General features: G+C 40.2%; 4 protein-coding genes and 3 long non-coding RNA genes across 10 annotated transcripts; 2 read left to right on the forward strand and 5 right to left on the reverse strand.

Moving 5' to 3' along the window:
- Positions 1-15461: 15461 nt before the first annotated feature.
- LOC118285496 lies at positions 15462-20654 on the reverse strand. 2 transcript variants are annotated; one of them, XR_004785113.2, is made up of 4 exons: positions 20541-20654; positions 19592-19869; positions 17323-17401; positions 15462-15961 (listed from the first exon to the last, which is right to left on the reverse strand). It is a non-coding gene; the product is annotated as an uncharacterized LOC118285496 (long non-coding RNA). The 2 variants fall into 2 exon arrangements; XR_004785112.2 differs by lacking the exon at positions 15462-15961 and having other exon boundaries at positions 16645-17401.
- Positions 20655-24582: 3928 nt separating this feature from the next.
- Positions 24583-86389, reverse strand: crppa (CDP-L-ribitol pyrophosphorylase A). Of its 3 annotated transcripts, XM_035608210.2 has the most exons (11): positions 85968-86387; positions 83561-83849; positions 81330-81479; positions 76672-76776; positions 75557-75602; positions 72835-72888; positions 72145-72242; positions 65694-65771; positions 65450-65542; positions 59517-59648; positions 24583-25252 (listed from the first exon to the last, which is right to left on the reverse strand). In XM_035608210.2, exons 1-11 carry the CDS (start codon positions 86201-86203, stop codon positions 25148-25150), a joined length of 1386 nt encoding a protein of 461 aa, XP_035464103.2. In that variant the 5' UTR covers positions 86204-86387; the 3' UTR covers positions 24583-25147. The 3 variants fall into 3 exon arrangements, with proteins under 3 accessions (XP_035464103.2, XP_035464105.1, XP_035464106.1); XM_035608212.2 differs by lacking the exons at positions 24583-25252; positions 59517-59648; positions 65450-65542; positions 65694-65771 and adding an exon at positions 70314-71996 and having other exon boundaries at positions 85968-86389; XM_035608213.2 differs by lacking the exons at positions 24583-25252; positions 59517-59648; positions 65450-65542; positions 65694-65771; positions 72835-72888 and adding an exon at positions 70325-71996 and having other exon boundaries at positions 85968-86388.
- An 833-nt stretch (positions 86390-87222) lies between these two features.
- Positions 87223-91184, reverse strand: sostdc1a (sclerostin domain containing 1a). Its single transcript, XM_035608214.2, has 3 exons — positions 91125-91184; positions 89457-90882; positions 87223-88256 (listed from the first exon to the last, which is right to left on the reverse strand). The coding sequence occupies exons 2-3, from the start codon at positions 89659-89661 to the stop codon at positions 87811-87813; spliced, it is 651 nt and encodes a 216-aa protein (XP_035464107.1). The 5' UTR covers positions 89662-90882; positions 91125-91184; the 3' UTR covers positions 87223-87810.
- Positions 91185-93016: 1832 nt separating this feature from the next.
- Positions 93017-102780, reverse strand: ankmy2a (ankyrin repeat and MYND domain containing 2a). Its single transcript, XM_035608740.2, has 10 exons — positions 102583-102780; positions 102124-102188; positions 99116-99254; positions 98896-98994; positions 97389-97549; positions 96535-96749; positions 95989-96124; positions 95643-95771; positions 95225-95354; positions 93017-93993 (listed from the first exon to the last, which is right to left on the reverse strand). Exons 1-10 carry the CDS (start codon positions 102647-102649, stop codon positions 93860-93862), a joined length of 1275 nt encoding a protein of 424 aa, XP_035464633.1. The 5' UTR covers positions 102650-102780; the 3' UTR covers positions 93017-93859.
- A 5565-nt stretch (positions 102781-108345) lies between these two features.
- pkdc (protein kinase-like domain containing) lies at positions 108346-111680 on the forward strand. Its single transcript, XM_035609096.2, has 3 exons — positions 108346-108431; positions 108648-109032; positions 109953-111680. The coding sequence occupies exons 2-3, from the start codon at positions 108662-108664 to the stop codon at positions 110542-110544; spliced, it is 963 nt and encodes a 320-aa protein (XP_035464989.1). The 5' UTR covers positions 108346-108431; positions 108648-108661; the 3' UTR covers positions 110545-111680.
- Positions 111681-111828: 148 nt separating this feature from the next.
- Positions 111829-114170, reverse strand: LOC118285428. Its single transcript, XR_004785098.2, has 3 exons — positions 114071-114170; positions 113935-113985; positions 111829-113722 (listed from the first exon to the last, which is right to left on the reverse strand). It is a non-coding gene; the product is annotated as an uncharacterized LOC118285428 (long non-coding RNA).
- Positions 114171-115941: 1771 nt separating this feature from the next.
- Positions 115942-116891, forward strand: LOC118285429. The gene is made up of 2 exons (XR_004785099.2): positions 115942-116192; positions 116513-116891. It is a non-coding gene; the product is annotated as an uncharacterized LOC118285429 (long non-coding RNA).
- The last annotated feature ends 2806 nt before the right edge of the window (positions 116892-119697 follow it).

The raw sequence follows: 119697 nt of genomic DNA on the forward strand, positions 1-119697 counted from the left end.
AGCTCCTCCTCATCCAAAGCCCCACTGGTCTTTTTTTTTTGCTCATTTGTTTTTACTCGTTTCATTTCTTTTCCCTGCTCTGACGTTTACATCTCGGACGGTTCTCCGTTTGAATTCGCTGACTGCTTGACAATTTTTCTGCCTGCAAATAAACATCACGCCTCCGCTGCAGCTCTGGAGTCAAGCGTTATTGCCGCTCGATGTCAGTCAGATTTAGCTCTTGCTCAATAGAAACCCAGCGACCTCTGCATATTTTGCACTCAGTGGGGTCACTGGCTTTGCCTCCGGGGAGTCGTTCTGCTCTGCGTCTACTCTCACGCTGGGAAGTGGAGCTCCTAAGCATTTCCCTCGACTGTGATCCACAACAATCCCCACGTCGTCGCCCAGTAAGGGGGCCTCAGTGACTGGATTCGGTTGTGAAGACATGACGCACGGCCAGGACAATGGGAGGATGCAGAGGCGAGCTGTATGGATGAAATACCCTCCTTTGTCACAACGACAAGGTGAGATGGGTTGTTATATGGTACACTGTCGATTTCCTGAATTTTATTCTTTGACACCTTAAGCCAGATGAGGGCCCCCTCCATGTTTTGCCTTGTTAAAATTGATGGGAGGCTGCATAAAAGAAACCCAAATATGGAGCTGTAACCCCGATAATATATTAAATGTGTTGCCTGTGGAGCAGATCCACAGAGAGTCACGCTATAAACTGCCCAGAGCTGAGCAGTTCTGTTGCCTTCGTGCCGTGACATCTGTTCAAATCATAGACCCGTTTTCAGTGGGACCCTGTCCTGTCCTGTTTGCAGTTGCCATGGCAACGAGGGCAGTTGTGCAGGAGGCAGAGCAGGGTTTGGTCCAAGCACGCTGGGACTTAAGAGGAGGCGGTTTTTGGACGGGATGGACTGCATTCAGTTCCAGGGCTTTCCAGAACCTCCCAGGGGCTCCATTAAAACAAAAGGAGGAGGAAGAGGAGGAGGTGGGACTTCCTGTTGGAATGTAACAGACCAACCTTGACCCAACATGGGTCTGCAACGTTTAATGTGGACAGAAGGTCCACAGCCACAACACAGTAATATCATGTGGATCCATCATGCAGCTTGTGTTTTTTTGCAACATGCACCTGCTGTCAGGTTGTCAGATCATCTTCAATCATCAATGACCTCTGCTGATGACCGGAGGAACATCAGTCAAGCTTCACTTTAGCATTAAAGGTATAAAAGTATCATCACATTTCTGTGTCTATTGAGGCCTGCAAAAGAAGGAGAGAATAGAACCCGTCTTTCCTGTTTCGATGCGAACTCCAGCTGCTCAGTTGGACTCGCAGGACAGAGGTCAGATTCGAATCATAAAGTCAAGCTAACAGAAAACACTGATGCACTGCGTTTAAGATTCAAGGAGTTAATATTCTGGTGTGTTTCATCAACATATGTTGTACATTATCAAACTACTGGACATCAAATATCAGTCACCGTTTACAGTCAGTAATTGCTATGATCAATATTAATTCAATAACCCTGGCATCACAACCTTTATTCAAGCAATTGAATGCAATGCAATGATTTACTGTAATTATATTTTGATAACAGGAAAGTAATGCTGGAATCAACTGGAATTATGTGTCTCTGAGCTGCACATAGTTGGACTCTGATGTGTTCATGTGACTGTTGAATTAATTGTTTTCTCTGCTTCAAACCAAAGACATTATATGAAAATGGACAGTCACTGGGTCCAGAAAATGACACCAATGCGGAAGTGCCTGAAGCCTGTATTCTCTGGATTCACCAGTAGAGGGCGACTCAACTGGTTGTAAAAACTGGTAAGTTTCTGTTGAAGTCTATGAGGATATCTGTTTGTCATCTGATTTATAACATCAGTAAACATTTTGCTGAGGAGTTAATGATTTAATCTATAGTTTCTAGTCCTCTTCAATACGCACGTTGATCATTTTTGTAAATTATGGTCCATTTATAGTTGTATAGACCCGTATCCATTGGGGCATGGATACAGCGTAATTGACAGCTTGCTCGTCCAATCGTTGCATGGTTGCAGGTGTAGTTGGTCTCGCAGTTGATGAGCTCTCAGTCAGAACCCACCCCCAATTCTATGTCTGGTTCCCAAAAAAACAAGATGGCGCTGGTCAACATGGCTTCAAAACAAGCAGTTCACAAACCAACGGTTGACGTCACAGTGGGTTGCCACTTGCTTCAAACCCGACAGGAGTTTTGTCAATCAATCAACTTGCTTGATGTGTAGGTCTGCACAACAGACCTTTGAGATTTGCTAGCCTTTGCAATCTGTTACCCATAACACTTTTCTCTCCATAGGTTCGGAAAAGCATATAACTCTACAGTGATTTCCCCCAGCTTCAATTTATCCTTCAGCTGCGTTCACAACACACACATTTTAGTAAATGCAGCATTGTGCACTGACAGGAGCAGATTTGACAATAAGCAATTCATTAATAATTATCACAGACAATTATTAATATTAGCCAAATTAGCCAAACCTGTGTAATCAGTCTCAAAGAGGTGTTCACTTAAAATATCAATATTTATGATAATATTTATCGCTAACTAGGCTTTCGGCATGAACCTGGTTCCACACATATCATAAACTGTGCAGCGTTTTGGTGTCTTGTGAGTTTTCAAACTGCATCATCATGCTGAGTTTTGCATGTGGTTAGGTTTTAGGCATCGAAAGCACTTTGGTTGAGATTAAGGAAAGATCATTGTTTTGGTTTAATGTTAAACACAGTAACTCAGCTTTTTCGCCCAAGATCGTGATGTTTCCTCAACTTTTACCAACTGCTGCCAATGATCAGGCTTTAGTTGCTGCAAGCAGATATTCTATGAGAAAACATATAAAATGTTTAGTATCAACATTTCAAAACATGCCAGATCTCGATATGCCAGATCTCGATATGTGATCAAAAAAACATAATTCAGACATTAAAAGCAACATTACATAACTTTTACTGAGCAACAGCGCCCTCTGCAGCCACATGGTGTGATTCAATCTGTTGATCTCCGTGTCCAATAAAGTGGTTTTAATGTAGAGAAACATAAAAGTCCATCATGAACTTGCTGGGTCTGATTCTGGCAATTCAAACAGCAACTATCCGTAATTACACACTTTTCGCAGGAAATCGTACCCACTCGCCAAAGCTACATTGAGCAAGACCAGGTATTTGGTGCAAGAAGTGGAAATGAAATCTGCACCATTCTCCATATTCCAAGTCAATATAGCATCAAAATGAATTATAAGGTGCTATTTTGAGGTAAACAATATTCCATAATGTTGCTTTAAAGTTTCCTTCATTTGCTGTTTTAAAATAGCAGAATGTAAATGGAATTTGTAGAAGACTGAGTTGGTGACATAAGCCCTTGGTCTGTATCTAAAGATGGATGGCATGACGATGTGTTACCAAATCATATTGATCGTCCCCTTGTGGCTGGCTGCAGTATAGGTCGTAAACCACGAAAACCAGATGGGACATCGACAAAACTTAAAAAAATGTTTTTGATTTCCTTTACTATTAGGCTCGATAACTTGACAATGGGATACTTGAAGCAGGATTGGAAAGTATATCGATCACATATATTTTTTTTAAATGCTGCACCACAGATGGAGTGAAATTTGATCAACATAAAATGATGCAACGGTTGAAAATAGGAGAAGAGACAGTGAGAGGGGGAAGAAGAAGAGAGCGGCACCTGGACTCTGATAGCCGACATCACAGTAGCTCATCCAAAAGGAAACAATGGGGATGTTTGTTCATCTGTAGCAACAGGAACCAGTGTGGGATGACTACCACTTGGATCAGGGATTTGTTTTCATAAGTCTGATTTACAGTCAAATCGTTTTAGGTTTTGGGAGGGGAAAAAAATACTTTTTTCTTTTTTTAAAGGTCAAAGGTCGCTAAAATAAAAGTGTCAGTTTTCTCCCCGTGACTTGATAATGTTCCTGTGACCAAATAATATTAATGAAGAAATGACAGGAAAATAAATCAAACAAGATTCGAAGAAAGAGATAGATGGGAGAGAATGTTTTCACTCACATACAGGGGTCATGATACTATCAGATCATGGAGTTACTCATAAATTAATTTCATGAATTTCCCAATTAGATCCCATTTACATGACATAGCTTAACTGTTCATACGATTTACTCGACAATTACAAGTGAATTATTTAAGAAATCTGCTGTAAAATCATAATTGAAAAAAAATTCAATTTAAAAAAAACTAATAATTTTTTTTTAATGTAAGAAAATGAATGAAAAAGAGTTGAATCAATACTTGTGTTATTGTGATATTGGCTTGACAACCAATATTCTGCGAGCTGAATAAATAAGCTGTCAGGAATACATTTAATTTTTCTGATTTTGACACACTTCACAACCATTCAAAACTCCACTACACTGTATCGTAAATGAAACATATCTGAGATTAGGTATTGTGCCCACCTTCATTTAAAACTACTGCAGAGGAAAGAAGCACAAATGTTTCAGATGATGATTGTTGTGCATGCTATATACCATAATCCTTTTAGTTTTTTGTTACTGTTGAACATTAATTTGTTTTCCTTACAAGTGTCCTTCATTACTCTGCACATGCTCAGTTAGATTTGTCTTCTTGGTTATAAAACAAAACAAAACAAAACAGGAGCCATATGTGAAATTCTCACAAAACCACTTATTAGCAAACATGTTTTTGTTTATTTTTGGTAGAAATGTAACTATTCAATGAAATGTATTTCTGGAGTCTGTCCTGAGATCAAATGTCTAAGAATCCAAACAGGTAATCTTAGAATCAATGTTTAGTGAGCTACAAATAGAAAAGGGTATCTTGTGTCAATCTATCAGTGAGACTGGTTCACATGAGGTGAAAACATGGCTTGAACCAAGAACATTTCAGTTTAGTTTAATTCATATTTTAAAAACATAAAGGCTGGGACTTTTAAGTCAAAATAATGTGTTATTTTAAAAAATGTTAGTATTTGGTTGATTAATGACTTTTATTAACCTAGAATAACATGTACTGAAAAAAATCTAACTTAAATTGGTATCACACAAATGAATTAAGTTTGTCCAAATTCAAGTTAACATAATTGACAACTTTAATTGAAAAAAATAAAATAATTTGTGTGTTGCCAGGTAAATAATTAAGTTGAAAAACTATTTTCATTTTTTCAGTGTACAGTTTACCACACTTTTATCCTAAGATAATTTAAGTCTTAAATGTAATTATATTTCACTTCATCTGCATTTAGCTGATGCATTTACATTTTACACTGTATTTTAACTGTATTTAAATTTTTATATTATTTTTAATGAGGTCTGTAAAGCTGATGTATTTCCAAGTTAAAATAATACACATCTTGTACCCAAACATCTTTGTACTGTACAGGCAACTTTTTTATATATTAAAATGGATTCAGCTGACTGTCCTCAGCTACATTGGTGAAGTGTTACTAATAATATCAATCAATCAAGTTTCCCAGTGAACTTGTATGACCAACAAGAATTCAAACATCATTAACTTAATTATTGTTCATTAATTTGAACTGTCAGATATTTAGAATTTTTGTTGATTCTATAACCCTATGCAAAAAAATCGCAGCATCTTGGACTTATCACACACTGTTATGTCCCACATAATGATTTTTTTCTTTTTTTCCTGCGCTTTAAAGCTCCAGAAAAGCTATTAAGTAAATTAGAACATGAGTTGAGATAATTTTCTCACTTATTTTAATTTCCTTGTAATTCAATACTGGCCAATAATTTATATCTTAAAAAATTATGTTTTAATTGAGGAGAAAGCACACATTTTGTAATTATTTTTGAATTACTGATTTATTTGTGATAATTAAGGATTGTCCTTGTTTATTAAGTTGTGATTCCTATTATTATTTGTAACAATAATAACAGATTAACATAGTGACATCACAAAGAGGAAGGCAGTTGAGATAGGAAACATATTTACCAGCCAAACTGATTCATAGTACTTATTTGTCACTTTTTCTGCTTCTGCTGAAAAATGAAACTGTGAAAATAAGCCTCAACTTGGAAAAAAAGATATTAATTACAACACTACAGTGGAAAATAACTTCACCTCATTAAACCAGAAAGTAAAAGTAGAATTATTCTTAATTGCTAAATGGACGTCATCAGAAGTATTGAATAAATTGCAGCAGTTGGTGTAAATACTGTAACGACGTCCATTCCCCTTCCTAATGAAGTGTGTTACACAACCAGGCCGTGTTTATCTTCCACCTGATTAATCCTTTACAACTTGATTACAACTGACTAATGCTGAAGGCAAGGCAGAACACACACACACACACACACACATGCAGGAACCCACACAAAGTTAAAAGACATACAATTACACAAAACAAGAGGATACACAATGACACATGCATGCACAAACACAAAAAGTATCTACACCCATGCACAGATACACACTAACACACCCAGGCGTGGGTATAAATACACAAATTTCCTTGCCTCGTTCTCACACCCACACAAACACTAACACACATTCCTTGATTCCTCACGTCGGGTTTGTTTACACGCCGCCATCACTTCGTGGTCTGGCGTGAGGCATCGAAAGTGATCAGAAATGGGACCAAGAGGAGGCCGGGCCAGGCCAGAGAGTAAATAAGTAATAAATCTATCCCACATCAGCGGAACGTTTCACTGTAAACACGCTCTTAAAATCCCAGCATGTTGTGGCGTCCCGTGCTGATGGGAAGATGGCTGACATTCCTGCTGCTCTCCACAAGAAAGAGCTGCGATAGAAAAAGAGGGGCAAGTTTTCAAGGGGGTTTTGGCCGGTTTCACCAGAGCATCTGGTGGCTTTAATCACAACAAAGCCCAATTAGTCAACGTCAGAGAGATGAAGAGGAGAGGAGATGAAGGGTTTTGGTCCAGGATGTGCAATGTGTGAGAAATACTAAGGGCAGGAAAAAAATGTGTTTCCCCTGGGCCTCGTGCAATGATTTCAAAATTAGCTCTGTAAATGCTTGTATTAAACCCCAGCACACTGTAGACTGACAACTCACTTACAGAATCTCACCAGCTCTAAAGTATGGGTTCTTTCACACCTGCCTTGTTGGTCCGGACCTTTGGACTTTTCTGTCTGGTACGAACCAAAATTGCAGGTGTGAAAGGTGCACTGGATCACGGTCCGGAAAAATGGACGGAAATTTGGTCCGACCAAAAGAGGTGGTCTCGGTCCAGAAACACACTGAACCATGGTTCATTTCATCAGCAGTGTGAAAATATCTAAATTGGTACTTTCGGACCAATTACAGGAAGTTGAGGCAGCTAGCAATCATAGAAGAAAAAGATCCGGAAAATGAATTGTTGCAATGAGCCATTGTAGCTCCTGGGGAGAGGAGGAGACAAAATATTTAATTGCAAGTTGGTCCGACGAAACAAAAAAAGGCAACTTGAAAAAACACATCAAAATGCCGAAACGTATAACTTTTCTGAGCGGATGAGAGAGAGAGGACATGAAAGGACAAAATGAAATGTGACACCAAAACTAACCAGATCAAATGTATATGATGTAACAAAAACACAAGCTTTGGCTAAGACCTTGGTCCAGACTTGACTTCCAAATCTCCCACTTGTTAACATTGTCTGCTACAGTATTTGGTTATTCTTCTTCTTTTTCCTGTTATTGATAATATGCTATCACATTACACCATGCCCAGCCTGGACAAAATACTTCAAATCTAGCTTTCAAACAAAAGCAGCATTTACAGTGGTTTTGTAGTGAGTGACGACTCTCAATGTACTTATCTTGATTTCAAACTCACTATGTCATTTTTATAGTCACATTGTTTCGACGTTATAACGTTATGATGCTGTCTAGATGTGATGTACTATTTTGCAAGGGCAGTATGAAAGGTTTTGCATAAAAATGGTTTTACTGGCTCAATTGCAAATATACTCAAACAGCCTCTCGTAAAAAATTTAATGAAAACAAATTCATTCAGGAATGAATTACAAGATCGTTGAAACAAAAATACTGACAGTATTTTCCAAAATGTCCCATTATTGTTTTGTATTGTCTTTAATGATCTGAACCAGAGATGTTTTTCTCTGTGAAGTGATATGATGAAAGTCATGTTGCGAAAAGCAAATGTTTGCAGGCCAGAGGAGCAAAGCAATGAGCTAAAAGAGGCTGAAAACGTCTAAAAGCCCTGTTAAGCTGAGGGAAACGATCGCCGCACACAGGAAACTAGCCTCACTGTGGCTCGGCGCTGGTCTTGAGTAGACAACTAGGGCTGTCTACCATGGACAAAATGACACGCGATTAAAAAGGATTAGCGTGATATGTTCTAACTTTAATCAAATCGCGATTTATGCGATAGCGCTGACAGCCCTAGTTTATATGTTTGAGTGTTTTTGATGTTATTTTTCTTTAACTTTAGAACAACATCTTCAAAAAGTCCCAGAAGCAAAATCGGACCATGATTACAAAAGCATCTTAAAATTGACTCAGAGAGTCTTTAGTCCTGTCTGTTAGTAGGAATGTGGATGATACCGTGGGTGCATTTTGCCTGTGTTGTGCCCCCAAGGCAGATTCAAGAGGTCGCACATAAGCATAGTGATCATTTTACTGGTCAACAACGGGTCCGTTTAATAGAGATGTAAAGAAGTTGGGATTTCTGGGGGAGTCTGAAACTGATCGGCCTCTCACTTGTAAAAGTTGCACACTTAACTGGTCACATGCAAGGAGGTGAAATCGATCGTAGTAGAGTGGGTGTGAAGTATATGCAAAGCTCTCGGCCACCTGGAGGACCGTGTGTGTGTGTGTGTGTGTGTGTGTGTGTGTGTGACATCTAAGAGACCATGCAGGTCCGACACACCACTGAAAGCTGAAGGTAAAGCGAGGAGCAATAACCCCAATAACTTCTATGGTCCAAATTAGTGGTGCTTTTTTAAAAGAGGCCTCCCACACAGCTATCACCACTCTTACCGCTGAAGACCCTAATTATCAGCTCCAAGAGTGCCGAGTTCACTCCAAACACTGAACCTCATATGTCATCCACGGACACATAGCCACGCCTTCCTCTTAAGAATGGGAACGCTATCATAAATCGCTTTGACGACATAAAACAAAGAGATTGGTTTTGACATGGGAGGAGATTTTAGCTCATTTGGGGTTTTTCCCCCCAAAAAAGGGGAAACAGTTCTGAATTGATCCTGTGCTTTATGGCCTGCTTCCCCATCTGTGCTAGGTTGCTGGATTTATTTCTGCGTCTGCACAGCAGGACATAAATCATCCTTGAACTGTCTTGTGCTCCCTCTTTCTTCTCCTCCCTCTCTCCCCCTCTCTCTCTCTGAAGGGAGGGATATGGCTGTCTGCAGCACAGAGTCCAACTCCCTCCCCTCCGGAAGAATTAGGCCCGCAGACATTACCACATTGTATTTTGCGGTGCATAGTTTTTAAAAAGGGGGAACCAGTCCTGGCTCCACCACAGTCCCAGTCCTGCGGACCCCTAGGGCCTCTTTCCCCACTCTTTAATTAGATTAGCCCGGTCCCCAATCTGGTAAAACAGGGCTCCAATCTGGCAATCCGGCTACCTTTGCAGTGGCACAATATCTGGTCTTCAGAGGAGGAAATTACCTAAATGTTGGTCAGCATGGTATTCTGTTACACCCAATGGTGTACTGACAAAACGACTTGGGTAATGAAGACATTATAGGCGAAGGGTGGAGAAAAAGAGGATTTACAGCCATGCTCCATGTAAAGTGCAGGGCCAACCGAAGGCTTGTGGTCAGGTCAGCCATTTTGGGAGGGAAGCTGGCAGCTGACGGAGCCATCGCAGGTCGGATCAGTTCCAAAACAGCCAATTAGGCTCTCAGGGGCTGTTGGATATCAATAAATAGCACCCGAGCATGTCGCTACTTGGAGGCGTGCAGTTCGTGTGCAATGAAAATCAAGTGTGGATATTTCAGTCAGGCCATATGCTGGAGGCACAGAAATATTACCGACCACTTTCTGTCTCTCTCCTTTCTACTAAAATAAAATATGACAGCGGCATCGGAGAGGGATTCGTCCGATGAAGTCAAAGTCAAGGGTTTGAACAATTTAGGAGCCTGATAATCTTCCGTCAGTGTGGATGTTCGAGCCACTGTAACAGAGAAGATTTAAAAATGTAAGGAAACACAAAGTGAGTGTGTGCAAAAACTGAGGACGGTCAAACGGTGCAGAGCCTCCTGCAGCGAAACACATGTGCAGACAAGACTAATCCAGCCATGCACTAAATTCCACAGTCGGCCATGTAGATGGGACATGACAGAATAAAACAGCCATGCACTAAATTCCACAGTCGGCCATGTAGATGGGACATGACAGAATAAAACAGAGCAGGACGTCTGGAGATTTCACCGACAGGAAGTGAGTGCTGCGAGCGATTTGGCCTCGTAAATCATTTTTCAGTAGGAGATGCAATAAGACTCCAAAACCCTGAGTTTTGTTTAATACACATGATGAGATGATCCCTAAAAGGCTACTGCTGTGTGTGTGTGTGTGTGTGTGTGTGTGTGTGTGTGTGTGTTTGTTTGTGTGTGTGTGTGTGTGTGCGTGCATCACAACTCTCACGCTATAACACAAATCAAGATGTTATGGAAAGTCGCGATGACTAACTTGCTGTTGCTGTGTTTGAAGTTTGTGTTGTAGAGAAAATAGTTGCAGTCCTTCACCATGGCCCAGAGAGAGCCGAGGCTCGGGGCTCGGGCCTGTTGAGCTGGGGAAGTGTCCTGAGTCAGGGGGAGACATTTTCATGGGAAAGATCAACTGGGAATTTGTTTCGACGGTGAAGTTAGTCTTGAACGTGTGTGTGTGTGTGTTTGTGTGAAACAGAGTGGGAGAAGTGAGCAGCTGACTTTTAGACTATGTTCACAGTGATTCGGACAGGTTTGAAAACAAATCACTTTTTCTCTGAGCTTCCGTTTTCCATTTGTGGAAATTGCAAAATTCTCTCTCAAAAAAGGTTGGTCTCATTTTGTTCTGGAGTGGACAGGAGAATGGATTAAAGCATTTATTAAAACCTTAACTACCAAGTTTTTCAATCCAGCAGAAGAAAGTTATGAAATGTTACTTTTGGGTTACTTCAAAATCAAACATTGAAAATAATGCACCTTGTACAAAAAATGTTTAAACATCAGAAACATTTTCAACGCAGATAAAATGCATTTAGCATATGCAGCATTTACAAAAGAAACAAATAAGCATTATCTTTAAATCATAGAAAAATGAAATAAAGCATTAACAAACCTGGCAGCCTGAGAGGAGTAATGTACACAGTAATACAGATGAGTAATGTATATAATAATATTTGTTGTTATACTAACAGTAGAACATTCAACATTTAGAAATCAAATTACAAACAGATGCTGGTATTAACTACACAATTTTTTTGGTTTAAACTTAATCAAGGGTCACCAGCATAAGTTTGCCATTGTAGCGCAAAAGGAGCACTTGTTCAAAATGTTCATATACCAAGCCGTTCCTCTGGTGGGGAAAAGATATAGCCACCATAGCTGAAGAGCAGTTTGAAAGGTGCATTAGAGAGCAACATGTTGTATTTAACGAAGAGCCACTTCCCCTTTGGAATGTCATTAAGACAGTCTTATTTGTCCCCTCTAGATACTTCTAGAATTCATAAGCAACACCATATTTTAAAGACAACTTTAAAATTGAATTAAGTAATCCTTGAGACCTTGACAATGTAACTGTAATCTAATTTCACATTTTTCAAATGTAATCTGATCTGATTATAGTTACTTACTTTTTGTTATCTGATTACGTTATCCAGATTACGTTTAATCTGTTACTAACCAAACCTGCACATAAACTAACACACACACACACATCTGAGAGGGATATCGACCTTTTGTCTGTTTGTTTTTTTAGACTATCCTCCCTCCCAACATGTCGTACAAAACAACATGTAAAGCAACATTATGTAGCAGATTGAACTCACCTGTTCAGACTGCACCTTACTCCCTGAATTTATTATATTAAACACACACACAAAAAAATGTATATAAAAATATACTGTACTTAATTACAAGCACTTGAAGCGGTTTTGGCCTATTTGATGAATGTTTATGTACTTATTAATTCTTGCACTTTTGAGTAATATCTTGAATGCACTTATTGTAAGTCGCTTTGGACAAAAGCGTCTGATAAATGAATGTAATGTAATATATGTTTACGTTGAAGTGACAAGGCCCTCTAGTGGCTCCAGTAGTTTTTACAGAAGCAAAGGCAAAGTCAGGGGACGTTATGGTGATATACGAGACTTGTGTCCTGAATTTAAATGACAGCTGACGTTATTTTGTTCATGCATAATCCCATATCAGTCAGGTTTTATTTGAAAGCATTGCACTGAACTAACAAATTTGACAATTACTTCTGTGTATATAAATGTATATATATACATGTATATATATTCATGTATGTACTACAAATACATAGCAGTAATCTACTGTGCTACACAGCATAGTAGATTATCATAATTAGGGTTATAAATGCTGTCTAACATAACTATTGACCACTTACAGAGAATAAGTAATAGAAATGTTGTGGATCATTACTTTACAGAATAGTCTGGAAGTCAGGCTAGTCAGAAGATTGTGTGCTCACACGTGCGTGTCAGTGATGAAGCCCATCAGAGTTCGTGTGGGTGTGATCAGTAATGGATGGACGTCCTGTCTCGCCCGCTGGAGGTGGGCTTGATTGAACGGTGCCGGAGGAGCTGAGGAGCAGAGAAAGCTCAGCCATGACCGGACGGCTGCCGAGAGAAGAGACGCTGCGCTGAGCTCCTCTGACATTTCATCGTCTGAATCACGAACGGGGCTGCAACATGGCTGTCGGTGTGATGAAGAGCCCATCGAGGGGGTGGAGGGGGCTAGCTCGCAGGACCAACGGCCAAATCCACAGCTGCTTCCAACTAACTCTCACCTTCAGCTCAAGTCAAAGTAAAAAGTAGAAGCAAAACAGAAACATTTCCCATTCTACTCTTCTATCAGCTTTTAACAGTTTTGTATTAGTTTCTATCAGCTTCTAATAGTTTCTCAGTTGCTATCAGTTTCTATTAGTTTCTAAGCTTCTATCAGTTTCTATTCGTTTTTATCAGTTTATGCCGGCTTCTATTCGTTTATATTATTTTCCATCAGCTTTTATCGGCTTATATCAGTTTTTATTAGCTTCTATCAGCTTCTATGAGTTTCTATCAGTGGTTCAAAAGCCGAATAATGCATGGTATGTTCTTCTATTTACTTCCTTCATTGCTTCTCTCACCTTCTTTTTCTCAATTTTCTTACTTTCATTCCTTTCTTCTTTCCATTGTTTGCTTTCTTCAATCTTATTTGGTGAGCCTCACACTTTTTTCTTATTGATTTACCTTTCTCCTTTCTTTCTTTCTGTTCTCATGATCCCTTTCCCACCTTCTTTCCTTCCTTCATTCCATTTTTGCCATCTTCTTACCGTCCTTCTTCATTTCTCTCCATTCTGTTTCCTTCATTACTTCCCTCTTCGTTCTGTCCATCCTTCAATTCTCTTTTTATTCCCCTCTTTACTTTTCTCATGTCTCCCATCTTTTGTAGCCAAAGTTTCTTTTCAAATAGTATAAATTTTAAGAAGTTTTTCACACAACACTTAAACGCCTGCCCTCTTCATGAACAAAGAACGTTAACAGCAAAAAAAACACAAGAAAAACACACACTCACACACACGCACAGAGTATGAGTCATCCCTCCTCCTCTCAACCTATTGAGTACACATTAACCCACAGCGTCAGGCCGCCTCCAAACACAAATAAGCAGAGCTGATGTGCGATCTCGTCCTCCCACTGCCATAATTGCAGATAATTGTTGGACCTAATTTGGACCAATTCCCTCTATTAGTAAAACTTTGTGTTACATCTAAAACTCCTCTTTGGTAATGTAGACAAGATTTGGATCTCAGGATCACGACCAGAAAACTTATCATCTTAATGTATAATGAGGATGAGTACAATCCTGTCACAGCTCCACCTTGGCTTCCTTTTTGTTCTGTTAGTTCTGTCCACTCCTTGTCAGGTTATTTTGAACCTCTAGTGTGGTAAAACTCTCGGCCAGTTGTTTTCCATTGGCCTTGCTATGATCGTACTCTTTGATCTTTACCTGGGACTTATTTTTTGCCTCCTCTTATTCCTTTGCCTCAGAAACTCTACCAGCCTGCTTATGCCAAAAACTCAGCCCGGGCCTGGGACCCAGTTAAGAAGCCACCGCCGAACACTCACTGCTTTGCACAGCCACCCACAGTCCTAATCCCCTCACCCTTTAAAGAACATCAAAGCTCTCCAAATTCTTATTGAGTCTGTTCGTCTGATTTCTGGGTCCAAAGCTTATTATCTCACTTAACAGATCCTTGAGGACCTGTACTTAGTTTTATATCAATATGACTGTCTAAAATGAAATGAGTTATAAGTTGTGACAAACCTACAGATTGAATTCTCAGCAGCTCGATGGAGCATTTTAGCCTCTTTAAGCTCATTGTTTTGGTTTCATTGTTCATTCACTGTTTTGATTTTTGGTTTTGCTTCACCGGCTTCATCTCCAGCAGCAGCTGACTATTGTGGTTTCCAGGAGAAACGTCCTCAAGTAAGAGAGAAAACGCACGAGGCAGCTTATTATGACGCATAGTTAAGTTTTACTGGCTGCAGTGACCATGACGGGGGTAAATAAGGTAAAAAACTGATGTTACGTAACAGCACAGTGCACAGTGGGAGGTCAGGTGGAAAAGACATTGGACAACACAAAATACTATTGTTCGTTTACCATTTCAAACTGACAACCACAGACAAGATGGACGGCATGACAGCTCCCAAAAGTTAGGCCAAGATGAGACAAAGACCAAACTAAAAAAATATGTAAGAAATTCCAACGATGGCTTTGGCATTTTAGGAAGATCTTATCACACTGATGTATGATCAAGTGTTCATGTTTTGGTTTTAACTAGTTATTTGATGCTATAAAAACAGGCTGCGATGTCATGATTGGTTGCACGTGAAGAAAAAAAAATAATGAATCCGAATGCATCAGGTGCATCCATATTAACATATTATCAAATAATGTAATCTTTAACAGTGCAGTATGAGTCTGTGGGGGCATTTATAATGAGTACTTTACTTTTACTTATGATATTTGACAAGAATTTTGCCCTTCGACTATTGTTGGATTACGTATTAAAGCTTTAACTCTTAATTTAGTATTTTTACATTGTTTTTGTATTATACTGTTCTGTTTCGTCCATTTCCACCATTTCATGTCCTTATAATTTACTTTTCATGTTTCTGCCTTTCTTCTTCTATCTTCACCTGATCTGGAAGAATTAAAGTTCCCCTGTCTGGACATAAGCTGTTCATCCTATTACTAAAAGAAACTCTCCTTCAACATGAACACTTTTATTTTTGTTGTTGAATGAAAGCAAGACTTGTATTTTTGTTATTCCAGCGCTCACTAAAATGTTACAAGGGTTTTAGTGCTACCTCCTCACTGATAGCAGGACATTATATATTATGCTAAGACCTCCAACTTATGTGTTATTGATTACTTTGCATCTGTATTCATAAAAGCATTCATCCTCAGCAAGCTGTGGCAGATCCTCACAACATTGCCACTCAACACCAGGTCGCCCGCCGCATGGTTGTGGTTCATCACGGCACCAACGTGGGCCCCAGGGCCTGTCCACATTTACACACCATGGGATGTCAGATGAAGCTTCACACTGACTGACTCGCCATTTGCAGCAGGTTGTTTCAGACGTAGCTGTCATGAGAGAAGCCGCGTCCTGCTGAGTCTCATTTATAAGGCGAGCCTCAGCTGTGTGTGGACCAGTGACAGCTCAGAGGGGGAGAAATGTGGAATTCATTTGGCCCTCAGGAGCGGTCAGCTTTTGGGGACAGAGGAAATATGTAGGAGTGGATGCGGGGGAGAAGACAGCTCAATAAAAGAAAAAAATACAATAGAGTGAAATCTGCCAGTTTTATGGTAATTTAACACCAACACGCAAGAGTGAATGAAAGCTATTCCAACACAGCGTAGAGCCCTGTCATCTTTTCTTAATTATGGGTTTATCCAGTAACATTTGTCTGTTTGTTTTCCAGGACAGACCTGATTCCACTCACAGCTTTTTAATTTTTTATGTTGCCTTCAAGTGCTGTTGGAAAGACTATAATTATACAGTAAAGGCACATTAAAAAGGTATGAAAATTTCTTTTTTTTAATAATGCCATTAAAAATCCCATGATTTACTCTCAGCTCAGTTGCTACTGTGATTTAAACCTCAGTAATGGAGAAAATGATGATTCGGTGACACTTAAAGCAAAATCCAGGATTAACTACTACTAATGGAATGTGCATTTTACATGAATTAGAACAACAAAAAAATGTTGCCTGGCATCCTTTGTAGATAATTTGTATTTAGTTATCTATCATTTCTCTCTTTGACTTTTTTATGATTCTTGCTTTTAATAGTCAAGTAATAATCAAATCATAGAATTATTTTATTTAATCAGACTCAAACACACAATCACCCACTATACTGTACTTCTAATGAAGAAAGACAAGCCACATTTGAATTTTGTTCTGGTTCATAGTTAATGTCCTAATTATCAATCACACCACCAGTTTTATTCATAACTTCCAAATTCAAAAATACTGTTTGGTCAACAACAACAACAACAACAACAACAACAACAAAAACTGTTTAAATGCAAGGTTACATCATCACAATTTTGTTGCAATATAAAAAGGAAAAAAAACTCATCATAAGCATTTTTAATCAACCTGCAGGTTAATCGTTTAAAGAAAAGAAAAGAAAAAATAATTTGTTCAAAGTGGCTAACACCACAAAATCTACTTTAAATATAGTCATTAAAAACAATTTACAACAGCATTTCACAGAATGTAAAAGTTTATATCGTGATTTCTTTGAACTGATGAATTATGGTGTGCATGCAACAGCAGCAGAAATTAATACACATAGTTAGTGCTCATGTGCATTTTTGGAAAATTGCTCCACACAGCCATAAAATCATCTCATATGTCAAGATGATGATGCACATAACTTGTAACTGATTGTACACTATCTATATCTATCTATCTATCTATCTATTTACCTACCTACCTACCTACCTACAGAAGAGTCTCGAAACTAATACGACACGCTCATTACACCGCTCTATTTGCCTCGACTGATAAAGTTTCACATTTTAGCAAACTGATATCTTCAGGGTGAAGTCCAGCACTCACCTGGTTTGTTTTTATACCAACTGGGATAGGTGATATAAATCAGGGTCATCAACTTCAAGAGGTCAATCTGATGGGAGACCTGAGATCAAGATCAGATAATCAAGATATTAGCTGGTACCAGGCAGAACACCACAGGACAAAAGTCAAATTGGAAAACATCTTACCACATGTGAGCATGATACTACAAGACGTTTCCTGTCTGTTGATTTTAACCAACTGGGATGATGGGGATAAACATTACACAGGGGTTTGCAGCGATACTGTTAATTTGCACACAAACTAATATAATCAGCATGTTTTAAAAAATAATTCTAAACTCACACCAGGAGCACTTGAGGCCAGCATGAAACCTAATATGAGTAAAATCTATCATATCACATATCAGAGACCACTGAGCTTCTCCACCATCATTTTTTCTTTCTGCATCATCGTTTACTAAGATGGTTGCATTATTATATTTCTACCCTCTTGGATTTTCCATAACCTCCTCCACACCAACAAAATCCCAGCTTTCTGTGTAAACTCATTTACACACTGACATCAGTCCCAGCATGTTTACACTGCAGCTTCTGTGATCTCACAACCATCATTTCAACATCCGTCTGTTACTGTAGTTTGATGGATCTTTAGGGGAAAGTGTGATCTGAATTAGTAGCACGGTTATTGTGGCAGCAAACTTGCACACAATGGCTTTCACTTTGGTGGTTAAGACTGTCTGAGTGTTTGTTTAAAAAAATCCAGCCCGATCTCGACTCCACCCAATGGCACTGTTGTTGTGACACTCTCAATTCAGGTGAAAGTTGTTGGGACACTCCGCAGAGGTTAATGTTACATTTACATTATTAGAGTTGACAGGAAATCCATGGAACTTGACCCCTGACCGCATTTGTGTTATGGTTTTAACTGCAGCAAAACAAACAGACGCTGAATTCCAACTGACAAATCAGAGGGAGTTTCAGACTCTAGGATACCACATGCTGTGGCTTTCCAGTGACTTCACCAGGTCAAATTCCTGAACACCTTACCTCCTGTATTCCTGGCTTCGTTATTGCACTTGGCACCCCGCCTCACAGAGTTTCCTGACCCTTCTTAAGTCCTCATTTTCTTAGTCTGCTCCTCTGACCCTCTTGCTGTGTTTGTTTTCTAGTTTCCAGGAAGAGCAGCCTTCTTGTGGTTTCTCTCCCTGTGCCCTGTGCTAGGCGTTGTTGGCATGGACATGCCGCTTTTATTGTGATCCAGAATAGGGAATCCTTCAGCCAGGATGAAGTCGTACACACAGGGGTAAATTTAGGTTTGTCATGTTCATTACACACACACACACACACACACACACAGTGAATGTGCTTGTACGAAAAGTTGCACACACACAACTAGTTGTGAGCACAGGCTCCGTTATAAAACCAAGGCCGTAATCAGAGCTGACGACGAGCTGTCTGAGCCTGGCAGACGTACAGACTGTCAGACTTTGGGATCTGGCTTTGCTCTTCCTCTCCACAGCGCCGACAGTGACGCTATCTGAACGGGACCTGGTCCGAGGTATCAGCCAAGGCCCGTGGCTCTGGTTAGCTGTACGCTAACTGGACTCAGACAGAACTGCATCTGCCAGCACCTTCAACCGCAGCTTTACAAGGTTAAACACAGGCCGAGGAAATTAATAAGAGCTGGATTTCCTCCTCCTCAATTATTAAACTACTCCAATAACATTGCATGTGTTTCCAAGAAAATCGCCAATTATTGATGACCAACATTTAACGATAGACAAAGGTCAGTGGTTGTTTTTTAAAAATGTGTGTAATAGAGATTTCACAGTAAACGAATGGCAGAGAGAGAGACGGGGAATGGCATGCAACAGAGGCCCCCATCCAGACGGGAACTTTGGCTGTTTTGGTTTCTGCCAACCATTGTTTCCCTTGTGGACTCTTAAATCCAAGACTGAATTTCTCTATACTCACTTTGGGGACAAATCTTCAAAAGGTTTATTGTAGACAATTAACTTCATCATAAAATGGACATAAAATGACCAGATCACAGAGGAAAACACACACAGACCAGTGAAAACCTATTTAGGTCCCCCTGTCTTTTGGTTGTGAGTTTACACCCCCCAAAAAATCTAATAAACTGAATATTTAAATCATTGATCCACTGTGCCCCAAAGTATTTAAAGGAGAAATTAAAAAAAAGAAAGCATAATCATTACTAATACACCAAAATTCGCTGTTGCAGAACCTTAATAAACATATCTTTAACGCAGATTTGGTGTCAAACTTACCAGAAGACCGTCCAAATTTTATCAGAGCAGCAGGAACTCGTCCTCCACGTGTTGAAAGAAAACAAGTCCAATGTTGCCCCTTAGTGGAGAAAGGATGTGTAAAACACACATCAAACCAGAATTATTAGCTATTCTGTCCACCAGGTGTCACTAAAGTCAAAGACAAACACATCCCAAGGCCTGAGTCGTCGCCACTGTCTGACATCTAATAGCCACTACATGTGTAGTGTGTGTTTACAGTGCTGATGATGTCCTTTTTCTTTCTCCACAGTTTCTTCCTGTCAGAAAAACAAAAGTGAAACAAGGAAATGTTGTCATAATGTCGCCTTACTCAAAACTTGAGTTGATAAAACTTCACAGTCAGTTGCAGCTGAAATTCAGCAGTGTAGAAGATGGAGCTTAGAAACAAACAAAAAAAAAAAACATCAGCTAAGACATGAATGAAAGTGGAATTACTTAAATGCACAATATTCAAATTTAAATATGCAAATTAAGGGATTGACCAGTACAAGAAGTAATCAGCAACTAAAATGAAAAACTAAACATGTTCCTTTCATGATTGGAGTAAATGGCCGATCTGTAAATATTCTTTTAATTTTGGATAGAAATTGATCAAACTGATTACTGATAAACTGTAGCCAGATGAATGTGAGGTATGTTCTCCGTTTGACATCATTCTATGATTGTAGTGAAGGCAGACGAGTTCATAGACCTCACAGAACTGATCCTACTGACCAGTATCCAAAGTGTTCACCAATAACAGATGAGCAAAGGTGGAGTAAAGACGCAGGTAACAAAATACAAAAAAAGCTGAACGAATGAATACATAACAAGAAATATAGATGGTTCGCACTTTCAGCTGCTCGCAGCACTCATCGCATGTCACTGTGGGTTACAATCTCCGGTGAGATCCCTGAAATCTAAGTATATGTTGTGAGGAGTTCATTACAGGAGTCTGGATGTGAAGACGGAGCTTCTCTAGCCTGAAGCGTCTCTCCATCAACAGCTGGAATTCCACTGTGCTGCTGTGGAACCGAGAGCTGCAGGAAACTGGAGATGCCCTGGAAGTGTGAGAGGTGAACACAAAGCGACAAGGCCTTTGTGACCATCTTAGGAATGTTCCAGCATCAATGCTTTTAAAAGACTAAATGATGTCAAGGCTGTTTTTTCCCCCCACCTCCTGTAACAATAACATGATCCTGAGGACTACTGCATTCACATATACACTATGACAATACTCATATGTTACTACACAAAATGTAATATTTCTTTATATTTCCTGACTTTTTCAGGTTAATACATTAACATTTTCTTAGGTCATGTACAGTGTTATTTAGTACTTTTTGTTTGTATTTTCAGTTTTTCATTTTACTGTTTAATTTTTACATCATTTCAGAGAAAAAATGTTGCACTTCATACTCCACAAAACTTATCTGATGGCTGTAATTACAAGTTAGTTTGCAAATGAAAACACCACTGTTTAAATTGGATTTAATGTAGAAAAAAAATAACATTTCAAAGACTGTAAATATAGATAAAAGTCCCCACATCATCCCACTTTACAAGAATTAAGCCCAAATATTCTCAACTCGGAAGCTTCGTGTGAACGGGGGAAAAAACAAACCCATTTGAAGGCAGCATGGGCGATGATGTCTCAATGTGTTCACAGCTTGTATCTGCTGCCCTCAGTGGTCAATATAATATACAAAAATGCAGAATTAATTGTTTTCTACAGTATGAGAGTAGACTTGTGAACACTTGAAACATATTCAAGCTTATCTTAACGTATCTTCAGTTATCAATTAACAATAGAACAGATTTATTTTCTCTCAGTGGGTTCAATCGGTACATGAACTCACTTTAATATGGACTGGGTAGAAATTGTAAAGAGATACAAGATCCCCTATTTTAATACTTTATTTTTTAGCACTAATATGCAAGGAAGATTGTTTTACTGCATTAAAAACAGTTTGGGGCTTCACGTCTTAACTTGGACTGCAATAAAAGCATGAATTTACCTATTCACTTCCTCTCCCCACCACCATCCTCTGCTCGGTTAAGTTGCTGCAGGATCTGGTGGCATTAGAGCCGGTTCACTGCAGGAAACGGGCCTCCTTCTGCATCGAGATGCTTCATTTAGAGCTTCAGTGATGCATGAGGCCGCAGACAGACGACCAGACCTACATCGAAAATTCAGGGGAGTTCACTCTCATGATTTGGAATCGGTTTCTTCCAACACACCTGAAGACACATTATTTAATAATGAACAGCGAACAGTTATTAGTTCACGAGCAACTGTGAAAGGAACATTTACTGAAAAGAGCACGAGTACAGAAGAATATGAAAAACATGTTTATTTTTTTTAAAAAGTAGTTGGAGAACCAAAAAATATGAACATTCTTCTTTCAGTCAATAATCTGTGGTCAAAGCAGTGACATAAAACAGTAGTTTAACTGCTATCGTTAACGCCTCAAACTCTCCTCCATCACATGACTCATTAGTTCTCATAGTATTTGTTCTTCATTTCACTCATAAACCATGTCGCAGCTTTTTGTCATTTGAAATATTCCCCAAACAGTGTTGGGAGGGTGTGGGTCGTCCCAGAGGATGAGTTCATATCTGTAGTTCAGACAAAGGAATTTACAACTGCCTGATCACACTGGCTCATTTCAAAAGAACCCAGTGAGCAAGAAGTCAACACTGAAGCTGTCACTAAAGGCGGCCATCCTGCGATAATCAGCGGATACTGGATTTGGTGGAGTAGTGTAGTAGAGACTGTAACTCAAAATCATTTTATGAATTGATGACCAAATAGTGTCATCCTTCATCTCAATATTAGGAAAAGGTTTGTGTGTGGTCCCTATATGTTCTACTTACTTTTACATGATGCACCGCTGAAATATATGGATTTGGACACAGGTTACAATGGTTACCAAATGATTAGCATAAACATATTTTTGTCACTTGTAAAGATTGCTTACAAGATCATCTCATTTAGAGTTTAAAGCTAAGAAAAGGATTTAATAGAAGTTTAGACTTTTAATATTAAAGCTACTATACATCCTAAACAAAACCAAACAAGTTCTATTTATCCAGCTTTCTGCTCATAAATGTACATTATTTTTGTTATGATAAATACTGTAGTTACAATCTACACAGTGATAAAAAGTCCTTATAATTAGGGTCGGGCGATCTGGCCAAAAGATAATATCACGATCTTTTGGGTTAGAATCACAATCCACGATCTGAATCACGATTTTTCTCACCATGTAGGCTTTCGCCAAAAAAAACAAGTGATCAAAAAGTCATCTCTTCGATCAGAAAAAAAACAAATAACAAACATGTATTTTTAAAATAACTGATATGGCCTTAAACTTGGACCAGCTGAATAGAGGGTACTTTGACTTACACTTTCACTAAATGCTTTGACAGATCGCTTGTGTTACCTACTTTACTTGCAAAACATTTTGTCACACTTGTGGCAACGAGCGTTGTCTCTTTCGACTGGTTCACTCTGCTGTCGACACACGAAGCAGCCGGTCTGTCTCTGTGTCTCTCCACGCTGCGTGTCTGGTCGTGCAGTTAGAACTGGAAACTACGGTGGCCCTGAGAGCTCACAGCACTGCAACTTAAGAAAACACATGCAAATAGACCGCAACACAACACATTAAGAAAAAGAGATGCAAAGACCACAACACAACACATTAAGAAAAAGCGCTGCAAATAGACCGCAACACAACGGAAGTGTTTCCAGAGGACAATTTTTTGTTTTTTGTTGTTTTTGTTTGCAGAGGACACTTAAAAGTGATGCATACGTCTGGACACGCTTGTGATTTTTACTCTTTCCATCAGTGGTGTTGGAAAATGAGACAAAAAGTAATTGTTTTTGATTTATTTTAACCAGACGTGTGCATCACTTTTAAGTGTCCTCTGGAAACAAAAACAACAAAAAACAAAAAATTGTCCTCTGGAAACACTTCCGTTGCGTTGCGGTCTATTGGCAGTGCTTTTACTTAATGTGTTGTGTTGTGGTCTTTGCATCTCTTTTTCTTAATGTGTTGTGTTGCGGTCTATTTGTAGCGCTTTTTCTTAATGTGTTGTGTTGTGGTATTTGCAGCGCTTTTTCTTGATGTGTTGTGTTGCGGTATTTGCAGCGCTTCTTCTTAATGTGTTGTGTTGCGGTCTTTGCAGCGCATTTTCTTAATGTGTTGTGGTCTTTGCAGCGCGTTTTCTAAATGTTCCGCATGTGTTGTCAAATTGATGAAGATGTTTTCTTAATTTGCTTGTGTTTTCTTAAGTTGCAGTGCTGTGAGCTCTCAGGGCCACAGAAGGAAACCCCGCCTGCAGCGGGCAAACTCCGAGACACACAGAGTGCTCAGGATTGGGGAAGATTCATCATAGACAAATGCGTTAATTTCTTCAACACTGTTAGCAGCGCCGAATATATTAATATATAACAAAAAAAATTATATCTCTTGGTTGCAACGAATGCATGCAGTTTTCTGTAACAAGAGCAACTTCCCCCTGATCGGTACGATTCCTCTGAAAAGCAGATCATATGCCAAATTATGATCGTCCACGATATAAAATCGTCAGATCGCACACCCCTACTTATAATAATGTTTGGTGAACAAACCTCGGAGACCAAAGCTCGGATGATTGCACTGATCCTACTAAACGGTAAAAGCTCAGGCTGTTTAAATCAAGATCCTCCCCGTTGCTTTGTGCTTCACTGAAGAGGACAAAAATACTGGAAGAGATTTTTTTTTGTGACCATAAGTCACATTCAACAACTAAAAAGAGCTTTTCAAATTGTAGTAACCAGTAGTAACCTACATGGGATCAAGAGAAATTGGTTCCCATTGGTCCCCAATAAGTTTATAGCCATTTAGTCATGTTTAATTATGTGTATGTGTTTTTACATTACTATATGTGTTGCTCGTGGTGTGCATTGCAGTGTCTTTTAATACAACCACAAGGTGCATGAAAGGTTTAAATCAGACACATTTTACTTTATTATCTTTTCAAATTTAAATATCCCAAAAAACACTCCGATATGATTTTCAACTATTTAGATAGAAAACAGGACTTTGTTTTTCATTTGTCAGGAAAGTGACTGTCTTGAAATTGAGGTTGATTACAGTAAAGACTTAAGCTTTCTTTGCCATGACCAAAATTGTCTGGGAAATAGTTATTAAAGGGACACTTCACAAAATTCAATGTCTATGTCTATGTGAATGTAGTGGTCAGGGTTTGTTGTCTGTTGTAGTCTTTTGCCCTTACAAATGCTGAGTTTTTAACAACGTGATCGTGCACCAGACAGGGAGAGTTTATCAAAAGAAACTCTCAGGTTGCATCATGGGAAGAGCAGGATTCAGGGTTTTCTGGAGCTTGACACACACATTCAGGGACTAAAAGTGAGGACATCTGGGCCTCTGTTGCTTCAGCTCTTCACGAAAGTCCCTGAAAGCTTAAATTAGAAAACACAAATGGAACCTCATCCCTGCTGCATTCATGGGTCATGATGAGGGGATTTTCTGTTGGTGCCGCTTCCCTTCATGCCTGCAGAAGCTGTCCCACCAAGGCGGGGCTCCTCTCCCGGATCAGGGCTGACGTGATCTCAGCGACCCTCAAAACTGACCTCTCCCAACGCTCTGTGTCCTGAGAGAGGGGGGAATTCAAGAACATAAAATTACAGAGAGGCATGATAGCGACACGCTGCCGATCGCTCACTACGTCAGCCCAGTAGTCAGATCACGCAGAAGCACCCTAAGAAATCCTCACGGAGATTCACATTTGTTCACATTTATTGTTCCTCTCACATCACAGCTCAGTTTGAGTCACACAAACTTGCTGTCCAGCTGCATCCAGTTAGCAGCCAGTTAAAATTTGTTCCAATTGTAGTGATGACAAATGTGTGCAGCGACAGGAGGGAGGGAAGTTTGAACATCAGTGGCTTGGATTTACACTAAACTGCACGAACATCACTGACAAAAGGTTAAAAGGGAAGTGCGGGATGTTACTTCGTGATGATGACATGACATGTATCCTGGATGCTGATCTTCCCACAAGGATTGCTTCTTTCCTGTTCTTATCTCCTGACGCCTGCATTGAGTCCATGGTCAAGGTCAAATAAACAAAATTATGACATGAACGGCAATCTGAATTCACCACATTTAATTTGCCTGCCAGAATCCCAAGTTCTGGTGGAGGAATTTGTGACTCCCATGTTATTCTACGGCTTATTCAATGAACAGACGGAAGAAATTTCCCAAAGGAGGGGAAAGAAAAATGCCATTGAATTGAATAAATTGAACTTTCTTTGTCAAGTCCTCTGACGCTTGTGAACCAATAAGTGCCTACTTGGAGATTTATGGTGCATGATATTGGACAGATCTACACTAAACCACATGTTAAGACAAAATTCGCTTAGTCTGTTGTGGTTGCTATGCTTTTGTAATCCCTCTCTTCTGTATCTCTTTCTTCTTTCTTTTTTTCTCCACAAACCGCCTGCACAAAGCACTTTTAGTGTTTTTTTTTACTCCTCTGACTCCATTAATCCTTACTTTGATTTAGTTTCTCAATGACGACTGAGAGTGACCTGTTTTCCATCTTTCAAAGGTGCTGCAGTTCAAGGAACTTCACATCGCCTTAACTTAAAAAAGAGATTTTCATTTCTTGAAACACAAGTGCAGCATATACCACTCAAAACACAACAACAATGTAAAACATAGAAGAAGAAAAAAGGCCTGGAGACTTTGGTTCATGCAATTGAGCTACCTTGGTTATGTTTTCCATAGTGCTGTCAATTGATAAAAATATTTTTACGAATTAAACGCAAAATTTGCTGTGATTAATCACAATTAATCACTTTTTTTTTCGTAAGACTGATGTATTATAATAGATATTTAAATGTAAAATTATGGAATTAATGTAGAATCAACACAAAGGAAGTATTTAAATTCAAACACTATTGTTTAATAGCATCATCCTGTGAACTACAGATAGTGACTCACGAGGCCTTGCCGACGTGTCTGATATTTATCAGATAAATATCTGGACACATCGGGGAACCATCTCCTGTGTGAGTCTGGTGTGACAGGCAGTGAGTGTGTCTCCGATTTTTCCGTGTTTCTGAAAAAAATTATTGCGCAGACTATATGCAGGGCTTGTTTCTGTCATGTTGAGTGTTTTACTGCCACAGATGAAGAGCTTAACCTTGAGCTGACTTTAATGCGGTTATTAAATTATTTCTCTCTGTCCGCATAACACAGAGAGAGCGTCCGCTCAAACTACTTCCTGTTTCTGTGAACATAAGTGTATCCTGCAATATATTCATTACAGTTTCTTTTTGATGTCCACCGTGAGTGACGAATGATTCCTGTTTTGCGTGTGTTTGCATATTTCCCCGTGTCACTTCCCTGTGTTTTTGTGAAAAAACGTTCTTTAAACTCCTTAAATTCCTTCCTTGTCCGAATCCATCTTTAGCCAGGATGGCTAATGGTTGTGCAGCACGCACGCTTAACGCGTTAAATATTTCACAATTTACGCAAAGATTAAAGCATTAATGCTGATAGCACTAGTTTTCCAATATTATACTTAGTCAAAATTAAGTAGAACAAGAATCTGTTTTTTACATCCTTTGGCTTATTTTCAGTTTTTCAAAAAGTCATGTATGGCAGATTTACCATCAATATTCTAAGTAAATTTGAAACAACTGGTTCTTGATGTCCGACAGAGGGACACAAAAGCATTAAGAGCATGAAACAGCTGCTAACGTCAGCTTAATTTCAAGAGCATCCATATTGGCCTTCTATAAAGTGTAAATACTACAAATTTTTAAACTAAACTCTAATGGTGCGTTCATACCAAAAGCAACGCTAATTTTTCACGCAATGAGATTACATCCAAAGTCAATGCAGAGAGGCGAGTAAACGCAAATGTCATGTCACTCACGAATAAGTAAGTTAAATATTATTTGAACTTGAGCAAAATATTCGAGTTATGCAATGTCGTGAATGCCATTTAGCATTGACATCCTCCCGACGTCACTGACGTCTGAGTCCGACAGGGAACGGATGGATATTATCGGGTTGGAAGCTGGGTCATTTATATTAACTTGCGTAGTAAAGCGACGCCAAAACTAACTCTGGTGTGAATATAGCATAACTCCTTAAAGTAATGTTAGTACTAAATGATAAAAGATGCTTGAAGTGAAGTTAAAAAGCTATAATTAAAAAAACCTTGTCTGTGGGAACGATTTAGATGATGGAATACAACTGAATTACCAAAACAAAGTTGGAAGACACAAGAATACATGCTTCATCCACACTACTACGTTATAGTTTTAAAAAGAATTACTATTGCAGGCCGTCCACACTACTCCAGTTTTCGAGCGCCTAAAACTGGAAAATTTGGAAACTCTGCTCGGCCTGTTTTAGTTTGAAAACTCTAGGGCTGCGTTACAGTCTGGATCGGCAAAAACTGAGACTTTTCGAAACGATTGCGCAGTTACCTGCTTACGCTTCCTGATTGGTTCTAATCTGTCATGACTCGAGTACCCGCAGTTAATGTCAGTTACAGTTCCACCTTTTAGTCAGTCCCGAAAACAAATTCCTTGTCTTACTTTTTACAATTGTTGTTCCACGTTAATAGTATTTTCTATGAGTAAGCAAACAACTGCAGAGTAGAAAATGTGCATCCTGTTTACTCCGACACGCACATGCCTAGTGTACGTGAATGGTCACATGCGTTTTCAGGTGTCTTAGTAAGGACAAGGATTACTTCTGGTATGGAGCTAAAATGCTACTGTGGATGGAGTGAATTTATTGACTACCACTATCACTTCGGCAAATACAATGTTGTCAAAACAGAAAAGACTGAAATTAACCGTTGAAACACGACTGGATCTGACTTTTATTTCAACACCAATCTGACACTCTCTTTTGGGTCCACGAAAAATGTTATCAGCCAGCTCTCAAAAGTATAGTTTTCTTTGAGAAGAATTAAATAATTTAAGATGGGTTTAGAATGTTTTTTTACAAAGCTTCTAACATCCCAACATCCACAGAGAGGAAAATAAAAAGGTTTAAAAAATATATTCCACTAAAATGACAAAATATCAATGATTTGTGAACATCAGATCTAGATTCCAAATGCATTTAGCTGTTCAACTGTGTCACCAGCTTAACACACTTGGAGGGTGAGTGAGGGATCAACTGTCCTTTCTCGATCATATAGCCTAGCTCCACCGACCAGCTTCGAATAGCTCACTTTGCTCAGGGATTTGACGGGAAAATGACGAGGTGTGAGAGCAATGAGCATGGAATCGGACCTAACCATGGTTAATGGTAGCAAGAGACCTGGGATCCAGAAGTCCCCGAGCACATCCTAATCAGAACCAGCGGCGTGGGAGTCAGATGCCATGGATTTTCCACACCAACCAACTGAAGGGGGAACCAAGGCACTGGGAGTATAGATCAGTGACTCCAGCCTCTCATTGATCAAAGCAACACGGGGAAATGAAAAAAAAACAAATCTAAATATGAGTAGCTCAGCGTCAGCACCTACAATCCTTTCTTAATATGCAGTTATATTTACAATTGGCAAGACTTTGAAAGAATCAAAGGAAATGGATTAAAAAGAAAAAGTCCTGTGGCTTAAATACTAATACAGTGATGAAGAGGCAGGCCAGTACATCTGGAATCAGTCAGCAGAATGCAGCTGATAGCACAAAGTTGTCCACACATTCTAAGAAAAACGCATCGGTTCATCAGTGATCAGTCAGGAGCTTACAGCGAGTTATCAAAGTGTTCCTGTTTAATCTGATTGGATCTCTCCCTTGTTTATTAGATCAAAGCATTCTTCTTATAGTTTTCTTAGAGCAATTACATCTTCACACGGAAAATATTTGAGATGTTACATGTGTTTGGAGGCCGCGGGGATGATGAGTGTGATGACCGCGATCATCGGCCGATTACCACCCAAGTGCATTGACGAGGACCATGGGAGAGTCACGAGAACAGTGTGTGTCTCCGGCATATTGAAGACAGCTACAACCATCAAACCACAGCTAATGACTATTTTAGAGGTCTGTTTTATTATAGGCAGAATAAAAAAAAGATATTAAGTTTGCACACAAGAAAATAAGAGAAAAGCAAAAGGCAAGTAAAGATCTCCGAGGGGGATCAAAGGTTTGAACCAGTCTAAGTTTGAAATACGAGTCATAAAACAGCATCATTATTAAATCAAATACTTGCTTGCACAGTGGGACACAAACACGATTTGAGGTCTTCATTGATTCGTGGCACAGTTTTAGGTCGTCACAACTGTCGCTCAGGCTTCAAATGTGGTTGAGAAAAAAAGCACGACGGAAGGGTAGTTAGGGAGTTACTAAACGGCAACAAACTCCAAGAATCCAGGGATTTGCATATCTAACTACTTTCAGGCTGAAATCTACATAACTTTAGTGTGAGGGACCTGCAAACTGAATGATCACTGCTCAGGAATGACCTGCAGTGTACCGCTGTGCAGGACCTTGACAGGACATGGCTGGTACGTCTCCTGACCTGGACTTTGCTGCCATTGGCCGGGGGTTGGCGCGCTGTGCAGCTCGTGTCTTCTCTTTCCACAGAGTCGTCCAGCATGAATAAAGAAGATTTCTAATAAGCAGCTCACTGTCTTATTGTTGAGAACACGCAAACATTCATGAGAGGGAATACATGTGTTGGGACATAAGCATAACTCAACTGGGAAGACACTTGTGCATGAGTATATATATGCATACAGACATAATTAGGTGGAACGTGATCCTCGAGGGATTGTCTCCAGATCTTCATCATAATCACCACCCATGTCCTCCAACTGAGAGAGTTTTCCACTGTCTATGCTTGAAGTCTATTCAAGCAGAGTGTAGAGATTGAGAAACCAGTTCGCCTATGCTTGCGGTTGAATATGTCTCACTGTGGCAGTGCCGAAAGAAAAAAGAAGTGGGACATTTGGATAAAGATGAGCTAAAACCTGAGGCAAAAGCAAAACTGCACCTTTGAGACGAAAACCACTGTCGAAACAGTCCCATTGACAGATCTGTTTAGGCGCTCCTCACCTGTTCACAATGTGAAACTAATCTACATATCTTCCAAAGATAGAATGTTCTTCATGTTCCAGAGTTTAGGTGCTGTCAGAGTTAGGATAGTTTATTCTAACAGGGCCTGTTTTTACGAGATTCCCTTAACAGTTTTTAGACGTGAGAGACACTCACTTTCCTATTCATAATGATTACCTGCAACAAATCCCTACTTTCTGATTTGCCAGCATTTTTGGACTATCATCATTTATTTACATTAGTGGAAGGCCTATCACTGGTATTGTACGCCATATTAGATGTGAAAAGCAACACATTTACATTTTGAAAGGCAACACTTTTTTTCCACCAACAGCAAAAGCTCCTGCTACATCGATTAATGACACATCTAATCCCTTGGTGGCCTACATGGCATTTATATAGTTCCTCTTGAAAGATTTCACATTTAAAAATAGGGACTGTCAGCAAACAATATATGCACTGGTATCGAGGGAAAAATACCACTGCATAGGAGTCATAGATGGAGGAAGCTCAAGGGTTACTTCAGTTTTTTTTATTTTGACTTCATGCAGCAAGGATCCAGATTCCAGTCCAAGAGACAAGGCATTACACTGGCTGGCAGCATTGTTTTGATACATAAACAGTGTGATGTATTATCATACAACCGGACAGTAACCTAAAGCGATGTGTATGATACCCATGATTGAATCACATTTACTCACCTTGTTTTTCCAAACTGTAACCACAAGTTTATGGTATGGAACTTCAATCACTACCTTCTATTTTTTGCTTAATGTTTAAAGGGAGAATTTGACAAGTCCTGAGGCGACAGGTCTTTGAAACACAGAGCAGGGGGGGGGGGGGGGGGGATCAGCAGACCACACACACAAAACACAACCCTCTTGACTTTCTCTACTCTTAAATGCCACAGATGCAATCAACCTTTCCATCTACGAGAGGCACGCAGCAGCAATCCTGCCACACAAGAAGAGGCTGCTTTGAAGCTAACAGGTTTCAGGCAATTAGGACCTTTAACAGTGACAATTTGCACGCCTCTGTCATTTTCCCCAAGATCCCGAGCCTTGAGGACTGCTGCTGTTGCTGCCTCTTTTGAGGGTTCCCACATCTGTTTCCTTCATGGAATGCCAAGAGCACCAGGCCCTAATTTAAAAACAGCCTATGGAAAAGATTGACATTGAGCCTGAGCCAAGAGAACTGGAAAGAATTGTTAGTCACACCAGCTACCATAACCGATGGCGGCCAAGAACATTTAGAAAAAAATTGTTCGCCTCTTTCTACCATCAGTAATCTTTCCCCCTCTGTAAAATGAAAGTGTAACAGCCCTAATAGCAGGAGAATCCACTTGAGGGCAGTATCATTGTTCGCATTAAGATCCAGTCAGCAATCCTCACTGTGAGTCTTTAAAGTTAAAACAGCCACCTAACGTGAACTTCAATGAGCATTACTTCAACTTCTGCTCTTATATGGATGAAGTAATTTTGCAGAAAAACTCTCCCCAAATGACCCTATGTTGAATCCCAGTGATACAATACTGCATAAAAACACCCAGTGCTTTGGACTGAGAGAGGATTGAGTTTCACGGCTTCTGACAGCTCATCCCTGAGTGGGTATTGTGGTCCTGGTGCCCTTCCTCCCCTCCCATGTATTATTGAAGCAAGCAGTAGCTAGGGGCTTAACTAAGAAGAGAGAAAGGGGTAACAGGTCCAATTACTCAGTCCAAAGGTCTGATTAGAGCCCCAAATGTTACACCACCATATCCCTGTAGAGACTCATCTGATATTGCGAACAAAGACAGCAGAATTATTAAAATCTTTGAGTAAAAGTAACAATGCCACAGTAGGAAAATACACATTTACACGTAAAAGTCCTTCTTTTAAATTCCCAATGCCTTAATATAAAGTGTCCCTCTTTTCTTTCCCCATAAGAAGCTTTAAAGTTGGAAAATCCTGTTATTCCACACATTCTGACAGTTTTGTATATATTCTAAATCATCTTTTCCCAGCTCTTTGTTGAGGATATATGATATTTACAATGATAAGAATATTCAAACTCAGTGATTCATGTTTATATGACTGGAAAGGATTATCGTGCATTATTTTATACAATTTTTCCCCCAAAATTCAGTCTGACATGTTTTGTATCTTTTGGAACATCGGGCTCTCCACCAAAATGTTATAAAAATAAAGATCTATAGGTTTGAAGAATGTTTGGCAACACAGCATGAGTTTGAAATTACTGACTCACAAGATGGTCAATGGGATTAAAAACGTAGAAATAAAAAAGTTAAATATTGTCAAAAAAGAACAGTAAAAGTACTAAATGAAGAAGATCGTTCCTGTTAGATGAAAACCTTTATTTTCATGCCATTAGAATAAGTTCAAAAAGTAAGGAATAAAACAAGAAAAAATACTTTAAATGTGTTTAAACGTGTTAAAAGTACAAAGTATTTAGTGTAAGCAGTAAGTACTTGTGACGAACTGTTAAACTTGAATTGAAAACCTTTATTTTCAGTTTTAGAAACATTAAGACATTGGATTTAAAATGAGTGTTTTGTTCAACACTTGTTTTCCATTCTTATTTCTTTATTCACTACAACAAATGTTTGGCAGACAGATGGTTAGGTGGTGCAGTTAATCATATGAATCGTGTAATTGAACATGATTATTTTCCTCCCATATCCTTTGACATATAACATGTCGATGTTATATGTCGACATGTGCTGATGGTGACGTAGCACTGAAGGGGAAAAAACTCCACTAAGACTAAAAATGTTCTTTGCATTCTGTACACATTTACCCATTCATCCTGACATCCTCGGAAAGTTGGGACTCTTCTGAGTTCACAATGACCGACACACTCGTGTGAGTAAGTTGGACAAGCAGAAGTGAATAACTGTCTGCAGCAAAAAATACTCAACCCTCAGTAAGTAGTAGTAACTGAGGAAAAGTGCTAAAGGTGAGAGGGAAGCAGGGGAGGATATAAGGCCAGGACGAAGGAAGAAAAGAAGTATAGAGTATCCCTCAGAGTTGCATGAAGGTACAGTATAGTGCTTTAGTACGTTTTACTTTTATGAGCTTGATAGCAACAGTGTATCGTGTGTATAGTGTAACAGCATCAAATATCTGCTGAGATTAAATTAATCAAATATAACCAATACCACTTGGATCGAGCTGGGTGTAATATTTAATGCTGGGTTTGGGTCTGAACAACCTTCAGAGTATAGATCAGCTGGATGCTAGATGAGCTAAAGTTGACAGAGATGACAAGGACATAAGCTTTATTTCCTACCTTTTTGAGATGAAGTCTCTCCGGGGGAAGTGTTTTATTGAATTTCACTAAGGTATTCAGTGTTGCTGCCTGAATGTCTGTTCAAAAATTTTATTTTTAAATAGCGCCGAATAGTAACATACATTATCTCCAAGGACTTTACAGGTTGAGATTCTGGGCTCCCCCAGACTTTCCAGCCATAGAAAAAGCTAACTTTTGTACTGATGCCTTCTTTTCAGATCCCAGGGTGAGAACAAGTGCTACCACACAGCCCTTTCACGGTACACTGGTAAAGCTCTTTCAACACAGGTTTGCAAAATATCCTGTCTAGGGGCAACCACAGGGCAAACAAAACAGTTTGTTAGTCACATCTAATGTGCGACTTCTCTTTCTGTGTACCCTCTTCAGAGAAGCTAAGCCCTGCTAAGAATGGGACATGGATGGGTTCTGCATTTCCAATGGATCCCCTCAGTAGGAAATTTTTCAACAAGCTCTGGTGAGAGTCAACTTTGTTTGAATTCAACTCACCGAAAGATGTACCTCAAAACAGCGAGCAGAACAATGGATCCTTAGTTCCAGGAGGTATGAAAGCATGAAAGCATGGGTGGGATTGATGAACTGGAACATACCAAATCCCACATGTGGTGATAGAGTCCCACAAGCACACACACCCTTCACAGATGCCTCATTTACTTATCGCACTGTATCATTTACAGAAAACCAGAGAAGCCAAATACAAGCTATCCTTCACTAAACAGGACTTTATTTTAACAATCTTGGGTTTTCAGTAGTGCTCATCCTGGCCAAAGTTAAATGCCCTTACTTACATCCTCAAAACTAGCATGAGATTGTAATTGCAGTAGGCAGCGAGCCACATATATGAACATAGGTGCAACACCATGTGTTTGTACTACTGACAAAATATCAGTGTACTGCAAACCGCAAACATCATGAGGATGAATCCGGCCGTGTGGGTTGACAGATGTAGTGCTATAACAAGATTGGGCAATTATAAGAAAATGGTAAAGAAAATCATTTTCACATGACCATGTGTGAGGAAAATCCAGGACTGTATGGTTCATTTGAGGACATAAAAATGAAAGAGCAAATTTAAGATCTTAAATCTGACCTAGAAATCTGGTTCTTTATAACTTTATATACTCTGAACTGGGGTTTCAAACAGAGCAGTATATTGGCTCAAACTCACCAACCGTTGTCACTTTTTTTAAAGAGCTGGCTGAACCTTCAAATTGCTGGGGAAGACCACCAAAACACTTTCACCTCTACTAAATTCTGATTCAGTGCCATTTAGTTTTCAGACATTTTGTGGAAAGTTAGAGTATGACACAATAGACAAAAGGCTGATTTAAGGTTGTGCACTAAGGACTAATGGCTGTAGCTAAAGCAGCTTTGTGTGTAGGCTCTAAAGTGAAAGAATATATGCTGTAGATGACATGTCTCCTTAAAAATGTAACTATGCTTTAGGGCTACTGCAGCGACAGAGATTAAAAGTTTTGTTCTTTAACGTCTTCTGCCTTGCATGTTCACCATCTACCTCAAATTTGGTCAGTGAAATTGTGAGACATTGCCAATGTTATATTGTGAAAGGTTTGACCATCTGTCAAATGCTGTTGCCATGGAAACGCATTGTTCGCCATTAATATGAATGTGTGTTTGAGGGACTTAGAATGCTTAAAATCTCATAAAACTTGGCAGACAGGTTAAGAGGGGAGAATGCTGCCTGAAATGGCACTTTAGTCAAATTGTGGCAAAATGGCTTGCTAGCGCCCCCTTTAACATTTTAAAGTCAAGGCCCCCACCTTTAAATTTGATGTATATAAACAAAATTTGGCTAGCACATTTATCATGTGAGGACCTACAAAAAAAGCCTCTGGGACTTCCGGTTTGACGATGTAGAGGACGGACGTGTGGGGCATACCTCCGTACAATTTTGGGAACATTTGTTAATTACATCATTCTTTCAAGTATATTTTCGGTGTAACTACCTGTTTTAATGAACGTCGCGCTGATCCTGCACAAGAATGAGTAAACAAACTCGGAAAAGTCAGGCACAACAACAGACTCTCCCCTTCTCTGGTTGGGAAGCTAGCAACATGGCGTCAGGGACTTCCCCCCTCACTTTGGAAACGCTCATCATCGAACTGGAAAAATCTAGGAAAAGCACCACTGCGGAGCTCACTGCCTCTTTGAACGCAGCCCTCGCCCCGATTAATTCCGCTCTTGAATCCACAGCAACCACCGTGGCTAAACACACCTACAATTTCGGAGATGGAAACGGCCTTCTCGACCCACTCGGATAACATCACTAGCCTGGAGCAAGATGTAGTGGAGCTACGCTCCAAGCTAACCTCGATAACGGAAGAGAACGGTGCTCTCCAGGCTGCCGTGGAGGACTTGGTGTCTCGCTCAAAGCGTCAGAATCTAAGAGTGATTGGGCTTCCTGAAGACATTGAAGGTAACAACCCGAGACAATTCATGGCAGATTTATTCCAGGAAGTGGCTGCAGAGGCACTATCGAACTCCACACCTGAACTAGACCGTGACCATCGTAGTCTCAGACCCAAACCTCGTCAAAGATCCCGCTCTGTGATAGTGCGCTTTCACCGCTACATCGATAAAGAGAGAGTGTTGCTTTGGGGAAAGGAACACCGCAATATGACTTATCAGGGTCATAACATCAAGTTTTACGAGGACTTCAGTGGTGCAGTGGCGAAGAGGCGAGCTGCTTTCAACCAGGTGAAATCCTTGCTTTTTAAGAAAGGGATACGATTCGGCATGATCTACCCTGCCCGGCTGCGCGTCACTTTCGACGGTGTGACCCACATCTTTGACTCCCCGGAGCAAGCGGAGCTGTTTTACGAGGAACGCATTCGCGACTCATGAAAGAGGGAGCGAGCGGAACGATCACCGATATATGTGAACTAACGATTCTTTTGGGACCATTATCTTTATTTATTTATTTTATTTTTTTGCTGGACTTTCTCGAGGTAAGGATGCATAGTTCCATTGTTAAGGAGACACTGTTGAAATGGACCACAGACTATGAGCAGTACCACATATTACTCCATCCCATCTCCTGTTAAATGTGGACAGTGTTTAAGTATCATGGCCAGCTGTTTTGCTTTATTCCACCTGTGGCTTTTGTGTTTTGTTTATATATAAAATATCTTGTCTATTCAAGGAAACACACTTTTAATTCCCGGACATGTGTGTATCAAAATCCACCACTGTCTTTACTTTGTATAGGGCTTGAAGTCACCAGTTTATGGCCTGAAACTATTTATTTTAGTGTATTTTTTTTTTCATTTTTTTTTTTTATTCACTTTTTAAAGAGGGATTTTCTCCTATCTTTGCCTGCACATTTTAGCTGGAGGATTACATGTTCAGTCTGGTACAATTAATGGTCCTTCCTTTTTCCCGCCTTTTAGTGTTAATTCAGATTGCTTTCCTAAATAACTGTCGTATATTTTGGTTCACCAAAACCACTGTACTCGAGTCCTGGAACTTGTCTTGTTCTGTTATGACGAGCTTAGGAAGCAACTTGTTGGATGGTTTACAGTCCAAACACTGGCCAATGTGTTTTTGGAGGAATGTGTTTTTTCTTTATTTACTGGGAGGTTTTTTGTGTTTCTTTCTTAAAGCTAACTTCATCTACCGTAATGCTCATCTGGTTCCTAACCAGGATGCTCATTTATTTCCTACCATTCTTATTAATATCTTTGTATTTGATCATTCACAAGTGATTAACGGTTAGCCCAAGTATCTCCCAGAGAGGACTGAGTGGGTCTAGTATTCGGCTTGTGAGTTGGAACGTTTGTGGACTTGGGGGCCCAATAAAGCGATCCAAAGTGTTTTCACACCTCAAGGGTCTTAACACTGACATTGCTTTCCTTCAGGAGACCCATTTGCGTATAAATGATCATTGCAGAATGCGCAAACCATGGGTTAGGCAAATATTCCATTCAGCTTCAATAGTAGATCCAGGGGTGCTGCTATTCTTATTAACAATCGTAGCCAGTTTTCCCCTGATCAGATCATATCTGATCCCCATGGGCGTTATGTTATAGTAAGTGGCACATTATATCACACTTCAGTTGTATTGGTTAATGTTTACGCCCCTAATTGGGACAACCCAAATTTTATGACTTCTCTTTTTTCAAAAATTCCCAACTTGGATACTCATCGTCTAATTTTAGGGGGAGACCTGAACCTAGTAATAGACCCCAAACTTGACCGATTCCACCCGAAAGTACTAATACCCTTTGCCATGTCGAAGACACTATCATCTATTATGAGCCAATTGGGCTGCATAGATGCTTGGCACCTGCTCCACCCATTCTCAAAAGAATTTTCTTATCTCTTCAAAGTACACCAAGCATATTCCCGCATCGACTATTTTTTTTATAGACAGGGCTCTTCTACCTGCTGTGAAATCCACTGAATATTCTGCTATCGTTATTTCTGATCACGCTCCTCACATTTTAGATTTAGCACTCTCACCTATCACTACAAAACAGTGGAAGTTTAACTCAGGGCTACTAGCTGAAGATGAGTTCTGTGATTATATTTAAAAAAAAATAACTGTTTTGTTTGAGAATAATAAGACTGAGTCCACATCGCCCTCTCTGTTATGGGAAACATTAAAAGCGATAATTAGGGGAGATATTATCTCATACAGCACACATCGGGCTAAGAAAAATAAACAAAAACAGCAAGAGCTTATTGATGCAATCCTCAGCATAGATAGAGAATATTCAAGCTTCCCCAGTCCAGAATTGTAAGCTAAAAGGGTTAAATTACAATCTGATTATGACCTTCTCTCTACAAATAAAGCAGAGTACCTTTTAAGATGGACCAAAGGGACATACTATGAATATGGTGATAAAGCCAGTCATCTCCTCGCCCTCCAACTTAAACGTCAGTCTGCCTCAAATTTCATATCACAAATATATAACTCCTCTCACTCCCTAACTACCAGCCCAGCTGAAATAAACTCCACCTTCGCTTCCTATTATTCTAACCTGTATCAGTCTGAACTTCCTACAATATAGAGACCACAATGGATAATTTCCTGGATAACATTGATATATCTACCATAGATCCTCGTATTAAAGAGGAGTTGGAAAAACCTATACAGTTGGAAGAATTAACTTCTTGTCTTAAACTAATACAAAATAACAAAGCTCCAGGGCCGGATGGGTTTCCGGTTGACTTTTATAAAAAGTTCTCCCACCAACTTATTAGACATGTTTAATGATTCACTAAAGCGGGGCTCTCTGCCACCAACTTTAAATCAGGCTCAATCTCACTCCTAAGAAAGACAAGAACTTAGATGAATGTAGCAGCTGGAGACCAATAAGTTTATTAAATTCAGACGTAAAACTTCTAGCCAAAGTACTTGCATGCCGTTTGGCCCATTGTCTACCAGACATAATTTCTTTAGATCAAACAGGGTTTGTTAGAGGTCGCCAACTATCATCCAACATTATAAGACTTTTAAATATTGTGCTATCTCCTAACACGTTCCAAGCTGCTGAAATGGTTATATCTTTAGATGCGGAGAAAGCCTTCGATAGGGTTGAATGGGACTACTTGTTTGCTGTTTTGGGGAAATTTGGCTTTGGGTCTAAATCGATTTCTTGGGTTCAACTTTTATACTCGGCCCCTTCTGCTTGTGTGCCAATTAACTTTCAAAGGTCTGAATATTTCCATCTATCAAGAGGGATCCGCCAAGGTTGCCCAATGTCTCCCTTGCTTTTTGCCATAGCAATAGAGCATCTTTCCATTGCTCTCAAATGTTCTTCATGTTTCACTGGTGTTTTTAGAGCTGGACTGGAACATCAAGTGTCTCTCTATGCTGATGACCTGTTGCTATATATCACGGACCCAGTTAGCTGTGTAGATAATATTTTACAAATCTTGGCAACTTAAACATCAGTAAAAGCAAGTGTTTTCCACTAAACATAGCAGCTAAACAGATCCCATCAAATGCACTACCATTTCGATTAGCCCATAACAGCTTTCGCTATCTAGGTATTAATATTTCCCACTCCCTCCCCTCACTATATAAGAATAATTTTTCAAAGTTGGTTATGGAAATTAGGTCTGATCAGGCGCACTGGGACTCTCTCCCTCTCTCTTTGATAGGCAGAATCAATTCTATTAAAATGAATATTCTTCCAAGATGTTTTTTTCTTTTCCAGTGTCTTCCAATTTTTTAATCTAAATCATTTATACATATGTAAAACAAAATGATCTCAAAATTTATTTGGGCTGGTAAGAACCCAAGAGCGCGTCGAACAACACTCCAAAGAAGCAAATAAGATGGGGGCCTTGCAGTGCCTAACTTATTATTTTACTATTGGGCTGCCAATCTTCAAAAAATCCATGCCTGGTGTAATTCTCCCAGTTTAGACTGGTGCATAATGGAGGATGCTTCTTGCCATCCCTCATTTCTGGCAGCTCTGGTTTGTGCCCCTCTAGCTTCTCGTTATCCTAGTTATATTAAATACCCAATTGTACTTTCCTTTGTAAATTTGGAAACAATTCAGGCAAAATTTCAAACTTTCAACACCCATCCAATTAAGCCCTATTTGCAACAATCATTTCTTTCCCCCCTCCAATGCAGACACAGCTTTCACTTTGTGGAAAGAGAGAGGTCTGGTTCGTTTTTCAGATTTATATTCAAAGGGCTTATTTGCTACATTTAATGATCTGAATTTTAATGAAATTTGCCTGAAAGCAAGAAGTAAGGAAAGAAAGAAGCAAAGAAATAATGAAGTAATGAAAGACAGAAGTAAAGGACTAATAAAAGAAAGAAGTAATGAAGTAATGAAAGAAAGAAGTAAAGAAAGATGTAAAGAAGGAAAAATGAAAAAAGGGCATGAGTGGTTTCAACCGATATTCAAAAAACAAGTCCTTTTTGCTGAGACAGATCATTTGAAGCAGGTGCGCTGATTGGCACAGCTGCAGTGAGTTGACTAATCATCTTTATAGGACCCAACTGGTTTGAACCAAAATCCTTTTGCAGAAGCTGGATTCGAACCAACAGTCTTCTGGCTCTAGAAAGATAAGTGTCATTTTGTTAAAGAAAAAAAGAATTGCAGCAATCGCAGCTTCGTTGACCACTTACAGGCAGGTTTTTGGTCAAACTTTCATGTTTAAAAAAATAATACGAAATCAATGAAATACTATAAAGCTCAGAAAAGTAATAGCCATTGATTGATGAGTAAGCCAGATTTTTTTATAGGGGAAACGGGTTACGTAGCTCAAACACCGTGAGATGAGAAAGCCACCAAGAAGAAGAAATAAGCATAACTAGAAGCACATTTCCTGCGGAAGTTCGACATGTGAATGCACGGGATCGACTGCCGCGAAAGCACAGCAAAGCACTTTTTGCTGACACAGATCATGTGAACCTAGATTTGAACCGACAATCTTCTAGCTGGGAGGCGACAACGCAGCCCAATCTGCCAACGTGATCTTGATACATGTGTCATTTTGTCAATAAAAAAAGAAGCAGCATTTGTACAGAATGCCTCAGCATTCACACGTAAGAAAGAGAGAAAAAAAAGTTAAGAAAGAAAAAATACGAAGAAAAGAGGAAAAAAAATTGTTTTTGCTGAGACAGATCATTTGAAGCAGATGCGCTGATTGAGAACAGCTCCAGTGAGTTGCTATTCATCTCTATAGGACCAGAGTGGTTTGACACAAAATCCATTTACCCAAGCAGGAGTCGAACCAACAACCTTTTGGCTGAAAAACAACAGAACAGGCTACTGCGCCACGAGATCTCGATTAATAAATGTCATTTTGTCAATAAAAAAAGACTGCTGAGGCGTTCATACAGAATGCCTCAACATTTACACATAAGAAAGAAGAAAGTAAAGAAAAGAAATAAAGAAAGAAGTAAAGATGTAAAGAAGTAATCAAAGAAAGTAATGAAAGAACTAAAGAATGAGAGAAGTAATGAAAGAAAGAACTAAAGAAAGAAAGAAGTAATGAAGTAATGAAGGAAAGAAGAAAATTAAGGGCACCTACTGCACGACATGGGGCCCCACCAATGCGCAAAAATATATCATGCATCAAGTATGATAAAATAGTCTTCTTACTCCAAGAGGGCACTTAAGTTTATCCCATTATAAGTACACCCACAGTTTTAGTTATAGGTTTTTGAGAGCCTATTGGGGGTGGACATCAGACCGTCTTGGGGGCATGCTCCCCCGGTAGAACATTTTACTCTATAAATGAAATTTATTATTATTATTATCATTAGATTTTAAAGTTAAAGAGAAAGTTAGAGATATTTTATTTTGCTATGAGAAGTAAAAAAAAATAGGTTTGTTATGAGTCTATCGTACAACAAATTAGACTATGGCAGGCCGCCACTGTCTCGTCACTGTATGGGAAACCCTGACCTATATGTCACCACATCACATTTTCTCCATCCATTAGGAAACTTCTCCACATTCTCACACACGTAGGGACTCCCTTTACAGCACTGCATTTTATCCACTGGAGGGGCACATTAAAGTAGACCGAATTGGGCACTTCATCATGTTTTCTCACCTGTAGGAGTACCGAATACATGCGCGCTAATAGAAAAAAACTGAACCCGATCCTGCAGACCCCTTCCCGGAGATATTCCTGAGCCCAGACCTGGGAGAACTGACCGGCCACTTACTGAAAACTACAAATGAACAGAAACTGACTCTCCACAGAGCTGACAAAAAGGCACTCTACTTTAAATGTGTGAAGAGCATCCAGTAGACCAGCCTGAGCAACAGAACCTCCACTGTGTGGTCACAGAGATTTGGAGAAAAGTACATGACAAAATGGACTTTGCCCACAGAGAAGGATTTTATACAAACTTCCCCTAAAAAAGCAAACTGGCGACCTTCAGTGGGGAATTTTACATGGTGCTATTGCCTCCAATTCTTTTATTACTTTATTAACCCTGCTGATTTAAACAACTGTCCATTTTGTAATCTGCATCAGACTGTTTTCCATGTTTTTACTGAGTGTAAGAGACTCACTGAGTTCTTCTCTCTTTTAACAATGGTTTTTAGTCTCTTTAACGTGGTTTTTACTGAGAGGGGTTTTTATCATGGGAGTTGGCTACAACATAAGCAACAAAGAGAAGTGGCAGCTCCTTCATTTTCTTTAAGGTGAAGCAAAGATGGCAATTTATGTGTCCAGGAAGAACCGGGTGGAGAACAGGGAAGGGCAGGAGGCCAGAACAGTTTGGTTGGTGAACCTCAAAGCCAGACTCTGGTTAGAGTTCAGATTTTATAAAAACGTCCGGGATATAGGAACCTTAAAAAAAATGTAATGTTTCGAAAAAATGCTTTGTTCTACTGATGATGACAATTTGCAGTTTGCAAAAAAAAAAATTTAAGTGAAGTATGCACTTGCACTGTATTAGAACTCAAATTGATTATGAAAACATGTTAATAAAGTGTTTTTGTAAAAATCTAAATAAAGGTATCTCTCTCTCTCTCACACAGCATGGGTGAGCAACTCCCGTAGAAATTAATGGTGCCACCATCTTGTCTGGGCGACATACGGTATCTAGGTTTTAATTAGTAAATCTATGGACCCGAGTGGTTTGAAACAAAATCCTTTTGCAGAAGCTGGAGTCGAACCAACAGTCTTCTGGCTCTCAATAGACAAGTGTCATTTTGTCAAAGAAAAAATAATTGTAGCAATCGAAGTTTGGCGCCCTACTGGCAAGTTTTTGGTCAAAATTTGATGTTTAAAAATGAATGTAAAATCACTGAAATATGATAAAGCTAAGAAAAGTAATAGCCATCGAGTGATGAGCAAGTTGGATTTTTTGATGTGAAAACGGTGTACGAAGTTCAAACGCCATGAGAGGAGATAGCCGCTACGGATGAATAAGCATAATAAGTTTAAAGATTGGAAGATCTACAACCCATAAAGGTCTTAGGTATTTTCTGAAGGTCATGGCCAGCATCATGCGATCAGCAGAGGATCTTTGCAAAAAAGTCTGGATCCAGATCAAGATTCAAATTTCTAAAAAGATTTTCCGGTATTAAAATGACAAATTTTTATTGTTTTGGGGCATCAGGTGGTATTTTCCCTGCCCCGGTCTGTCTGTACTAGCAGAGCAGGAAGATGAGCACCACAAAAACAGTCTTTTATGAGGCCTGTTAAATGAAAACTTAAACTATGCAAAGCTGTGCTCTACTACAATTAGGGCTGCCACCAGCACCGATACTTTCGTATCCAGTCAGTCCAAACATTCGGAAAATGCAACGGTACTTGTTTTTCTGCAGGAGCTTAGTACCGTAGGAACCGAGGAAGTAATTATTCCAGAACTGATGGGGGCAACATATATGCCTAAAAGTGTTGTAGTCTGTCCTCAAATGGTAAAGAAGAAGAAGAAAGCCTTCCAGCACACTGGAAAAGTGCGAGTGGAAGATGGCAACAAGTTCTGCTCCATCCCGACTCGTTGATAAGAGTCGGATGCGTTGGAGGCGGATGAATATGATGATGATATGATGTCATAATTAATGCGCTAAAGCGAATATGCAAACAATGTCACTGTGCATTCAAGGAATTAATGGTGAGTGTGTTTCAATTCATATTGATATCATACACAAACTGTTAAACTTCCAATCCGTATGCTGAATTCGGCCCTGCACATTAACATGTTTGAGGTAGAAACCTCCTCATGTTCTGCTCCCTACAATGTTAGCAATAGCCATTTGCTAACAACGCTATCGCAATGTAAGCTAACATCAGCCATTCAGTCTGTGTCCCGTCAACAACATGTAGCTGATGTTCCAAATATATAAGGTGTGTGTTTGTGTGTGTGTGAGTGCCTCAGTACTGTACCCGTAGCATCTACTGTTTTCTTAGTCATTGTCAGACAGTATGATTGATAACTGAAATCTCTCTCTTTTTACCAGTATGAGCCAGAGGAGGATCCACGGGGAGCATGGTCAGCAAACATTAATGCAGCCAACCATATCAGAAGCACAGAAAATATGATTTCTAAATCTAAGCTCAGTATTGTTTTAAATACTTAGGAGGCTATATGCCACTGGGTTTTTTTTTTTGCCATATTAAGAGTTGCTTAATTTTATTTATTATATCTAGAAGCCATGCCTTCCAATGGCCAGGGTTTTAAAAAGTAAAGCTGTGCCATAAAAAAAGAGATTGCATAGTATTGCACATCTTTTTTTGTAATGTCAAATCGTAATTTTATTTATTATTTAAAGGCTACATGCCACTATTGTTGTTGTTTTTATAATGTTCAAATATTTTTTTAATGAAGGATTAAGTATTACTGTTCGGGTTTTTTTACACCGTGGTATCGGATTTGGTATAGAGTATCATATACTTTTAGTGGTACCTACTAGATTTTTGGTATCGTGACATCCCTACCCACGACTGAACAGAAGAGTCTACTGTGGGTGGTCAGAAACAGCTCAAAACGAAGTGGTAAAACAAAAATATGGGCATGTTTTGACCGTACTCTGTCTGATTGAATGTTTACAAACCAATTGTGAACAGCTGGTTTACATTACTCTTCCATAAGAACATACCATTTATATGTAACACTAATTCTCTCAGAATGTCACTTCCCAGTCATCTGCAAGAGCCTGAGTCAAGTCACATCAGCCCCAAACAGAGTTCTTGCTGGTCTTTTTAATCTAAGAAATTAAAGCTGAGTAAACATTGCTTTGGTATGTAATTCCTTGAGCCAAAGCTCCAGTGGTCAAGTTTCGCACATGCCAACTCACATCTGGAGCACTCTGGGCATGGAAGATCAAGCTTGATATCTTGCACATGTTGCAGCAGTGCGAGTCTCCGCCGAGGCTATGACCCTATCACTACAAATACATTACCAAGGAGGGGAGGGATCCTCAGGCTTCTGTCTGTATGGAGATGTCAAGATTTTTCGCACAGACTCATATCAGCTTCTGGAAGATGTTGCAATGGCTGACTAAAGATTTCTGCATTAGCTGAAACAGCGAACATGATGATAATGTAGGTGAAGGGCTGAGTGGAGCGTAAAGGGACAAGCAGAGGGAAGGGTAGAAGGGTTGCTCTTGAGTTCCATTCTAGCAGTAGATTGATGTCCACAACGTGCATTGCAGCGTTAAGTTTGTTTTTTTATAACTCCTCAGCTATCAGTCAACCTTGATTTGAATTTTCTTGTGATGGAGATACATCCTTATTTATATGAACTGGAATGACGATATTCTCTCAGGGCACATTAAAGTTGTCAATGCCCTTTCCTCACAGAAAACATAACGCCAGTCATATATTCATCTGAGGACAATAGTTGAATTTTCTAGGATAAAGGTTGGGAGTTTGCTGATGCAGCAGAGACTGCAGCAGTTACTGATCACCCTTGACCCCACCAGGATGCAAATACATAGGTGTCACAGCAAGAGCTTCAGTTGCTTGTGTAGGGTTACACCTGTCTGCTTGATGGGACCTAAACAGGATAAGCTGCGTATGTTGCCTGTGAGATTTAGTGTGAGAATGAGTGTGGACCAAGAACCGTGATGCCCTCATCTCATCCCACTAAACCTCGGTCTTTGCCGTTACAGACAATTAATTTAGCATTCTGGGTTTGTTTCGTCCCTTTTAATGTCTCTGACCAATTATCTAAAAAAAATAATCTAATGGCTTGCTGTGAAAACTTGTACAATCATTCAATGTTCCCTGATGATGGAGCCTTATGACTCTCATAAGCTGTTACCATGACTCTAAGTCTTGTTATCATATTTAGAGCTGAAACAATTAGTCCGTGTTTATATTAGTCGATCACCAAAAAGTTGATCAGCAATTACATTAGAGTGACATGTACTTTATAGTGTATATACATATATTTATACATAAGGAAAGAGCATATGTATAAATACAAAAGACTGTCCCTCCTCATAAAGACCAGTTAAGACCAAGACAACTGTGAGATTAAGCCTGAGAAAAGTCGGGAGTGTGCTGAGGCCACAGAGACTGCAGTCGTCCCTGATCTCCCTTGACCTGGCGAGGGTACAACTCCGCGGGTGTAACAGCAAGATCACGTTGGGCCGTGTATGGTTTCACTTGTCCGCCTTTCAGGCCTTGATCTGAACAGGTAGAGGAGAATACACCTATAGAGACCGATCCTTTTCTTTCTCCATCCCCTCCCTCTTCTCCTTTCTCTCCCTTGCTTTTCTTCCTGCCTGGATAATCTCTTCTCAGGTTTAGGATTCCCAGGCCGGGTTCTTTGAGGAGGAGGAAATGTGGGGTTGGGTAAACATCAGGGCTCTCACTGCAGGGATTACAACACCCATATATCACTGTGACAACTCCCTTTTCAGCGGATGACAAGTAGCCAGGACCCTGTGCGAGGAGGGATCCAATGACACTTCCTATCGCCACAGCAGACACTGATAGCGTATACCGCCACCGTTTTCCCAACATCGTGTCAGTTTATGTGGATCCGGTGTCTGAATATTCTCAGTCAACATCTTTAGGTCGGTTTGATGTTGTTCACACATTATTGCACCTGATGTTTTGCTCTAAGGCATCTTCAGAGAGGTGGCAACACAAACGGAAAAGGACTTTAAAAAAGGGCTTTGATCACATGTCCCGTCAGAGAGACTGCTGTTCATTGTCCATGACTCCATTTCACTCTCTCCTCTTGACACAGCAAAGTAGCTTGCATGGCGACACACCACTGAGTCTTGTGTCTCCACGTCTAGATGTTACTCTGAATAATGTGAAACCAGAGTCAGACCTTGTTTGAGAAAACCCACATTTCTTTTTTATCCAAAAAGACACCACTAAAGGTCAGGGGTGGATCGTTTTCCCATCCTCTCTGGGGCAAACACAATTTCATGTGCTCATGCCTTTAAAACTGTCAAAGATTGAATTCAATTAAAGGTAGGGTAGGCGATTTTTATGGGAAGCACTTTCTATCATATTACTTTAAACTCTCGTAACATACTGATAGTGATGAAAACATTGAATGATCTGACACTGAAACGAAAAAAATCCTTCATCTGTGGCCGAGGCAGGAGTGTAAAAACCACGACCAATCAGAAAGTTCGGTCCAAAGAAAATGAACCGGCTTTCTCCCTGCCTGCGCACACTCCGCTTGTGCACCACACAGTGGGGCGCGTGACCAGTCTCCTACATGGCAAACAAAGGGGCAGAGGCTAAAGAGCTACAGTTACAGAGCTACAGCTAGAGCTAGCAGACGAGTTGCTACACTGAATTAAAGAAGAAAAGAGTTGCAGAATGGCAAAGAAAGTGCCTACAACAGCTTCCGGTCGCAACAGAAAGACAGCAGTACAGACAGCTAAGGACAAAAGCAGATTGAAGTATTCCGACCCCTCAAGCAACTCTTTTTCAAAAAAGCAACCAGCAGCAAATTTAGCGACTTTTTCTGGTCATATTGGAGACATTTGGAGACTCTGACGTGAAGCACGTATCATTCTAACTCCCAGCTGCAGTCAGAGCAGGACATGACATTCACCCCTCCGCGTGCGAGGTCGCCGCTGGCTGGTCCCGCCCTAGTTTACAGTCAGAGTGGGAAGTTAATGTAAAAAAAAATATTTGTCTAAATTAAATCACTGTATTTATTGTGACATAAAAAAACAAGAATCGACATTAGAAAGTTCATTTGTAGTTCCAAACATATTTAGGTTGTTTTTGTCTCGCCCACGACGTAATTCCTCTCTCCTACAGCGTCCATTTCAATGACATGCACATTGCCAATTATGCAAATTAGGTGATGCCGTCATTTAGCGACCTCTAGCGACTTTTAGGACAGCCAATAGCTACTTTCCTTATTGAGGAGTTGGCAGCACTGCATTGGTGTGGCTCTTCAACGCTGGCATGAACTCCAGGAGGAGAAGAGGGTGAAAGGTAATGATCTGTTTTGTTTTGGGTTAAAGCACCAACATAATTGTTAGATAGATTGTGTGTCTTAGCCAGCGCCAAGTTAGCTTCACTTGAGGACACTAGGTCTGGTAGCTAATGCTACGCTAGCCAGGTGTCTTCACTGTAGTTGTGAAGAAATGTGGTTTGATTGTTTATCTATATTAGCTTTGAACGGGACGTAGCATTGAGTGTGGAGCGGGCACAGTGAGAATGTCCGGTGTGCGTGGCAAGAGGCTTGTAGTAGCAGTCGATGTGCATGTTGCAGTCTGTGTGCAATAATAATGCCGCAACACCTCAAGTTCCATCAAGAAGTCTTTGTGTTTTTTAATCACGCTGCCGGGCAGTTCCCAAAGGACAGATCCCGGAGCGATGCAGAGTTTCGGCCCTAGAGAAACCGTCTCCCTGCTCCCTGACTACGGTCTGGACGAAGGGGCAGGAAAAAGACCAGAGCAACGAGACCAGACAATCCACGTCAACAGCTAGAGAAGCAAGTCAGGTAGTTTTTATAATCTTCAATTTTTATCTAAACAAAGTCATAACACATTCATATGAAAGTGTGGCTGGTCCACCAACAAATAAATGAAACAATTATATTTGGCTCCCACAAAAGGTGACAGAAAACTGTGTGTGGCTGCAGATAATGCTGCTGTAGTGTTGTCAGTCTTTTACAGTAGTTGATTTATTCTTGTGATATTCTTTCTACAGGACCACTGCCTAAAGAGTGGACGACAGCACAGCCTGACCCGTCAGCCAACAGACCTGACCTGCAGTTTCTTCCTTTTTTGTACATATGTTGTTTATGCTAATATTATAATATATATAATTGTTATATTGTATGATTTTCCAAAAAACAAACGGGTGTCATGAGGCATTCTGTTCTCATTATTTGTGCAGCTTGTAAAGAGGTAAATGTAATGGTTGGATTGTTTATGCTGTGAGTATAAGGAAAAGGCCTAGAACATTTTAAAACATTTTATTCCAACAATTTAGAGTAGGTTATGCTGAACATAAATAAATAAATAAACATTGGTATTGCACAAAATACTATATGTGCAAAATGTAAATGTCCATATGTGGCAGCCTGGACACAAGAGTCATGAAGTTGCCCACAGCACTTTCTTTCCACGTCTGTGAGCAGTTCTGGCAGACACAAGTAGGTTGACCTGCAACGGAACGGCCCGTTGGAGAAGCATCTGCTGATGTCAGGTGTAGTAAAACAGCAGGCTCGTGTCACGTCACTGCTCCAAGCTCAGTCCTTGAATTCTGGCCTGTACAGTAACCCATGATTAGATTAGATACATGATAAATGATTAGATGTATGATTAGATATATTGAACAGAGTCTGGAGTAAACTAAGTCTGAGCCAACAAAAATCTCATTGTGGAAGCTCTGACATGCTAAACAACAGGTTATGAGTCCTGTACAAAATTCACTTTCATTGTGTCAAACATACTAACATAAACAAGGGCAGAAAGCTACAAAGGGGGTGCAGCTGTTTTATCATCACACAATATGGCTGAAATGCGCAAAAAACAAACGTTGTCTGTGTAGTACTGCTAAACTTGTTTATGTTTTAGCTCAGCCTGCAGCAGCCTGTTGCTAGCTAGCCAACAACAAGTTACTGCATCAGAACTCAATGATATTTCCCAACACAACACATGTTAGCTTGACAAATGTGCCCACCAACAATAGCTATGTTCATTGTGTTTTCTTACTTGTGAATGAGCCACGAACAGTAGGTAAGCGATGTCTTCCTCCTCCGATGCACTCAGGCAGAAGTGTGCGTTCATGTGATGTGGGGGAGGGGCTTTGGACAGAGGTCTGAAGGAAGCGGGGACATTTGGGCAAGGCGGGAGGGACATTGCGGGCGATTTTCGAAATCGCCTATCCTTCCTTTAGAGGGCCCATATTATGCCCCCTTTTACACAAGTTACATTGGTTTTCAGGTGTGTGCACTACATGTCTTTGCCATTCAATGTCAAAACACCTCAAGGATCAAGCCACAGAGCACCCTCCTCTTTCTTCATAAACAGCCCTGTGAGACTATGGTCAATTCCAGCGCTTTCCTGCTCACATCTCGCCCCCCTCCCTTCGTGTACCGCAAAGCCCCGCCTCGCTCCTCCCCGGGTCTGCTGCGCAACTACGGCGTTGCGCTGCCATGACAACAGTCGCACTTGACAAGGCACAAACATGACGTAGAGACCCGGGAGGCACAGCGAACACGTTCTCCATAATTACACACACAGCATATTAGGGCTGGGCGATAGAACGATAAGGATATGTATCGCGTTAGACACGTTATCAATAGAAAATGCGTTCGATAGAACGTTTCGATAATGTTTTTGTCCTCGTTGTAAGAAACCGGAGCAAAGAGTCTAGCTACGCCGGCCGGCCGCGAGTCTAGCTTGGCCATGCCCGCGGTCGTCGTTCGCTTGCGGGTGGAAAAGTTATGGCGTAGACGCGATCTGTTTTTCCACACTTCAAGGGGGGAGGTACTGCTCAGGTTGGGGGCGTGGTTGCCCCAGTAGCAGGAGTCTCCTTACGTCACTTGACGCCCGGGCTGTGAATGGGTCGTTCACAGACCGTCTGCACAGCCAACCCAAATCTTTTCATTCTCCATGGGCTGGCAGGCACCCCAGATAACCAAATATACGTGGAGACAGGCTGAAAAGGTACCTGGAGCATAATATGGGCCATTTAACTAAAATGTCTGTTCCTTTCCAAACCGGTGGGTGCGTCCAATAATTCCTCAGAGTGATACATAATAAAAGTCAGCACTTAAATGCACTTAAATGCTCTCCCCAGTTGTTCTTCCCAAGTGCAGTTGACAACAACCAATCATGTCAGAGGATGTGATCATTCAGGGAGGAACAAAAGGCTCTCAGTGTTAATGGTGGATTATCTTTAACAATTTTTGTATCCAAAAATCTAGAATATTTACGTAGTATTAATGTCACACCTTATTTGACCATCACTCAGGGAATTTCAGGCATGAGAAATAATCATTAAATATAAAACTTAAATTGGAGGTTTCTTTTGTAAAATGTTATCGTGACTCAAAACAGTATTGTGTACTGGCAGCATGTCCCGGTCAATGGCACTCTGAAATTTGCAGTGAAATCCAGATAAGTAAGCTTCTCCGTCTGCACAAATATTAGTATTCATAAGACACAAATCCTCACTGATGCCAGGTTAAAACCACACATTTTTCATAATATTTACCTCTGTTTTTCAACAGTAGCTGTCTGATATTTATTTTATTTTTCCTTGAATTTGAAGTTAGTATTCTAGGAAGAGAGGATATTACATACATTGGCGTAATGACTTTTACCATTTAACATTATATCAGAATGTGCAACACACACATATATATATATATATAGATCATATTCCCATGCAGCTGCAGTATTCTGCAATTTAGACTCAATGTGCAGCTATAAATGGGATTAAAGTTGTCCCGATACAAGTATCAGAAACCCTATAATCAGTTCTTGACAGCTGTTTTGGACGGACGGAGAAGAAGTGATTTCCGGGAGTGTGACTGAACTGTCACAATTTATTCCAAGACTTATTTAGTTTTGAAGTTGCTGTTGCACTGTTTTATACTGTTACTGCACTTTTATTTTGATAAACTGTGGCTGCACTTTACCAATTATTTAAAGGAAGTAACTTTTGTTTATTACAAGATTTATTTATTTGTGTTCTTTTGCTGTTATGACTGTGACACTAGATAATACAAAATTTATCTGACATTTATTCTCTGTATGTATTAGTTTGCTGAAGGGTTTAATCTGAGCCAGGCCAAACAACAATGATACCAATTGTCACTTCCAAACAGCTGTTGAACTATGTTTTATAAGCTGTTATTTTAGTAAATACACTGGTACTGGATCATACTCTGTATTGGGCAATACGCAAAGTCCAGGTACCAGAATTTGTATCGGGAGGGGAAAATGGTATCGGAACATCTGTAGTTCGGACCAATCCATCGTCCTTCAAGGGTACCTGAGTGGTGGTGATAAGGGACTACATCTATTAACATGTAAAAACAGTAAAAATAGTCACTGTTCAGATGTTCACAGATTATGGCTCTATTGTGCTTTGTTTTCAATGACAGGACGTCTGACGACATTGACAGAGGGAGGATCTTAACGCTAATTGTCTATGGCGTCACGCAAATATTTTGCTCGAATTTAAAAATTGATGTGACCAAACTGAAAATCTCATCCTCTGGCCGGTATAATTTGTTAGTTTAATGGCAAAAATACCAGAGATTTGGTTCTCTGTTACATAATGTAATTGCAGCACCAAATGCCATCTCAGGTTTTATCCACTTAAAAAAAAAAAAATCTTTTCATGTTTTCATAAAGAAAAAAGCAGCAACAAAAAAATTCCAGAAAAGCTTTCAACCTGACTTTTTGCTTGTTCACTATTTGTATTATCGTCTGCTTCCAGATCGATTTTATAAGAACCAAAGACATAAAAAAAACTTTGAGAGCAATATCCATGCATGTTGTAACTGTACGGCAGATTCCTTATTATAACAAAGAGCTAAGGGTAATATATACAAGGCTGTATTCTTCTGTTCTACTATCTCATAAGGACAAGGATTTTAATATGGTTGACCAGACTGCGCATTATCTCAGTCCACTCCATTCCCGTTTTCTCTGAAAGGAGCTAAAGCTGAAACTCTGATGTTCAGCATTCAATAGAATGAGGCTCGTTTGTGGGCCAGCAGCAACTCAATTTTATAGATATGAAAATGTCAATTCGATTAAACAACTGACATACAACGGCGACTCACTGACCATAGCGAGGACCTGGCCTTCTTCAGCTCATCCTTCACATGTTCTTGTGCAGTACTGAATAAAACATGACCCGCTCAAACATCCACTCGCCCAAGGCACAGAGGTTTTTAACCACTGATTTGTGAAGTGATCTAGTTGCCAAGAGGCCTCATCTGTCACACTGCTGCAGAGTGCTCGAACACAAATGGTACCAGATGTCAAACTTAAAGGCCAACATCACCATGTATATTCAACATTTGTCTCTGACTTTGCCCTGCAAATGTGGCCGAAAAAAAGTTGTGATTTCACTTCACGGCTTTGGTAGCATGAATCCTGACAAGATGAATAATTCAGCTTTATATAATACTGTAATTGCTGAGCTGTCAGTTATGAATTTCAGGGCAACCACATCCACGCCAAAGACTCCGGTGAGCACTTGGCGGGGCATCGCTGAGGATTCCCATGACAAACAGCTTAAGTGTGGAGTTCCGGCAGACACGTGTGGAGGTCGAGCTGCACGGTGCTTTAAACCTAAAGAATCTGCAAGACTTCATGGCACTCAATCAAGCCACTCCCCCAGGCTACACCTACATTCAGAAACCTTGCTCTATGGGTCATGGTGGTGGGCTGGCTGTGATACACCAAGCTGACATCCCAGTAAAAGAACTACCAGTGCCTAACGTCACCTCATTTGAGTGTCTCCGTTTTTCACTGGATTGGGCCTACAAAGCTTCTCCTTGTTTACCGCCCCCCAAAAGCTTCCACTACATTCATGTCCAAGGTATGTGAGTTACTCACCTCCGTCTGCTCCAGGTCACCATCCGCACTCCTCCTCGAGGACTTCAACATCCATGTCGACCGTAACAGCTGTCCCTTCGCTGCAGAATTTCTGTCACTACTCGACTGCCTCAACATCATTCAGCACGTTAATGGTCCCACTCACACCAAAGGTTACAAACTGGATCTGGTGTGCTCCACTGGCACTACTCCCTCCCACTTGCAGTGCATTGACTTAGCTGTATCCAACCACAGTGCTATCATTTTCTCTGCCCAGGCTTCAACCAAATGCACCATCACCTTCAGGAACATTAAATCTGTAAGCACATCATCCCTGGCCAAAACTGTAGCCCCCCACCTGGCCCCAGTTCCCCCCGATTCCACGGTGGATGGCCTAGCCGCCAACTACAATGCGGCCTTATCCCTCAGCCTCGACACTCTTGCCCCCCTCAAGACCCTGACTGTCTCCTTTTCCCGGCCTGCCCCCTGGTTCACCACTGAACTCCGCTCCCTGAAGGCTACTGATCACCAACTGGAGCAATTCGTCAAAGATCTGGCCTTACTATCTACCTTAAGAACTTCAAAGACCATGTGAGGACCTACAAAGAAGCCTTCCCCAAGGCCAAAACACACTATTACTCTACCCTTATTGGTAACCAGCAAAACCAAACCAGAATACTCTTCTCAACCATCAACCGGCTACTCCGCCCCCCAGATGCCCCTTGCTCCTCTGATGCCCCCGATCTCTGCTCCACATTTCTGGATTTCTTCCTGGCCAAAATGGATGCTATTCAGCAATACTTACTGTCAAAATCCTGGAGAGAGCAGTTGCCGCCCCTACGAACCCTTTCAATCTGGCTTCCGAGCACACGACAGCACTGAGACCTCCCTCTTTAAAAAATCACCAACGATCTCCTAACCGGTGCTGACCACGGCCACATTAGCATCCTCATACTCTTCCACCTTTCAGCAGACTTCAATACTGTTCCCATACCATCCTCCTCAGTCGTCTTTCTGAATACATTGGCATCACTGGTTCAGCCCTCTCCTGGTTCCAGTCTTACCTCTCGGACAGGAAACAGTTTGTCACCCTCAAAGGCTCTGTGCTTGGACCCCTCCTTTACACCATCCACATGCTCTCCCTTGGTCAAATAATCCACCACCATGGTCTCAGCTTCCACTGCAATGCCAAACCTTCCAATCAGCTCCTCCCACTTTCACTTGTCAACTGCCTGAATGAAATAAAAACTTGGATGTCATATAGCAGCAAAACAGAGCTCATAGTTGTCGAGGAATTTTTTCTATTCTCCTCTGAGAAACTGTTAAGACGAGTCTTCTCAGGCACCAAGCAAGGTCAACCTGTCTGTGGCAAGCTACAACAACCATCGAGCAGCTGAAGTCTCTCTCGAGGTGTCATAGTCGCGGGGAGATGACGACATTACCCTAAACTAAAAACACTGCAGAGACCGGGAACAGGCAGATTGTCTTGAGGCACCATACACTGACCACCTTGTTGATCTGTGTAAACGAACCAGAAATCTCCTTGATATATATTGAGTTCTTATAATAATAATAAATACTTTTTTTTTTTTTCGATAGTCATGGCACCCAAGCCACTGATCCAGAGGGACAGATATCTCCTCCTCTTGGTGGATGGTTGCTCCCCGTCCCCAGAAGTCCACAGCCTGGGTGTCACCCTGGACTCCACCCTCTCATTCCAGTCACACATCAAATTCATCACCAAATCTGCATGAAGAGCATCTCCAGACTTCGGCCTTCACTCTCTGACTGTGTGGCAGAGACACTTATTCATACCTTCATTTTATCCCGCTTGGTTTACTGCAATGGTGTCCTGTTCGGGGTGACCAGCAAAACCCTGGACAGGCTCCAGCATGTACAGAACTCAGATGCCAGGGTTCTCACTCACACCAGGCCCTGACAGCACATCATCCCCGACCTTACTCACCTTCATTGGCTCCCAGTCAAGCACCGCATCACCTACAAAATCCTCCTCCTCACCTATAAATCCTTCCATGCCCTTGCCCCCAAATACTAGAGATGGGACAAAACCACTTTTTGTGTCCGATCTAATACCGATCATGCAACCTTGATACAATCTTTTCTCCACTCATAAAATAAAACACAAATAATGCATTGTTCAGGATGCACTTTGCTTAACCTAGCCATCTTAACTGTGAAACAAATAATCAACTCCCCTAAAGGGAGACACACATAGCCAGCAACATGACTGAGTTATGCAATACTCAGTCATGAGTTCTCACAGAACTTTTGCCAGAATGTTTTTTGGTAAACTGTTCATTCACGTAAATAGGCATTTATTTGGTACGTTTACTGTTATGTTACGGATCGGATTTTATTTCTTATTTCTTCCGATATCCGATCCAGTCATTTTGACCAATATTAATATATATAACCCTACCCAATATGTACTGGACCTTCTCCATCCCTACACCCCATCCTGGAATCTGCGGTCAACAGAAAAGGGTTTTCTCTCCATCCCTCACTCCAGACTGCGGACTTTTGGGGACAGAGCTTCCTGTGTTGCAGCCCCTAACCTCTGGAACTCCATCCCCTCAAAAATCCGAAATGCCCCTTTTCTGGAATTCTTCAAAAAACTCCTCAAAACCCATCTGACTTTTGTTTGTATGTGCGTGTATGTTTGTGATTTGTTAAGCAACCTAGGGTCCCTTGAAAGGCGCTATATAAAACGAATTATTATTATTATTATTATTATTATTATTATTATAGATGCACATCCAAGTGTGCACAGACACTTACAAGTGCATGTGGGCGATGAAAGACTGCAACCTTGCCAGAAGCATAAAAAACATGACAAGACAGTGGAACAAGACACTTAAAAAACACGAACACTCTGTTCAGTTTGGCCTCTCTAAAATATGTATTCACAGCAGAGGAAGTAGGGCTGTGCCAAATCATACCGTCCACGATAATACAGGTAAAAAAAAAATTACGTAGTAAAAAAGTGTGATATTGCGGCATCAATGATATAGCAACGCAATGACGTATGCCACATTTACATTCCATATCGCGCATGTGCTCGACAAATACACATGCCCAAAGATGTCTAAGAATGAAAGTAGCATCAGTACGGGCAGTGACAGCAAATAAAGCCCAAATGTTGCAAGGACGTGACTACTTGCCAGGCCCAGGAGGTTTATATTCATCGGCCAAGACCTGTCTGTCTACATCACACATCAACATAACGGTGCCTGTGTTTTGATACAAGCTAGCACCTCGCATGCATTCTAACGTCCGTGCCACAGAGGGAAGTATTGACCGCAATGAACACAGGGTTTCCGCTACTGATGTAGCGGTCCACAATCAGTAGTGTTCCTTGGTACCTGTGAGGAAAAGTTACATTTCGATTCTGCTTATCGGTTCCTCGAAGATATATTTAGATATATTTTTTAATATATGTCACACATCAACGTAACTGCACCTGTGTTGTGAAAGGAGCAAGCACTTAGCATGCATGCTAATGTCTGAGCCACAGAGTGAAACATGGACCGAGTTACTTTAACGGAGAAAGCGACAACGAGGCAAAGTGCAGTAAATACAGGGCGATTATTAGCTGGGAGTCGGGTCGCATTTGAATTTGGACAGACATTTAAGGCAGCACGACATTGATGTGGAGCAATGTTCAGTATTTGTTGTCCTGCGGTCTCAGAGTGCTAGGGTGTGTCAGTCTGCTCAGCACAGGCTCCTCGAGTGAAACTTGTCACATGAATGTGTATTGTAGATAGTATTGAATAAGACTTGTAGATAGATAGATGAACTTTATTGATCTCAAACTGGGAAATTCTGGTGTTACATTAGCAATTAACTGTCATACAATACACCTTACAAAATATAAAAAAAATATATATATTGTATCAGAAATACAAATTTAAAAATATAAGAACTGCAGAACTATGCAAGTATGATGAATTAAAAATAAATAATGCATATAATATTTGTGCAAGTGTGTAATCAGTTACCAGTAATGTGCATAAGAAGATGACATGAAGGTAAAAATGTGCTGGATTCCAGAGTGTCTCTGTCAGACAGAGGTGAGGTGTTGTACAGTCTAATGGCTTGTGGCAGGAAAGATTTCCGATTATAACCAAAATCAATAAGAACAACCAGAATCAGAATCAATAAAATTCAGACGATACCCATCCATAAGACAGAGACAGTGAGATGAAGGTAGATTTAACAAGCTCAAGTTAATTTTGATAGATTTCAAAATTTAAAAGAACATTCACCATGTAAAGTTACTCTCTATTGATATTCTTCCGACAGCAGGTTTACTATGCTAGCATAACATTTTAAATATTTTTTTGTTTTGTTTTTTTCCGTAGGGCTGGCCTGCCCCCGCTGCTGAAAAAAATCCTAGAGGAAACACTGGAACAGTCTAAAGTCTGACTACTTTTAACAGAGAAAGCGATGACAAGGCTAAGTGCAGTAAATACGGGGAATTTATTAGCTGCAAGTCGGGTCACACCTCGAGTCTGGATGAAAATTTAAGGCAGCACATTGATTTGGAGCAGTGTACAGTGTTTGTGTGTGTGTGTGCGTGTCAGCCTGCTGATCGCTGCTGAAAAAAATCTGAGAGAAAACACTTTGGTAATCGAAAATATAGATGTAAGGCATCCGTTATTTATGTTTTGAAAGCATATGTATTTTATTTTCATAAACAGTGAGTGTTTACATTTTGACTAAAGATTTTATTGGATTGCCAATTTTGCTAGAAGATAATATTGTGCAGTAGCTTGCTGGTTAAAAAGAAGGACGGAAAATGCCCTTCATTTTGTTTGCACTAATAAATGCTGCTGCCTGCAAGCTGCAATCACCAATAAAATGTTGTTCAGTATTATTTTTTCTATATTATCATAAATATCGTTATCGCAAATTTCCTTGAAATATCGTGATATCCTTTTGAGGCTATATCACTCACCCCTAACAGAAGTCAGAGCTGACTTAAGGAAGAAATAAAAGAAAATAGTGGAGAAGACAGAGGAAACAACAAAGCACTTACCTTTGACTGATGAACCTGGATGCCATAGAGGAGAATATTTCGGAGATTGGCTGCTGAGGCCACGTCCATGAATGCCGCCAACTCTGGCATTGCCCTGCTGATGGACAGCTCATCTGGACAGCTCAAATGCACCTATCACAACAAAGGCCACCGAGCCCAATTAGACACCACATGCCAATATCACAGATCTCTTAACAGAAATGCAATTATGCGCCTTTTTGGGGCAATTACCGTTCACTGTTCAAGCAGGCTTTAAACATGTTGCAACTCAATAGGCCCGTTTATTTAAGGTTGTGTTCAGGGTCAGATTTGGGAAGCGCTGCTGTGCTGAGAGTAAACAGATGTTTGTTTGAAGCACAGTCCTGTCTGAGGATATAATGACTCTAATTCAGTCGTAAATCTTCAGGGCCTCTGGTGTTTATTTGCACCAATTAGAATAGCATAATCCAGACACATTGGCTCACATTACTCTGTCATTTCTACGAGTATCCAAATCTTATTTCCATGACCGTCCCACAGACAGCGACTTAAATTAAGATTTATTTGTTGCAATTATTTGTGACAGTGAGACCTAAGAGTTGCAAGAATCGTTTCACATGTGTAAAGACATCTGCTCCAAACATGCAATTATTACACTTATACTGGAATATCAATCAGATGTTTGCTGTCATCGAGCGAATTTCAGTCTGACGGCTGATTATTTGGCCCATTAGCAGGTAAAACCTCCAGGCCACTGGTTCCTACCAGTCGACTGAAACACTGACGCCACTGTGAAATTTTTTCCAACAATATGTATCATTTCATTCCAGATTTCAAATTCAATCATGAATTGTGAACCTTCTTTAAGAATTACACACTTTAACCGATCATCTCTATCTTTGGCCACTTGGCATGTTTACTGGATAGGTTACAGGAGAGATCTACTCTGAAAAACTTTTTTTTCTCATAAGCCACTGGAAGTGAACAGTAGGGCTGATATAATCAGCCGATCAATCAATTAGTTGAATGACACAAAATAATTGGCAGCTATTTTGATAATCAATTCATTTTTGGAGCAATAACTACAAACATTTAATGGTTCCAGCTTCTTCTGGCTTCACTAAAAAAGAAATGAGGCAAAGAAAAAAAAAGTATTGATAAAGTGTAGTTAATTACTGCACTTAACTAAAAACTAAAATAAAGGGAGACGGTGCCTAGTTATACTTTTTACAAATGGCGCTGTAAAGCCTTGTTAATTGTGTACTTCATTTTTTCATAATGACTTATACTTAATGTATACGTTCATGGACATAAACACATGCTGTCAGTTGTGGGGGGGAATGGGCTAAAAACACGGGCAGTTAAACTGCCATGAATTTGAGTATGAATTTGTGACCTTTCAAAATTTAGTTAACCAGTGAATTAAAAGGGACTGTAATGCAAACACCAGAATTGTTGCTATGGCTACTGGCTGTTTAAAACAACTGCTGATTGTGCTGCTAGGACACATGATCTTAACCTGTCAGTCAGGTTGGTTTTTTTATTATATAAAACAAAAACTCCTGGCACGGACATTAATCACAGATTTAGAAAACTTAACAACATAAGACATGAAGTGGTAATATCAACAAGATGGGGCTCTGTCTTTGGATGCCTTGCTCAAGGCCATAACAGCTCTTTTTCACAGACTGTTCGAAACGGTGACCTTCATCAATCCGTCTGCGTCTCTGCCCTCAAGGCTACCATCTACACTTTAAACTGAATGATCCCTCCACTGATCACTACCATGTGATCAAACCTGTGATACATAATAAGACACGGGTGCAATCTAACAGCAAGTCCTTGCCAAAAAAAAAAAAGAAAAACAAAAGAAGTAAAACACTGTGGTACTGAACTAAGCCACATCACTTTTAACCGTGACACTCAGGGGTTGCTTAATGTTTCTCGTCATCGCAGCTTCATGTTCAGTTCGTACACATTCAGATGTGACCATGAAATCAGGTTAGACTGGAAGGGAAAAGTAGACTTTCAGATTTTTCTCTTCTTTGAAAAAATATATATATTTAAACTTTGTCTCATACTTTCTGGAAACATATATTGTAACAGCCTTATCTGATATTTAATTTCAATTAGAAATTTGTTAGGCAGCAACTAAGTCTTTTTTTCTTTTTCTTACCATTTTTATCAAACTATTTATTATTTAGTCAATAAAATGTCAGAAAAGGAAGAAGATTTCTGTTGAGTCCACAATAAAGCTGCAAATCTTCATATTTGAGAACTTGAAAATGTCAATGTGATCAATGACATAAATGATTAATTGGTGAATAGAACACAACAGAATATAGTAGAATAGAACATTATAGAACAAAATAGAACAGAACAGAGTGGAATTGAATAGAGTCAAGCAGAATAGAACAGACTAGACAAGAAAATAGAATATAGTCAGGCAGAATAAACTAGATGGACTTGATTAGAACAGATTAAAATAGAATAGAATCAGGCAGCATAGAATACAATAGACTATACTAGAATAGGGTACAACCGAATAGACTAGACTGAATAGAGTCAGACTAGAAAAGAATTAGGCAGAATATACTAAAATAGACTAGAATAGACTACATCAGAGTACGAAGAAATAAAACAGAAAAAATTATTGTAGAAAAGAACAGAACAGTGAGAAAAGGAAAGACGTGATGATTTAAAAATAGAAAATAGTAGAGTCAAGCAGACAGCTCTGTTTTAGTGAAAGAGGTCAATTCCTCATATAAAAAAAAAAGGATCAACTAGTCATTTACAAATATTTAAATGTTTCTTTGGGAAGATTTGATCAGTTTGCTTGTTTTGTTTGCTTCTCTGCTAGTGGTCAAAGTTTGAAACCTAGAAAACAGTGAACGAGGTCGAGCTGCGCCAACCTCCGAGGAGGTGTACGATTTCTAACAGCTACGGAGCTTCTCAAGGGACCGGAGATATAGACGTTTTTACAAGCGGAAAAAAAGGGAAAAGGTTTGGTTGTGACCGTGTAGTACATGTAGCTGAATGAAACTGAATCTGCCCTGTGCCAGATGTCTGTATTTAGAAACAGGCAAAGAAAAGTTCATTCAAAGTGTGGAAAAGATACTGAGAGGAGCTTAACTTGACCAATCAGCACGCAGAACCTGTTACGTGCTGATTGTTTGATAAAAAGCTGATTCGGCCCATTCTACCTCTGCAAACGTGTAGGAAAGGTTTGCAAAGACATTTGATAATAAAACATTCAACAACTAACAGTCTGATAGTTTTATGGATTATGTTTTTCTTTTTCTTCCTTTTTTTCTGATAACTTATTTATTTATTTGTTTGTACAGAACAAACAAATTATAAAACAGAAACATGACATTCGTGCAGATTCTGACCTTATTTTCCTCAAACAGAAACAGAGCTTTTATCTCTGAGCTCTAGGCCTGGGCGATATGGAAAAAAATCTTATCTCCATAATTTTTTTCATATTGATCGATATCGATATATATCACAATATAATTCAAATCACTATTTCTGTCAAATTTAAACGTTGTGAGATGTAAAGATATACTATTTAAACCAAAGTTAATTTTAACATTTAACATTTCCAGTCATAATTTTTTCTCTTTTATCTCGCTCTCACTCCTGACGGACTCATGAGCTGCAGAAGCCCAAACATAAACAGAGCTGCTGGTGGCTGCTTCTCCGCTCTGTGCTGTGTGCGTCAACCTAACTTGACGTGGCTGTAACTCTATTCAAACCACATGATTGGTTCAGCATGGCACTATTCTCATTATCATTGGCTGTTTGCGTTATCTGTCAAAACATGGACAGAATTAGCTCTATCCAAGTTATATCGACGTGTCTTAAATTTCTATCGAAGAAAGGCCTTTTCGCGACAATTATCGTTATCATTTTTTTGGTCAGCCCTACTGAGCTCTTAATTATAAAACGAAAAATATGCAATATTGTAAAGAAATAAAAAACAACTGGAATCTTATTGCTGCAGACCTTCAACGACGATGATAAACCTGGTGCTGTTTGTGTATATGACGTTAATAAAATGTTCAAGAAGTTCTGATCTGATGCAACTCTCAACTTTGTAGTGATGTAAACAAGCTTTTGATATTCAGATGTTAAGGTAAATACTGATGAAAAAAAAATAATGAAGATTGACATTAAAAAACACATTAAATATGAAAACAAAACAAGATAAAACGATTGTAAGATTAAATTTGTTAAACAACGTTTTCTTTGCAATAATATTTTCTTTAGTGGCAATTCTTGTTCCAATGCCAGTGCAACTTTTTTCTATACCAGTGTTTCAATGCCATTGAGTTCAGGTCTTTTATTTTCATTGCCAACACTTGAGTCAGGGTGCGTTTTTGCCCAAACTGTCATTCTGTAATTGTTGATTTATTGCCACAGTGGCCAAACTTTGCATAAATAGTTGGGATTTATTTCTGTGTTCGTTCAATGTCAAAACAACATTTATAGCAAAAGGTTGAATCCCTGTTGTTTTGTAGCCAAAGCTGGAAAAGTAATTTATTTTTACCTTAATTTGAGCACTGAAGAAGAGGCACACTGAGAAGAAGAAAGGTGAAACTAGATTAAGACTTAGACAGATGCTTTTGTCCTGGTGTGAGGTTTCACTATTGACTATTGCATTGGATCTGTTTTATCCATCACAGAATTGAGAGCAGGTATTCCAGGTTCTGTTGGCCTCATTACTGAACTTGATTGTGGCACTGGTTCTTCGGGTGCAAAGTTTGAATTAGAAAAGTTAAAAAGTTGAAATCAGCATTTATAAATCCAAGAAATAATGTTTTCTCCCTGTAACTTTCCACGCCACAGTTACCACGCAGCTGATACCAGACAGCTGCTGTCAACTCCCAACATCTATCCGTTCCATCGTCTTCACTGGTTTACACATCTGTACTTCAGACAACACAAAGAACAGCAAACCCACAGAACGGAGTGGAAACCGTGAGGTGTTGTGAGAGTGTAGGTTTGTTCTTAATGTGTGGCCTTTCAGCCACTCTAACGTCACGGCTCTGCTGGTGGAAACGTCAGTCGTCAGTTCACCGCTTTGGTCCAGACCGAAATGTCTCAACAAATATTAGATGGATTGCCATGAAATTGTTTGCAGACATTTATGTTCCATAGAGGATGAATTTTGGTGATCCCAAGAATTTTTTTCTACTGACATCATCAGGTGTTTTGTTGTTTGAATGAAATGGATTGAGAGCCATGAAATATTCTGATCTGAATCAGAACACAAATTTTATTTTCTCATAATAAATATGTAATTTTAGGAATAAAAAAAGCACAGACAAGAGTATTGATGAGGAACCAGACCGATAACAATGGTATTGATAAAATCCTAACAATATCCATCCCTGATGAAACATTTCCAAACAGATATTAGAAATTACAAACATTTCTTATTTGTAGAGTGTTTTTCTCTGTAGTGAACATTTCATCAGCTTAAAGCAGTTAAAGGTGCAGTAAGCAATTTTGGAGAATATTGTTTGTTTTAGACTTTTTGACTGCACTGGTTGGGGCTCGAACCCGCAGCCTCTGGGATGGGAGACCGACGCACTAACCACAAGGCCAAAAGCCCTGAAACCAGTGGCTAGCACGTCTCTTAATATGTCAGCAAGTGATGTTTACAAACTGCACACACAGTGTTGCATGGTGCAGTCCACATCATTTTTTGGTTTTCGATTTACAGAGCCAGGGCTGAGCCGAAAACCCACATTTTTTTCGGTACACACACAGAACCGACTAAAATCGCTTACTGCCCCTTCAAGTCCTGTATGTTGATTAATTGATTCGTATACACACTGCCAAAAAGTATGCCAACACTATAGGTGTGTGTGTTTTGAATTAGTGTATGGCATTGATTTGGGACACAGCTTCAGTCTTGTTAAAAAAACAATGGCTCGATAACTCACCAAAATGATGACCAGCGGGTGAAGAAGAGCTTGATTCGCCGCCTCCAAATCCTTCAGTATGGACTTCACTTCAGACAGGCAAGAACGATTAACCTGGAGAACAGGAAAATCAAAACCCCTTTACAGAAATTATTAAAATTTTCTCTAGTATGCTTGGAGCATTTAGAAAATCACAGCGTGTTTGTCCGGAGCAGATCAGTTTTTTCATTTCTCAGAAAAAGTTGTGCTTGAAATTGGAACTCACAGAAACCTGGATGAAGTTGTACTCCTTCAACAGATACCTGCAGTTATCTCCCATCAGATTTGGGATGACATCCAGCGCCTGTAACACAGAGATGCCCTGACGTTGAATATTCAGCTGATATTCTGCTTGTTAAAGGATCCTGAGTGATAACTTTTAAAGCAGGTGCTGCAGTACCAGAGCCCAGACGCATGCAACGTCAATTGACTGATCTGCTTTGGTGCTCAAAGGTCTAGAGGCTTCTGGGTTTTGTTTCAGCCACTTCTTCAATTATTCTGTGTGGCAGTACACCCACCTGTGTTTCCTGACATGAATCATTTAACCATGAAAAAAAAAGAGATTGAAAAAAAACCCCGATATATACACTCAGAGACTGTGCAAGTGAGTGGTTTATTTCCATCAGCTGTTATCAGAAGCTTATTAGAACAAATGAAAGAGGTAAGAAAAAGAAGAAAAAATGGTTTCTGGGCTCGTTTATCCTTCTGAGCTGGCAGGGAAACTCTGCCATATGCAAAAACAGCTATCATACACAAGCCCACACAAATTTCATTACTTTGCAAATTGAGTTGAGAGCCGACATACGGCCAAGAATTGTAAAAGCTCTTTCACTCAAAGGACAAGGACATTTGGGTCCTAATTGTCATTCCATTTAGTTTAAACCCTGGCACACAAGTGACAAGAGGCAACAAAATAGCACACAGTGTCCGCCATGTATGTTTTACATTCATTGTTGTTGTCGCGACTGTAATTAAGCCTGGTGCCACAATTTGACACACGCAGGAGACAAACACAGAAATAAACATTCAGAGTCAGTTTGGCTTCAAGACACAGTTGTTCTATCCATTAAAATAACAGAGAGTAATTGACAATGCGGGATGGTGATGGAAAACATATGTCGGAGGGTAAATTGGTTTTGAAAGATAAACTGCCCATGGCTTAAGGAGAAACATCATTGTGAAACGTCTGAAATGTAGATTTCATGAGTAAAAAAACAAAACATTGACATGATGTAAACCAGTGTGACCATGAAATCCCAAAGTAGGAATGTTTATTTAAATTTAGACATGGACTGAAAGACCCAAGAAGCCACGGAGGCTCGACAACCAAACCACTGCTAGGACAGAGGGAAAACTAAGTTCCGGATGAATTTCAAATGTGTTCAGGATGACAACAAATTGCTACCATTTTAGTGTGGATGGGTCTAATTTAAAACAGAGCAGTGTTTAAACATCAAGATTTTACTGAAATAAATAATACGTTGGTGTTTTGTTGCTAATCGGGACTGTGGAATTAAGCTGTAACACAACACTGACATATTATCACCTAATACATTGGCAAAACTAGAAAAATGAATAGCAGTTGTGTTGTATAATATAAATAATATGGCTATATAATAAAATGGGATTCCGCACCTCCGACTGAGGTCATGGTTCTCTGCCAGAAAATGCTGGATTGCTCTCTTTAGGCTGAAGGTGAGTTGCCGCCCCAAGTGAAGGAGTTCAAGTATTCTGGGATCTTGTTTTTCACACAAGTGAGGGGAAGATAGAGCAGGAGATGGAGAGGCGGATCTGGGTGGTGGAGAGGGAGCTCAACCGCAGGCCAAAGCTTTTCACCAGTCGATCTGCGTTCAGACCCTTGCCAATGGTCATGATGATCTCTGGGTAGTTAACTAAATATTGAAAGCGCAGATACAAGCAGACCAAAATGAATTTTCTCCATAGGATTGCTGAGCTCAGTCTTGGTGATACGGTGAAGAGCTGGGATTTTGAGCCACTGCTCCTTCACATCAAAAGGGGCCAGTTGAGGTTGTTCGGGGATATTATCAGGATGCCTCTTGGGCACCTTCCATCGGATGTTTTCAAGGCACGTCCAACTGGAAGGAGAACCCGGGGTAGAACCAGAACTCCCTGGAAGGATCAAAAATCCCATCTGGCCTGCAAATGCCTTGTGATATCCCAGGAAGAGAAGAAAAGTGTAGTTGGGGAGAGGGATATCAGGAACACCTTGCTTTGCTGGCTGCCACTGTGAACGAACCTCAGATAAGCGGGAGAAGCTCGATGGATGGATAGAATATTTGAGCCTGTAGTGGCATCAACATAGTAAGCTAATAGCCAGTAAAAAGAGCATTTGGTTAAAAACTTTTGTAAACTGCTTTGCAAAACTTGGAACCTATTAGTTCTCACTATCAGTGGCCACAAGATTTTTAAAAAGCTGGTTCCCATTTGAAGTCTGACCCCTTGTTTTCTGTCCAAATGACAGATCCTCTTGTAGATTGAGGTTAATCATTGAAAACATTCACTTCGTTGATACATGAGTCTGAGAATTTGTTTTAATCTGGACTGGATATAAGAATGTTATCATACATCAAGATAAAAAGGATTAGTGATAAGAGAGAGAATACAGAGAAGGTAATTTGGCCTTTAAAAATGAAATACTTCTACCCTTTTATGTACTGAAGTGTCCATAAAACATCCACTCGTCTGTGTTGAGCCTTTGTTCCAACTTCACTGCGGCCAAATGTCTGAATAATTGATGAATCCTGATTATGATAACGCAGCCCATACAAACTGCCTCAACTTGTATGAAAGAGTTTCTCAAACCGTGTACACTAAAAAATTGTCGATAACAATGACCATTTGTAGCCAGTAAGATGAGATCTCAAAGATCTCTATAGTTCAGTGGTATACAGTATTAAGTATCTTATTACCCAAGATTCTATTTTCTATTCTTCTTTTATTTGTTATTAAATTTTCCACTTGAGCTGCTGTGTCAAAATTAAATTTCCTTCATGGGGATCAGTAAAGGTACATTTTCTTCTATATTTAGTTCTGTGGATTTTTCATTGGGACGCCTCTGACCAAGATATCTTTACTATGACCTTCTATAAATTAGCAGATCGCCTGTTTGAGAGACAGGAACTGGAAAAGCAGCTGGTATAGCTCAGTGGGTTACACCGCTGAGTTTTGTACAAAAGGTCGGAGATGTACGATTCCCGGTCAGGGGGCGGGAAATAAAAAAAATGCTTCCTGCCTACGTCTGATATAATATAATAATAACAGTCCAAAACCGGTTATTGTAAGTCGCTTTGGACAAGTGTCATCAAAATGAATATCATGTAATGTAATGAAAGAAACCTTTAAACATTACTGCCACAGAGTTGCCCCTGAGTTGTGACCTACAACTGTGCCGGTGAAGACGTGGCACCAGCTCCCGGATGTTTTTTCATGTGTCTTACTGTGAACAGGTTGTTCTCAGGGAAACTTCCCAGGACAAATAAACAAAAAAAACAACAACACTCAAATGGTCTAATATGTTATAACTGAAATCTTTGTTTTTCTGTTTGAGGCTGGATTTAATCTGGATCAAATGTATATAAACATTCTGCTGAAAGAACTTAATCATATTCTGACTGTGAATATCTTCCTCTCTCGCTCATAAACATGCTGCCAAATCCCCCCCCCTCCCCCCACACACACACAGCAGAGTTCAGGCAGCCCAACTGTGGTTATCTGTTAACATAATGGCACTGGGACAACGGTAATTCTTCCATCTTCCGCTTCTTCCACCTCCCTTTCATCTGCCGCCCTATCCATCCTCCCTCCCCATCTCCCTGAAAAGAATGTATCTGGTTCCGAACACGCGCACCGGAAAAGAACACAGCCCCACCGGCCATGGGAGCGCAAACTGGAATAAATCCAATCGGCCAATCCTAAAAGACTGACACCGACCAAAATCCCTCTGTGGGGCCCGGTGCAGCATCAGAGAGCGAGATACGCCTGTTTGTCACTGGCTGATGAAGGACTTGGAGCAAGATTAAAGGAGGATGGATTATTTGGATCACGGTGAAACACAGAAACACATATTGCGGCATGGTCACCCCCCGCCCATCCACCTTCACTATCATCAGCTACACCCGGGGAACATATGTATGTGTCGGTATGATCCAGGAAACACGTTTTTATACACAAAACCATGCATGGGCAATTTGTCAGCCTGGGTGTCTGCACTTGAGATGAGCAACACGTGATGTGTGAAATATAAGCACGTGAAGGGAGAAAAGGTGTCATGAAAATCTGTGGAATCCAAAACAAAAGCTCTGTGACATTTTGTCAAGTTTATATTGTTCATCTGACTGATGGATTAGGTTTCAGATTAAATCAGACTGAAACCGACAACTAACAATATGATAATCTTTGACTAAAACACCTTTTTTTAAACTTAAATATATACAGGGTTTTTTCAAGTTTGTTTATTTCAGGCCTGAGTAGTGCCTGAAAATCATATTCTCAAGGATATGAACGCATCAACCTCCAGCAGTAAAACAGAGTAAAATGAGGTACACAAACTGCACAGCCACTGCTGCAAAAATTTAGGACTTCCCTTAGAGCTGTCTCGCCACTGCCTGTGAAACTTACAAAAGGCCACAAATCACTCACTGCTGCTTGAAATGCAACATTTCTGTGACAAAATACAAAATAAAAGAAAATCAAGCAAAATATTGACTGAAACTTCTCATATCGGTGTTGCACCTCCTGCAGACCTACTGCGTTATGGCGAAGTGATGGTGTGACACTGAAATAGTGTATTAATGATGCTACGGACAAACTATAAGTGCCTAAAACATAATGAACATATTTATTGAGCGGATCAACAGCAGAGACATGAATTATGCTACGAGAGTAATTTGGGAAATTTCAATGGACATTTTTTAACCTGTTTATTTGCTCTTGCCACTGGAATCTATTGAATCTGGAAACAAAGTGCTTGCAATCATGTTTTTTTGCCGACAAGCCTCAAGTATTTTCTGTAATGTATTATTTTTTTAAACAAAAAATTATTAGCTGAACACAGGCGATTTTTGGTCACATATGCTGGTCTGTCTGTGTGTGTAACTTTGTTTGATTTCCCACCGAAATCCGGTATTAAACGGGCTCCGGGCTAAATTGTGAAAGACCATCGTATCGACAAGCTCGACATTACCGTTGCTGCTAACGTCGGCGCTGCTTAGCAGCACTGGCACCAGCTCCCACTGCCCGTCACATATGTAGACCTGATCAGTGTGGCGATGGCGCAGAGAATGAACCGGTCTAAAGTCTGGTACTGGGTCTGTACTATATAAAACTATGGTGACAACACTCGTTGCCTCAAGTGTAAAAAATGTTTTGCAAGGCGATAATGCGTGAAAAGTGAAAGAGGGTGAATGAGTGACACCTCGTCACCCCTTTACAACACTAGAGTCCAAGGGCTTTAGGTAACAGTCTGTCTGTGTACATTGAGTTGTGTTACTTTTTTCCTTTGATGGCTTTATGTTGGTCCCATTACTCAACAAACGACATCATGTACTTTATATTAATTATCTGTTCAAAATAGTGCTGTTCAGGGGTCAATAATGTACTGTGTACAGTCCAAGAAACAAAACATTTGTCCATTCTACTGCTTGCTGCTTCAAGTCGGACACGATAATAAATGTAACACTGCTTATAATATCGCCAAAGAAGAGCTACCATTTAAAAAATGTAGGTCCCAAATCATCCTCATGAAAAAGCACCTTTATTCCTGTTTGCAGTAATCTACACAGTTTTAAGAAATTAGCAATGTATATGGGAACTGTCAAGAAAAGGTATTATAGGTGTATTATTGCGGTGATCATCACTTTATTCCTCTAAACATGTCTTTGCACAAAAGATTGTCCAGATGCTTTGATTAACCAGCAAGCTGACTGACAAAGTTCATCTTACTGACATCCTTTCTTCATTCATCTTTTTAAAGGAAGATTAAAAGTAATTTGAATTAATGTTGTGTGGTTTGCTCAGGCGAGATAGATCATGTCACATGTGGAACCTCTATGTGGTCTGTGCCGTCAGATTTAATATCTCAGACTGTTGCTCTTCATGGTTGTGCATATGGTTACTGTTTTCCATCACCTATTAGGAACAATTTTACAAATTAAATGGGAGATGTTTGTAACGCCGAGGACAACATGGGAATTTGATGTGTCCAGGAAAAGATTCAGTTAAATGGAGGGATATGAACCGTGGAGGAAAGTGAGAACCTGTCAAGTCTGACTGAGTCGAGGTTGCAGAAAGATGAGAAGGAGAAGACAACAGCTCTTCACTGAACACTCCATTCATCAAGCAAACTCTCCACAATACAGGAAATATAACTGCCATTTGCTCTCCTGGATGACGTGGAGTGAGAGGTAGAGGTCGGAGGAAAGTTGCAGTGTGGATGTCCCAGACAGGCCCGATTAGAGGCCTGACCACAGATGGCGGGTCTCACCGCCAGGCGACCCAAGTGGAGCTCACACTGAGCAGGATGGTGGATTGGAGGGTGCAGGACAGGGGACAGGGACGGGAAGATTGAGGAAAATAAAATGGCAAGCTGTAGGGAGTCTTGGGAATGCTATCATCAACACAAGTGACATATTAATCAGCTATCACTGTCTCTCTCTTACCATGTCCAGAGCTCCAGCAGCCTTCTGGATGGCATCAGCCAACGGCACAGCTTGTTCTGATCCTCCTGTGATGACACAGGCCGACCGAGAAAGAGTCTCTGAAAGAGAAAGATGTGTGATTGGCGACAGAGGCTTGGCCGAAGGTGCAACTGCGAGGCTCCATAGCACCCCTTATGTCAATGAGTGTTTTACGTGGCATATAGTATCTCCTAGGAATCCAAGGTACACGGTCCAATCTGTGCCAAATTTCTCAGGCATGATGAGAGTCCTGGCCTCAACACAACTTTTGGCAGGATGTTTTATGGTCAGCACCGTTCAAACAAGCAAAAAATGAATTGAAAAAAAATTATGTTTAAAATAAACATAAAATATGATGCCGGAATGTTGTTCAAGGCTAAGTAGATATGTAAATAGGCATTTATTTGGTATGTTTACTGTAATGTATCGGATCAGATTTTACTTCTTATTTATTCCGATATCCGATCCAGTCATTTTGGCCAATATTTCCCCGATACCGATATGGAATATAGGATCGGGACATCCCTAGTTCATAGCCATGGTTTATTGAGCATATACCACGGCTATGACGTTGAATCAGTTTGCACAGGCCCGTACCACTCCGTGACTGTGGAACTAATGACATAAGTAGAGGTGAGTAGGGACCATAGGAGTGAACTGGAGGAAACTTACGAGAGCTCAAAGCACACGGCTCCGCTTTGCGTCGGGCCGAACAACACCCCTTAACTGTGGTATAATGAGCATAAAAAACAGCCTGTCATAGCGCCACCTACTGGCAACAGAAAGATACAAATTGTTATTTTATGTCCTCTGCCTTGCAGTTCCCTTTCGATTGGTACACACAGTACAGCACATAAGTATGGGGATTGCGTCCTCGCGAGACCAACCCCTCGAAACTATCAACACGCCTGTCAAGGTCAATGAGACTGTTGCAGGCAGGGGATGTCCCGCCACCCATGCGGCTATAAAATGCCCAGCACAGTATAATTCCCTTAATGTTTTGGCACTTCACCTTGCTTAAACCTGATTCTGCAGAACCCCTTCTAGCGGTTAAACTGTCGGACAGGAGGTGAGCTAGCACCCTACCCACGATGTCACTACCAAGGCTGTTTCTGCGTTGTGCTTGTAAAGCTTTTCTAACTAATTGCAGATTGGCCAAGCTAACATACAGTTTTATCCTCGCTAACAGCTGTACATTTGTCAAGCTTTACTAATGGTCGTAAATTTGTTTAGCCCTGCTAACAAAATTCAAGCTATTTTCGCACCTGTTTAGCTTTCTCTGATTTTCGCCTGTTTAGCACGCTAACTGGCGAGGTGAAATGGCTCCATAAAAGAAGAAAATCAAAAAAGAAGACCAAGTATCGCCCATACCAGCACTTTCAGTTTTTCCCTCTCAGAGACGGATACTCACTAAGCTTGCCTGGTGTGTCTTGGCATGTTGCATGCGAAAGCTGCACTGGCCAACCCGGAGACCTTTGCGCACTGTCGCCAACTCCGGAGGACAACCCTGGAGAGACGGATGGCTTTCCTGTCCAACGCGCTGGGAAATTCAGCTGCTCGGGGAGACCCTCTGCTGTCCAACGCCGCCGAGTCCTCCTCGGCCTGACAATCGTGGGACGATCAGATGGACAACGTCCTCCTTGCCACTGAGTACGTGGGCATGGTGGAGGACCCTGTCGACTTCACTGCTACTATGGACGACCATGTACCGCTAAGCGTACTGTCCGACGATGAGCTATCCCTCGCCACTATTTTCTTCCGCAGCAGCGAGCTGCGGTGAGACACAAGCTGCCTTTTTTTCGAATTTGTCACAGAGATTTCTCTGTCCTAGGCGTCCCCCAAGACCGCGCTGTTTACCTAATTCTTGGATTTAGAGGGCATGGAGTCCGCTGGACTAACCAACATCCCTCAAATGGTTGAGGGGGTGGCTATCCACTTGACACATAAGCCAAGCTCGGCTAGCAGCAAAACCCAATCTAAGAAGCGTCCTCTGCTAGTCAGTGGCATTGTGGTGTCAAAAGTACATCCATCATCCACCCCAGTATTGAGAAAGGACACCAGTCAGAAAGTTTGTTTTCTGGGTCAGGATTTGTATACTATAGAAAATCAGGCCCGGTTATCATACCGGAGATTATCCGCTTTCATGGACGTAGAGAGGACATGGCATATCAATCTGCGAGAGCTAGATGCTGTGTTTCTGTCAATGAAACATTTTTACAATGTAGGTCTGCTGGCGGGACACCATGTTCTGGTGTGCAGCCACAATGCATGCATAAATGGACACATAAATAAAAAGGGAGGGAGCGGACCTTCTCTCCAGGGGGTTTCCCCAGGTGAGGGAGATGAGGATGAACCCTGCCTCTTGCCCAGTGTCAGCTGGGACTGGCTCCAGCCCCTCTGCGACCCTCAAAAGGATTAGCGGTATGGATGATGGAAGGATTGATGACAGCTCACAGTCTCACCCTTTAGCTGCAGAACTAATGTTAGCTTTGCTCTAGTTTCAAAGACTGACAGGATAAGCTGCTGCTCAGTTCTAAATGCCAAGAGATTCACAATTTAAGTGATCAGAAATTGAATTCAAGTATAACTAAAGGATGGTAAGTATTGTTTACAACTGTATCTGTCGTCATTAGTTTTTGTTTCAATGCTCGACAGCAATCGCAGAAAAATCTACAGGGCTGGAAAATGAAGGAGGCCGTTCGTTTAATGATTGACAGGCTCATGAGTCTTTTGGTGTTTGTAACAGTAAAAACAAAGAACTGTCGCTGACCTTTAAAATATTAAAATCAAAATATTTGAAGCCTGTAAACACCCATCCTGTGTTTAATTTAACAGGATGCACACACACACAGACAGAAGTTGGTATGCAGGTACCATGAAACACTGACACACACACACAAACTGAAACACCTAACAGTTTCTCATACTGACAGATGTGAGAACTTTCATCCACACAAAAAAATCATTCACTGAAGAGGCTCGGGGAATAATCACTGTCAACAAACAGATGATTGTTGGCCCAGGTGCCGTGCGGTGAAATATAGGGTTGTGTTTATTTCCATTCCTCTGATTGTGATAGTCTCCCTTGCCCTGACTTGCTCTCCAAAGTATTCATAGTCTGCTTACAAGAACAATGTGACAAAGGTTTTCTCCCTCTGAAAACAAGTGAGGAGCAATTCTGGTTCAATGTCACCTTTTCAGCTCTACCTTTAAACTGCCACACACAAAAAGACAAAACACTCTTGCTCATGTCAGAACATTTAACCTGTCTGAGACGCGCTGCTATACAGTAAGTCTACATACTTTGTGTGCATATAATCTAAGAAGATGAAAATGTCCACTATACACAGAACAAACAGGAAATAACTGTACATTTATAAAGAAGGCAACTCACCTTTGATAATGGACTCTGCAGCAGCCAAGTCCCGTTTGTAGGTTACCTAAAGGACAAGATAAACTGTCATGCTACGAGTCATTCAACAAAACCATAAAAAACAAATAAAAACAAAATCTATATTATTTGTACCTGGATGTATCTTAGTTCTTAATTATTTGCCACTGAATATTCACAAACCATATAAAAATACAAAGATGACGAGTGAAAATTTGTTTGTGCTCCTGAAAAATCAAATTTGGAAAACTCAACACTTATCGCTCCTTCCAGAAACAGTGTCCTACTTACTCCAGATGATGATGATGTTTAATAGGAAACAGGACCAAGAAAATAATTTTAAAAGAATTATGAGGTACGAAGGTATATTTATTCTTCAAACTTTTTATTCATCCGTGCTTTATAGTTTTGCCTCTCCAAGCTAATCAATCAAATGAAACAACAAATAAATTCTTCCCACAACAAGAACCTTTCCAGGAAATGAGGAACCATTTTAGAAACAAAGTTTGCGATGATTAAAAAAAAAACACACACCACATGACTTGTTATTGTCTCGTTTGATAGTGATGCTCACACCTCACACACCTGTGGCATGGGGGGTCACAGCTTTGTATTTGTCACAAGCCACCACTATGGATTATGCGGAGAAACCAGTGATACCATGTCTGGAAAACAACTTGCTCTCTAAATGATATTCAAATGTCATTCTTCAAAGCTTTGACCAACACAAACAGAATTCTGACCATCTGTTCATTTTACCCTGGTGGAGACAGAAATCTTAAAACCTCAGCACATGAAATCAAAACATTTTTATGGCTAGATACTGTAAAACTAAGTGTCATTAGTGTCGTTTTTAATTTGCATTTAAGGCCTGAGATACATGATTTTATAGAAAGTTCAGAACAAAAACCTTTACATTTAAACTCATTGCTACATACTAATCCCGGATGTCACATTCAAAAGATTAGGGTTCCTCATTCTGCCAGCACTCGTCAATTTTTATTCACAAGCTTTCTTTGTGCTCATATGATAAATAAGTAGCAGGCACACAGCTGTGCTCGCCAAAGTGTTACCAGATCCCCAGTCCCCAACACAAACCAGTCTTCTGGCGAGCTCACCTTCCACAGTGTTGGCGGACCCTCGATGAGCTTGGCGTTTGTGCCACAGTACTGCAGAGCCAGATGGAGACACTCTGTGCCAACCTCAAAGTCTGACTCGGTGCACTGCAAAGGGGACACAGCAGACAGGAGAGTTTGTGGACGACTAATCAATGATGAATTTCTATCACATGCAGAGCAATTGTGGTACATTTTGTTGTTCAACTGCAGCGCTGGAACTTCAATTACAGGCTGCAACCAACTGGGTGCCACGTTACATATTCATACATACTGACAGCTACACTGTATCCGGAGTGATAATCTATAGTTTATTTATAAATGATTCATATTTTTCCTTCAAAAAATATCGCTGTAAAAGTGCTCAGATTTTCTAACATGTATTTAAGATCTTGTCACAGCACTAGTCCAACGTGTTTTTCAAAGTAGATGAGGAAACTCTAAAAACCCTTTGAGATTTTTTAATTTTTGTTTTATTGCCATCAGGCCTACAGTTTAAAGATTATGCTCTTTACTTAAAACATGAACACGCTCTGAACATTAGATGTTAATTCCGAATAGATTAAGAGAAATCTTTGGTTGTTGGTCGACAAAAAACTTAATGAAGAGGGTTCATTCTCTATGGGACTGTGGACAGTGAGGGGTACATTTCACATTAATCCGAAGTTTGGATTCCGACACTAGCTGTGCACAATCAGCACAGTCAGTTGCAAATGTGGTCTCTATTGTTGGTCCCTGGATCAATGGAAATGTGGTAACTAGTTTTTGAGATACATCATCATCCATCCATCCGTATACTGCTTTATCCATTGCGGGGGGCTGGATGTGTTTCCAATGTCCTGGAATGAGGGGAGAGGATATTGTTCCAGGTGATTCAGAGCCGTGTGGAGAACTATGGTGATTGCATCCTCCGTTGACCTGTTTGCCGTGTAGGCAAATTGATAGGGGTCAAAGGTGGGTGGGAGGGAGGCAGTCTTTGATATGCCTCAGCACAAGTCTCTCCAGGCACTTCATGATGATGGGAGTAACTGCGACCGGTCTGTGATCATTTAGACTGTCTGCAGCAGGCTTCTTAGGGACCAGGATTATAGTGGCTGTTTTAAGGCAGGGTGGAACAATGGAATGTGCCAGAGACAGGTCGAAGATGTGTGTGAAGACAGCAGCTAGTTGGTAGGCACGACCCCTGAGTACCTTCCCTGATACTCCATCTGGGCCAGCAGCCTTCCTGGGGTTTATTGATCTAAACACCTGTCTCACCTCATGTTCCTGTACAGCAAGTGCCTGGTGCCTGTAACAGGTATGAGGAGTTTGAGGTGATGCTGCCCTTGTAGTATGTGATCTGCTGTACTCCCTGCCACACCGGCCTTGTGTTATTGTCTGTGAAGTGGTCCTCAATCTCCTCTAATAGGCCCCTGTTATGTCTTTTATGCCTCTTTTTAAGTCAGCTCTGGTAGTGCTGTACAGGCCCTGTCTCCTGACTTGAAGGAAGGAGTGTGTGGACTTCTTTTATCATCCAGGGTTTTTGGTTTGGATAGACCCGAATGCGCTTATTCACAGTGACGTTGTCAGTGCAGGGGGTTTCAACAATTCCCTAGATATCATGAATGAATTCAAAAGGTCATTTTGTCGGCCCATACCCACTTTGCACAAAATTCTTTGGCGGACCATCCAAACCACAAAAAAAAATGGTATTTTAAAGCAGTGTTGACAGGTTAGCAAAAACAGCAAATCAAAACAATATTATGCAGACCTTTTGTATTCATATTACTATAACGGATGTTTGGAAAATATGTAAATTTAGTACACCTTTAGCCTTTTGCTTCATATTGCTATTGACAAGAGTTCAGGTTCAGTCACATTACAATCCGACCTACCTGCACTCACTGAAACACCTTTCTGATCTAACGGTTAATTTTTCAACTCGAACTTTCTGCAGACATTAAAATGCCTCCATCATGATCAGAGACTGCCTTTTCACAGAGAAGAAACAGGCTGATAAAATGAAGCTGCCATCACCAAGCTGCCTTAAAATGGTCTTACTTACACACAGCACTTTTTCCCATGTTAAAGTTCAAAGGTACTTTAGGAGGTAAAAAAAACAAAAAAAAAACATGTGGCTCTAGTATATTTTACTGCAGGAAAATGCTGCACATTCAAATTCAAGTCAACTTTGAAAAACTACGCTAGTTCTGAAAAAAATGCATGTTGGTCATAATCAGCTGCATGTCACATTTTAAAAGGAGGATAATAAATACAAGGTATGAAAAATCTTTTTGGGGCTGGGACAAATCTACTTTGGGGGAATGCCCAAATAAACAGGCACAGAAATGAGTGAGCCGAAGGTTTCCACCAAATGAGGAAGATATATGAATCTTTAGCTGCTAAGTCTTTCACTGGGGTCCCCAGCTCCTTGCTTGCTCCACTGCTCACTAGCTCATATCTAGCCTATAGTGTATATAAAGATGGACAACATGACAGCTTCCCAAAAGTGAAGCCAAAACATCTGGTAAGCCCCCTAGTGTCTGGCTGCAGCATAGGTCATAAACCCCGCCTCCTCCACGTTAGCAGATAAGATGAGGACCAAACTAAAAAGTCAAAGTATCCACCAAATAAATTTTTCCCAAAGATGGTTTTGTAATTTTTTTCCTAGTTCTTATCACATCGATGTATGTTCAAGTCTTAATTTTTCCACTAAATTTGATTTTAATTAGTTATTTGATGCTATATAAACAGGGTAAAATGTCATGATTGACAGCTAAGACTGACATGGGGATTGGTTGAGCACCTGTATTGGGCGGGACCTTGATATCCCGACTCCATTCCACAATCACTACTGAACAGACTGCCTCCAAATGACGTCAAAAGCGCACAATGGCCGTGCCCATACCCAAAATATTTTGGCTCCATTATTGTACAGTGGGAGGGGGTGGAGACATGTCGTCCATCTTTATTTTATATGTCTATGAGAGAAACCAAAGAAGTAGGCAACAATTCCCTGTGGGTCTGTCAATATAAGTGACCCCTCTCATTCCACACAGTCATATTCTCCATCGTTAATATAAAAATAATTATTGGAACGGCTTTAAACTGAGGCTTTTTTTTTTAAGTTGTGATTTAGTATCAGCAGTGGAACCAGCGTCGACAGCTGTGTGAATTTATGTAATTGCTGCTAACTGTGATTTATTTTCCTGAGCTAATCTTAATTGAGATAAATATCCTCAAAAGTTATTGTTCCAATGAACATTTTGTTTTGTGCTTTGACTCATTGCTGGGAAAGCTCAGTTGTGAAGATCACATGAGCGTGTCGATTGAGGCGATGAGCTCATTTGGTTTAAAATACAGTCTGGACTACATAGACAAATTCATCCTATCTGAGATTATAACTGGGTAATATTTTATCAACGTATAAAAGTGAGGGGTCTTTTATTCTAGGGACCCTTGAACTGAAGTGAGAAATTACAGGAGAAATATGCTCTCAGTCTTAAGGGTAATTTAACCTTTAGCATTTTTCTCCCAGTACAAAAGCCTTCAGTGGGGACTGGATAAAGTGTCTCCTCCTTTGTCTTTTCAGCCCTAAGTTCTCCTACACTGAATGGATGTCATGCTACAAATGTGCTCTCAGAGATTTTTCATGCACATGTCCTACAGTCCTAACCTGACACTTTCCCTTCTTTTGAAGGGTTGAAGAGGAGAACATAAAGGGGAGAGGGGGGACACACTCTCAATCAAATCCCCAAACCTCCTCCTTTTTCAGTGGCCTCCCAAGTTTGTCTTAATTCTTGCAACCTGACTGGCCTGAAACACCGCAGCACAAATGTGAGCTTGTACTGAAAAGGCCAAAGCCAAAAAGGCTCTCAAAGTAAATCTTAAGACCTGTAACTGCAGACAAATGAGGCTCCAATTAGAGGCATGCTTTCACACTTAGCTCACAGTCTGCTGCGCTCTTCAAAAAATGTGGCTATCAGAGGAACCATCTCATTGAGGCAGTGTGGAAAAAGCAAACTCAAAGTGTGTGAAAAATAAATAAGGTTAACTTCTGCAACTCCAGTTTCACATTGAGTTACCAGCCAAGTTTTAGCTATAAGCCTTTGCTCTTACAGAAGAATCGACACGTTTACAGCTTAAACAGGTGGATAAATTCTTTCCATTTTTTAAGGTACACATTAAAACACACTAAACAGCTCAGTTGAAGATTGATCTGACCCAGTATTGAGTACTGGTTGTACCCATTCACATTGAAGACGAAAGCCAGAAGTTAGTGAGCTTTTAGTCTGGTGTTAATAGATTGTGTGCTGAATGTAATAATGTGTACAACAGCATGACGGTGTATATGTTGACTATTGTATATGTTGAACAGCCACGGCACTGCATACAACAACAAAAAATATTTTCTCATTGAATTCATCAAGAACTACTGTAAGGAAGGAAATATCCATTACTGCTCAATGACTTGTTGCTATGTCATAATTTTTTTAAGAATATGTATAGTTACAAATCATCTGAATATTTGTTAAACATCTTCCCAATGCAAGCCAAACATTATATCATCATCATTATGCCCCTTTTCATCCAATATGACATTATCACAGTCATAATAACTTAGAGGACTTTCATTGTTGCCTTTGAACTCGCATTCACAACACACGGTAGAATAACCCTACCCTCTGATAGGCTTGATAGATGACATCGTATGTGAATCCCTGAGGCATCTCGCTGGCTCTGTATTTGGCTCGCTCCAGAGAATGATCCAGGTAGCCCTCTGATGTGGTGGCTATCACCGTGGAAACAAGAGGCCGGATGGCTCCGGCTGCCTGGGTGAGGAAAAGTGGATTCAGCTTTTGGTAATTGTCAAGCGTTTTATAAGAATCTACCTAAAAAGAACATCAATAAAACAAATATTAAATGCCTGAATTAAGACTAACATTGGAGTAACATTTTCCAAAAACCTTAATTTAACCCTAAATTCCACACCAAATGTCCTAAATACTGCCTTTCAGTTGTATTTTACAAGTGATTTTTTGCAGTGTAATGCATTCAAAGTCAATGGACAGACAGACATAGATGTAAAGACAGACATCCATTGTAGATAAAACCAGGAAATGCTATAGAATATCATCATTTTAAAGTCATGTTTTTTTTAACCACTTTTTCATCCACATCTTTTCGTAAGCAGCCAGCTGGAGCATGCACTGCTTGTACTTCCTGCCCCTTGGAAATTTTTAAATAATCAACATTTCTCAGATAATATTTTCATCTCACTATAGCATGATTAAAGACAGTTTCCAGGAGCAGGAAGTCAGCAAGCCAATGAAAGGAAAGCAACATGTTCTTGCTCATGGACCAACTGTTGGTCCGTGAGCTCTTGCTTTTTTCACAACCAGCACTCGAGATTGTCCATGGCTTTGGCCCAACTGTTTTCCATTCATCACGGATGAAATAAACTCGACCACCAGGAGCAATGGATGTGTCCAGCTCAAACAGTTTGGGAGAAGATCGATAGGGCCGATCATGAGAATTATGTCTTCTTTGGTCTGAACCAAATAGAAAACTTGAGTTTGATGTATTTTGGGGTGTTTGAGTTGTTTACATTGACACTGTTCAGTGAAAAATCTATGGCACATACAAACAACAGTCACGTCTCCCCACCAGGTGAAAGATATGATCCCAGGCCCTGTAGCTGCTGCTGAGCATGATAGATTTGTTTATACTCTCTGCTGTAATTGACCGTCTCTGGTTTTTAGCTATAAGCAGAAGAAGAAATGAAGTTTGAGCAAAAGCTGAGATTTAATAAGATGCACTAGGCTCTCTAAGCATGAAGAAATACTGGCATGTCGTCATGGCATTGTTTCCTCTATTTTTAGAGGCATTACAATCTTTCTGAGCTGCTTCTGGAAATAGACACATTGTGCCGTCATAGGCTCATGGAAAAGTACACTTCTTCAGTTCATTTTCAAAAATAGGAGCTTTGGAGATAACGTTGATTATTTACATTTTCAAACATTTTACTGAGCTTTGAAGTTTTTCCTACAAACACTAGAATGTTTACAGTATGAGAAGGTTAATTTCAAAAACATATTCCTACATATTCCTACATCATCTTGGCCACAGTTAAACAACACAATCACAACTTGACAAGCAGGAAATCTAAGCTTCAATGGAGCATGCCTTTTGGGACTGCAACTAATCATTTTCTTTATAAATTAGTTATAAATTAAAGGATGTCAATGGATTGATATTTTTTTCTCGAAGGTCAAAAAATAGTGACCAGTTCCCATTTCCCCAGGATTTGTTGCAAGAATTTGTCTAATAAGGCTGTAAGTTGTTTTCAATTAATATTAAAATCACTTTCTCAATCAATCAATTTTGTGTCTATAAAAACAGAAAATAGTGAAAAATATTCCTGTTTCCAAGGTGATATATACATGTCTTGTTCTGTCTGAACAACAGTCTAAAACTTCATTAGACAAATTGACAAAGTAAAATTCATCCAGTTGATATAAGTTGATATATCGATTAGTTAATCGACAGAAAAATAATCAGCAATTATTATAATGATCAATTAATCCTAATTATATTAAGTTGAATATATTAAGGTTTCCGGTCACTGGCCTTACAAAACAAAACATTCAAAAATGGCATCTTGAAAAAACAAATGGCAGATTACTTGATTCTGAAAATAATTTTTACTTGAAGACCTTTATTTTTTTTAAATTACAGTAAATTCTCACATTTGAGAACCAGAGAATATTTGGCACTTACGCTTGAATAATAACTTGACTGATAAGTCTCATTAACTTTGTGATGAATGACTAATAAATCATTGTCAAGGAGGAAAAACAGTTAAAATTAACTTGAAAAATGTTTTAGTTGAATTATATTTTTCTTCACTGACCCCTTGTTCCTTAGCAGCCATGGCTATCTTGTACAGAAAGTCCTCCTCCACGAAAGGTCGCACAGCATCATGGATGATGACCACCTTCGGCCTGTCTGCTGACAGTAACCTCTCCTTCTCTTCCTCCTGCTCACCCAGAGCCAGGACTCCGTTGCAAATCGACCTGTGTCGCGTCGAGCCGCCTGGCACTGCTCGAACCTTCCTGTGCCGGAATTGCTGGATGATATCTGTCATCAGGTCCATGTGTTCTTTGGCAACAACAACCACAATGTTTTGGATCCATAAAACCCTGCAAGAACATAGCAGCTGCTCAGCATTGTCTGTTTTAGAAGATTTAAGTCAGAACAGGACAAAGCCTAAAAACAAGTATTGGCAGCTTATTCAGTGCAAACGCCTACACTTCAGCACCACTACAGTTTGCTGATCAACACATTTCACCTCATCTTTCTTACCTAAATAAAAACCTCATATGTAAAAAACTTGTAGTTTTGCTAACTTTTTCCTCTCTGCTATTAGTCTTTACGCTAAGCTAAGCAGCTGTTGACTGAAGCTTCATATTTAGCATTAGTATATTTTAACACATTTTTATGATTCATAGTTGAAATAACTGCTTTGAAAATATGTAAATGATATCCAAATTGCCAATGTGCATCTGCACAATTGCCAATAACATATCCCAACAAGAGCACTCAAAGAGCATAGACCACGGTTTTGTCCTATTTCGCAATGGTGAAGAAGCCTAAAAGAATTCCTGGATTCCTGGATCCAGGAGTTTTTTATGTAAATCCATCCATCATTTTATGAGTAATACTGCCAAAAAAAAAAAACATACAGTAACCTCCTTGGTGGAGGTAACAATGAGTGACGGGATCAGGTCTTGGGACGAACCCAGCCACTTTTCATATATGACCCTGATGACCTCTGACCCCACTCTGCTGGGACATCCTCCTCTTTAATCACAGGGGCACACAGGCTGCTGCATCACCTCTGCACTCTAGTCGCAGGATGTTGCTGCATTTCTTTCCTCGCAGCAAGTAAACACTTACAACAAGCTAAGAGGAGACAGACACATCTGAAACTCTGGTTGTTTTTGTATAGTTATAATGAAGGTAAGTCAGTGATCACAACATCCACCTTCTCGTACGGAGCCTGAAATCAGCAGTACATATGAGTGACTTTGGTAGAAGAAACTCATATCCTTTAGTAAAAGCAGCATGTGATAAATAAAAGACCTGCAGGACAAGTGAACTTCATTACAACTTAAATAAGTAAATTAGCAAGTATAAAAGGATCAGTTAACCCACATCCATTGAAAAAAAACATATCTCATTTACCTCTAATCATGAGCCCATGAAATTAATTTTGGTTTAATGTTACCCAGGCTTTAAGATATTTGCACCTGAGATTCTAAGAAATAAATTTGCCAGTCTATTTTTTTATGTCTCTGATTGATGGAAATATGTAAAGTTTTAATAATTTGTACATCTTGAAGTACTTTGATTTCTAATGAATTAGCCAAAGAGAAACATTCCAAGCTGCTTATTTTCCATTAAAAAATTTCTCTGGTGATTTTTCAGAAAATTTATGTTATCAATGGAAACTGATCTCCACATAAAACTACATATACCATGATGGAAAATGTTTGACCTCATGACATCAGGAGCAGGAAAGTGCTGGAATCGACCATAGTCTCACAGGGCTGTTTATACAGAAAGAGGAGGGTGCTGTGTGGCTTGATCCTTGAGGTGTTTTGACATGGAATGGCAAAGACATGTAGTGCACACACCTGAAAACCAATGTAACTTGTGTAAAAGGGGCCATAATATGGGCCCTTTAAGTAAAAGTACTAGACTGGGACCGTGAAGAATTCTGGGAGCTCCTCAAATTTGCTCTGCCAGAATATGGTCTGGATCTCCTCCATTGGTAAGTGATTTCCCACGGCAGAAAACTTGCTGGTCCAATCACAACCGATTATCTGATAATGGGCAGGGTTTATACCATTATGTGGAGAGTAACGAACAAGTTTACGCTCAAGTCTGTTTACATGTTGGCCTCGCTCAACAGATGTCAAATGATTCGTCTGCGTCTGTGGGTAACGCCCCTTGGAAATCGAAAATGACGAGGTGTCAAAATACAGCTAAGCAGCTAAATGTCGTGTGAGAAGTAATAGCACTGCAGCAACGGAGAGGATTCAAAATCCACAAAAGGGAAATAATCACAAGTACAAGTGCACCAAAATTATGCCTAGAAATGGATACTTTCCACCACAGGAGTACCAGTGTGTGTCTGAGCAATGAGCAGCCTGCACAGGTGGGAAGCCCGCCGTTACTCAGTCACTGCAGCGGACTTTACCTGCATTGTTTTCACAAACTAGGCATTTTAATAATCCCATTTCAATAATTCGTACCTCTCGACAGCCTGGATAGTGTAGCTAATGAGTGGCCTTCCCATGAACAAGCAGAACTGCTTTGGCGTTTGGAGTCCGGTTCTCTCCCCCGTGCCGCCGGCAGGAAGAACCACTGACACCGGGAAGTCTACGCGGCGCTCCGGGGGCTGCTGGTCAGTCCGCCCGCACTCCCCGGCTGGGAAAGTCCCAGGATGAGCGGGCCTGTCCGGATCACAGGCATCTCCCTCCATTTCCATAAGATTTCAGTCCATCAGTGTGCAGGGGAGGTGGTGGAAGTGCGGTCAAGGTAGGTCTTTCCCAAAGCTGTCCATCCCCAGGTAGTGGGCGGGGTGGAATTATCACGGCAATGTGGATGGAGATTTGGGAAACACTTCTGTCAAGATAAAAGACTTCAGCGCCGTTCCGGTGAATACTTTCAGAATAAAACCCTTCAACAACTGATAGTTGTTACACCAAGAATTTAAGTGCAGTCAGTTCCTTGTCCATGAAAATATATTCAGAGGCTTAATTTAAAAAGGCAGTAATGCCGCAGCTGACAATAATCCACACACATCCGATTGACTTCTGTAATACAATAATAGACATAACTGCAGCAATGTATACGTTTGCCTCTGATATGTAGAGGGTAATGAAATTGTCTCGAACTTGGAAATATTTATGCCTTAGATGGAAGGTGAAAATCTGTGCTGAACCGGTTAAATCACACATGGGGGCAGTGCTTTAAAGAAAAATATCGAGTTTGCTCAGTATTACTTTACACTCAAGTTATTTTCTAATGAATTTAGTTTGCTTAGGATTTTCAAATTGACTATTACATTTTTTAAATGATTTCGCTTCCGGTAATATTCAACTTGAGTCCTCAAACTTGACATTTATATTGACGTTTATATTGACTTACGGAAGGTGGGCATAAAGAGTACAAAAATTCTGCGAGTCAGCCCTCATGCACTTGGCGATTTAACAGTGGGACAGCCCTTACGTACTAAAAGGGAACGCGCCTCAAAGTCTGTGAGTGTGGACATTGATATCGGGGCCATTCTCTTAAATTCTGATTTCAGAGACGACAGAACATTTTTGTTGCATGTCTCACAACATTTCAATAGCACATACTATCACTGATTTGTCGTGATTTGTCATCAAGCATTAGATGATACCAGGAAGATAATATTGGCCTGATGCTACCCACCTGCAGATCAAGCCCTTTCATATCTCATCATATCTATCATATCTGATAAAGTCTTAACTGATAACAATACACGATGAAAAGTTATTTATTTAATATAAAGTTATTACAAGAATGAATGACGAAGAAGCTTCTGGACTTCACTCACATACTGTCGCCACTTATGCAAAACCTTTCATGTTATATGCTGCCACATGAAATATATTACATCATACATCAGAAATCTTTGTACAATTTTATTCACACTTCGAAAGGCAAGTAAGAATTTGATATATATATATATGTATATATGTATTCTTTTTTTTGGTGTTTGTTGTCGTTTACTGGTGCCTAAACAGGCAGAGCTCCATCTGTGTATGAAATTGATATAGGAACACGTGAACATGGCTACATCTGGGACAATGTGGGTTAGCTCGGGCTCAAGGAAGCTCCTCAGACTGTACACCCCAGGTCTGTTCACATTATCTTTAACCGATGACAAGAAGCAACCATTTAGAGCTCTCCATCATTGTGAGGAACCAGCTTCACATAAATCAAGTCCCAGTCAAATTGAAAGATAATCCACAATCGCAAGCTCTGGATGTCATGTCTCATTATCACTGAGACAAAACTCCTGTAGGTGTGTGTGGATTCAGAGTGAGTCTGTACATGTGCCGGCTCTCAGGGTTCAGTCTCGTGCCAGTTCTCACTCAGCCGGCTCTTCCCCAGCCTCCTCTTGCTCTTGGACTTGTGTTTGTGCAGGAGCTGTGGCGGCGATATGGCCAGCTCCTCGAACTTGTTGCCTGACTCATTCTGCTGCCTCGAGTACCTCTTGCACGTGCAGGAGGTGACCACAGTGATTTTGTACGTTCTTGTGCTGCCGTCCTGACACTGCAGCTGGATGCGCTGGGTGCGGGTCTTGTCGTTGACACACCGCCAGTCCTGGTGGCTTCTCCGGCGACCCCAGAACTTCCTGCCATAGGCACCGCCAATCCAGTTTTGAAGCATCTGAGCTGGGAGACACTCACCGGCACACACTAGCTCCTTGATGGGGTTGATGCTGGTGCAGTGGCCATCAGAAATGTACTTAGTGGATCTCAGCTCTCTGCATCCGACCTGGCTTTGATCTGTGGAAACACACAATGAATGAGAATTAAGAATTGAGGAATAAATGTGGCAGTGTAGACAGAAAAAAAATCATGTTTAACAGGTCTGCAACTAACGATAATTGTCATTATTGATTAATCATTTTGTCTGCGTCTGAAAAAAGTGTAAAAGAAACATTCATATTTCAAGGTTGGCTTCTTCAGATGTCTTGTTTTCCGTGACCAAAACACCCAAAATATTCAGTTATGTCTCACTTATAACTGAGAATAGCAGCATATGCTCACATGTGAGGAGTTGAAACAAGACCATGTTTGGTGTTTTTGCTTAAAAGATTTACAATAATAGTTATTTTTTCGGCCCTTTAAATCCACAAATCATTGCAGCTCTAATGTGAGATTCAGTTTGCTGAGAGATTATATTTCAAATTTACTCTTCAACACTAATTAAGATGACAACATTGCATGAAACAGTATCTCAGTTGCATTATTTCAAAACTATATTGAAAGGTAATACATAACATCCAGCCTAGACTAGAAGGGTTCTAGTCTCTGGCATGTCGGGAGCACATCAGCATCTTGACATTTTCACTTCAAAAAGTTTAGTTTAGAATCCTGCTGCCATGAAAAAGAAAAAAAAAAACATTTTTTCATTGTAGTGGAATTTTAAAAAGGGGATTATTTATATGCTGCAGCTACAACTGTCAGGCTACAATCACTGTCACTGATATTATACAATTCAATGACAGGACGGTTTGTGGTATTGGCTACTTTTTAAATAAAAGTGATTAGTGTAGTGTATAATGTCTTTCAATAATGTAGTAATTAAAACGATGCTGGGATTAAGTGCCTGAATAAAAGCTCCATCTCTGTCATGTAGATGTAAAAGACAAAGAGAGGAAATATGGTGCTTACACCTGAACTTTATCAAGAGCTATGCATCCTTTAAATGAATAAGGGAAGAAATCAAGTGAAGAAGAGGAGTAAATGTTTTAAATGTCACATGGAACATGTTATTTGTGTTCCTTTGGCCACATCAACTGCAGGCAGCTGGCTTTTGGACTGAACAAATCCATCACCAAATCTTAGAAAGACCACATTCAAATATCATCAAATAATAGCCCACAGAGAAATATGATCAGAGCATCTGATAATCCCTCACAGATCAATAACTGCCAGAGCAGCAGAGCATCCTCCGGTCCTCCCTCCCTCTCCCCCACTCACCGCCTCTGTCGTGCGCCGCGCCGCCCGCTCCTCTGCCGCCGGTGCGTGCGCGGTTCAGGGACACGTTGCTATGGACCTCTGGCACCGGCGCGGTCACATGCGAGGACATCAGCTCGGTGGCGTCGTTCTTGAAGGCCTGGCAACTCCTCAGCAAGATGCAAAATAAGACCAAGGAGTGGCACGACTCGTGCGCGCTCAGGTGCATGGCTGCCTCTGGGATGGGAGGGACTGTCGTCGTTGGGAATGTGGACTTGAAGAGAACTGATGTTGGACAAACTGTGAGGGAGAGTTACCGTTGTCGCTCTGGTTTTATGCAGCCGCTCCGCCTCTCGCTTTGGCAGCAGCTCAGATGCGTCTCTTTTGGTACGCTCTGATTGGTGCGCCCTCATAATATAATCCCGCCCATAAATTTGACCCAGGATGCTTAGAAGGATGCCACAATCCATGATGATGATGATAATGATAATGATTATGCGTCAAATCACGTTGACATTTTTTTTGTTTTCTTTCCTTTCCTGACAATATAAAACATCATTTTTTTTCAGGGATAAAATTATGTTCCAAAGACTTATTTTACCCATAGTCCTTCGTGTTTTCATAGTCACGCGGATGCCACCACCTAAATGTAGATGCAAATAACACAAATGTTTCTCTGCAAACTGTGATATTCCGGTGCAGTTTTGCCACATATTTCCAGAGGAAATGTTCAATTGTCTATCACTTTAACTCATAAGTGAAACTGGATCTCTAAACAGAGGAAGAAGCCCTGTGTGTGGAGAGAGACATGGACTCATCAATATTGGAAAATAAGTTGTAAAAATGGATCATACCAAATACTAGTCAATAATCTTACAACAAACATGGTTAAAATTGTGTGAGAATGTTAAAAAATATATGTATTCGTAGTTTGCTTGTTTGTTTGATCACAGAAAATATTAACTTGAATTGTTGAGTCTGGACTCTCTGATATCTGTTGTGCTGTCCAGTGAGTCAGGCCCTGATTCAGTCCCCAGCTTCTCATTTTTTAAATGCTCTACAACATTAATCATACATGCGTGTACATCTGACGTTTCGAGACACAACATAGTCATGTTCCTCCTCCTGTTGTATTATCACAATGTTACAACTTGTCTTTCTCAGGCGCATGTTTAATTCAAGAGCAAAAGCTGATATTGTTCTGTGTAATTTGCTGTCTGTCTGGTTCATCCTTCCGCTGCCGACCTCTCAGTCCCTGTCAGTCACACGTCTAATGATCTGTAGTGCTTTGACTAACTGGAGTCTTTCTGTGTCTGCCATACAAGGCGAGAGATATGATTAATTGTGCTGGGAACAGTCAATCAAGGCTTGTCTTGCCGCTGTGCGGGAACTAATAGGATGTGGAGTGGAGTAGGCCTGGGGCTATGTCTTATTAGGTTATCACTGAAATCTGCAGAGGAAAGAAGAGTACTTAAATTCAGCAACATCACAGTCAAAACAGTATTAAAGAGAGATGATGCTCTTGTTTATTCATAGAGTACTGCTCAAAGACATGGAATAAAGTGTACTTTGATGAGTTAAAGTCTGCACGAGACAAAACAAATCTTTTTAAATCTGATCTTTAAAAATAAATAAATCCTGGGCTTGTCGGGAATAGTGGAATTCAAGTTTGATGAAGTGAAGATTACTCACAAGATATTCAGGTTGTTGTTGTTGAAATACATCTTACGTAAGCCCCTTTCACACTGGCCAAAACCCCCGTTTAAACCCGCTAACACCCAGCGTTTTCTGCAGTGTGAAAACGTTTAATCGGCATTCAGCCCTGGGTCAAATGACTCTGATGATACACGGCCTCATCAGGCGGTCTCTCATTACACAGTGGCCATAAACTGTCGGTAACATGGATGATGTGCGGAGCCCATTCTCCTTGTGGCTGCAGCTACGTACACAAACACAGCGTGCAGCGCCAACGTTCTTCTTCTCTCAGACACACTTCAAACCCCATATGGCCACCTGCTTAAAGGACCAGGCTCGGCCAGTTACACTGCGCTGAGTTTGTAAACTTTGAAAGAGTGACAAGTACAAGATATAAGGTAACGTTGACCACCGGCTCACTGGCTACCATGCTTTCTGTTGTTTACTACGCTGTTCTTCTTCTTTGTTTTACGGCGCGCACCGCTCTCTACCGCCATCTATGGCCGCCGACTGTCACTACACGATCATCAGACCCTGGCCTGCGCGCAGTGTGAAAAGGGCCAATTGCCGATTAAACGCGTTGAAAAACCCCGGGTCTACACGGTAATTTTGGTGTGAAAGAGGTATTAGTAAAGAGACAGCAGTGTTGTTTTTCTCCCAGGGGCCAGGGGGCTTACGGTGTATGAGACACCTGTGGTGGTGAAGCTCATCGGCTGGGACGGAAACATCCCAATGTCTGATTTGAGTGAAGTCAGACAATTAAACCACACAGTTTCATTAGCATGCTTTTCTCTGTGCATTGACCTGAATGTCTGTCTGTCTGTCTGTCATTCTGTGGTGTCCAGTCTTTTCCTGTTCTGTTTGTCTGGTGAACTGGCGTTAGTGAATGATGTCTAACCTTGGATGGTCCCTCAGTCGTTGCAGTATGTAATAAGCCCATTATTAGTTGGACGTGCTAATAATTGCAGCTTCTGTCAAGGCAGACAAACCAATTAATTAATTACTTACACTTTTACCTGATATCCCTGCAAATGGTTTTAATTAAGTCGAATTGTGGTTTTGAAATTGAACCCGGCCTGTCATTTACCTTTACACTGTCTGTTAGCGTTTCCTCTCTCTCTTGTTTTTCCTCAAACAGCGATAATGGAGGCTCATTCACTCCATTGTCGAGAGAAAATAAGAGACGACATGGCCAACACTTCTCGGGACACTGTTTACATTCCGACACCCCTCCGAGCCTCTAATGAGACACGGCCTACAATTAATGCTGCAAAGTGAATATGATAGGCCCCCTGGCTTTTGTGCTTTCACTGTGTAAAGAAACAGAAAGGTGAGAGCTGCCATCCTCTCTGTGCCCAACGAAAATCGGCAGCAGAAATTCAGTTGCCAATAACCCTCATGGGAAATGAAAGGGGGCTGGGTTAATAGCATATTGAGCATGGTGGTGGGGAGGGGGCCAAGGCCAAGGAAGAAATTTCGGAAAAGATCCCAACAGAACACAAACAATACAAGGTTATGTTATTCCCTGAGACAGATCCTGTAGCCTACTTTCACTATTATTAAATGTGTGCATGTGTCTTCCCCCCTGACCCCCAGGACAGGAGATACTCTCCAAAGTTATATCCTCACCAAGTTTGGTCAAAATCCCCTCATGCATTGTTGAATTATTTCATATAAAAACAGAGGTGAAAACAAAACCCTGCATGCAGGTTAATACACTTGAAAACTCAACTCACTCCACCAGGTCTGCCTAGGAATTTTGGTAAAACACCCCCTCTGCTGGATACCTACCTTATCTGCAGATTATTGACCAAACATAGATGTGCATGTATCTATCAATATTTGTATATAAAATGTATCTGTAAAAAATTACAATCTACTGCAAGAAATGATGAAGATGGTCTTTAATTAATGTGACTGTTCAGGGAAAACAAAGCCTCATTAGACATATTCACCTTCAGCTTCTCTGTCCACTCAGGCTGCATATTAAATGAAAGAATATCACTGCTTTTTCAAAATAAAGGTCGGAGTTTGTCAATGTTTTTTTCTTTTTGTCTTGAACTTGTTTCCTGTGTGGTGCACAACAATTCTTAGTCAACAACAAATGATGTAACGAAACAAAACAAAAAAGCTTTGATTCAGTTACAGTTTGGAAAATCCTGAGCATTAACATCATCATAAATTCATGTTTATGTCATTCATATTTAAAAAATATAAATTTTTGGTCAATAGTGTGCAGCTATGCTATCCATCCACAATCTACCCCGAGGTTATCAGTACAAAACAGAAAGAAACATCCCAATAATAAATCAAGTAAATTGCAAATAAACAGCTCTGATTGGCTACACGGTCACTTTTTTCCCCCACAAGCTGCTACAGTTTCTTAAGGCAGATTTACAATCCGTCGTGGATGTGAACTATTACAACTCCTCCCAGTGACCTCTACCACAAACATAAGCCTACGCCAATTTTCATCATTCACATATGACAACCTCATCAGAAAACATATTTAAAAGGACAAACAGATGGCCGCTGAGGCTGGAACCTTCCTGGGATGCTTTAGTGCCCCCCTTCCTGTGTGATGGCCCCAGCGCCATAATAAATATGTGACTTCTTCCCTCCTGCCAGACCAGTCCTCATTTGGCTTTCAGTCTTGCTGCCAATTTGCTCTCTCTCGGTCTGGGGAGTAAGGATGTAGGAGGAGGCTGCCATTGTCGATGGTTCGATGTTCCTCAGTTGTCAGCAGCTGGGATAGAAGTGGGGTTTGAGGTTTCTGCAGCAGAGTCCAAAGCAGCGACCTCGCAGTTGGTCTCCACTGAGAGCTCCTGTATGGAGTCTGTGACCTCCTGCACCTCTTTACTCTCCTCTGAAACACAAACGTAGCTTTGTTACTGAAGATCTTTGCACACAACGTGGACAAGAAGAGGTTTTGATGACATAGACATCATTCAGAGAGATTTTTAAGGCTCATTTATGTTTGCATATTCTTGTCAAAAAAGACCAGGATTCTTTTTAAAAGCAGATAGGTTAAAACCAATTACATATCCCATTGAAGAATTTTCCCCTTCTAACCATTTACTGGTCTTTTTGTGATCTTAAACAGCACTATGGTAATTACTACGGATGTCCCGATCCGTTCTCAGCGATCAATATCGGGGGCGATCAAGGTGATTCATTCTAGACTCGAAGCACCTGACTATGGTGTTTGTTTAGTTTCACAACTTGCACGCGTATAATACAAGAGAGAAGATCAACACCACGACTGTAAAACATAGTTACAAGGGAGCATTTCTACTCTGCACGTGCACAGAACGGTATCAGGAAGCATTTCTGCTCCGCGCACGGGGGGCTGAACCCCCCACTTGTACTTAACACTGTCAGACACCTGTCAGACACCCTCGCTCAACAAGTTGAGTTCAGAGACTTTGGGGGCGGGAAAAATTAATTAAACAACACGGTACAGCATGGATGCAATCATTTTTTTTCTTAATGCATTGCAGAGCTTTATAATTGTCAAGCAACTCTATTATCTAGGAAAAGTATGTAAGACTCGGTATCCACAGATACTTAATATTAAATGACTCGGGAAGGGGTCGGGGGTTATCATGTTTTCATTGCAGTATGATTGTCTGTCAGCTGGATTACTTGAAAACTACTAAACCAATTTCCATGAAATTTTATGGCGGTGTGGGGCACAAGCCAAGGAATAACCCATTACATTTTGGAGTGGATAAAAAGGTGGATCTAGGATTAATGTTTTTTTTTTTATATGATTGCCATGACATTTTTTATAAATACCCTTATTTGCATTTTATCCATGGATATTGGAAATGAAATCCTGAGTCCTATATCTTCTTAATGTACAAGCTCAGGTATTCAAACCTCCAATCTACTGTTTTACTTTTACTTGAGACAACTCAAAAAGTTTGTCAAATAATTACACTTTGGCATTAGTTAGTTTGCAGACAATTTTAAGTAGAATTCAGGTAAACCTTCTTGCTTGTTAGAATGTTTCTGCTATTGATGCCACTTGTGTTTCTCTGCAAGTTCTTTTATTATTATTATTTAATATTTATGTCTTAGATGCATAAATACACCTTTTTTCTGCTGCATTCTCAGATTGGCTGATTCTGCTTCTTGCTGCTCTCTCTGCTCATGGAGCTTCTTACAAACTTTCTTGTGGGTGAACCAGTGCATCTTCTGGCAGGCTTGGTCGCAGTAGATCACCTGATGAAAAAAACAAAACAGGTTTACTTTAGTTGAACATGTAACTTCATAAAAGCCCAAAACAAAAGACAGAAGAAGTACCGACAGACAAGGCCAAACTTTGAATTCATAAAGAAGTTATACAAACAAATTCAAGATGTTTTAAAATGTCTGTACAAAGTAAATATAATCTTGTGTAGGTAAAAGATAATTCTGCTGAGGGTTAATAAACTTTTAAATGTCGTCTTATGGTTTCTGATAGATATAGATATGTATAAACTGACATCTTGCTGTAGCTTTGACTCTCACCATTTTACAGATGGAACACCTCTTCTCAGCTCCCTTCTCTCCACAGGAGGTGCAAAACTCTGCGTCCATGAAGCCGACCTGACCTGTGATGGCCTGGGTCAGCACCGACAGCGCAGTGGGGTCGTTTCCCTGGAATGAAGCGAAGACGAGCACAAGAAAAATGATCACAACATAACCTGACACACAAGTTTTACACTTAGATGGAGCTGATACACAAATCCAATTTAATTTCTTTCTTTGAGGGACAAGCTCTTAGTCTACAACAAAACTGAGAGGCTTAATAGGCCTAGATTGAAGAAAAAAAACTGGATCATCTTCATTTGATAGATTATTAATCCAGTCTCACAATCTCCACAGGAGCGATACTCCGCACCAGCTGCTGCAGCAGAGTGGCATCACAGTAAGGAAACTTGCGAATGCACTCTCTGATGAACTTCTCTTGATAAACGGGGAAACCATCGCTTTCCCGACCCTTCAGCAAACTGCAGGAAAGAGATCAAGGAGAATTTGTACATCACTTTACAAACTGCTATCACGATGAAAGACGGTTCAGGAGAGATGCATCGTTCTGTCAGTAACAAGGTCTCCTTTTCTGTCCTTCCATACTACAACTCAGCTCCAGAGTTTTCATACTGAAATGGGTTCTGTTTCCAAACTTCTCTGTTTAATGGGCTCAAAAACTCCAGACAAATCTGGACACCGGGCGTAAATGTAGCAACAGTGATGTGTTTTAAAACTAAAATGTATTAATGTGGATGAAGCCAAAGTTCAATACTCAGACATTAAGATGCTCTCTAAAATCTGTTTTAAAATCTACCTCCCATTAATTTAACACCCCAGTTTACAATAGTTAACATCTGTAATGAAAGGATTATAACACAGTTTTCTTCACCTCTTGACGAGTCCGTCCAGCTTGTCCTCGCGGTCCTTGAGGAAGGAGGCACACTTTCCCAGCACGCAGCTGATGTAGTGCATCTTCATGGCCAGCACCTCGTTCATGTCCTGCTGCTTGATGCACTTCCCACAGATGAGCTCCATCACCCGACGACATTTGTTCAGAGCTTCCACCTCTGCCAGCAGGGGGTTCTCCTTCACCAGCATCACCATCTGGGGGGGGGGGGGTTATGCAACTTATACAGCATATACAATATGTCCATGATAATGACAAGGGCCCACTAAACATTTTCAGTAGAAAAAAATTATATTTAAAAACAGAATTTAGGTACCACCACCTCCACTAGCCAGTCAAATTGCTAGACTCGTATCGTTTGTGGTGAGACTACAAATAAGGAATTTAATAAAAGTAATGTGTAGGGCTAGGGTTAGGGTTAGTTTTACCATAATTATGGTATGGATTCTTGAGTTTTTACCAAAAATGGTGTTTTGAGGGGTTACCGTGACCTTGACCTTTGACCACCAAATTCTAAATCAGTTCATCCTCGTGTCGAAATGAAAATTTGTGCCAAAATGTAATGAAATCCCCTCCTAGTGTTCTCCAATTAGTTGTGTCCTCACTCTGTGAAGGGATTTAGTGAGCGGAATTGACGAACCACTCATACAGGAGATTAAGAATTCTCTTCATAATTATTCCCCTGACGTAGGAGGTGGAAATAAGAGATTAGAGGATGGTTGAATGAGGGGGGGTTCAGGGTTGAATAATTTAACTAAGTGATCAATTTAGTCAGGATCTGAACATATATTTACAAAACCGCTCTAATCAACATTCCCTGTCTTGCCGTGTCCCACCTTGACAGGGTTCAGGTTGGTGCTCATGATGACCTTGTGGAGGGGTCCGGCCAGTTTGGGCGGCAGCTTGGGTTCCTTCTCCAAACCCTGGGGCCTTGTGTAGTAGTCAAGTCTGGCACGTGAAAAGAAGTTGTTTATCACTGTGACGCAGTCGTGTTGCCCTGAGGAGCGAAAGAAGGAGGCAGAAACATGAATCAGTCACATGTTTGTGTTTGGTCAGAATTACAAGGAATTCACACTGACACAAAATAAAAGTGTAATGATTTGTGTGAACAAAGCAAGCCTAGATTTTAGACATTTTTCAACATAGTCACATCAGTTGAAGTCTAAAAAGACTTTACTTTTCCCAGATGTGTTTGATTCGGTCAGAACTATGATTGAGATAGTGTCGCACAACACTGTGAAAGTTAGTCTTAGGAGGATCTAGTTTAGCTCAAAGAGGTCCGTGAATGGAGTCGCTGAAGAACACGGGAAATGTTCAAGTCCCAAATGGCTAACAACATCAGCAACTTATCTGGTTAACCACTTTGGTGGTCGGTGGAACTGATATTGAAAACCATTTTTAGTTATTTCACAAAAATAAATAAAACTTAACTTGAACATCTTGTTGTGGTAGTTTTAAATTTCTACCAAATAAATGCACAAGTTGAAACGCAGGCCGATGATATATCTTAGCAATGATGAATGACAATTTCTAGTCTCCTTAAAAAATATATTAATTAGCATTAGATGAAAAAAATTGTGAGACTATCTGGTAACTTCATTAGTAAACACTAGGAAAAATATGTTTTTTTTGTCCGACTTTCAAAGAAGTGGCCCTCATCTCTAAAGATCCCCTCCTGTCACGTTTTAAAGTATATAAAAATAATCTGCTATGCTTAATATTTTGTTGAACATTGTTTACCCCAAAAAAAGTTTTTAATAAAAACCTCTGAAATAGGGCTGGAAACCATCCACTCTCTGTCCCTCATTGAGGAATTCTGAGACTATCAATATTCATGATATGCCAATAAAACAGTCCGTGCTCCCTGCTCACCACAGCTGCTCACGCTAGATTGACCAGTGGAAGAATATGCGCAACAAGATGGCAAGCAGCAACATCGGCAAGATTCAGCCATAAAACTTTCACGAACTGGAAATGCTAACTCTATCTGTCTGCTGACACAACTGGCGTCATCTTATGGCCGCTGCCTCTGCGTTAACTGGAAGTTTCCAGTTTGATTGCCCACATTTGCATATTCGACAGCAATTGGTTTTCTGTATTTGTGACGTACTTAATCTAGCTTGCCCAGGATTCGTTGAATGTCAAATTGCAGAGAAGTGCACAGAAATCTCCTACTCCAGGAGATGAATGTGAAAAGTGACAAAAGTTGCTCAGATACAAGTACCTATAGTCAATGTCAGACATTTTAGAGGACAGACACTTTTTTGAGTGGAGGGGGACTTGTAGGACAAATAAACCTAAAAAAGCTTCTGGACTTCTACACAAGTCAGGACATTGACTTACCGACAAAGGCAGCCATTTGTGCGGCGGTCCTCCCGACAGAGTTGACTACATCTGTTTCCGCCCCCGCGTCCAACATCATCCACGTGATATCTGTCTTGCCTGCAGGCACAGAAAAAGAAAAGTCACAACACACAGACGGAGGGACTTTCCAAAACAACAACGATGGGATTTTTAAGAATTTTAGAGTGTTTATTAGCTCTTAACATCTTTAATAGCGTACCTGACAGGCCAGCAAACATCAGCGCTGTGTATCCATGCTCATGCTCATTGCAATTCACATCAGCTCCGTGTTGCAGAAGCAACCGGCACATGTCCGCCTTTCCTTTGTAAGCAGCGTGCATGAGAGGGGTCATCCCGTACTGTGGACGAGACATGAAGGCTGATAGATCCTGTGCACTTTACACAGACTATTTCACTTTTACAGCTGACAAACTACAAAACAAAATGCTCACTAAGAAAATATATAAATATTTTAATTTAAACCACTTTTGAAAAGCCACACATATTGGAAACTGTCGCTGCTGTGTATTTCAATTTTTTGCTTTTTAATAATTATTTAATCTCTTTCCGCATTGTCCTAATTATCTACGCAACCACATATGCTTTAAACTTGAAATATTCATTATATATATATTATACTGGCTTAATAAAAACCATTAGGCTTTAATTACACGCATCGAGGCCTCAAATACCTTTTATAATACACTTTCTTAAAGCACAAGGCAACATCGTCAAATGTCCCGTTTGTTCGAGCAGCAGTCCAAAACCCAAGCATTATCAGATTACATCATCATATGACTTAATATTAATGATATGAAATAGAGAAAAAGCAGTAAAACCTCACACTAGAGAAGCTGGAGACAGAAATTGGCATTAGAGTGGGAAAATGTATAGAATCAATTATCTAAATGGCTGCTTAAGAATTATCTGCAAAAGGACTAATTAATTTATAAAACATTAATTTCACCTTTGCATGCATTGTACCTGTGTTACTGTAGTGATTACAGGAAACAGGAAAATTTGTTCTCTTAACATGAACCTCACTTTAATTATTTAATTACTTTTTTCTTTCTGCACTTTTTGAATATGGTTCTGCACCAACCAAATATATGTTAAGTATATTTGCCAACAACCAAGGCCAATTGTAAACTCGAACTGTGCAAAATACAAATTACAAAAAGGGGCAAAATTTCCAGAAACGACTGACAAGACTCACACGGCTTCCATTGCTTAACACAGTATCTGTTTCAAACATCTGATTTTGACAGGTGGACACAGTGTCTCCTCTAGAGCCCTTCAGTGTGCTGGCTCACGAGTCTGCTTGTCCCACACATATGTCACTGAACAAAGGAAGAGCTTTGCCAGAAGATCTTCTCTTTCACAAAAGCTGCCATCCTGAAATGTGACCACCACACAGGAAAAGCCTCAGTGTGTCTCTAATGTGATCATGACACTTGATACTGACTGATAACACAAAAGAGATGCATGCTAATGTTTTTCCAAAAATATATCCAACAAAAGCCTTTTCTTTGTTTTGTTTTGTTTTTTTAAATCGCCCCTTTGTCCGAATCCACACCAAATGTAATATTGTTTCTTGGCCCATGTCCCATCCTTCCACAAAGGTTCATGGAAATATATTCAGTAGTTTTTGTGTATTCCTACTGACAACAACAACAAATGGATAGGGGGAGGCATAACTTTATTGGTGGAGCTAAAGATGGTCTCAGTTGAAAATTGTTAAGCTAAATAATACAACCAATGCAGTCTAATGCAACAGCCATGCGATCAGTCATTTATCAGTCGATATCAGCAGCGCCACTAACTGCAGCCTCCAACCAACACCTCTTTAGAGACGTTTCGACCAAATCTGAACACTTCAAACTGAGACTGACCTAAGTCCTGTCAAATGAATGTGAACTCTGAGAAACCTTGGAGTTACCTTTGACCAGGACATGTCCTTTGACTCATACATAAAACAAATCTCTAGGACAGCCTTCTTTCACCTGCGCAGTATCAAGACCATTAGAAACATCCTATCTCAAAAGGATGCTGAAAAACTAGTCCATGCATTTGTCACTTCTAGACTGGACTACTGTAATTCATTACTGCTAGGATGCCCCAATAAGTCTGTGAAAAGCCTCCAGTTAATCCAAAATGCCGCAGCACGAGTTCTGACAGGAACTAGAAAAATAGATCATATTTCTCCAGTGTTAGAATCTCTGCATTGGCTTCCTGTAAAAATTAGAATTGAATTCAAAATCCTACTCCTAACCTACAAAGCGCTTAATAATCAAGCTCCATCATATCTTACAGAGCTCATAGTTTCATATTATCCCAATAGATTCCCAGAGTCTGTAAAAGTAGAATGGGAGGCAGAGCCTTCAGCCACCAGGCTCCTCTCCTCTGGAACCAGCTCCCAGTTTGTGTCAGGGAGGCAGATACCCTTCATTTAAAGTTAAATTTAAAACCTTCCTCTTTGATAAAGCTTATAGTTAGAGCTGCTCAGGTGTTTAATAAACCATTTCTTTATTATGCTGCTATAGGCCTAGACTGCTGGGGGAACTTATATCATGAGCATCTCTCTCCCTCTCCCGCTCTCTCCTTCCCGCTCTCTCTCTATCTCTCCTTCTCCCTCTTTTTCTCTCTCTGCCCCCATGTATTTACATTACATGTCACTAACTCTGTTTTCTCTCTCTCCTGGTAGATCTCTGACCCTGAGCTGCAGGAACAAAAGCAGTCATTATTATTATTATTATTACTATTATTATAATTTATATCAGCATCTCATTTATAAGTGTCAGTTTTCCCTAATTATAAGTATCAGTCTGGTAGAGATTAAAGTGGGGGTTGTACAATTGTCTTCTCTCTCTCTCTTCTTTCCTACTGTCTCTCCTCCCACCCTCTTTCTGCCCACCTCTCCTCTCTTCCCCATTTCTCTCCTCACCCCAACCAGTCGAGATAGATGACCGCCTGCAACCGAGTCCAGTTCTGTCAGAGATTTCTTCCTGTTAAAAGGGAGTTTTTTTCCCTGTAATATTGTAATATTGACCTCACTATGTAAAGTGGCTTGAGACAATGAATGTTGTGATATGGCGCTATACAAATAAAATTGAATTGCATTGCATTGAATTGAATTGAACGTGCCAGTTCAGAATTTGAGACTTAATATTTGACCTACACAAAATCTGAATGCGTCAAATATAAAAATTGAAGAGTTCACTCAGTTACCTCATCCAAACAGTTGACTCGAACATCCTTACAGCCCAGCAGCCTTGAAGCCTCCTGAACATTTCCTAAAAGCACAAAACTCATCAGCAGTGTAAATACAACAGCAAGTTTATGTAGCTCCAAAACAGTCAACCCACCCCTAAGTTAGTTAGTTTTTAACATATTGTTATACATTTAGAGTATAAACAGTTTTAAACTTTTATCCAACAAGTTGACATGAAGACAGCATGAAATCAGAAGTTAGCTACTCCTGTACAAATCACTAGCTGTAAGATAACGTTAGCATTGTCCTCAAACTAACATTTAAATTGAGTGGTATGATTCAACAAAGTCCTCACAGTGCAGCTATAGTATTCAACTGACACTGTGTTGTATCATTTGAATCAATGATTTATCACAGAAGCTAACAGGAGCTAACTGCTGCATGGTTTCCTCAGGGGATTAGCCGTAGAGGCTTACCTGCGGTGATAACCTCAAACAACTCCTTTTCGCTCGGGGACAAGTCTCCCTTCTTAGGAGCAGACATTTTGGTGTTTATCTGTTAAAAAAATGAGCAGATACAGGCACGAATAAAACACTGGCTCTTGATTTAAACGATGCTTTCCGTAGCTCTGGCAGGCTACTGATGCTCGGATACAAAGCTAGCTCAGGTCGAGCTGTCACTTGGAGTGTACCACTGCGTGTTGTTAGCGGGGGAGTACTAGCATATTCTAAAATAATTTAATGTAAATATACTTCATAACAGGAGCTCTATTTTTTCCAAGATATGTTTAAATTTGTATCTTAAATACATATAACTGAAATGAATAACTTACAGCAAAGACTTGGACAGTTACAACAGTTGTACCCCCCCTTTTTTAAATGAAATAATCAGTTCCACCACACAACTTTATATATAAAGGTTATTCAAACGCTTCTCGGTGAAGCAGAGAGGTGAAATCTTATAAAGTTTACCAAATGTGATGCTTTGCTGCTAGTTACAGGTCTTGCTAGTCTGCTACGTTCTTTTAAGCCTTATTTCTTTTAGCTGCTCATACTTGTTTACATTTCATCAAACTGGTACCAATAAAAAATATTTCAAGTTAGCATTTCCTGTTTCCAATACACCCATGGATGTAAAGATATTTTGCAAGATGATACTTGCATGAATTGCCATGGCTTGTTCAAAACTCACTGATTATTTTTTGTTTATATTTTTTGTTGTCCTCTTGTGTTCATTATCCCTGTAAATAAATTCTTATGCATAGAAATTTGAAACAACAGGAATAACATTTTCTTTAAATGCAAGTAAGAAGCATGCACATATGTCCTTTAATCCACCAGTGTAATGTAAATAAATGTTTAATTATTTAGCAATTTTCAAAACAAACGTAACAAAGTTCTTCAAATTAAAAGCATCAAACAACCATGGTAGCAACATAATGATTATATTTACAATAACAGTAGCCTATACAAAACAAATAGAACAAATATAATCCATATAAATAAAATCTGAAACACAAATGGAAAATATAGATTTAGAAAAGTGAGGGAATGGACAGATATAATCGCTTGGGAGATGTGACCAGGGCCCTTGGTTTCAAGGATTGTTTATAAGAGGGGAGAAACAACTATGATATGACTGTTAATATGGTGTTTGTTTTGGTGCTGTTTTGCTGTGTGATTTTAGCTGTGGCTCCACACACCAGTTGATTCTCATTGACGTTTTCTTTCATACTTAGTAGAGAATGAAAGTGTATTTTTACCTACAGATTGTTCTTCATGTACAGTTTTTATTTTGACACTTAATGCATGGTGAGTCATGAACCAAATTTATCAACATTACGACAACATAATGCATGATGTGTGCAGGTTACTTGGCTCTGTTGCTATTGTGTGTCCAGGTCCTGCATGTGCACATGGAGAGGCTTTGCAGTGTGCACGTGTGTATAGGTGATGGTAGTGAGTGACCATCGGTCATGATACCCTGTCCATACTTAGATATGTTAAATTTAGAAAGACATATTGTAAAAGACCACTTTTATATCATCTGGGCTACACCAATGATAAACATTCCTTGGGATGTTTTTATTCCTGGGTAAATATTTTTGTTTGATATGTGGCTGTTGTGGATTAGAGTATATTTGCCTCTGATTCTTCTTTTTTCAGCTGCCTTGGTGAGGTTCCTTGATTGAAACACTTCCGTCAGGATGCTTTTTCAATTTCAATGGGAAAACATCAGTCACACATTTTCCTCAGCTTCTGCTTGATCTAAAGAGCAGAGGGGGAAATTGACACATTAAAAGGTAGCATTACTGGTTCTACATTTATTTCCTGAAATAAAAAACAAAAACGACTCTTGTGCTGAAGTCAGATTGTGTGTGACTTTTGACTCACTGGTTTCAAGAGGTCATCCAGGACTGCATGTTTATTTTGCTCCTGCACAGAGCCCTGTGAGCTGATCCTCATCTTAAAGAACCGCACAATGGGACCTGATAATGACACACACACACACACACACACACACACACACGCACACACATTGCAAGTATAGATCATGAGCTGATATCACAAGGCTTTATCCAAAACAAAGTAGAGAGAATGTAAATTAAGTTTTGCTTGCAGTGACAGAGGAAGGGATGCGCTTTGTTACATGGTGGCTCCCCATCAACGATATTCACTTTTCAACAAAGCAACACGCAATTCCTCACCAATACCTCTTTCACACCAAAATTACCGTGTAGACCCGGGTTTTTTAAATGCGGGTTGACCCGCGTAGAGAGCGGTGCGCGCCATAAAACAAAGAAGAAGAACAGCGTAGTAAACAACAGAAAGCATGGTAGCCAGTGAGCCGGTGGTCAACGTTACCTTATATCTTGTACTTGTCACTCTTTTCAAAGTTTACAAGCGCAGTGTTACAAGCCAAGCCTGGTCCTTTAAGCAGGTGGCCATATTTGAAGTGTGTGTGTGTGAGAGAAGAAGAAGGTTGGCGCTGCACACTGTGTTTGTGTACGTAGCTGCAGCCACAAGGAGAATGGGCTCCGCACATCATCCATGTTACCGACAGTTTATGGCCACTGTGTAATGAGAGACCGCCTGATGGGTTGAAATACAGTGCCACGTTCTAAACCTCATCGGTGATCTGGATTGTGTTAGTTGTTGCAACCAATGAGCCAAAGCTAGGCTAAGCGAGCTAGCTACATGCGAGAGGTGTCTTTACTTCAGCTGGTGAGGTAACAGCAGTTACCGATGGAGGAGTCAAGCCTTTGTTGCCTCAACTTTAGTATAAACAGTTTGGTCTGCTTTCCAGTATCTCAACGAAGGGTAAGTCTGGTCTGACCACTCCAAGGGGTCTTTGAAGAGGCCAATCCACACCTTCAGGGCGACGGTTACATACTGAGTGATCTATCTTTCAACAGCATTTCTCAGACTGGCCAGGTCTGTGTAATACGTCCTGCCGTAGTCTCGAGCAGCAGCCCAGCAGTGTTTTTTTGGAATGAGAACATACTGTTCTCCACCAAGTGTCTTTTCTTAAGCAAAAAAAAAAGAATCACAGGTGTGTTTTTGCTCCTTGCTGAATGTATGCAACCAACGAACCAACAAACCAACCCATCCATCTATCTATCTATCTATCTATCTATCTATCTATCTATCTATCTATCTATGTAGCTATCTAACACACATCAGCTCTTTCTGTTGTCCCCAAAGTCAAATAATTCCTTTTTCCCTCCTTGTACAAATGTTTGTCTGACAGAGACCAGTGCCACCTCCGAGTGGTCCCTTTCTGAAGCTCTATCCACACACCTTCGTCATATTCACCCTCAACAGTTGAAAGCACTGTTTCCATCTCTCCCAGGTCGTCCAGTTTTTGGAGTTTTCACTAAAACGTATTGATGACAACGGACATATAAAGACAGAGAGCAAAGTCCTGTGGGAGAAATGTTGTAAATTCATGTGCTGTTAAGACAAGGAAAGGAAGGGGTTCAAAAATGAATGGAAATTTAAAAGGCTGGTATCAAGAGGAAGATTTTTCTTTAAGAGAAATTGAAAGACGTGACTTAGCTGTTGCATATACTCCAAATACCAACAGGAATTTGTACTTACACAGGCCTGAAATAAGTAGAATTAGATGTGACAGTCTTTCCATAGCTGTAATGAACTAGATAAAAAAAGTTTTTTTCTTTAGAGGGTATCAACAATGATAATTTCTGCTCATGCTGTTTTACAGCAACAAGTCCACCAGCAGTCACTGTCAGTGTGCTATGAGAATTGAAATGCTGATTAATTTGTGATGAGATTGATTGTCTACCGAACGTAACTCCTTAATATGTAAAACACATGGAAATCATGTGTTAAGGAAAATACAAACTCTATGCTAATCAATTTGAAGGGCAGGGTAAAGATGAATCCTTTGTAATTTTCACGAATAATTTGCCCCTTTCCCCCCCCAGAAATGTGTGATTATGATAATTTACTTATTTGGGACCTTTCTGCGTGGAGTCTGCATGTTCTTCCTGTGGCTGCTTCAGGTCAGATCAGTTCGGTCATTCACAAAAACGGTTTACAATACAAATACAATCACAAAGGACAGATTGGAGATATGTGAAATGGGACACCCTGATTAGCTACCTAGACATATCAAGACCTAGAACCTAAGCTTGAGAAGCTAACAGGGAATGATTGTCTGTCTCCATGTGTTGGCTCATTGATAGACTGGCGACCTAGTCTGGGTGTAACCTGCCTCTCACCCAGTGTCAATGGTTCCAGCGGCACTGTGACCTACAAATGGAAAACCTCATGAATGGAACATATAATGATACTATAAGTGTTGATTGTACATAATAAACATAAAAATAAACGTTCCACAACCTGATAATTTCATGTCATGTTCCAATAAATTCCTTGTTGACACAACATAGAATTAACATAAATGATGTTGTTGTTGTTGTTAAATCAGGAAGCATTAGAAAGTGTTGATGCTGGTTCAGTGTGTTATTTTGCAAGATTTCGACAACTTCATGCAGGTTTTGTTATGGACAGTGGATTAAGAACCCAAAGGCAAAAGAGAGATGGAGGGACTTTTAAATCAAAGGCAATATTTTCTGAAATCTAGTGGACAGGTGAAATGGCTGAACCAGCATGGGCGGCAGAGTGTGGAGGCATGCAGTAGGAGGGAAGCGACAAAGAAACAAAGAAGGGGAGAATGGCATGAAACGTAGGGGATTAGGTTCAGACGGCATGACCATGAATTTGTTTTCAGTATGTAAAATACATTCACTCTGAATCAAGATACAAACTTTGTTCCAATCCAGTTGAAGGGCAAACTAAGGGTATTGCGTCATGTAGCCTATGCTTATGCTTTACCGTGCTCTTCTTACTGCAGCTATGCATCATTTTTTTTTTTTCTCTTGGATAAGGGCGCCTTTTTCAAAATATAGTTTTGCTTATTTGGTGTAGGCTGAAGTTAGCATAGTGCATATAAATGTGGAAATTAAATGTTGTTTTAATCAAATTAACTTAAAACAGCATTTATAATTTTCATAATGAAAAGTAATTCAGGACAATACAAGAACATGACCTATGACAGTGAGTTATTGAGCCTCAGACCTGAAAACTGGATTTTATTGCCGAGCCAAATGATTGAATCATAATGTTGTGTAATCACAGACAGTAAATTACACTCCAAACACAATTATTAGTCTATATTGGTTTACTTTATGGCACTTTCAATTATGCCGAATTAAATATTAACAACTGTTGTTTGCAATTCACTAATTGTTTTAAAGAAAACTATCAATAAAATGCTTTGATACTGGAGAAAACGTTAAAACATAGAGATTCCCAAGCAAGTTCTGGAATTTTAAGGAGCATTTTTTTCTTTTTCTTTAACATGTTTTAAAAACACTTGTTTGTGATGGACATCTGATAAAATGATCATTTGAAAGTGTAAGTCAGGCTGAATTAAAAATAAATAAACTGTATTTGATATCATGTCTGTATGTCGAGCTTGGACTTAACAGTGCATTTGTCTCACATCTCGCCCTCCGTATCCTCCTTTAACAGTAAATTGTACAGATTCTTATATGTCCAAACCCTTGCTGGTCTCATTACTCTTTAACGCTCATGTACAATCATAGGTGCCAACTATTAAGACATTTGTTTGTGCACACTCCAGTCCAGCAGAGGGCAGTGTTACTCATATGAAATATTTTATTTCATGTCTGTATCTTTAAACATCACAGCGCTGTAGAGAACATTTCCTGCCATCTCGTTAGTTGTGATCAAGTTGACAGCACAGACTAGTAGTTTGATTTGCCAAGAAGCAAAAGGTAAAGTAAAACAATTACATTAAAATTTGGCATATTTGATGCAGTAGTAGTGTAACTATTAATTTTTCTTGGCCAAAATGTTATAGATCATAGCAGCATCCTCTGAATGTGTGTGAGTGAGGAAGAAACAAGCTTGATCATTTGTGAATAAGTGACCAAACATCAACAATAACATTATCTACAGACATGAATTGACAGTGACTCCTCTTCATTCAGCACTGACCTGGGAAATGAAGCAGGAATACCAAGATGTCATTCTGCAGGCGTGTGGTGCCTCATCTCTGCGTGTTGGTGCCAAGATCCAGACCTTGTGGAGCGGTTACGGGGAGATAGTCAGGCTGCACCTGGAGGGCTGCAACCGGCCCTCTGTGGTCGTCAAACACGTCAAGTTTCCGGAGGAGGCTGAGCACCCAGGTGGCCTGAACACAGATCACTCCCATAGGCGCAAAGTCAGATCCTATCAGGTGGAGACATACTGGTACCAGAACTATTCAACCAATCCGAACTGCCGCATCCCTGCCTGCCTGGCTGCCTGTTCCCATGGTGATGAGATGCTGATTGTGCTGGAGGATCTGGATGTGGCTGGATATGATCAGAGGAGGTATGACCACAAAATTATGAAATAAACTGCTGTCTGGGGCATCCAATAAAAGAACAAAATAATAGATTTCCATTAAAATGACACAGTTGAACATTTTGCTTGTGCTGAATGTTTAATTTGACCAGATCAGTATCCATAAAACATCCCTGTATGAAGATAATTATATCTAAATAATTATACTTTGATTGTAAGATACTGATGTTAAGAGTCTAAATTGCCTTTTCAAGGTTTGGGCTGAAGGTTTATTTATCGAAAAATACCCTGCTCGGTGGGTAGTACTAACGGAAGATTCAGGAACTATGCAGGTGGGGCTGCAGTGCTGAAAAATTGTGATTGGTGTAGTACTCGCAAGATTTTATTTCACCAGCCATGATTAGAAGGCGGTGTGCAGATGCAAGCTCACTACTGTTTAGTCTTTTCACCGCATGGACACGCAGAAGAGAAGCTAAAATAGATGGACCAATGACGAGGTGCAGGCTCTGCTGAGCATTTTCGGCGAGGACTATATCCAGCGGGAGTTCGAAACGGTGACGCGAAACAAAAAAGTACGTCATCGGCCTGATTTGCATAGGAGTTCAGGCCGCGGTGGAAACACAGACAACATTGGGCCACAGGATCCTTTTAGTTCCTGGAAGAGTAGTTCCAGTAACTAATAGTTCCTGGTACTTTTGGTGGAAACGCAACTATAATTCTTACACACTTACCCACTCCTTCCATATGTCATTGTTAATTAGCTAACAGGCTTTCTCAGTCATATAAATTTATTCAGTATCGTATCAGTCTTCTTCATCTTACATAATGTGTGTCTTAAATTCAAGGCTTGTTTTCCAGGCTTTTCAAGGCTCAGGTAGACTTAGACATGTTGAATGATTTAATAAATAAACTTCAGGTTGGTTAAATAACTCTATTTTCCTTTGTAGAACCAGCGTGAAGGATACAGAGATAAGGGCTTGCCTCAGCTGGCTTGCCCACTTCCATGCTCTGTTCCTGGGTGTGGCACCAGAGGGGCTGTGGCCTGTCGGCACCTACTGGCACCTGGAGACCCGGCCGGATGAGCTGGAGGCCATGGACGATGCAGAGCTTAAAGCAGCAGCCAGTGACATTGACAGGATACTCAATGAAAGTCGCTTCAAGACCATCGTTCATGGGGACGCCAAGTTAGCCAACTTCTGTTTTTCACAGAGTGGACAGGAAGCGGCCGCTGTGGACTTTCAGTATGTCGGTGGGAGCTGTGGGATGAAAGATGTGGTGTATTTTTTAGGGAGCTGCATGGCAGAAAAGGAGTGTGAAAGGAGGACACAAAGCTTACTTCATTACTATTTCTCAGAGCTAAAGCTAGCTGTGAAAAAAGATGTGGACTTCGCTGTACTGGAGAAAGAGTGGAGGGAGATGTTTGCCTTTGCCTGGACAGATTACCATCGGTTTCTGTTGGGATGGATGCCTGGAAGCTGGAAGATCAATCGGTACAGTAAACAGTTGACTAAGGAGGTTCTCCGCAAACTGAAACTGTAAACAGAACCAAAAACTTCAAACATCAGACAAGAGAGAAAAGAAGAAAGTGTGTGACTTAGAGCAGTAAACTTGTATATGGAAATATAAATCATCTTCAAACACACCCCTTTTCAATTCCTCCTTTTAACAGTGAAGATCATCAAACCATTGATGGATGGATAAAGGTTTTTGAAATATGGTTGCTTTACTGTAGAAAAACATTTTTAAATATAGTTGATTAGCTTACAATATGTCCATGGTGATGCTTTTATGTGCCCTGAAAATGACATTGTTGAGAACTGAATGAAAAAGGACGACTGGGGCGCATCTATATCCTGAAAAACGTTCCCAGACTGTAACAAGATTAACTGAGTCCTCTTATGACAGAGAAAATTACTTGGAGATATTCTCAATCCCTTTAGTTTTAAAACAATTTGTCAAACAAGTCAAGACATTAATTTAAGAAAACGGGAGATTACCCAAAATGCTTTACAATCACAGCAATAGAATGAGCAAAACAAGTGTAGATAAAATAAAATCTTACGTCTGGTGATAACATTTTTTTGCAATCGATTTTAATTTTCTCTGGAATTTTCACAACCTTCAGAAAAAAGTTACCTAAAGGTTTTCTAAATGTTTCACGAAAAATGAACTTTACCAAATGTTTTTAGAGCATTAACTAAGAGTTGCAAAATATTTGATCATAATAATAATCAAGGTTCTGTAAAGGTTTTCAAAAAAGACCTTCATATAATGTTTCTAGAATAGAATAGAATAAACCTTCAGGGATCCAAAGGTTCTCTAACCTTTACTTTTCTCAGGAGAACTTTGAGGATTCTTTTTTCTTTATATATTTTTTGCATTTCCTTTATATACATTCCATGGATTTCAGCCATGTTTGCAAAACCATGGTAAATGAAAATACAGCTTTGTTCCTTTAAAGATGGTTTTAATAAATTTATTAGACAATTAAACATTATTATTCCAACGATACAAGACAGGATCAGGAACATTCCCTGAAGGTTCTCGAACATGTAGGTTTCTCAAGGGAACCTTGAGATTTCCCCTTTCCTGAATTTTTCCTGTTGAATTAGTTGTTATAATTGTATTATAGATTATTTCAAATAAAACAACACAAACGCTTTGTTTTTAATTTACCAGACTGTTTCATTATTATTACTTTTTCTTTTAAAGAAACTAACAGCTACCTGGTGCCTCCTAGCAACCACATCACTGTAAACAGTTAACCTTTAAATAAGCAACAATAATGCACTGGATTAGTTTTAGTTTCAAAACATTAACTAAAATGACAGTAGCTTAAATAAACTGGGAGAAAAAATTGTTTTTTTTCTGGCTGTTTATTTATATATTTTGTGATTGGCTGTTGTGAGAGGGGGTGGTCAAACGGAGCAATGGAGAGAGTGGAAGCACAATCATGAATCTGCATTTTAGGAAGAGAATCTGTTTCAGGGAAAGGGACCTGCCAGTAACCTTTCAGTAGGTCAAATATGCTGACATATTTTGCAGAGCCAACTTGGTCCACACAGTCCTCCATACATGGGAGTAAAAAAGAGTCATACTGGGTTACTTGATTCACCTTCCAGAGATCAGTACATGGCCTGAAAGTACCATCAGGTTTCTTCACAAGCAGACAGGGAGAAGACCAACTAGAGACAAATGGCTTAGCAATGTTATTCTCTAACATCTATCTGACCTCAGCTTCTAAATGCTCCCGCTTGTCTGGACACATGCGATAAAAACGTTGTCCGACTGGCTGGGCATCTCCCACATCAATGTCATGCTCAATGAGATGAGTATTTGCAGGAGTGCCTGCAAATAGGCAGGGATAACTTTAAATAAGACCAGCAGTTCTGTTCTTTTTTTTTCAGGTAAATGTTTTAGAATCTCATCCTAATTGGCAAGACTTTTTATGACGTCCTCTGAAAATTCCATTATCTGGTGCATCCAACTCCTCCTCAGTGTCTGCTATTGGATCAAGAGGTGGAGCAGAGTTAACCAAAGTGACGGCTGAGGAAACAGAAACTGGACCAGGAGCGTGAGTAAAGTAAGGCTTCAACAAGTTAATGTGACAGAGCTGCATAGACTATTTCCTGTCAGGAGTTGAGATTAAATAGTTCAAATCTGACACTTTTCAGGCCACTGTATAAGGGCCAGGGAACTTAGCCTGTAAAGGAGAACAAGCTAAAGGGAGAAGTGCCAGAACTTCACCAGGGCTAAATTCACGGCGATCACCGCGACGATCATAGAGACTTTTAATTTTTCTCTGAGCTGCCTGCCGATTCTCTTTCACCATTTTATTTTCCCTGTACAGCCGCTGTCTGAAATCATTCACATAGTCTATTGAGTTTCTGGGGGCCTCTTCAGCTTTACAGTCCCTGTGTAAGGAGGCTAAGGGAACTCTATCTGTGTGACTAAAACCAAGTAATTGGGACTAAAACATATTACTGAGGTCACGTCACCTTGCACCAGCTCTGAGAAAACAGTGTCAATTTAGGCTGTGTAACAGTCAATCCCATACCTTGGATCCCAACATTGGAATCATTGTCCGTCTCAGGAGTGAACAGGGTAACATGTAGTCCAAAACAAATGAGTCCAAACCTCCTGAATCTCTCAAGATCGTAACAGGTACTTCTCCCAGGTCTCGCTCCCAACTTGTAATACGTAACCATTAGACACTAACGTAAATGATAACCAGCTGTGGCTGGGCCGTGGATGAGCCAGCATTCAATTTACTCTGTAGGTAAAACTCAGATTTTGTATTGATACAAGTGACAGTAAATTAGGCTCAGAGACAGGAATTTCCCCCAAGTTTAATTTTAAAACATGCCAACACATCAAAAAAGGTAAAAACCAAGACTATTAAAAACAAAAAAGTCAAAATAATCATCAATATTTATACTAAGTTAAGGAGTGCTGAGGATGGCCGGCAGCGGCCGCAGACATTGAAAAGGGAAAATTTACAACCGGACAGTGTACTCACCACACTCAAGTGCCCTACACACACACACACACGCACACACGCACACAGCAAAGCAAAACCAAAAATAGGGAATATATAATATAAATTGTGAAGGCCGTGCAGAAAACCATGCACACACTTTAAGGGGGTGTGAAGTACAGGTGAGAGACTCTGTCGCCGAACCCTCCACCGTCAAGCCATCCGTGATCGCCGCTGCCCCTACAACACAGAAGAACAGTATTAACTTACACCTAAAAGAAATAGTGGCTGGTGGTTACAGACAAATGTTGCCGCTTCTTGGGTGAAGCAAAAATTATCAAATAAAACTATCAAAGCATTACAAGGTAGATAGCAATATATACAAAACAAAACAGAACAAAGCAAAACAAACAAAACACAACAAAACAAAACTGCAGTGGCAACCTCTGCACCTGTAAGAGTGCAACACCCCCATGCTCTGCTCAACAGGCACACAACAGGACCTGGGGTGGATCAAACAAAACCAAGTTAGTTATAATACAGCAATACAATGAAATAATGCCCAACATTAGCTGTGTCAGCACCTACCAGCCTCTGGCAAACACAGAGGAAACAGAGAGGGAATGTGCTCCGACTATGCAGTTTATATACATCCCAAACAAATAACCAACCCGGAAGTGGGTCTGGCTATCCCTACGGCCTCCCTAGAGGGACATTTGGCTGACTGCTACACAGGGTCAATCTCCTCCGCTGACGAATCTTCCTGTTCTGGTCCAACAACAGGAGTCTTGATCACAGATTCAAACAAAGTGGGTTTTATGTATGCCTGCACAGCAGCAATACTGCTGACCCTTTCCTTTGCATGCAGGGTTGCAATAGCCCCATATGGTTTGGCTGGCAAATAACCTGGCTTTACTTTTTTCCTGAACACTGGACACTCAGTTCGCCGGTGGCCATAATACACAATTGGGGTCCAACCTCCCCTGTTGACCATGGTCCACTTTGACTGGAACTTTTCAGTTACACTTTCCTTTCCCTTCTGACAAATACTTGATGGAATGAATACCCAGGGCTATTCTCTCTACATTGATCATCACCACGACCACAGTTCTCACCCAAAAAAACTTTATGGGTGGAAACAAACTCATCTGCAAGTGGGGCAGCCTCTGAAACTCATGTTACCTTTCGTTCATTTATGTAGGTAACAATCAAATCAGGTAGAGTGTTTTAAAACTGCTCAAGCAAGATCAACTCCTTGAGGTCTTAACCCAAGAAGAAGAATTGCCAAATCACAAGCAAATTCAACATGGGATTGCTTCTCCTTCCTTCCAAAGCAACCTGAAGCACTGCCGGTAGGCTTCATGTACTAGCTCATATGCCTTTAGTATAGCAGCTTTAACAAACTGGTAACTGCCACTATCAGCAACAGTCAAGGCAGAGAAAGCCTCCTTAGCCTTGCCGGTGAACACGTACACTGAAGCAACAGAGTGCGCTCAATATCAGACCAGTGTCGTGCCTCTGCCAAACGTTGAAACAACACAGAGAAAATGTCAGGATGTCTCATTAAATTTTGGAACCAATCTTAAATTGACAGCAATATCAAATGATGGAGTAGGACAATCAAGCAATGCTGACTCAACCTTCTGAGTCTCAGGCTGAAGTTTTCCATCACTCATAAGCTCCAACTTAAAGTGTTCCAAATCTAAATGTTGCTTTACCTGGGCATGGGCTATTTCAGCTTCTCTAAGACGCGCATTTTGTCTAAACTTTTTTACCTCCAGAACGTTCTGTTGTTCATGTTGCAGCTGTAGCAAAATAAGCTCCTTCTGCTGTTCAAAGGACAAACCACCACTGACCCCATTCAGGACTTAAGACACTTTACCTGTCAGTTAGTCCAGGAGCAGTTAAATCAGAAATTCTAGCCATTTTGACAGGTGCCTTTGCACTCTCTACCAGGAGACTCTCTCTTCTTAAAGTGACCCTAATCTGGCTAACAATTCATATTTATTTACCCTCTTAGGGAGTACAACATTGTAATGTTCAGCCACTGGTCACTAGTTCTCCCCATGGACAGGAATAAGGGTTCCAAAGGATATAGCAGCCCTCACCCCTTTCTGACACTTCAGGAAAACAACTTAAACTTCACATCATCAAAATGTATAGAACAAGACAAATGCACGACACTTACCCCACCAAATACCAGAGCCAACCAAAATCTGTGTGAAACACTCCCCCTTTAACAAAATGTTATGTAAATCAATCTCACAGCACAAGGTTTCTCTGCAAAACATCACACAATAGGGAAAGATCCCGGATGAGCCCCCATTTGTTACCACCTTGCTCAAGGCTGGCAACAAGAAGGGAGGCAACACACAGATTTAACAATCAAAAGAGTAGTTTATTTAACTATAATTAATAAGAATAACACCTTAGAAGTCTGGTGTGTAAGTAGGAGAGAAATCAGTCATATTACCAATGTGTGGATGAGTGAGAATGAGTGATGAGTCTTGGCTGGTGCAGCAAACCAAACAAAGACAAGATGGCTGTGATAAATGCAGGAGGGCCAGCTTAGTCAGTCAGTCAGTCAGTGAGAGAGAGAGAGAGAGAGAGAGAGAGAGAGAGAGAGAGAGAGCACTTCGGTTCTACCTCCACAGCTCCTTCCAGCCAGCCGTGCCCACGCAGGCTACCATGGCAACTGAAGTCAGGCAAGGTATGTAACATTACGTTCCCACCGGTAAGAAGCTAAAAAGGACTACTGTCGACATTGCTAGACTATTACACGTTTTTTAGTTACCGGTGCCTCACATCATTACGTGTGACTTGTGAAAATAAAAACCGCAGTGTTTTTGAACGTAGGCTACCATAAATCAGTTTATATTAGCTTGTTTACGTACCTAGCATTAGCTAGCACATTAGCTACTACAGAGTGTTACATGGTAGTCCTGTAAATTGACAGCTTTATCTTCAAACATAATTTGTTGCTTTGCAGGATGACTGATGCTTTTTATCTATATTTTACAACATTATTAGAGCTTTGAGACTGGTACACTGGACTCCGATGAGGATGTAAACATGGCTGCTTTGACGAGTAGACGAGCAAGGAGAAGATGGAGTCACCTACGAGGTGCACCGGGCACAGACCGTGGGAGATGGGTCAGAGGTTGGCGTGCCACCCCGACACCCAAGGACACTGGAGATGAAGACATTGCTGATCTTCATGTGAGCCAGTTGGTACCTGCTGCTTGCACTGGTTTCATCCCAAAATGGCGTAGCTCCAGACTTTGCTAGATGTAAATAGTGTGCTGTGCGATACATTTGTTTTTAATTTCATTTATTTATTGAAAAGTCATATTTTACTATTTATGCAACCTGAGTATTTGCTTCGCAATAAAATATATTTTTAAGTGTTTAGTTTGTCATTGCATAAATATACAACAATGTGAAGATTACTTTATTTTTTTTATCAATATATTTTTTTAATCAATTCAAGGCATTACAAATATATTAATTTGGGGTAATCAGATTCACTGGTCCAGTACTACAGATGCAATATCTCAAAGAAAAGCATAACAAATTTATCAAAGTAGACAATGATGTCAAGCTTTATTTTGCACATGAATAAAATACAAAGTAGGTGTGTTGAATATTCCTTCCTCAGCTGTTTCCCCAGCAAAGTCAGCATATGTGTAGAAAAGTTGCGAGAGCACAGGCAACGGCACACGTCTGGAAAACTCTCAAAACAGATTAGACTGCACTGAGACAAACATATTGTCAGCCACTATGCAATAAACACCGCTAACCAATAGCCATAGCCCTGTGAACCTAGCAACTAGCAGCCTGATTACAACACGATACTATCATATGGTATGGTCAAAGAGTGCTACAATAACATGGAAATAAAATATAAATGAAACAGGGATAATTACCGGTCAAGTAGAACACATTGTTTGTGAATCCTTTAGCTCTCGCTGCTCTGTCATCTGTAATCACATACTCTACCTCCCTTATCCATATCTCTACTGTTATATATTCTTGATCATTTCCTATACTCACCTCTCTAAATGAAATATCTTCCCTAATAAATGTTGCACATCCTCCTTCTACTCCGTACCCCTATCACACCTAACAGAAACATACCCGACTATTCTCAAATCTAAATTTGGTTTCAATCATGTTTCCTGCACACAAATTACATCTGGTTTGCTGTATAAATCATCTGCATACTTTTTAAATTCCTGTCCATTGGCCAACGAAATTCTAGCATTCCATTGTAGCAATAGGACAGTTAATACTACTAACCAACACCCCATGACTGCTCTTGGCTTGCTTGACCACTGTGTTCATTCTTCACTTCCTCCAATGTCAATCCACCAATATCAAGATGATGAGCTGCTGCCATTACAATTATTTTAATTCTCTCTGTTTTCTCCCTACAGTGTAGCGTTCACTACCCCTGCAATGAAAATGACAAGCTTGTTTAGGTCAACTTTTTCTTTCCCCTCATTTGTCTGAACTGGTTCTCCACTCCTCCTCCATGACTCACCATCTTCACAGCCTCTGCATATATTAGCTTACTCTGAAGCCACCTATTGCGGGAGCACTTCCTCATTAAACTAAATCACAACTTGCTCACTATCTTTCTTCACTCCCTCTCGAGTTACCTGCAACCGACGAGCATCTTTTATAATTTTGGCTTTTACGTTTGATTTAATTTCCTCCATAGACTCCGACTGGTACCCCCCAAATCAATCCCTTACTCCAAGGATATCCTCTTTCAATACGGCTTGTATGTATCACTTTAAATCACCCTATCTCTTTCATCCTCTCAGCGGCTCTCTCTGTTCCTCATTGCTGCAAATAATCAACAAATTAACACCTTAGCCATGTGTGTAGCCCCTATCTGGTTCCTGGAAACAGTTGTCAATTTTTCCAGGATTCTCTGAAGACTTACTTGCCAAATCTAAAAATGATCTTAAATTCCAGCTCCTCCCGAGCTCTCTCCTCTATTCCTCCCCCATTAGCTCCACTACCCTTGATTTTCTTTGATCTGGAGCCTACAAAATCATTTCCTCTTTTCCCCCTCATTTTTACAGTCCTGCCATGGCCACAGATGACCGATTTTTTTTCCGTTTCAGTGTCAGATCATTTAATGTATTCATCGCAATTAAAATGACAGAAGGTGCTTCTCTAAAAAATCGCCTACCCCACATTTAATCCCACACCGGGTAAATCCACTTGTTACAGCAGCAACAAGAGTCAAAGGCATCAGGGAAGAAAATACAATAAAAATAGAAAAGAGCTATAAAGACTAAATACATTAATATTGGAAAAGAAGCTAAAATGTGCAGCTGTCTGGATAAAAATATGACTAACAAGTTCAGTGTTGTATGGATGTGCAGTAAAAAAAACTAATAAGAATAAATATGTATACACATGTATTCATACACAACTTAAATAGATATATTGTACAGGATGATAAAAATTGCACAGGTAAAAAAGACAGAAAGTGATATCTGGCTATCGCTCATTGAAGTTTTACTTCTCCTTTCTTTAACGAGCCAGTTGTATGAAAACAACTGAAAAAAAACAACAGTCAATCAGTATTACTTCACATCACCAACAAAAGCACATCCACGGTCTGGTTTACCAGTAATAAACTTATTATTACGTTACGTTTCTAATGTGCTGGGAATATTCATCTGTCTAATACAGCAGCTGACTGTCACAATTTCACACAAAACTATTTTAACAGCAATAATCACGTTTTAAGGCCTCTCTGTTTATTAGTAATATGTACCTTTAGCTAGCTAAACATGAAATTTGAATATTTTTGAAGCCTGATACCTACATTTAAAAGTGTTTTTCTCCGTTTGCGTTATCGTCGGTCGCCCTATCTGCCCTTTGAAACTGGCACAAGATGAATCCTGGGATAGCCAGGAGATCCACCGGTATCCTTCGTTGCGCGGGGCTTGAAGGGCACATTCGTCCAATTGGTGTGCTTGCGCCTTACGAGGGGGGTGGGGCTGGACCTAGAGGTGGAGCTGAACTAGCCAAATGGCTCTGCAGTGAGCACCTTCTGGTCAAACATTGGATGTTTGGTTCAAGAGTATGTGAAGAGAATTTTTAATAATTATATGTGTTTACTGATGGATCTAAGGGTCCAGGGAGTGATCATGTAGGAGCAAGAGTATATATACCTGAGTTTAATGTGACCA

This window comes from Scophthalmus maximus, chromosome 20, assembly GCF_022379125.1.
Source record: "Scophthalmus maximus strain ysfricsl-2021 chromosome 20, ASM2237912v1, whole genome shotgun sequence".
NCBI lineage: Eukaryota > Metazoa > Chordata > Actinopteri > Pleuronectiformes > Scophthalmidae > Scophthalmus > Scophthalmus maximus.

Excerpts from the sequence above, each read along its gene's own strand:
- crppa (XM_035608210.2), bottom strand. The coding sequence starts at position 86,203 with ATGGAAATGGAGGGAGATGCCTGTGATCCGGACAGGCCCGCTCATCCT. Across the intron at positions 65,772-72,144 it reads CTGCTGGAGCTCTGGACATG|GCGCTGGATGTCATCCCAAA; the intron begins GTAAGAGAGAGA and ends TCTGTGTTACAG. Across the intron at positions 25,253-59,516 it reads TCCAGGTTCATCAGTCAAAG|GACACAGAGCGTTGGGAGAG; the intron begins GTAAGTGCTTTG and ends CCCCTCTCTCAG.
- sostdc1a (XM_035608214.2), bottom strand. The coding sequence starts at position 89,661 with ATGCACCTGAGCGCGCACGAGTCGTGCCACTCCTTGGTCTTATTTTGC. Across the intron at positions 88,257-89,456 it reads CGCGGCGCACGACAGAGGCG|ATCAAAGCCAGGTCGGATGC; the intron begins GTGAGTGGGGGA and ends GTGTTTCCACAG.
- ankmy2a (XM_035608740.2), bottom strand. The coding sequence starts at position 102,649 with ATGTCTGCTCCTAAGAAGGGAGACTTGTCCCCGAGCGAAAAGGAGTTG. Across the intron at positions 99,255-102,123 it reads GAGTCAACTGTTTGGATGAG|TACGGGATGACCCCTCTCAT; the intron begins GTAACTGAGTGA and ends TCTCGTCCACAG. Across the intron at positions 95,772-95,988 it reads GTATCGCTCCTGTGGAGATT|GGAAACGACCCCACTGCGCT; the intron begins GTGAGACTGGAT and ends GCTTCATTCCAG.
- pkdc (XM_035609096.2), top strand. The coding sequence starts at position 108,662 with ATGAAGCAGGAATACCAAGATGTCATTCTGCAGGCGTGTGGTGCCTCA. Across the intron at positions 109,033-109,952 it reads GCTGGATATGATCAGAGGAG|AACCAGCGTGAAGGATACAG; the intron begins GTATGACCACAA and ends TTTCCTTTGTAG.